Source organism: Bombina bombina, chromosome 2, assembly GCF_027579735.1.
Source record: "Bombina bombina isolate aBomBom1 chromosome 2, aBomBom1.pri, whole genome shotgun sequence".
NCBI classification, from domain to species: Eukaryota; Metazoa; Chordata; class Amphibia; order Anura; family Bombinatoridae; genus Bombina; species Bombina bombina.
The window spans coordinates 388,910,173-389,054,351 of NC_069500.1; positions in this window are offsets into that span (position 1 = coordinate 388,910,173).

Sequence of the window (144,179 nt, forward strand, 5' to 3'; positions counted from 1 at the left end):
ATGGGATATATTCTCCTTCCCAACAGGAAGTTGCAAGAGGATCACCCAAGCAGAGCTGCTATATAGCTCCTCCCCTCACATGTCATATCCAGTCATTCGACCGAAACAAGACGAGAAAGGAAAAACTATAGGGTGCAGTGGTGACTGGAGTTTTAATTAAAATTTAGAACTGCCTCAAAAAAAGACAGGGCGGGCCGTGGACTGAACACACTACAAGAGAAATAAATTTATCAGGTAAGCATAAATTATGTTTTCTCTTGTTATGTGTGTTCAGTCCACGGGTCATCCATTACTTATGGGATACCAATACCAAAGCTAAAGTACACGGATGATGGGAGGGACAAGGCAGGAACATTAAACAGAAGGAACCACTGCCTGTAGAACCTTTCTCCCAAAAACAGCCTCCGAAGAAGCAAAAGTGTCAAATTTGTAAAATTTTGAAAAGGTATGAAGTGAAGACCAAGTTGCAGCCTTGCAAATCTGTTCAACAGAGGCCTCATTCTTAAAGGCCCAGGTGGAAGCCACAGCTCTAGTGGAATGAGCTGTAATTCTTTCAGGAGGCTGCTGTCCAGCAGTCTCATAGGCTAAACGTATTATGCTACGAAGCCAAAAAGAGAGAGAGGTGGCCGAAGCCTTTTGACCTCTCCCCTGACCAGAATAAACGACAAACAGAGAAGAAGTTTGCCGAAAATCTTTAGTTGCCTGTAAGTAGAACTTCAGGGCACGGACTACGTCCAGATTATGCAAAAGACGTTCCTTCTTTGAAGAAGGATTAGGACATAATGATGGAACAACAATCTCTTGATTGATATTCCTGTTAGAAACAACCTTAGGTAAAAACCCAGGTTTAGTACGCAGAACTACCTTGTCTGAATGAAAAATCAGATAAGGAGAATCGCAATGTAAGGCAGATAACTCAGAGACTCTTTGAGCCGAGGAAATAGCCATTAAAAACAGAACTTTCCAAGATAAAAACTTAATATCAATGGAATGAAGGTGTTCAAACGAAACACCCTGAAGAACTTTAAGAACCAAGTTTAAGCTCCACGGAGGAGCAACAGTTTTAAACACAGGCTTAATCATAGCCAAAGCCTGACAAAAAGCCTGGACGTCTAGATTCTCTGCCAGACGTTTGTGTAAAAGAATAGACAGAGCAGAAATCTGTCCCTTTAACGAACTAGCGGATAAACCCTTTTCTAAACCTTCTTGTAGAAAAGCCAATATCCTAGGAACCCTAACCTTACTCCATGAGTAACTCTTGGATTCACACCAGTATAAATATTTACGCCATATCTTATGGTAAATTTTTCTGGTAACAGGTTTCCGAGCCTGTATTAATGTATCAATAACCGACTCCGAAAAACCACGCTTTGATAGAATCAAGCGTTCAATCTCCATGCAGTCAGCCTCAGAGAAATTAGGCTTGGATGGTTGAAAGGACCCCGAATTAGAAGGTCCTGCCTCAGAGGCAGAAACCATGGTGGACAGGACGACATGTCCACTAGGTCTGCATACCAGGTCCTGCGTGGCCACGCAGGCGCTATCAGAAATCACCGATGCTCTCTCCTGTTTGATCCTGGCAATCAGTCGAGGTAGCAACGGAAATGGTGGAAACACATAAGCCATGTTGAAAACCCAAGGGGCTGCTAGTGCATCTACCAGCACCGCTCCCGGGTCCCTGGACCTGGATCCGTAACAAGGAAGCTTGGCGTTCTGGCGAGATGCCATGAGATCCAGCTCCGGTTCGCCCCAACGAAGAATCAGTTGAGCAAACACCTCCGGGTGAAGTTCCCACTCCCCCGGATGAAAGGTCTGGCGACTTAGAAAGTCCGCCTTCCAGTTCTCCACGTCTGGGATGTAGATCGCTGACAGGTGACAAGAGTGAGACTCTGCCCAGCAAATTATCTTCAAGACTTCCAACATCGCTAGGGAACTCCTTGTTCCCCCTTGATGATTGATGTAAGCCACAGTCGTGATGTTGTCCGACTGAAATCTGATGAACCTCAGTGTTGCTAACTGAGGCCAAGCTAGAAGAGCATTAAATATTGCTCTTAATTCCAGAATGTTTATTGAGAGGAGTTTCTCCTCCTGAGTCCACGATCCCTGAGCCTTCAGGGAGTTCCAGACTGCACCCCAGCCTAGTAGGCTGGCATCTGTTGTTACAATCGTCCAATCTGGTCTGCGAAAAGTCATTCCTTTGGACAGATGAACCCGCGACAACCACCAGAGAAGAGAATCTCTGGCCTCCTGGTCCAGATTTAGTAAAGGGGACAGATCTGAGAAATCCCCATTCCACTGACTTAGCATGCATAGTTGCAGCGGTCTGAGATGCAGGCGCGCAAATGGCACTATGTCCATTGCCGAGACCATTAAGCCGATTACTTCCATGCACTGAGCTACTGATGGGCTTGGAATGGAATGAAGGACACGGCAAGCATTTAGGATTTTTGATAACCTGGACTCCATCAGGTAAATCTTCATCTCTACAGAATCTATAAGAGTCCCTAGAAAGGGAACCCTTGTGAGTGGTAACAGAGAACTCTTTTCCATGTTCACTTTCCACCCATGCGACCTCAGAAATGCTAGAACTATCTCTGTATGAGACTTTGCATTTTGAAAACTTGACGCTTGTATCAGAATGTCATCTAGGTACGGAGCCACCGCTATGCCTCGCGGTCTTAGTACCGCCAGAAGCGAGCCCAGAACCTTTGTAAAAATACTCTGGGCCGTAGCCAACCCGAAGGGAAGAGCTACAAACTGGTAATGCCTGTCTAGAAAGGCAAACCTTAGGTACCGATAATGATCTTTGTGAATCGGTATGTGAAGGTAGGCATCCTTTAAGTCCACTGTGGTCATATACTGACCCTCTTGGATCATGGGTAGGATGGTTCGAATAGTTTCCATTTTGAACGATGGAACCCTTAGGAATTTGTTTAAGATCTTCAGGTCCAAGATTGGCCTGAAGGTTCCCTCTTTTTTGGGAACCACAAACAGATTTGAGTAAAAACCTTGCCCTTGTTCCGTCCGCGGAACCGGGTGGATCACTCCCATTACTAAGAGGTCTTGTACACATTGTAGAAATGCCTCTTTCTTTATTAGGTTTGTTGATAACCTTGACAGATGAAATCTCCCTTGTGGAGGAGAAGTTTTGAAGTCCAGAAGGTATCCCTGAGATATGATCTCCAACGCCCAGGGATCCTGGACATCTCTTGCCCAGGCCTGGGCGAAGAGAGAAAGTCTGCCCCCCACTAGATCCGTTTCCGGATAGGGGGCCCTTTCTTCATGCTGTCTTAGGGGCAGAAGTAGGTTTTCTGGCCTGCTTGCCCTTGTTCCAGGACTGGTTGCCTTTCCAACCCTGTCTGTAATGAGTTGCAGTCCCTTCCTGTTTTGGAGCGGAGGAAGTTGATGCTGCTCCTGCCTTGAAATTACGAAAGGCACGAAAATTAGACTGTTTGGCCTTTGATTTGGCCCTGTCCTGAGGAAGGGTGTGACCCTTACCTCCAGTAATGTCAGCAATAATTTCTTTCAAGCCGGGCCCGAATAAGGTTTGCCCTTTGAAAGGAATATTAAGCAATTTAGATTTAGAAGTTACATCTGCTGACCAGGATTTAAGCCATAGCGCTCTGCGCGCCTGGATGGCGAATCTGGAGTTCTTAGCAGTTAGTTTGGTTAAATGCACAACGGCATCCGAAACAAATGCATTAGCTAGCTTAAGGGCTTTAAGCTTGTTCATAATCTCATCCAATGGTGCTGTGCGAATAGCCTCTTCCAGAGACTCAAACCAGAATGCCGCTGCAGCAGTGACGGGCGCAATGCATGCAAGGGGCTGTAATATAAAACCTTGTTGAACAAACATTTTCTTTTTTTTTTTTTTATATTTATTTTGTGAAAAAAACAGCAATGTAACAGCAAATACCAAGTAAATGTCTTAACAATTAGGCATTGAGAAAATAGATTACAGATAATCTGAAAAAGCAAGAGTTAGGTTTGCCTTCAATTTTGACAAAAATAAATAACAAAACAGACATATGTTTATAATTACACAATACATTGCTGAATATTGACTTTTTATCTTATCATAAAAGAAGCAAAAAAAAGAAAAAACGACAAAGTAAAGCAAAACGCAAGAAAAAAAAAAAAAAAAAAAAAAGGTAACATGGCCCCCCGTCTCCTCTCCGACACCCCTACACCACCCAACTACGTGAGATCATAGTCACCATTAGCAATAGCTGTTTCCATATAGATAGTACCCCTGAAAGGAGCAATTATTTGTTTTTGAATTTCTATGGGGAAGCTGGTAATGATGTTTTTCCATTTATGGAAAAATAGCTTAATTTTATAGTCTGAGTCTATTGAAGTGTCCATTTGTTCTAGTACTAATTGGTTTTTAAGTTTTTGTATAAATTCCTTCAAGCTTGGGGCTTTCTGCGCTTTCCAATATTTTAATATCATAAGTCTTCCCGTGATGATTAGCGTATTTAGTTGGCGAGTGTTTTTATATATTGATTCCTCTTGACTTATTAAAAAAAAGATATGCTTAACCTTGAACTGTATATTGCAATTATTAATTTTGCACGCCCAATTTATAACTTTATACCAAATTTTTTTAATTTTTCTACAACTCCAGAAGCAATGTTCTAGGTCTGCGTTTGTAGCTTTACATTTCTGGCAGCATGTTGAAGTTTTATCCCATCTGGCCTTTATCTGTGGGGTAATATATGTTCTATTTATAATTTTTGTATGTGATTCTCTCCAGGAAGTGGCAATTGTGGTTCTATCAACCCGGTTAAAGCTTGCTTGAATTTGCTCTATTGTAGTCTGCCATGTGTCTGCTAGTCTTTGCAAGTTATTCTGCCCGGGGATGTTGTTAATAAGTTTATATAAAGTTGAAATTTTGTACTTCCCTGCCCGGAAAAGAGTTATGGCAGGTTCTATTTTATCCCAGGTCTCTATTTCTACACTATTCTGCAGTATTCCTTGTAAATAATGTCGACATTGTAGGAATGCGTAAAATTCCTTATTTATTATCTCAAAATCTTGTTGGATTTGGGCAAAGGATTTACATACTCCTAATTCACTATCTATTAGTTGTGTGACCTTATTAAGCCCTTTCGATGCCCAATTTTTAAAAATCTTTGAGTTTATTCCTGGTGTAAAATTAGGATTACCTTGGATAGGTAGGTATTTGGAGTATGGTACTGCCATGTCTAGCTGTTTAAGTATCCTTTGCCATGTTTTTATCACCATCTGTATGACAGGGAATCCTTTAATCTTATGTGGGCATTTGTCAGGGGGAGTGTGTAGTAAAGCGGTAAGCGAGTATGGATATGACAAGGATTCTTCAATATATAAAACTGCATAATAGTCCGCACCCGTTAGCCAGTCCAGAGCTATCTTTCCGATACAACTTACATTATAAATCTCTATGTCCGGGAATGCAAAACCTCCCTCTCTTCTGGATAATGAGAGCTTTTTATATGCTATTGCCCTTCTTTTCTTGTCCCATAAAAACTGTATGCAGGCTTGTTTAAATGCCTTAAGGTCCTGTTTTTTTATCAAGATCGGTAAGTTTTGCATTAAGTATAATAGTTTAGGGAACAATAACATTTTTATTAAGTTTATTTTACCAGTTAGGGTAAGTTTAAATTTTGCCCATTTTTCCAGGTCATGTTTTATTTTCAAGAAGATTAGGGGGTAGTTAAGGTCATACCACTCTCTGAAGTTGGTCGATAATTTAATACCTAAATACACAAAAAAATCTTTTGCTTCCTTGAAAGGGAAGGATTGCACAGATTTTTTATTTTTATGTAACCAGTAAATTTCTGACTTTGAAGAATTGATTTTGTAGCCTGTAAAAGCACTGAAATCTTGAAGCATTTGTATTTTTTTTGGTGTTGGAGGTTAATACTAGCAAGTCATCAGCATATAGTAATATTGTTATTCTCCTTTTGCCTATCCTAATCCCGTCCAATTCTTTCCTAAGTTGTGTGGCCAGGGGTTCTAGGGTAAGGTTAAATAGATAGGGGGACAATGGGCATCCCTGTCTAACTCCCTTTTGTATAGTAAAATATTTTGACGGGGTATCATTTACAATAACGGCAGCTGTAGCCGACTTGTATATTAGAGAAATGAATTGGAGAAAAGGGCCTTCGACTCCATACTTCTGTAATGCTGTAAAGAGGTGATCCCAAATGATGGAGTCGAAGGCCTTCTCCGCATCAATTGAGACTATTGCAGCATCTGGTCCTAATTTGACACCTCTCTTGTCTGGTTGTTTTTGGAACAGATTAAGTATTAGTTGTAATGTAAGATTACGTGTACAGCTTCTTCCTGGCATGAAGCCGACTTGATCTTTATGTATTAGAGGGCCAATAAGTTGTTTAATTCTGTGAGCTATTATAGACATCAGTATTTTATAGTCGCTATTTAGCAACGAGATCGGTCTATACGACCCTACTTCTTCTGGGTTTTTATTGTTTTTAAGAATCAAAACGACTAGAGATGCAGCAAAGTATTTTGAGCAATTAGTATTTTCAATATAATATTGATTAAACAGAGATGTTAGCGATGGGGCAATGTCTTCAGCGAGAATTTTGTATAGCTCTGCAGGGAGCTGGTCTGGCCCTGCGGCTTTGTTTGTTGCCATTTTTTTAATGGTGTTCATTACTTCAGTAATTGTGATAGGAGAGTTTAATTCATCTAAACTAGCCCGCTCAAGTCTTGGGACCTGCACTTCCCTCCAAAATTTCTTTTTCACTTGTGTATTAACTGTTGTTTCAGCATAAACTTCCTGGAAATATGAGGAGATGTAATTTTGAATTTCTTTAATATTTGTTATTCGCCCTGTTGTGGTCTTGATGGAGCCAATTGTGACTCTCTTTTTTTGTAGTTTGGTTATATTTGCAAGAAATTTACCGGCTTTCCCTCCATGCCTATAAAAAAAAGCCTCTTTTTAAGATCATCTTGTGCAGCTTTCTGTGTAAAAAATAGCTCTCTTTCTTTTTTAGCTCTTTGGTAAGTTAACCATAATACCCTAGAAGGGTCGCTAATATATGAATTGTATGCATTGCGCAATTGTGAAGCCAACTCAGTATCTCTAGCCGTGTATTTGCGTTTTAGGGTTACCAAGTATGCTTTGATTTCGCCTCTTATCACCGCTTTAAAAGTCTCCCATAAAATTTCCGTTTTTATATCTGGTGATGCGTTGGTCTGTAAAAACTCTACCCATTTTATTCTTAGCCATGTCTTAAATTGTGTGTTGGCCACTAAATACCTGGGGAAGAAGAATCTGCTTAAATTACCTTCTTGTGGGTTTCTTATTTTAAGGTTTAGTGTAATGATGGCATGATCTGAGATAATTATTTCTTGTATTTCAGCCTTCATTTCTAATTTTAACAATTTTTCACTTATTAGAAAATAGTCTATCCTAGACATTGTGCGGTGTGCATATGATTCACACGTGTATTTTCTTGTGTCTGGGAACAAATATTTTCTTAAGGTAACCTTCTAATTTTTTATCCATTGGATCTGAGAAAGCACAACTATCCTCCAACGGGATAGTGGTACGCTTGGCTAAAGTAGAAACTGCTCCCTCCACCTTAGGGACCGTCTGCCATAAGTCTCGTGTGGTGGCGTCTATTGGGAACATTTTTCTAAATATCGGAGGAGGGGAAAAGGGCACACCGGGTCTATCCCACTCCTTGCTAATAATCTCTGTAAACCTTTTAGGTATAGGAAAAAAGTCAGTACACACCGGTACCGCATAGTATTTATCCAGCCTACATAATTTCTCTGGGATTGCAACCGTGTCGCAATCATTCAGAGCCGCTAACACCTCCCCTAGCAATACACGGAGGTTCTCAAGCTTAAATTTAAAATTTGAAATTTCTGAATCCGGTCTCCCCGGATCAGATCCGTCACCCACAGAATGAAGCTCTCCGTCCTCATGTTCTGCAAATTGTGACGCAGTATCGGACATGGCTCTCGTGTCATCGGCGCGCTCTGTCCTTAACCCAGAGCTATCGCGCTTGCCTCTTAACTCAGGCAAATTAGATAATACTTCTTTCATAACATTAGCCATATCATGCAAAGTGATCTGTAAGGGCCTTGATGTACTTGGCGTCACAATCTCACGCACCTCCTGAGCGGGAGGCGAAGGTACTGACACGTGAGGAGAGTTAGGCGGCATAACTTCCCCCTCGTTGTCTGGTGATAATTTCTTTACCGGTAAAGACTTTCTTTTATTTAAAGTAACATCAATACAATTGGTACACATATTTCTATTGGGCTCCACATTGGCTTTTAAACATAATGAACAAGTAGATTCATCTGTATCAGACATGTTTAAACAGACTAGCAATGAAGGCTAGCAAGCTTGGAAAAAATCTTTCAATAAATTTACAAGCAATAGAAAAAACGCTGCAGCGCTTTTAAAAACACAAAAAACTGTCACAGTTGAAATAACAATGAACTAATTCAGTTATAGCCAACAATTTTAACAGTAAATGTATGAATTTAGCAGAGGATTGCACCCACTAGCACACGGATGATTAACCCCTCAATAGCAAAAAACGGATAATCAATTTAAGATTTAACGCTTTTATCACAGTCAAACACACTGTCACAGGTCTGCTGTGACTGATTACCTCCCTCAAAAATGAATTTTGAAGACCCCTGAGCTCTCTGGAGACGTCCTGGATCAAGGAGGAAGAAGCAGGAAGACTGTGCTAGAATTTTAACTGCGCAACAAGGCGCTAAAAAAGGCCCCTCCCACTCATATTACAACAGTGGGAGACCTGTTACAACGGTTTCTATGCAGAATATACGTTAGCCATATGGAAAAAAAATCATGCCCAAAAAGATTTATCACCAAAGTACCTCACAAAACGAATAACATGCCAGTAAACGTTTTAAAAACAACTTTCCAGTGTTATGCAAAGTTATCACTAAGCCTGCTACCAGTCGCTTCTACTGCAGTTAAGGCTCATACATTTATTTAGTATTAACAGTATTTTCTCAGTCAAATTCTAGTCCCTAGAAAATAACTCAACTGCGCATACATTTATCAGCCTGATACCAGTCGCTACTACTGCATTAAAGGCTGTACTTACATCATATGGGTAACAGCAGTGTTTTCTTAGTCAATTCCATTCCTAGAAAATATTACTGCACATACTTCATTTGCGGGGGGCCCCGCATGCTATTCCCTGTTCTGAAGTTACCCCACTCCTCAGAACGTGCGAGAACAGCCAGTGGATCTTAGTTACGTCTGCTAAGATGATAGAAAACGCAGGCAGATTCTTCTTCTAAATACTGCCTGAGAGAAAAAACAGCACACTCCGGTGCCATTTTAAAATAATAAACTTTTGATTGAAGAATAATTAGGTAAAAAACTCCTATCTCCTCTCGCGACCTTCTTTGTTGAGACTTGCAATAGAATGACTGGATATGACATGTGAGGGGAGGAGCTATATAGCAGCTCTGCTTGGGTGATCCTCTTGCAACTTCCTGTTGGGAAGGAAAATATATCCCATAAGTAATGGATGACCCGTGGACTGAACACACTTAACAAGAGAAAAACAGAATTTATGCTTACCTGATAAATTACTTTCTCCAACGGTGTGTCCGGTCCACGGCGTCATCCATTACTTGTGGGAATATTCTCTTCCCCAACAGGAAATGGCAAAGAGCACAGCAAAAGCTGTCCATATAGCCCCTCCTCAGGCTCCGCCCCCCAGTCATTCGACCGACGGTTAGGAGAAAAAAAGGAGAAACTATAGGGTGCCGTGGTGACTGTAGTGTATAGAGAAAGACATTTTTCAACCCTGATTAAAAAACCAGGGCGGGCCGTGGATCGGACACACCGTTGGAGAAAGTAATTTATCAGGTAAGCATAAATTCTGTTTTCTCCAACATTGGTGTGTCCGGTCCACGGCGTCATCCATTACTTGTGGGAACCAATACCAAAGCTTTAGGACACGGATGAAGGGAGGGAGAAAATCAGGTTACCTAAACGGAAGGCACCACGGCTTGCAAAATCTTTCGCCCAAAAATAGCCTCCGAAGAAGCATAAGTATCAAATTTGTAGAATTTGGCAAAAGTGTGCAGAGAAGACCAAGTCGCTGCCTTACATATCTGATCAACAGAAGCCTCGTTCTTGAAGGCCCATGTGGAAGCCACAGCCCTAGTAGATTGAGCTGTGATTCTTTCAGGAGGCTGCCGTCCGGCAGTCTCATAAGCCAATCGGATAATGCTTTTCAGCCAGAAAGAAAGAGAGGTAGCAGTAGCTTTTTGTCCTCTCCTCATACCAGAGTAAACGACAAACAAAGATGAGGTTTGTCTAAAATCCTTTGTTGCTTCTAAATAGAACTTTAAAGCACGAACTACATCTAAATTGTGTAACAAACGTTCCTTCTTTGAAACTGGATTCGGACACAGAGAAGGAACAACTATTTCCTGGTTAATATTCTTGTTGGAAACAACTTTTGGAAGAAAACCAGGCTTAGTACGCAAAACAACCTTATCTGAATGGAACACCAGATAGGGTGGATCACACTGCAAAGCAGATAATTCAGAAACTCTTCTAGCAGAAGAAATATCAACCAAAAACAGAACTTTCCAAGTAGTAGCTTGATATCTATGGAATGTAAAGGTTCAAACGGAACCCCTTGAAGAACTGAAAGAACTAAATTTAGACTCCAAGGAGGAGTCATGGGTCTGTAAACAGGCTTGATTCTGACCAAAGCCTGTACAAAAGCTTGTACATCTGGCACAGCTGCCAGGCGTTTGTGTAACAAAACAGATAAAGCAGAAATCTGTCCCTTTAGAGAACTCGCTGACAACCCTTTATCCAAACCCTCTTGGAGAAAGGAAAGAATCTTAGGAATCTTAATTTTACTCCAGGAGAATCCCTTGGATTCACACCAACAGATATATTTTTTCCATACTTTATGGTAAATCTTTCTAGTCACAGGTTTTCTGGCTTGGACCAGAGTATCTATCACTGAATTTGAAAATCCACGCTTGGATAAGATCAAGCGTTCAATTTCCAAGCAGTCAGCTGTAGAGAAACTAGATTTGGATGTTCGAATGGACCTTGTACTAGAAGATCCTGTCTCAAAGGTAGCTTCCATGGTGGAGCCGATGACATATTCACCAGGTCTGCATACCAAGTCCTGCGTGGCCATGCAGGAGCTATCAGAATCACAGAGGCCTTCTCCTGTTTGATCCTGGCTACGAGCCTGGGAAGGAGAGGAAACGGTGGAAACACATAAGCTAGGTTGAACGACCAAGGCGCCACTAATGCATCCACTAGAGTCGCCTTGGGATCCCTGGATCTGGACCCGTAGCAAGGAACCTTGAAGTTCTGACGGGACGCCATCAGAACCATGTCTGGAATGCCCCATAATTGAGTTAACTGGGCAAAGACCTCCGGGTGGAGTTCCCACTCCCCCGGATGGAAAGTCTGACGACTCAAGTAATCCGCCTCCCAGTTGTCTACTCCTGGGATGTGAATTGCAGATAGGTGGCAGGAGTGATCCTCCGCCCATTTGATGATCTTGGATACCTCTGTCATCGCCAAGGAACTCTTTGTTTCTCCCTGATGGTTGATGTAAGCTACAGTCGTCATGTTGTCCGACTGGAATCTTATGAATCCGGCCTTCGCTAGTTGAGGCCAAGCCCGGAGCGCATTGAATATCGCTCTCAGTTCCAGGATGTTTATCGGGAGAAGGGACTCTTCCCGAGACCATAGACCCTGAGCTTTCAGGGAGTCCCAGACCGCGCCCCAGCCTAATAGACTGGCGTCGGTCGTGACAATGACCCACTCTGGTCTGCGGAAACTCATTCCCTGAGACAGGTGATCCCGAGTCAACCACCAACGGAGTGAGTCTCTGGTTATCTGGTCTACTTGAATCTGGGGAGACAAGTCTGCATAGTCCCCATTCCACTGATTGAGCATGCACAGTTGTAATGGTCTTAGATGAATTCGAGCAAAAGGAACTATGTCCATTGCTGCAACCATCAATCCTACTACTTCCATGCACTGAGCTATGGAAGGATGCAGAATAGAGTGAAGAACTTGACAAGCGTTTAGAAGCTTTGACTATCTGAACTCTGTCAGGAAGATCTTCATTTCTAAAGAATCTATTATTGTTCCCAAAAAGGGAACTCTTGTTGACGGAGACAGGGAACTCTTTTCTACGTTCACCTTCCACCAGTGAGATCTGAGAAAGGCTAGAACAATGTCTGTATGAGCCTTTGCCTTGGAAAGAGACGACGCTTGAATTAGAATGTCGTCTAAATAAGGTGCCACTGCAATGCCCCTCAGTCTTAGAACCGCTAGAAGGGACCCTAGCACCTTTGTGAAAATTCTGGGAGCAGTGGCTAAGCCGAATGGAAGAGCCACGAACTGGTAATGTTTGTCCAGAAAGGCGAACCTTAGGAACTGATGATGATCTTTGTGGATAGGAATATGTAGGTTTGCATCCTTTAAATCCACGGCAGTCATATATTGACCCTCCTGGATTGAAGGTAAAATTGTTCGAATGGTTTCCATTTTGAACGATGGAACTCTGAGGAATTTGTTTAGAATTTTTAAATCCAGAATTGGTCTGAAATAATTTCCTTCAATTCTGGCCCAAAAAGGGTCTTACCTTTGAAAGGAATATTAAGCAATTTTGTCTTGGAAGATACGTCCGCTGACCAAGACTTTAGCCAGAGCGCTCTGCGCGCCACAATTGCAAACCCTGATTTTTTCGCCGCTAATCTCGCTAACTGCAAAGCGGCATCTAAAATAAAGGAATTAGCTAACTTAAGTGAGTGAATTCTGTCCATGACTTCCTCATATGGAGTCTCCGTATTGAGCGACTTTTCTAGTTCATCGAACCAGAAACACGCCGCCGTAGTGACAGGAATAATGCACGAAATAGGTTGGAGGAGGTAACCTTGCTGAACAAAAATCTTTTTAAGCAAACCCTTCAATTTTTTATCCATAGGATCTTTGAAAACACAATTGTCCTCAATGGGAATAGTCGTGCGTTTGGCTAGCGTAGAAACTGCCCCCTCAACCTTAGGGACTGTTTGCCATGTGTCCTTCCTTGGGTCGACCATGGGGAACAGTTTCTTAAATATAGGAGGTGGGACAAAGGGTATGCCTGGTTTCTCCCACTCCTTATTCACTATGTCCGCCACCCTTTTAGGTATCGGAAAGGCATTGGGGTGCACCGGGACCTCTAAGAATTTGTCCATCTTGCACAATTTTTCTGGAATGACCAAAGAGTCACAATTATCCAGTGTAGTTAGCACCTCCTTAAGTAATGCGCGGAGATGCTCTAACTTAAATTTAAACATCACAACATCAGGTTCTGCCTGTTGAGAAATTCTACCTGAATCAGAAAGTTCTCCCTCCGACAAACCCTCCCTCACTGCCACTTCTGACTGGTGTGAGGGTATGACAGATAAATTATCGTCGGCGCCTTCTTGCTCCACTGTATTTAAAACTGAGCAATCACGCTTTCTTTGAAATGCTGGCATTTTGGATAAAATATTAGCTATGGAATTATCCATTACTGCCGTTAATTGTTGCATAGTAACAAGCATTGGCGCGCTAGATGTACTAGGGGTCGCCTGCGCGGGCATAACTGGTATTGACACAGAAGGAGAGGATGAAGAACTATCCCCACTACCTTCATTTGATGAATCATCTTGGGCAACCTTATTAAATGTGACAGTACTGTCCTTACTTTGTCTGGACGCCATGGCACAATTATCACATACATTTGAAGGGGGGACCACCTTGGCCTCCATACATACAGAACATGTTCTATCTGAAGGTACAGACATGTTAGACAGGCTTAAACAGGCTAATAATGCAAAAAAAAACGTTTTTAAACAAAACCGTTACTGTCTTTTTAAATGTTAAACAGAGCACACTTTATTTCTGAATATGTGAAAAACTATGAAGGAAATATCCAATCTTTATCAAATTTTCACCACAGTGTCTTAATGCTTTAAAAGTATAGCATCCCAATTTTCAAGCTTTTAACCCCTTAAATGAGGAAACCGGAGCCGTTTAATCAATTAACAACTTTAACCCCACTACAGTCCCAGCCACAGCGTTTGCTGCGACTCCACCTGTCCTTGGGGGTTATACGATACCAAATTAAGCCTTCCAGGAACGTTTTCAATGATCACCAGACCCTCTCACATGCAGCTGCATGCACTGCATCCAAAAGAAACTGCGCAATTATGGCGCGAAAATGAGGCTCTGCCTACTATAGTGAAAGGCCCTTCCTGACTGGGAAGGTGTCGAAATGACTGCCTGGCGTCTAAAAACGTTCCCCACACTAAAAGTTTAGAAATATCACTTCAAACTTCATAAAAAACCTAAATAAAGCAATCGATTTAGCCCACAAGAGTGTCACCAGTGTATAGCCCATAATAAGCCTGCATTCTGTTAAGAGTCTAAGAAAATGGCTTACCGATCCCCAAGAGGGAAAATGACAGTCTTCTAGCATTACACAGTCTTGTTAGAAAATGGACTAGTCATACCTTGAGCAGAAAAGTCTGCAAACTGTTCCCCCCAACTGAAGTTCTCTGGGCTCAACAGTCCTGCGTGGGAACAGCAATTGATTTTAGTTACTGCTGCTAAAATCATACACCTCTTTTAAACAGAACTCTTCATTCCTTTCTGTTTTAGAGTAAATAGTACAACCAGCACTATTTTAAAATAACAAACTCTTGATAGAGCGGCAAAGAGAATGACTGGGGGGCGGAGCCTGAGGAGGGGCTATATGGACAGCTTTTGCTGTGCTCTTTGCCATTTCCTGTTGGGGAAGAGAATATTCCCACAAGTAATGGATGACGCCGTGGACCGGACACACCAATGTTGGAGAAATTGATAATAGTAGTAAATTAGAAAGTTGCTTAAAATTGCATGCTCTATCTGAATAATGAAAGAAAAAATTTGGGTTTAATATCCCATTAATATTAAAATGTTTTTGCAAGAGATATGCATTTGATAAGGCTAGGTTTCTTTTTATTCATGCATATCAGCACACCATTAGTAAACATGTCTTCAACAAAGCAACACTTCCTGTTTCTGTACTGAACTTCTGGGATACCGGAAAATTTATGTTTAGAAAACCAAAAGTCACTCGATCATGCTGTGCAACACATTGAAATAAGTACTGTAAATGTGATTCTATATATGAGGAGAAATGCATCCTTTATATTGGTTTAATACACAAATTAAAGCAAAAAGGTAACTAAAATAGAGAGAAAATATGATCATTTTGCACTACATAGAAGCATCACCTACCACAAAGAAAAAAAAAACAACTTGCTATTTTACTACTTACTTGATGAAAAAAATCATCCATAAAATTTTCTTTCTGGATAATAACCACTGCATCCCCATCTTCTTCAGTTCCTTTATTCTATATAGAAGAAAACAGATAGTATTAATTAGCTGATTATTTCAAAATGTTGCTAGTAAATCAACCGCTTCATACTTATTCCTTTATAAAACTGAATACATATAATACAGAACAAAGTAAAAATATAAATCTGTTAAAAAAAAATTTGAAAAATAATACATGGAGGAAAGAACTTCAAAAGCGACAGATTGGTGGAAGTTCTATATTGTGTTAAAATATATAACTGCTCTACTAATGAACAAGGAGAAAAAATAAGCAAAATGAATCAATTATTGAGCACACACGTCTGATGAGATAACACAGAGAGGCAACTGCCAACGAACAGTGGATGATTCAGCATCAATGGAAAGTGCATGGGCAGGGCAGGCAAATGTAAGTTTTGAAGGATAATAGAAAGATCTTATCCAAGTAAATGTTTTAGCACTATATTTTTTTTTTCTTTAAACATCATATCAAATCTTGAGAGTAAAAAAAGTTGAGTACATAACATATTTATTAGTTGAATTGAAAAAAATTATTAGCAAAATTAAAATTTGTCTCCTTTTTGAAACACTGAATTGAGATAAAACACAGAAAACTGAAACCTGCTAAATAGTAGAGCCAGTCAACTGTAAGTAGAATTATTTAAGAAGATGATTGCTAGGTACTATATAGTTAACACATATTTGGTAAAAGGGCATATCAAATCAGCAAATACCACTGTTTGTAATGAGCAAAAATAACAGCCATTCATTCATTTTACAAACCATAGTTTCAAATTGGAGGAGATCTAGTACTCATCTACCATGCTGTAACTGTAAATTGGTTTCAAGGTTAACAAACAGAAATCATATTCTAAATGAACTGCCTCTTCAGACGTGCATAGCCTCTCACACATCAATATCAAATACCACATCTATTTTCAGAGAGTTTTATAGTCCATAATATCTAAAGCGATGATACCACAAAACTACATCACTTTATTAAAAAGAAAAGCAAAAAATGGCAAATGTTAATCTATCTAAATTTAGGAGCCAGCAACCAATTTTTAAATAACCATAGAAGGATTTTTTTTGTAATGATATAAAATGTGCAATCCAAAAAAGTTAAGATAGAACAAGATTTCAAGTATCCTGGGAATCCTTTTATGCCAGTTATTTTGGACCCAGAACGTCATCTCAGACTAAACCAAAGCTTGCAGGCAAGTACATTACTGTTTATATGCTTCTCCATTGGGAGACAGGATGGGAGACAGGATTGGCGCATGTTAACGTTTTGCCAAGTATCATGTTGCATATATTAAAATCAGCTAAAAATCCCTTCAGTATCTGCATGACACGTCAATCACACAGTACTTCTTTTATATAGCAATAAAAATACACTAAAATAGCAGTCTTTTGTTTAAGTCTTTAGTTCATATCAGTACTCTGTTAAACAGCTTTTTTACAGGCTTGTACCTCAGTTCCCCAAAATCTGACAATTTACCTATGACTGTCAGGGATTAAAGCAATAATATTTATGAATTTGTCATTGTTTTCTGTTTTTTGTCTGATTTATAGTTAACAGTGAGATTGTATATCTGCTGATTGGAGGCTGAATATATACACTGATTGTCATTGGCTCACCCATTGTTCAGTTAGAAACCAGTAGTGCACTGCTGCTCCTTCAATAAATGATACCAAGAGAATTAAACGAATTTGATAATAGAAGTAAACTAGAAAGGTGTTAAAAATTGTATGTTCTACCCAATTCATGAAAGAAACATGTTGGGACGTTAAGACATGGCAAGAAGATTGAGCCATACATACATTTTAGGAGTTACGGAAGGAGCTTATAGAGATGCAGAATAATCCAAAAAGCGAGAAACCAAATGTAAAATACTGGTAGTTGTCAAGTACTGTTTTATAGCAATACTAGAAGTTACAATCATCTAAGATATACACACATTTTACACTGTTCATAAGGAACCTAAGAAATGCAACCAGCTCACTGGATGCTCTCTGTGACTGGTAATAGTAGGATCACATATTTCTGTCTAAATTAGTGGATTGTTTGATGCTCTTATTTTGATAAACAAAGGGAAAGGTAGATATGAGGAAACCCCATCTATATGGGTTGGTAAAGATAAAATAAAATTATGATGATATTGCTCATGCATTTTTCTGCATTAAATCATTCACTGAAAACTATTTAAAAATTAAATATTGATCTCTAAAAAGCTATATCAAACATTTAAGTATTAGTTAAAGAATGCCTATTTGCTTGCTTAATAGTCGATCAGCTATCCAGGAATCTTGCCCCTCTACCTGATTCCCTGTACACCTCCTCCTTGCTAAGGTTGTTAGGGGGTTGCCTAGAAGCATCCCCCATTTTCGGTCTGAATAAATATAAAAGAAGGCAGACTGATAAATATATTAAGAGAAAATGTGTTTATTTAACATAAAAGCCTATATTCAAAAAAGAGCTCTCTATATAATGCATATAAAACATTAAAAATCCAAGTATAAAAAAAATCGTATATTAAAAATTAATAGAATTAAAAAAAACTATTGGATCGTAGCTGTAAATAGCACAATAGATAAAGTACAATTTAAACAGAGGTTGGCCAACCTTAAAAAATGGTACCAAAAATAATTGGATTAATTGAACGGGTGTGTTATATAATCCGTCCCAATACAGAAAGGTAGAGTTAATATGGGCATCAAAGTTCAGTAACAGTTCATTTAAAAGGTATCTGGATTGATCAGGATATCTGGGTATAGTCAGAGTATGTTCAGAGTATGTACTGTATGTATCTAAAGAAGCAATCATGTTCCAAAATAGAGCCTGTTACAATACTTAACAAAATAATATCACTAGAATAAACAGAGACAAATAGTTGTTTCTGTTATAATGAACCAAAAGAAACCACATTGTAAATGTAATCCAATGTTTATCAATTCAGAACATTGTACATTCTCCTAAACACCATTTCTGAATGTGTCATAAATAGCAATTATTTGTCTATTATGCAGTATCTATTAGCTTAGTGAATTGTTAAAGGGACACTGAACCCACATTTTTTCTTCCGCGATTCAGATAGTGCATGCAATTTTAAGCAACTTTCTAATTTACTCCTATTATCAAATGTTCTTCATTATCTTGGTATCTTTATTTGAAAAGCAAGAATGTAAGTTTAGATGCCGGCCATTTTTGGTGAACAACCTGGGTTGTTCTTGCTGATTGGTGGATAAATTCACCCTCTAATAAACAAGAACTGTCCAGGGATTCTGAACCAAAAATTGGCTGGCTCCTTAGCTTAGATGCCTTCTTTTTCAAATAAAGATGGGAAGAGAACGAAGAAAAATTGATAATAGGAGTAAATTAAAAAGTTGCTTAAAATTGCATGCTCTTTCTGAATCACAAAATAATTTTTTGGGGTTCAGTGTCCCTTTAATAAATTAAGCCAAATGTCAATAATTGTCAATTATTATGAAAAACAAGGAAATGACAAACACTCTCATTGGAAATACCTCTCTTAACAAGTAATTAAGAAACTATGATATAGACACTAAGATGTGTAACGAAATGGATATCTTGAAACCCTAAAAAAGACTATATTGATGTCAACGAGAAATTATCCAATTAAAATGATGACCTAATCAACATGGAGGGTATAAAAGAACCCCTATCACACACAGGTGTATGCTTGATAAAGGCTATGAGCTTAGCCAAAATGGAGCTCCGAGCGACCACGAGAGCGGAGTGAAACGTGCACAGGGCCGCGTTGGTCAGTCGCGACCGCACATCCTTTGGGGACCCCCCCTTGTTTCCAGTGAATGATCCTCTAAGCAGTATTGAATTGGGCTGTCTTCTTCATGCTTCCGTGTGGATAAGTATTGCCTATTTTTCAGCAATATTGTAGATGCCGCTCGATGCGGTTGAACTATGCCCTTGAGAAGCACTTATAGCACTTTGTTCATGGAACATTTACACGATACTACAGTGCAGTGCTTTCTCTAATCCGCTTTGAGGAGATTCGTTTTGAGCTTGAATAGCTGCTTATTATTACGCTTGATGAATGTAGTTAATGTTAATAAATAAATAAGTTAATGATATCAGCACTTTATGAACTGTATGCTGTGATACTGCACCTGCTGTGAATACTAAAACCTGCTTGATTCATAACCAGCATGCTAATGCTTTAACATCTCACTGCTTGACCGCATTTGTTGCTGCTCTTTCACAGACTTCATTAAAAGGACTGTATGCTCTGTTTAATGGTGAACCATTTCAAGACTTTTTTTCACAAGCGCTTTTGATTATTTGGGGGATCCCGCAGTGGCGTCACTAGGGGGGTGCGGGCCGCACCTGGGTGACACCATCCAGGAAATTCAAAGAAATACAATGTTGAGATGCATAGATTATTTTATTAGAGGGTCTGGCATTTGTTAACATTAGTGGGACTGGGGAAGTTGTATACACACATTTTTTTTGCCCCTTGAGCCAGTGCTGCAATTTCAACAAATAGTTTTCCCAGCTGCTTTTGCTTGTTTGTACTTTGCTCCTCCCCTGCCCAATTTCACTATGAATGTTGTGGGTGTGCCGTGGGGCTTGCAAAGTTGCGCTGCTAGCCTATACCTGCCTGCCTATCTGTGCTCACTGCTCAGTGACATGCGGCCCAGGGCTGTGCACTGACAGACTTGGAACAGGGTCAGAGAGCAGAATTTTCATAGTTTGCGCACCTAAACCTTTTCTTCAGTGATTTATTTTAGAGTGCTCTGTTTATCTTTCATTTGATGCTCTGCTGAGCCAGGGAGCAGCTCTGGGCATGAGCTTTATAATTAATGCAGTGCAGTTTACATATTTTGTATGTGTGTGCTCTGAGTTTTTGTGTGTGTGTGTTTTTGTGTGTGTGTCTCAGTGTTTTTGTGTGCGTTTTTGTGTGTGTGTTTGAGTGTGTTTGCGAGTGTTTGTGTGTGCATCTGAGTATGTATTTAAGTGTGTCTGAGTGTTTGTATGTGTGTGTGCCTGTGTTTTTGTGTGTGTCTACTTTCTGGGGGGGGGGGGGGTGACACCATAACTTACCGCACCGGGTAACACCAACCCTAGTGACGCCACTGGGATCCCGTGTGTGTGTGTGTGTGTGTGTATGTGTTCATGGATGAATGAATGGAAAAGTTTTTTATTATGTACATTGATATATTTGATATAAAAAGGAAATTTTTGCACGCATTCCTTTTGTTTTGCTCTTTATTTGTAAACCATTTGTAGGTGCTTTTTGCCTAGACTTTTAGACTGCACTTATTTGTGTACTCTACTTTCTATTTTACCTATTGTGATACATACAGTACATACTCTGAACATACTCTGACCATACCCAGATATCCTGATCAATCCAGATAGCTTTTAAATTAACTGTTGATGAACTTTGATGAGCATATTAACTTTGCATTTCCGTATTGGGACGGATTATATAAAACTGAATTGGAATATATTGAGGGAGCGAGAGAGCGCTGAAACAGTTCACCTCAAAGTACACAGGTTGATATCAAAAAATCCCCAGATAAAATTGATAATTTAAAATCTATGTGAATTGTCTTCCTGCGCTAAAGGCCAGGTTATGTGGACCTAAAGCTAAAACATTTGAGGTGACACTGAATAGATGGAAATGATCACTCAGGACATAAAATATGTTAAATATAAGCTAATATTTATTATTGATAAGAGAGATAATTAAAATATATTCTTTGAAAAAAAAATTTATTAAAAAATTGATTTATTAAAAAATTGATTAAAAATTGAATTTAATTGAATTTGTATTAAAATGCTGATATATTAATGTTTTTCAGCAAAAATAACAGAGGCAAAAAGATAAAAAGATAAGATATAGGTGGGGTGAGTGTACTGAGCAGAGGATATAGTTAGTATACACAGCACATATAATTAGTATGTTAGTATCGTTAGTGAGGTTAATATAACAACAGATGCGGTTAGTATACAGCAGGTGTAATGAGTGCAGTGGATTTGATTGAGGTTAAAGTGTAAACTATAATGGGTCTGCTAAAGGTGTATAGGCTAAAGGTGTGTGTGTTAAAATGGTATAATAAACTAAAAGTGTGTAAACTAAACAGCTATAAAATGATTATATCTAAATTCATGTAGTGGACAATTGTGCAAAAAAGCAAAAGAGCAAAAAAGCAATGTTAATAGAGCTTAGCTAAAAGGTAAAGTTAATAGAGCTAGGTTAATATGGCTAAGTTATTATAACTAGAACAACATAACTAAAATTAAGTATAAAAAATTGCCATTTCAAACACGATTGTAATAGAACTGTAAAATGAATCAAAAGTTCTAAAAAAAGTTCTTTTCTGTGCACAGATAAAGAGTGTTGGCATATGCAAAATGTTGGGCAAGTGAAATTTTTCAGTGCCGTCTCCTTTTTATGTTAAAAGTACCTTGTAAGATCAGACTTAAAGTCTTTTTAGTAATTCAATCCTATGGTAAACGCAAATGAAGTAATCCGAAGTTCAGGTAATACCAGGTTACCTTAAGCAGCTTTTTTTCAAGGAAGCATCTGTCAGGTTATTATAGTACCTTATTTCCTTGTCCTTTATGGTAAAGCCAGGTTACCACTAGGAATTTCAAGCCGCATACAGGACTGTTGTTAATGTGGTGCTTCCGCGTCTGGAAGCAGAGTAGTTCTCGTCCGGTCTTTTTTCTGCTGATGGTAGTCTGACGTCACAGACTACGGTGGCTCAATTTGGCCAAAAAAGAAGTAACGCGTTTCGGTCGTGGACCTTTTTCAAACTTCTGATTTGCTTCGTGTCCGTCTTGGTCTTTATATAGCAGAGCTTATAGCTTGACGTATGTAAGCACCTCCTTATTTATTGTCAAAAGGCTAACATCTATAGGAAATGGGCAATTATAGTTATATATGGCTAATGATACAAAGACTGATTGTTAGAGGAATATATTACAGCTAAAAAATTAAAAGAAAACAATATTACGAGTGGGGGAAAGTCATTTTTAAAAAATATATCTCATAAAAGTGTATCTGATAAAAAAGTATCATATGTAGAAGTGTAAAATAGTATACTTTTTGCCTGCGAAGTTTTACTGATTTTGGGGGTGACATTGCTTATAAGCCAATTATATTTTCGGATTTTCTAAAAACTTACGTAGATAGGGAAAAAAAGGTAAAAACATTACATGCTGCTATTTAGTATATATAAAACAGATGGTTATATATAATGGTTTATAGGGGGGGTATTTTTAATAATTTAAATATTTTAATAATGGATCATTATGAATTGATTTTTTGATTTTTGATTAAAAGATCTGTTCATTGAGCCTACATCTACATATTAAAAGTCTATGATTTAAAGTTTATAATTTAAAATTTTATGATTAGAAATACATAACTCATTATATTAACCTGTATTATATATTTCATTATATTGAACTATATTATATATTGTCTTCAAATGACAGTTAGTGTAGAACAAATTTAATCCCTAGACGTCCATCAGAGGACTAGAAGTTCATACTATGTCTTATTTGTTATATAGAAAATAATATAAATACTTTATTCATGCAGAAAACTCCCTAGATTGAACTCTAAATTCATGCCTTTAGGAGTTAGAGTATCTAGATCAAAGATCCATTTGGCCTCTAATCTTAGGAGGGCATAAGTTGGATTCCCTCCTCTCCAGTTTCTCTTCAGTTTATCTATAATAGTATAGCTGAAATGTTTCAAATTGCCATTATTGCATGCTTTGAAATGTTTTGGTACTGGGAGTTCTTTATTTCTATCATCATTCATGTGTTCAATGGATGAGATGTGTTCTCTAATACGGTCCCGAGCTGTTCTATCCGACTCACCTACATACTGGGTTCCACAGCTACATTCTAGTAGATATATAATATGTTTGTCAGTACATCTATGGGTCCCTTTTATGTGGAATTCTTTGCCTGTTGTAGTAGATCTAATAGACTTTCTTTTTGTGGCATATTTGCAGGCCTTGCAAGTACAGCATGGAAAAAATCCTTGCACGTCCCTTCCCCATAGGTCTTTTTGGTCTTTCATATTTAATTTCTTTTTTAGATCTGTAGGTACTAACATGTTCTTTAGATTTTTTGATTTTTTATATACTATTTGTGGATATTCAGGTAGAGACGAACCCAAGACTGTGTCTTTTTTCAGGATGGGCCAGTGCTTTTTCATTATTCTTTCTATGATCTCTTTATTGCAATTATACTGTGTTATAAATGGAAGAAAAATGTCTCCATTTTTTAACTTATCTTTTTTGTGTGTATTGAGCAGTTTTTCCCTTGGTTTATCTTTGCACATAAGCATTTCTGCTTCTATTACTTCTTTTTTGTATCCCCGCTCTGTGAATCTATTTATTAAAATATTTGACTGTTGTAAATAATCTTCCTCGTTATTACAGTTCTTTCGTATCCTAGTGAATTGACTTTTAGGAATATTGTCCTTCCATCTCTCTAGATGGCAGCTGGTCGCATGTATATAATTATTTGTGTCAACAGGTTTAAAATAGGTTTTGGTAAAGATTTTATTTGCTTCTATTCTGATATCCAAATCTAAAAATTGGATATTTGAGTGGCTGCTGGTATAGGTGAATTTTAGATTGTTTAGATTGTTGTTCATGCGAGATATAAACCAGTCTAGTTCTTCTATTTCCACACTATCAGAATATCGTCTATATACCTCTTGTAGAGAACCAGGTTTGCTCCCAGATCTATGGAGTCTAGAAAAATATGTTCCCAGAGACCCATAAATAAATTGGCATAGCTGGGAGCAAACCTGGTTCCCATTGCTGTGCCACATTGCTGAACGTAAAAATTTTCCTCAAAAACAAAAAACATAATTTATGCTTACCTGATAAATTCCTTTCTTCTGTTGTGTGATCAGTCCACGGGTCATCATTACTTCTGGGATATAACTCCTCCCCAACAGGAAATGCAAGAGGATTCACCCAGCAGAGCTGCATATAGCTCCTCCCCTCTACGTCAGTCCCAGTCATTCGACCAAGAAACAACGAGAAAGGAGTAACCAAGGGTGAAGTGGTGACTGGAGTATAATTTAAAAGATATTTACCTGCCTTAAAACAGGGCGGGCCGTGGACTGATCACACAACAGAAGAAAGGAATTTATCAGGTAAGCATAAATTATGTTTTCTTCTGTTATGTGTGATCAGTCCACGGGTCATCATTACTTCTGGGATACCAATACCAAAGCAAAAGTACACGGATGACGGGAGGGATAGGCAGGCTCATTATACAGAAGGAACCACTGCCTGAAGAACCTTTCTCCCAAAAATAGCCTCCGAAGAAGCAAAAGTGTCAAATTTGTAAAATTTGGAAAAAGTATGAAGCGAAGACCAAGTTGCAGCCTTGCAAATCTGTTCAACAGAGGCCTCATTCTTAAAGGCCCAAGTGGAAGCCACAGCTCTAGTGGAGTGAGCTGTAATTCTTTCAGGAGGCTGCTGTCCAGCAGTCTCATAGGCTAAACGTATTATGCTACGAAGCCAAAAAGAGAGAGAGGTAGCAGAAGCTTTTTGACCTCTCCTCTGTCCAGAGTAAACGACAAACAAGGAAGAAGTTTGGCGAAAATCTTTAGTTGCCTGCAAGTAGAACTTGAGGGCACGAACTACATCCAGATTGTGTAAAAGACGTTCCTTCTTTGAAGAAGGATTTGGACACAAGGATGGGACAACAATCTCTTGATTGATGTTCCTGTTAGTGACTACCTTAGGTAAGAACCCAGGTTTAGTACGCAGAACTACCTTGTCTGAGTGAAAAATCAGATAAGGGGAATCACAATGTAAGGCTGATAACTCAGAGACTCTTCGAGCCGAGGAAATAGCCATTAAAAACAGAACTTTCCAAGATAACATTTTTATATCAATGGAATGAAGGGGTTCAAACGGAACACCCTGTAAAACGTTAAGAACTAAGTTTAAACTCCATGGTGGAGCAACAGCTTTAAACACAGGCTTGATCCTAGCTAAAGCCTGACAAAAGGACTGGACGTCTGGATTTTCTGACAGACGTCTGTGTAACAAGATGGACAGAGCTGAAATCTGTCCCTTTAATGAACTAGCTGATAAACCCTTTTCTAAACCTTCTTGTAGAAAAGACAATATCCTAGCGATCCTAACCTTACTCCAGGAGTAACCTTTGGATTCGCACCAGTATAGGTATTTCCGCCATATTTTATGGTAAATCCTTCTGGTAACAGGCTTCCTAGCCTGAATCAGGGTATCAATAACCGACTCAGAAAAACCACGTTTTGATAAAATCAAGCGTTCAATTTCCAAGCAGTCAGCTTCAGAGAAGTTAGATTTTGATGTTTGAATGGACCCTGTATCAGAAGGTCCTGTCTTAGAGGTAGAGACCAAGGCGGACAGGATGACATGTCCACTAGATCTGCATACCAAGTCCTGCGTGGCCAAGCAGGTGCTATTAGAATTACTGATGCTCTCTCCTGTTTGATTTTGGCAATCAATCGAGGAGGCAGCGGGAAGGGTGGAAACACATAAGCCATCCTGAAGTTCCAAGGTGCTGTCAAAGCATCTATCAGAACTGCTCCCGGATCCCTGGATCTGGACCCGTAGCGAGGAAGTTTGGCGTTCTGGCGAGACGCCATGAGATCTATCTCTGGTTTGCCCCAACGTCGAAGTATTTGGGCAAAGACCTCCGGATGAAGTTCCCACTCCCCCGGATGAAGAGTCTGGCGACTCAAGAAATCCGCCTCCCAGTTCTCCACTCCCGGGATGTGGATTGCTGACAGGTGGCAAGAGTGAGACTCTGCCCAGCGAATTATCTTTGATACTTCCATCATTGCTAGGGAGCTTCTTGTCCCTCCCTGATGGTTGATGTAAGCTACAGTCGTGATGTTGTCCGACTGAAACCTGATGAACCCCCGAGTTATTAACTGGGGCCAAGCCAGAAGGGCATTGAGAACTGCTCTCAATTCCAGAATGTTTATTGGAAGGAGACTCTCCTCCTGATTCCATAGTCCCTGAGCCTTCAGAGAATTCCAGACAGCGCCCCAACCTAGTAGGCTGGCGTCTGTTGTTACAATTGTCCAGTCTGGCCTGCTGAATGGCATTCCCCTGGACAGGTGTGGCCGATGAAGCCACCATAGAAGAGAATTTCTGGTCTCTTGATTCAGATTCAGAGTAGGGGACAAATCTGAGTAATCCCCATTCCACTGACTTAGCATGCATAATTGCAGCGGTCTGAGGTGTAGGCGTGCAAAAGGTACTATGTCCATTGCCGCTACCATTAAGCCGATCACCTCCATGCATTGAGCTACTGACGGGTGTTGAATGGAATGAAGGACGCGGCATGCATTTTGAAGTTTTGTTAACCTGTCTTCTGTCAGGTAAATCTTCATTTCTACAGAATCTATAAGAGTCCCCAAGAATGGAACTCTTGTGAGAGGAAAGAGAGAACTCTTCTTTTCGTTCACTTTCCATCCATGCGACCTTAGAAATGCCAGAACTAACTCTGTATGAGACTTGGCAGTTTGAAAGCTTGAAGCTTGTATTAGAATGTCGTCTAGGTACGGAGCTACCGAAATCCCTCGCGGTCTTAGTACCGCTAGAAGGGCACCCAGAACCTTTGTGAAGATTCTTGGAGCCGTAGCCAATCCGAATGGAAGAGCTACAAACTGGTAGTGCCTGTCTAAGAAGGCAAACCTTAGATACCGGTGATGATCTTTGTGGATCGGTATGTGAAGGTAAGCATCCTTTAAATCCACTGTGGTCATGTACTGACCCTCTTGGATCATGGGTAAGATTGTCCGAATAGTTTCCATTTTGAACGATGGAACTCTTAGGAATTTGTTTAGAGTCTTTAAATCTAAGATTGGCCTGAAAGTTCCCTCTTTTTTGGGAACCACAAACAGGTTTGAGTAGAACCCTTGTCCTTGTTCCGACCACGGAACCGGATGGATCACTCCCATTGTTAACAGATCTTGTACGCAGCGTAGAAACGCTTCTTTCTTTATCTGGTTTGTTGACAACCTTGACAGATGAAATCTCCCTCTTGGGGGAGATAATTTGAAGTCTAGAAGGTATCCCTGAGATATGATCTCTAGTGCCCAGGGATCCTGAACATCTCTTGCCCAGGCCTGGGCGAAGAGAGAGAGTCTGCCCCCTACTAGATCCGGTCCCGGATCGGGGGCTCTCGGTTCATGCTGTCTTTGGGGCAGCAGCAGGTTTCCTGGCCTGCTTGCTTTTGTTCCAGGACTGGTTAGGCTTCCAGCCTTGCCTGTAACGAGCAACAGCTCCTTCCTGTTTTGGTGCAGTGGAGGTTGATGCTGCTCCTGTTTTGAAATTCCGAAAGGGACGAAAATTAGACTGTCTAGCCTTAGCTTTGGCCTTGTCTTGAGGTAGGGCGTGGCCCTTACCTCCCGTAATGTCAGCGATAATTTCTTTCAAACCGGGCCCGAATAAGGACTGCCCCTTGAAAGGTATATTAAGTAATTTGGACTTAGAAGTAACATCAGCTGACCAGGATTTTAGCCACAGTGCCCTGCGTGCCTGTATGGCGAATCCTGAGTTCTTAGCCGTAAGTTTGGTTAAATGTACTACGGCCTCCGAAATGAAAGAATTAGCTAGTTTAAGGACTCTAAGCCTGTCCGTAATGTCGTCTAGCGTAGAGGAACTAAGGTTCTCTTCAAGCGACTCAATCCAAAATGCTGCCGCAGCCGTAATCGGCGCGATACATGCAAGGGGTTGTAATATAAAACCTTGTTGAACAAACATTTTCTTAAGGTAACCCTCTAATTTTTTATCCATTGGATCTGAGAAAGCACAGCTATCCTCCACCGGGATAGTGGTACGCTTAGCTAAAGTAGAAACTGCTCCCTCCACCTTGGGGACCGTTTGCCATAAGTCCCGAGTGGTGGCGTCTATTGGAAACATCTTTCTAAATATTGGAGGGGGTGAGAACGGCACACCGGGTCTATCCCACTCCTTAGTAACAATTTCAGTTAGTCTCTTAGGTATAGGAAAAACGTCAGTACTCGCCGGTACCGCAAAGTATTTATCCAACCTACACAGTTTCTCTGGTATTGCAACAGTGTTACAATCGTTGAGAGCTGCTAAGACCTCCCCTAGTAGTACACGGAGGTTCTCCAATTTAAATTTAAAATTTGAAATATCTGAGTCCAATCTGTTTGGATCAGAACCGTCACCCACAGAATGAAGCTCTCCGTCCTCATGCTCTGCGAGCTGTGACGCAGTATCAGACATGGCCCTAGCATTGTCAGCGCACTCTGTTCTCACCCCAGAGTGATCACGCTTGCCTCTTAGTTCAGGTAATTTAGACAAAACTTCAGTCATAACAGTAGCCATATCTTGTAATGTTATCTGTAATGGCCGCCCAGATGTACTAGGCGCCAAAATATCACGCACCTCCCGGGCGAGAGATGCAGGTACTGTCGCGTGAGGCGAGTTAGTCGGCATAACTCTCCCCTCGCTGTTTGGTGAAATTTGTTCACATTGTACAGATTGACTTTTATTTAAAGTAGCATCAATACAGTTAGTACATAAATTTCTATTGGGCTCCACCTTGGCATTGGAACAAATGACACAGATATCTTCCTCTGAGTCAGACATGTTTAACACACTAGCAAAAAAAAAAAAAAAAAAAAAAAACTTACAACTTGGTTATAATCTTTTTTAGCAAAAAACGTACTGTGCCTCAAAGAGGTACTAACGATTAAATGACAGTTGAAATAATGAACTGAAAAACAGTTATTGCATCAAATTTTAAAACAACACAACTTTTAGCAAAGGTTTGTTCCCATTAGTAAAAAAAAAAAAAAAAAAAAAAAAAACAGCACTAATTAAATTTGTACATAAGAAAACAAAACAACGTTTTTTATACACAGTCACTATAAGAAATCTCACAGCTCTGCTGAGAGAATTTACCTCCCTTCAAAGAAGTTTGAAGACCCCTGAGATCTGTCAGAGATGAACCGGATCATGCAGGAAATATAAAAGTAGCTGACTGGAATTTTTTGATGCGTAGCAAAGAGCGCCAAAAACGGCCCCTCCCTCTCCCACACAGCAGTGAAGAGAAACGAAACTGTCACAATTAAAGCAAAAAACTGCCAAGTGGAAAATAATGCCCAAACATTTATTCACACAGTACCTCAGCAATGTAAACGATTCTACATTCCAGCAAAAACGTTTAACATGAGAATAGTTATTAAAAGGATTAGTGACCTTTAACACAGTAGTTCCGGTGAAATACCATCCCCAGAATACTGAAGTGTATACATACATGTCATTTTAACGGTATGGCAGGCTTTTCTCATCAATTCCATTCAGAAAATAAAAACTGCCACATACCTCAATGCAGATTCATCTGCCCGCTGTCCCCTGATCTGAAGCCTTTACCTCCCTCAGATGGTCGAGAACAGCAATATGATCTTAACGACTCCGGTTAAAATCATAGTAAAAAATCTCTGTCAGATTCTTCCTCAAACTCTGCCAGAGAAGTAATAACACGCTCCGGTGCTATTTTAAAATAACAAACTTTTGATTGAAGTCATAAAAACTAAGTATAATCACCATAGTCCTCTCACACATCCTATCTAGTCGTTGGGTGCAAGAGAATGACTGGGACTGACGTAGAGGGGAGGAGCTATATGCAGCTCTGCTGGGTGAATCCTCTTGCATTTCCTGTTGGGGAGGAGTTATATCCCAGAAGTAATGATGACCCGTGGACTGATCACACATAACAGAAGAAAAGTTGTGATTTTGGATAAACTTAATACTCTCTATAATGAATTCTTTTTGCTCTTTTGGTAGGGAGTGATCTTTATTTAGATAGAATTCGACTGCTTCTAAACCCTTAAGATGTTCTATACATGTATAAAGTGCCGACACATCGCATGTGGCCAAAATATAATCGCTTTCCCATTCTAGATTTTGAAATATATTTAAAACTTCTGTAGAGTCTTTTAGATATGAGGGGAGACTGACTACATACTTTTGTAGGTATTGGTCTACATATTGCGATAAATTTGCCGTAAGTGAGCCAATCCCTGATATTATAGGGCGGCCTGGGGGAGAAATAAGACTTTTGTGTATCTTGGGTAGGCAATAAAAGAGTGGGATTTTTGGAAACTTTATCGACAGAAAGGCATATTCTTTATCATTCAGAATGCCTGATTCGTTAGCTTTTAAGAGAAATGCATCTAGTTCTTTTTTGTAAATAGGGGTGGGATCTTTGTTTAGTGTTTTATATGTCTTATTATCGTTCAGTAAAGTATATGCCATGTCTGTGTATTTCACTTTATCTAGAATCACTATGCCCCCTCCTTTGTCTGCCGGTTTGACTATAATGTTTTTGTTCTTTTCTAGTCTTTTGATAGCTTCATATTGTTTTTTATCGATATTTGAACGTGTCTTATTTAGTTTATTTTCATCTAAACCTTTGATATCGTCTAAGACCATTTTTTCAAAAGTTTCTATTGCTCCCCCTTTGATATGTTTTGGGTAAAAAGTGGATTTTTGTTTTAAGTTAGTGTGTACAAAACTATCTTTTTCCACATCTTGATTCGAAATTATTTCTCTCTCCAAAGAGGTTTTTAGAAACCATTTTTTGACTGTTATGTTCCTTATGTATTTGTGTACATCGATATACGTGTTAAATTTATTTAACCTTTGTGTGGGGGCGAAGGACAATCCTTTGTTCAAAATTTTTATCTCATTTTCATCTAATGTATTTTCGCTAAGGTTGTATATTCCTTTACTCTCTATCTTTGTCTTATGTTTTTTATTTGTCTGTTCTCCTCTCCCTCTCTTTCCTCGTTTTCTGATGCTCTTCTTTTCCTTTGTGCTCTTGCTGATTGAGGTATGTTTGCTTGTGTAGGTGTTTGTGGATCTTTTAGTTGACTTGTGTGACCTTTGTCTAAAAAAGGCACTTTGTTTGATCCTATATTTGAAAAATTTGATGTATCTAATACTTCTGTAGATTTGCTTTTGTTTTGCTGGGATTCATTTATATCTGTATCTAAAATAGAATATCTATTTGATGTGGAGATGGCAGGTTGTTCATTAGTGCTTAGTAGCCTGTTGGAATAATTGGGTTTGTGATGATAATCTGTCCTATTGTGGTCATCTCTCCTAAAATGTGGTGTATAGTGATTCTGATGGGTAGTATTATTCTCATATTCGAAATGTCTCTCGTGTTGGTATTGATTTCTCTCGTGCTGGTATTGATTTCTATGCTGAAATTGATCATTTTGCTGAAATTGATCTCTATGCTGAAATTGATTTCTGTGTTGAAATTGATCTTCGTGCTGAAATCGGTTTCTATATTGAAAATGTTTTCTACGATCAAAATGATCCCAATTGTAATGTGAGTTTTGAGAAGTATTTTCATTGTGGTATTGGTTTCTTCCCTGGTAAAATGTGTTTCCATTTTGTTGGAAATTTGGGTGCATTGCTCTGTTGTATTGTGGTCTATGTGAATTGTTATGGTTTTGAGGGTGTCTATTCTGGTGGTGATAGTAATTGTGGTTTTGTTTATAAGGAGGTCTAAAATGGTGATTTTGTGTATTTCTGGAAGTGGGTTGATTCTCATAATTTACATTTTCTATTTGTGCAGGGTTGTTTTCCTTTGTAGTTGCATTATTTGTGTTATTTCTCCTTTCTGCTCTCCAACTATGTGTAATATATTTCTCAGGATTAGCTTCCATTTTATGTGAAGCATAGTCGTCTGTCTCTTTTAAGTTTCTTGATTTTAACTAGAACTATTTCTTCTTTTGTATTTTTCAGTTTCTCTTTCATGGATTTCTCTTTCTCTTTAAACTCTGTACTCTCCTTAAAATCTTGTAATTTAATCTCAAGATTAGAAATTTTTTCTTCTGTTTGGCTAATGATCGAGTTTCTGTGTTCTAAAATTAACTTAATTAGTTTCATAGAAGCCTCTTCTAATATATTCCTCCATTTTTCTTTTAGGGAGTCATCCTCTAATTTAAATGCACATTCTTTTTTTTTTTTTTTTTTTTAATTAACATTGCTTTTTTGCTCTTTTGCTTTTTTGCACAATTGTCCACTACATGAATTTAGATGTAATCATTTTATAGCTGTTTAGTTTACACACTTTTAGTTTATTATACCATTTTAGCACACACACCTTTAACCTATACACCTTTAGCTGACCCATTATAGTTTACACTTTAACCTCAATCAAATCCACTGCACTCATTACACCTGCTGTATACTAACCGCATCTGTTGTTATATTAACCTCACTAACGATACTAACATACTAATTATATGTGCTGTGTATACTAACTATATCCTCTGCTCAGTACACTCACCCCACCTATATCTTATCTTTTTATCTTTTTGCCTCTGTTATTTTTGCTGAAAAACATTAATATATCAGCATTTTAATACAAATTCAATTAAATTCAATTTTTAATCAATTTTTTAATAAATCAATTTTTTAATAAAATTTTTTTTCAAAGAATATATTTTAATTATCTCTCTTATCAATAATAAATATTAGCTTATATTTAACATATTTTATGTCCTGAGTGATCATTTCCATCTATTCAGTGTCACCTCAAATGTTTTAGCTTTAGGTCCACATAACCTGGCCTTTAGCGCAGGAAGACAATTCACATAGATTTTAAATTATCAATTTTATCTGGGGATTTTTTGATATCAACCTGTGTACTTTGAGGTGAACTGTTTCAGCGCTCTCTCGCTCCCTCAATATATTCCAATTCAGTCTGACATCCCCAGACATGGAGAGTAGCAGCAGAAACAATGAGGAAGAAAGCATTTTTGACCTTAGAAATAGTCTATATACTAACATGGCTAATGTTATACAAAACAAAAATCCTAGTATTCAGATAGACACAGAAACTCTGACCAAATTACTAACTGAATTAGAATCTTTACTCTTGGTTGAAATGAAACATAAAATTGAATGTGCTTTCTTTGAGTCATATATAAAAGAGAGTATTGTCCCAAGGGGTTTACGAATAAAAAAAGAATGTGCATTTAAATTAGAGGATGACTCCCTAAAAGAAAAATGGAGGAATATATTAGAAGAGGCTTCTATGAAACTAATTAAGTTAATTTTAGAACACAGAAACTCGATCATTAGCCAAACAGAAGAAAAAATTTCTAATCTTGAGATTAAATTACAAGATTTTAAGGAGAGTACAGAGTTTAAAGAGAAAGAGAAATCCATGAAAGAGAAACTGAAAAATACAAAAGAAGAAATAGTTCTAGTTAAAATCAAGAAACTTAAAAGAGACAGAGACGACTATGCTTCACATAAAATGGAAGCTAATCCTGAGAAATATATTACACATAGTTGGAGAGCAGAAAGGAGAAATAACACAAATAATGCAACTACAAAGGAAAACAACCCTGCACAAATAGAAAATGTAAATTATGAGAATCAACCCACTTCCAGAAATACACAAAATCACCATTTTAGACCTCCTTATAAACAAAACCACAATTACTATCACCACCAGAATAGACACCCTCAAAACCATAACAATTCACATAGACCACAATACAACAGAGCAATGCACCCAAATTTCCAACAAAATGGAAACACATTTTACCAGGGAAGAAACCAATACCACAATGAAAATACTTCTCAAAACTCACATTACAATTGGGATCATTTTGATCGTAGAAAACATTTTCAATATAGAAACCGATTTCAGCACGAAGATCAATTTCAACACAGAAATCAATTTCAGCATAGAGATCAATTTCAGCAAAATGATCAATTTCAGCATAGAAATCAATACCAGCACGAGAGAAATCAATACCAACACGAGAGACATTTCGAATATGAGAATAATACTACCCATCAGAATCACTATACACCACATTTTAGGAGAGATGACCACAATAGGACAGATTATCATCACAAACCCAATTATTCCAACAGGCTACTAAGCACTAATGAACAACCTGCCATCTCCACATCAAATAGATATTCTATTTTAGATACAGATATAAATGAATCCCAGCAAAACAAAAGCAAATCTACAGAAGTATTAGATGCATCAAATTTTTCAAATATAGGATCAAACAAAGTGCCTTTTTTAGACAAAGGTCACACAAGTCAACTAAAAGATCCACAAACACCTACACAAGCAAACATACCTCAATCAGCAAGTGCACAAAGGAAAAGAAGAGCATCAGAAAACGAGGAAAGAGAGGGAGAGGAGAACAGACAAATAAAAAACATAAGACAAAGATAGAGAGTAAAGGAATATACAACCTTAGCGAAAATACATTAGATGAAAATGAGATAAAAATTTTGAACAAAGGATTGTCCTTCGCCCCCACACAAAGGTTAAATAAATTTAACACGTATATCGATGTACACAAATACATAAGGAACATAACAGTCAAAAAATGGTTTCTAAAAACCTCTTTGGAGAGAGAAATAATTTCGAATCAAGATGTGGAAAAAGATAGTTTTGTACACACTAACTTAAAACAAAAATCCACTTTTTACCCAAAACATATCAAAGGGGGAGCAATAGAAACTTTTGAAAAAATGGTCTTAGACGATATCAAAGGTTTAGATGAAAATAAACTAAATAAGACACGTTCAAATATCGATAAAAAACAATATGAAGCTATCAAAAGACTAGAAAAGAACAAAAACATTATAGTCAAACCGGCAGACAAAGGAGGGGGCATAGTGATTCTAGATAAAGTGAAATACACAGACATGGCATATACTTTACTGAACGATAATAAGACATATAAAACACTAAACAAAGATCCCACCCCTATTTACAAAAAAGAACTAGATGCATTTCTCTTAAAAGCTAACGAATCAGGCATTCTGAATGATAAAGAATATGACTTTCTGTCGATAAAGTTTCCAAAAATCCCACTCTTTTATTGCCTACCCAAGATACACAAAAGTCTTATTTCTCCCCCAGGCCGCCCTATAATATCAGGGATTGGCTCACTTACGGCAAATTTATCGCAATATGTAGACCAATACCTACAAAAGTATGTAGTCAGTCTCCCCTCATATCTAAAAGACTCTACAGAAGTTTTAAATATATTACAAAATCTAGAATGGGAAAGCGATTATATTTTGGCCACATGCGATGTGTCGGCACTTTATACATGTATAGAACATCTTAAGGGTTTAGAAGCAGTCGAATTCTATCTAAATAAAGATCACTCCCTACCAAAAGAGCAAAAAGAATTCATTATAGAGAGTATTAAGTTTATCCTCAATCACAACTTTTTTGTTTTTGAGGAAAATTTTTACGTTCAGCAATGTGGCACAGCAATGGGAACCAGGTTTGCTCCCAGCTATGCCAATTTATTTATGGGTCTCTGGGAACATATTTTTCTAGACTCCATAGATCTGGGAGCAAACCTGGTTCTCTACAAGAGGTATATAGACGATATTCTGATAGTGTGGAAAGGGGAAATAGAAGAACTAGACTGGTTTATATCTCGCATGAACAACAATCTAAACAATCTAAAATTCACCTATACCAACAGCCACTCAAATATCCAATTTTTAGATTTGGATATCAGAATAGAAGCAAATAAAATCTTTACCAAAACCTATTTTAAACCTGTTGACACAAATAATTATATACATGCGACCAGCTGCCATCTAGAGAGATGGAAGGACAATATTCCTAAAAGTCAATTCACTAGGATACGAAAGAACTGTAATAACGAGGAAGATTATTTACAACAGTCAAATATTTTAATAAATAGATTCACAGAGCGGGGATACAAAAAAGAAGTAATAGAAGCAGAAATGCTTATGTGCAAAGATAAACCAAGGGAAAAACTGCTCAATACACACAAAAAAGATAAGTTAAAAAATGGAGACATTTTTCTTCCATTTATAACACAGTATAATTGCAATAAAGAGATCACAGAAAGAATAATGAAAAAGCACTGGCCCATCCTGAAAAAAGACACAGTCTTGGGTTCGTCTCTACCTGAATATCCACAAATAGTATATAAAAAATCAAAAAATCTAAAGAACATGTTAGTACCTACAGATCTAAAAAAGAAATTAAATATGAAAGACCAAAAAGACCTATGGGGAAGGGACGTGCAAGGATTTTTTCCATGCTGTACTTGCAAGGCCTGCAAATATGCCACAAAAAGAAAGTCTATTAGATCTACTACAACAGGCAAAGAATTCCACATAAAAGGGACCCATAGATGTACTGACAAACATATTATATATCTACTAGAATGTAGCTGTGGAACCCAGTATGTAGGTGAGTCGGATAGAACAGCTCGGGACCGTATTAGAGAACACATCTCATCCATTGAACACATGAATGATGATAGAAATAAAGAACTCCCAGTACCAAAACATTTCAAAGCATGCAATAATGGCAATTTGAAACATTTCAGCTATACTACATTTTTAGCTATACTATTATAGATAAACTGAAGAGAAACTGGAGAGGAGGGAATCCAACTTATGCCCTCCTAAGATTAGAGGCCAAATGGATCTTTGATCTAGATACTCTAACTCCTAAAGGCATGAATTTAGAGTTCAATCTAGGGAGTTTTCTGCATGAATAAAGTATTTATATTATTTTCTATATAACAAATAAGACATAGTATGAACTTCTAGTCCTCTGATGGACGTCTAGGGATTAAATTTGTTCTACACTAACTGTCATTTGAAGACAATATATAATATAGTTCAATATAATGAAATATATAATACAGGTTAATATAATGAGTTATGTATTTCTAATCATAAAATTTTAAATTATAAACTTTAAATCATAGACTTTTAATATGTAGATGTAGGCTCAATGAACAGATCTTTTAATCAAAAATCAAAAAATCAATTCATAATGATCCATTATTAAAATTTTTAAATTATTAAAAATACCCCCCCTATAAACCATTATATATAACCATCTGTTTTATATATACTAAATAGCAGCATGTAATGTTTTTACCTTTTTTTCCCTATCTACGTAAGTTTTTAGAAAATCCGAAAATATAATTGGCTTATAAGCAATGTCACCCCCAAAATCAGTAAAACTTCGCAGGCAAAAAGTATACTATTTTACACTTCTACATATGATACTTTTTTATAAGATACACTTTTATGAGATATTTTTTAAAAATGACTTTCCCCCACTCGTAATATTGTTTTCTTTTAATTTTTTAGCTGTAATATATTCCTCTAACAATCAGTCTTTGTATCATTAGCCATATATAACGATAATTGCCCATTTCCTATAGATGTTAGCCTTTTGACAATAAATAAGGAGGTGCTTACATACGTCAAGCTATAAGCTCTGCTATATAAAGACCAAGACGGACACGGAGCAAATCAGAAGTTTGAAAAAGGTCCACGACCGAAACGCGTTACTTCTTTTTTGGCCAAATTGAGCCACCGTAGTCTGTGATGTCAGACTACCATCAGCAGAAAAAAGACCGGACGAGAACTACTCTGCTTCCAGACGCGGAAGCACCACATTAACAACAGTCCTGTATGCAGCTTGAAATTCCTAGTGGTAACCTGGCTTTACCATAAAGGACAAGGAAATAAGGTACTATAATAACAACCTGACAGATGCTTCCTTGAAAAAAAGCTGCTTAAGGTAACCTGGTATTACCTGAACTTCGGATTACTTCATTTGCGTTTACCATAGGATTGAATTACTAAAAAGACTTTAAGTCTGATCTTACAAGGTACTTTTAACATAAAAAGGAGACGGCACTGAAAAATGTCACTTGCCCAACATTTTGCATATGCCAACACTCTTTATCTGTGCACAGAAAATAACTTTTTTAGAACTTTTGATTCATTTTACAGTTCTATTACAATCGTGTTTGAAATGGCAATTTTTTATACTTAATTTTAGTTATGTTGTTCTAGTTATAATAACTTAGCCATATTAACCTAGCTCTATTAACTTTACCTTTTAGCTAAGCTCTATTAACATTGCTTTTTTGCTCTTTTGCACAATTGTCCACTACATGAATTTAGATGTAATCATTTTATAGCTGTTTAGTTTACACACTTTTAGTTTATTATACCATTTTAGCACACACACCTTTAGCCTATACACCTTTAGCTGACCCATTATAGTTTACACTTTAACCTCAATCAAATCCACTGCACTCATTACACCTGCTGTATACTAACCGCATCTGTTGTTATATTAACCTCACTAACGATACTAACATACTAATTATATGTGCTGTGTATACTAACTATATCCTCTGCTCAGTACACTCACCCCACCTATATCTTATCTTTTTATCTTTTTGCCTCTGTTATTTTTGCTGAAAAACATTAATATATCAGCATTTTAATACAAATTCAATTAAATTCAATTTTTAATCAATTTTTTAATAAATCAATTTTTTAATAAATTTTTTTTTCAAAGAATATATTTTAATTATCTCTCTTATCAATAATAAATATTAGCTTATATTTAACATATTTTATGTCCTGAGTGATCATTTCCATCTATTCAGTGTCACCTCAAATGTTTTAGCTTTAGGTCCACATAACCTGGCCTTTAGCGCAGGAAGACAATTCACACGGATTATATAAAACACCTGTTCAATTAATCAATTATTTTGGTACCCTTTTTTAAGGTTGGCCAACCTCTGTTTAAATTGTACTATATTTATTGTGCTATTTACATCTACGATCCAATAGTTTTTTAATTAAATACATTTTAAATATATGATTTTTTTATACATGAATTTTAATATATGTTATGTGCACTATATAGAGAGCTCTTTTTTTTTTAATAAAGACTTTTATATTAAATAAACACATTTTCTGTTAATATATTTATCAGTCTGCCTCTTTTTATATTTATTCAGACAGGGCTCGTATTGCTGACACGGCTTGCTGCTTTTACCTATCATACTATAGATGCTACCTATTTATGCCTTTGTCCACTAATCCATTTGTTTGTACTGGCTTTGTAGAACGCTTCCTTTTCCTATACTTTTTCTTTCTGCTTTGACTCTAAGGTACTTGAGGGGGACCTTTGGTTCATGGAGCTTACAAACACCAAGAGCAGGAAGTGTAAATCCTTACCTTAATCCCCCATTTTCTCCAACGTGGGACCTATCTGCTAAGAACCCTGGACTCTTCAATAATACCAGTGTATGTGCTGGATGGGACTGTGTGAAGTATATTTCTATGTATGTCTACCCTTTGGATCCTCCGTCTGATTCAGACCTTGTCCCCTAGTTTGTACAGTCTTCTTATAAATCACTACTAAGATTAATGGAGTCTCGGTCACCCACAGTCTTTCACAATAACTCTGGGGTTCCTCAATGAGTATACTGAACCCTCCCCCACACACTCTAGATTAAAGGGCTCTGCTGCTTCTGGCACAGATTGGTCCACACTCTCCCTCTCTTAGTCAGTTTACCCCCTCACATCCTCACTCAGGGTTTGGGATCTGTCTCTTGTACTGACAGGCACATATCTTCCCACTGCCCCTTCACACCCTCTTCCTGTGAACCTACTGATTCTTGCAAAGACTGACACACATAATGTGTGCCCTTCCTCACAGTCATTCTGTCCTTTTACATCATCTACAGGGGACTCTACTGGTTCTGCACAGACTGGCATTCATCAACCATCTACCCAATCTCCCAGTCATTCTCTTCCCCTTACATTTTTCCCCCAGTAGTACAGACCCCACTGATTCAGGCATAAAAAATGCACACCATCTATCTGCCCCTCCACTGAGTCTTTCCCTTTACATTGTCACTTGGTACTGCAGATGCCACTGGTTCTTGGCTGACCGATTCTGGATAACATTTGGTCCTCTCTCCCAGTCACAGTCCTATCACATTTTCACATATCAGCAAAGACACCCCAAGTTCAGACACACATGCACTCTGTCTTCCCTCTTGGTCAGCATGCCTCTGAACTTTTTTGAACAGCCCTTTGCACATGAGAGCCCATTTCTAATGTAACTAGGTCACAGGTATCATTGCAAGGTACATACAATGATAACAACCTACCCAGATCTGTACCCAGTAATACATAAGTAAGAAAATTGTCAGATACACCCACATTTCCCAGTCCTATACCGGCTCCCTAATCAAGATATATACATGCCTTAAGCACTGTAAGTTGTACTTAAAATGCTGGTGCACAGTGCATACTTAAATACCCTTTTGAAACAGCTATAACTTTTATTAGAAGCATTTGCTAATACATGTATATTACAAAAATGCTTATATTTAAAACCGAAAATGCACCCATGTGGATTCTAATTTTGGCTGGAATGTCCCTTTAACTGTCAGAGAAATTCTGATCTATATCAAAGCCAAACACAAGATTTCTTACCTTTAATTAAATAAACTGGTTCCTCAGTCAGTACTTTAGAACATATAGTGATTAATACAGAAAATCACAGACTTTTCTTCTTGTGCGCAATGTTTTCATTAATCTGCAACTATCTATATACAAACACCATTTACTATCTCCTGAAAAGCGTGTAGTTGCCTCAATATTCTTGCTGGCTCCCAATTTACAAATAAATTGTCAACCTTATAATTCATCAATAAAAACCCACAGATAAGTGTATTTGAAAAGATGTATGTGCTATAATGCAAAAGAGAGGATTTTCCATGTAGTAAGGGATGCTGAAATCCAGTCTTTAGTGCATCATAAAAAGTATGTGCTGACCAAATGACCATGTTATAGAAGTCTGAATTCAAGGTACCACCTTCTTGTTGCTCAGGAAATACACCCTTTGCCAAACATACCCTCAAAGGGCTTGCATTGTTCTTGGTAGGTTTAGATACAGAGCCCAGTTCATCTTGTTAAAGTTGCCTTTGCTGAAAGCAACACTAGCTGTGAACTTGTGGGCTGATAACCTTTTGTCTTTTTATACCTCCTGGAACTATATAGGTCATAAGGCATGCCATTAGCTGCAAATACCACATATGAAGACTCCTGAAAAAAACATAAATTTATGCTTACCTGATAAATTCCTTTCTTCTGTTGTGTGATCAGTCCACGGGTCATCATTACTTCTGGGATATAACTCCTCCCCAACAGGAAATGCAAGAGGATTCACCCAGCAGAGCTGCATATAGCTCCTCCCCTCTACGTCACTCCCAGTCATTCGACCAAGAATCAACGAAAAAGGAGAAACCAAGGGTGAAGTGGTGACTGGAGTATAATTTAAAAAATATTTACCTGCCTTAAAAAACAGGGCGGGCCGTGGACTGATCACACAACAGAAGAAAGGAATTTATCAGGTAAGCATAAATTATGTTTTCTTCTGTTATGTGTGATCAGTCCACGGGTCATCATTACTTCTGGGATACCAATACCAAAGCAAAAGTACACGGATGACGGGAGGGATAGGCAGGCTCACTATACAGAAGGAACCACTGCCTGAAGAACCTTTCTCCCAAAAATAGCCTCCGAAGAAGCAAAAGTGTCAAATTTGTAAAATTTGGAAAAAGTATGAAGCGAAGACCAAGTTGCAGCCTTGCAAATCTGTTCAACAGAGGCCTCATTCTTAAAGGCCCAAGTGGAAGCTACAGCTCTAGTAGAATGAGCTGTAATTCTTTCAGGAGGCTGCTGTCCAGCAGTCTCATAGGCTAAACGAATTATGCTACGAAGCCAGAAGGAGAGAGAGGTAGCCGAAGCCTTATGACCTCTCCTCTGACCAGAGTACACGACAAACAGGGAAGAAGTTTGTCGAAAATCCTTAGTTGCCTGCAAGTAGAACTTGAGGGCACGAACTACATCCAGATTGTGTAGAAGACGTTCCTTCTTTGAAGAAGGATTCGGGCACAGGGAAGGAACCACGATCTCTTGATTGATGTTCCTGTTAGTGACTACCTTAGGTAAGAACCCAGGTTTAGTACGCAGAACTACCTTATCTGAATGAAAAATCAAATAAGGAGAATCACAATGTAAAGCTGATAACTCAGAGACTCTCCGAGCCGAAGAAATAGCCATTAAAAATAACACTTTCCAAGATAACAACTTTATATCAATGGAATGAAGGGGTTCAAACGGAACTCCTTGTAGAACGTTAAGAACAAGGTTTAAACTCCATGGCGGAGCAACAGTTTTAAACACAGGCTTGATTCTAGCTAAAGCCTAACAAAAGGCCTGGACGTCTGGATTTTCTGACAGACGCTTGTGCAACAAGATGGACAGAGCTGAGATCTGTCCCTTTAATGAACTAGCCGATAAACCCTTTTCTAAACCTTCTTGTAGAAAGGACAATATCCTAGGAATCCTAACCTTACTCCAGGAGTAACCCTTGGATTCGCACCAGTATAGGTATTTACGCCATATCTTATGGTAAATCCTTCTGGTAACAGGCTTCCTAGCCTGTATCAGGGTATCAATAACCGACTCAGAAAAACCACGTTTTGATAAAATCAAGCGTTCAATTTCCAAGCAGTCAGCTTCAGAGAAGTTAGATTTTGATGTTTGAATGGACCCTGTATCAGAAGGTCCTGTCTTAGAGGTAGAGACCAAGGCGGACAGGATGACATGTCCACTAGATCTGCATACCAAGTCCTGCGTGGCCATGCAGGCGCTATTAGAACCACTGATGCTCTCTCCTGTTTGATTTTGGCAATCAATCGAGGAAGCAGCGGGAAGGGTGGAAACACATAAGCCATCCCGAAGTTCCAAGGTGCTGTCAAAGCATCTATCAGAACCGCTCCCGGATCCCTGGATCTGGACCCGTAGCGAGGAAGTTTGGCGTTCTGGCGAGACGCCATGAGATCTATCTCTGGTTTGCCCCAACGTCGAAGTATTTGGGCAAAGACTTCCGGATGAAGTTCCCACTCCCCCGGATGAAAAGTCTGGCGACTCAAGAAATCCGCCTCCCAGTTCTCCACTCCCGGGATGTGGATTGCTGACAGGTGGCAAGAGTGAGACTCTGCCCAGCGAATTATCTTTGATACTTCCATCATTGCTAGGGAGCTTCTTGTCCCTCCTTGATGGTTGATGTAAGCTACAGTCGTGATGTTGTCCGACTGAAACCTGATGAACCCCCGAGTTTTTAACTGGGGCCAAGCCAGAAGGGCATTGAGAACTGCTCTCAATTCCAGAATGTTTATTGGTAGGAGACTTTCCTCCTGATTCCATTGTCCCTGAGCCTTCAGGGAATTCCAGACAGCGCCCCAACCTAGTAGGCTGGCGTCTGTTGTTACAATTGTCCAGTCCGGCCTGCTGAATGGCATCCCCCTGGACAGATGTGGCCGAGAAAGCCACCATAGAAGAGAGTTTCTGGTCTCTTGATCCAGATTCAGAGTAGGGGACAAGTCTGAGTAATCCCCATTCCACTGACTCAGCATGCACAATTGCAGCGGTCTGAGATGTAGACGTGCAAAGGGTACTATGTCCATTGCTGCTACCATTAAGCCGATCACCTCCATGCATTGAGCTACTGACGGGAGTTGAATGGAATGAAGGACACGGCATGCATTTAGAAGTTTTGTTAATCTGTCTTTTGTCAGATAAATCTTCATTTCTACAGAATCTATAAGAGTCCCCAAGAATGGAACTCTTGTGAGAGGAAAGAGAGAACTCTTCTTTTCGTTCACTTTCCATCCATGCGACCTTAGAAATGCCAGGACTAACTCTGTATGATACTTGGCAGTTTGAAAGCTTGAAGCTTGTATCAGAATGTCGTCTAGGTACGGAGCTACCGAAATTCCTTGCGGTCTTAGTACCGCCAGAAGGGCACCCAGAACCTTTGTGAAGATTCTTGGAGCCGTAGCCAATCCGAATGGAAGAGCTACAAACTGGTAATGCTTGTCTAAGAAGGCAAACCTTAGATACCGGTAATGATCTTTGTGAATCGGTATGTGAAGGTAAGCATCCTTTAAATCCACTGTGGTCATGTACTGACCCTTTTGGATCATGGGTAAGATTGTCCGAATAGTTTCCATTTTGAACGATGGAACTCTTAGGAATTTGTTTAGGATCTTTAAATCCAAGATTGGCCTGAAAGTTCCCTCTTTTTTGGGAACCACAAACAGGTTTGAGTAAAACCCTTGTCCTTGTTCCGACCGCGGAACCGGATGGATCACTCCCATTAATAGCAGATCTTGTACACAGCGTAGAAACGCTTCTTTCTTTATCTGGTTTGTTGACAACCTTGACAGATGAAATCTCCCTTTTGGGGGAGAGAATTTGAAGTCTAGAAGGTATCCCTGAGATATGATCTCTAGCGCCCAGGGATCCTGAACATCTCTTGCCCAAGCCTGGGCGAAGAGAGAGAGTCTGCCCCCCACTAGATCCGGTCCCGGATCGGGGGCCCTCGATTCATGCTGTCTTAGGGGCAGCAGCAGGTTTCCTGGCCTGCTTGCCCTTGTTCCAGGACTGGTTAGGTTTCCAGCCTTGTCTGTAACGAGCAACGGCTCCTTCCTGTTTTGGTGCAGTGGAAGTTGGTGCTGCTCCTGCTTTGAAATTCCGAAAGGGACGAAAATTAGACTGTCTAGCCTTAGCTTTGGCTTTGTCTTGAGGCAGGGCGTGGCCCTTACCTCCTGTAATGTCAGCGATAATTTCTTTCAAACCGGGCCCAAATAAAGTTTGCCCTTTGAAAGGTATATTAAGTAATTTGGACTTAGAAGTTACATCAGCTGACCAGGATTTTAGCCACAGCGCCCTACGTGCCTGAATGGCGAATCCTGAATTCTTAGGATTAAGTTTGGTTAAATGTACTACGGCCTCCGAAATGAATGAATTAGCTAGTTTAAGGACTCTAAGCCTGTCCGTAATGTCGTCCAGCGTAGCTGAACTAAGGTTCTCTTCCAGAGACTCCATCCAAAATGCTGCCGCAGCCGTAATCGGCGCGATGCATGCAAGGGGTTGCAATATAAAACCTTGTTGAACAAACATTTTCTTAAGGTAACCCTCTAATTTTTTATCCATTGGATCTGAAAAAGCACAGCTATCCTCCACCGGGATAGTGGTACGCTTAGCTAAAGTAGAAACTGCTCCCTCCACCTTAGGGACCGTTTGCCATAAGTCCCGTGTGGTGGCGTCTATTGGAAACATCTTTCTAAATATTGGAGGGGGTGAGAACGGCACACCGGGTCTATCCCACTCCTTAGTAACAATTTCAGTTAGTCTCTTAGGTATAGGAAAAACGTCAGTACTCGCCGGTACCGCAAAGTATTTATCCAACCTACACAATTTCTCTGGTATTGCAACAGTGTTACAATCATTAAGAGCCGCTAAAACCTCCCCTAGTAATACACGGAGGTTCTCCAACTTAAATTTAAAATTTGAAATATCTGAATCCAATCTGTTTGGATCAGAACCGTCACCCACAGAATGAAGCTCTCCGTCCTCATGCTCTGCAAGCTGTGACGCAGTATCAGACATGGCTCTAGTATTATCAGCGCACTCTGTTCTCACCCCAGAGTGATCACGCTTGCCCCTTAGTTCTGGTAATTTAGCCAAAACTTCAGTCATAACAGTAGCCATATCTTGTAATGTTATCTGTAATGGCCGCCCAGATGTACTAGGCGTCACAACATCACGCACCTCCCGGGCGGGAGATGCAGGTACTGACACGTGAGGCGAGTTAGTCGGCATAACTCTCCCCTCGCTGTTTGGTGAAATTTGTTCAATTTGTACAGATTTTTTATTTAAAGTAGCATCAATACAGTTAGTACATAAATTTCTATTGGGCTCCACCTTGGCATTGGAACAAATGACACAGGTATCTTCCTCTGAATCAGACATGTTTAACACACTAGCAAATAAACTTGCAACTTGGTTACAATCTTATTTAACAAAAACGTACTGTGCCTCAAAGAAGCACTAAACGATTAAAAGACAGTTGAAATAATGAACTGAAAAACTGTTATAGCATCAATCCTTGAAAACAACACAACTTTAGCAAAGGTTTGTTCCCATTAGTAAAGTAACAATAATTAAATTTGAAACGTAAAAATTACAGAGCAACGTTTTTAATCACAGTCAATATATAAGTCTCACAGCTCTGCTGAGAGAATCTACCTCCCTTCAAAGAAGTTTGAAGACCCCTGAGTTCTGTTAGAGATGACCGGATCATGCAGGAAATACAAGAGTAACTGACTGGAAATTTTTGATGCGTAGCAAAGAGCGCCAAAAAAACGGCCCCTCCCCCTCACACACAGCAGTGAGAGAGAAACGAAACTGTCACAATTAAAACAAGCAAATGCCAAGTGGAAAAATAATGCCCAAACATTTATTCACTCAGTACCTCAGAAAATGCAAACGATTCTACATTCCAGCAAAAACGTTTAACATAATAAATACCTATTAAAAGGTTTACTGTACTTTTTACAGAGTAATTCCAGTGAAGTACCATCCCCAGAATACTGAAGTGTAGAGTATACATACATGTCATTATAACGGTATGGCAGGATTTTCTCATCAATTCCATTCAGAAAATAAAAACTGCTACATACCTCAATGCAGATTCATCTGCCCGCTGTCCCCTGATCTGAAGCTTTTACCTCCCTCAGATGGCCGAGAAACAGCAATATGATCTTAACTACTCCGGTTAAAATCATAGTAAAAACTCTGGTAGATTCTTCTTCAAACTCTGCCAGAGAGGTAATAACACGCTCCGGTGCTATTATAAAATAACAAACTTTTGATTGAAGTTATAAAAACTAAGTATAATCACCATAGTCCTCTCACACATCCTATCTAGTCGTTGGGTGCAAGAGAATGACTGGGAGTGACGTAGAGGGGAGGAGCTATATGCAGCTCTGCTGGGTGAATCCTCTTGCATTTCCTGTTGGGGAGGAGTTATATCCCAGAAGTAATGATGACCCGTGGACTGATCACACATAACAGAAGAAAAGAGGGCTCATAAAGAAAGGAAGTTAGAGAACTCTCCAGCCATAGATAAAAAGATGTGGCATCTTTAGATGGACATTCTAAAACAGGTCTAAATACCACTTCTATATTGATTAAAGGTTAAACAGGGTTAGTTTGACAAGTTGCATGAAATTCTTATATCAGCTGACAAGAGACGGAAAAAATAAAGCTTTTGACAATTTAAAAAATGATATTGACAAAATAAACATAAAAGAGGAAAGGTTAACTTTAAAATGGGAATAAAACACCTTGTAATTTCAAGACTTTTTGGAGACTTGAATATCTTGTTTTATATAATTGTTTTTCAAATGATGAAACTAGAGATCTGATTTCCCAGAGCCCTGCAACTCAGTGATCCTTGATGGGGCTATGTACTGTCCAAAACATTTTTTTTTTTCAGGATTCCGATAAGAGTATGCATTTTTAAACAACAGTCTAATTTATTTCTTTTATCAATTTTTCTTTGTTCTCTCCATATTATTAGACTTTTTACCATCAGGAGTGCTAATTTGCCGTCCTCTGTGACGTAGACAAGGAGCTTGGTTTAGGCAACTTATCCCCTTAAATCATGTGGGGTGGGGTGGGGGCGAGTATAGTATACCCATTTGAGCAGCTCGTATCAGAGTAGAAGTAGCATATGAGGTCATTATGTGAAGTGCCCTTTGAGGAGATGAGGTGTTTGTAAATATATACCGCAACATGTGAGTGAACAAAGTAACAGTATGTTCTATTAATCATACCATTACATTTTGGATTACTGATTTGAATGAATAAGATTAGATTGTATAAGATAATTAGATGGCATTGTATCATTTGATTTCTTGTATTAAATATGTTTATAAATTTGTGGATTATTCCAGCTGATGTGCGTTGTAGAAACACCCAATGGGAGCTATCAATTTGGAGTGTCAATGGTCAACACTTGCTATAAACAGGACTCCAATAATGGCATATGATATTCCTGAAGAAACAGTGTAGTGAAGCCGAGAAACGTGTAGCAACGTGTGTAGTAAGCTTAACTGACACACTTGTGTTGTTAATTGTTTTAAGGCTTTTTTTAAAGAGTTTGAGCTTACACAATGTTTGGAGTCAGTCTATAACCACAGATCCTAAACAAGAGCTAGCGATGTGTTTTTCAGCAGGAGTAGAGACGTGGTATCAGTGAGCTACACAATTTGGTGTTAATCATGTGAGTATAACCTTATTACAGTATCATATCGTGGAAGCCTATATTATAAAATTGGTTTCAAATTGCTATTATAATATACTTGACTCATACAAGACTCCCACTCACCATAAAATGACAAATTTAACACCTTTTACTTAAAAAAAAAAAAAAAAAAAAAAAAGACATGAAAGTCAAAATTAAACTTTTGTGGTTCAGATAGAGCATGCAGTTTTAAGAGTTTTCAATTTACTTCTATTAAGAAATGTACTTCTTTGCATTCTCTATTAAAAAAAAACATAACTAGGTTCAGGAGAGGTAAGACACTATTAAAAAGTTAGCTGGAGATTAGTGGCTACACACATAGGCCTTTTGTCATTGGCTAACCAAATTTGTTCAGCTAGCTCCTAGTAGTGAAATGCTGCTCAGAAACTCACTTCAATTATGTGTTTAACCTATTTGCAGGGGCTAAACACATTTATATGCAACCAACAATGTAATAATAATAATAAAGTTCTGTAACACAGAGTATTTTTTACACTTTTATCTCTCTTTAATATTGCTGTTCAAAATTACACACCCAAGTATTCAGGGCTCAAAGAACCACTGCACTATATTAATCTCTTAGCAATCTCTAAGATCAGAGGTTACAATGCAATGCAGCAGCTGCACTTTACCCCCTGCTTCTTCCCCGGAATCTTAAAGGGCCATTATACACTCATTTTTTCTTTGCATAAATGTTTTGTAGATGATCTATTTATAAAGCCCATAAAGTTGTTTTTTTGTTTTTTTTAAAAATGTATAATTTTGCATATTTTTAAAGAACATTGCTCTGATTTTCAGACTCCTAACCAAGCCCCAAAGTTTTATTTGAATACCGTCAGCTACCTTCTCCAGCTTGCTCCTGTTTGTGTAAATGGTCTTTTCATATGCAAAAGAAGGGGGGGGGGAGTGTCTTATTTCCCACTTGCAGTGGGCTTTCCAACTGCCTTTTCAACAGAGCTAAATTGAAAGCTTCTAAGTAAGTTTTTAAACAGTTTTATACTGGATTTTTATATCAGTATCTGTGCATCTTATTCTTTATAGTAGTGTCTATTACATGCAGTTATATGAAAATGAGTGTATACTGTCCCTTTACGTAAAATCTCATAATAGATAAGAGTTTATGACCTCAGAACTGCTGTCCCTGCATGTGCTTGTCCGTGTGTGTGGGGGGGCTACCTGATATACAGGTCTTGAGCTGGACACAAGAGACTGCTGTGTATCAGGAAATCAGGAAAAAGCTACACATTTTAAATTATTGGACCACTAAATTCAGTAGAATTGAATAAAAGATAAATATACAATAAAAAAGACAATGCAATAGATAATTCAGGGGTTTAACATTATTGATATCCAATACCATTTGCAATAACGCATGTCATGCACTGTACGTATAGAATAATGGAACAGATATGTAATTGTTTTCTTTTTTCTTCTTTTCTATCTTTTTTGTTACCATGACAAAGGTTAGTATACAATCTTATTATATGTCATTCATATATATTGCAAATGTTTGTTGACAAGTTTGTTTTTCTGTAAAATCAATAAAAAAAACAACAAATTAAAAAAAACACATTGCAATAACACTTACATTGAATATGAAATGAACAACAGAATATTATCTGGTAAAATAAATCTAATTTTTCCTTCTACCGTCCCTTATTATGTGACCGCAAACGGTCAATCACAAAAAGCACATACGAATATACTGTGCTCAGTACAAGCTGAAACCTCAGAAAGCGTGCATATAAAATGAATGTGCAAATTTTGATAATGGAAGTTTATTGGATTTTTGGATTATTATTTTTTAATCACATGCTCTATCTGAATCATGAAAGTTTAATTTTTACTTGAGTGTCCCTTTAAGTAGTTAAGTAAACCTAATGATTAATTGCATACAACACAAAACAAATGCATTTTATTGCATACTGCTTATAGAAACATGTTGAAATACACTTGAATACAGTGATAATATTGTACATTACATACAGACTCTAAATAGTCTACAATGGAAAAAAGCTGGTGTTTCTAAAGGTAATTTATTTCCCCAAGGCTGTGTCTAAATATGTCATTGGGAAATGTAGATACAAGTCATGTCCACACAAGCCAAATAGTATTTCTAGCCTGCAATCCACAATACATACACCATAACTGGAAAAAAACCTCCACTGGGTATAAACCAATGTTACGATAAAGCTTCACTTAGAAGGAATCCAAAGGAAAAAATGATGCATTAATTAGACTTGTTCTACATGAACTGCATATTATTTCTCACTAAAAATTCTCAGGAGCAAATTTAAAAATAAATAAAGAATTGCACTAGATAATTTTATGATTCAAAAAAAATCATTCAACTAAGATTTTGCCTTGTATATATGATATGGCACAGGGTACTTTGCTAAGTGTACCCTGTAGACATAGTACCTACGTCCAACCTTCTGCCTCATGCTGCGATCGTCGCTGTCAGCTTTGACAGTTAAAGTGAATGTAAAGTTTCATGAATGAGTGCCCAGTTTTTAAAAATACTACTATTAAAACTTTACATTGCAGCGTTTAAAACCGGCTTCCTCCAATCATGGCATGCACCCCAGAGCGTTGCTCTTGTGTGGCTACCCGGTGATTGTAGGAAGCTAGTTTCATCAATGCTGTGCTAAGTACAGCATGAAAAGCGGGTGGGGAGGGGGGGGGGGAAATCGGAGGTCCGGCTTTGCTGAAGAAAAAGGAAAGTTTTGTTTGTTTTTTAAATGCTGCAATGAAAATGTTTCATGAATGAAAGTGCCCCTGTTTTTTAAAAGTATTTTTAAAAACCGGGTACTTATTCATGAAACTTTCTCTGGTACTTTGGGGTTAAGGAAAAATATTTTCCAAGAGTCTGGCAGTTTGCATTTGAAGCAAAAAAAAGCCTCAAGTTGTACAATCACATACATGACTGACAGATATGCCCATTCCTACCACTTATGAGAATCTCAAGTATTCTGCTACAATTTGGTCGTAGAACCAATGCTATTAAACAAGTCACAGCGCTTTTCGCTTTTATCATATTTTTTTTAATTAAGGTCGAAATACAGACAGTAAGATACATCATAACCTTAGGGAAAAAAAGAACATTGTAAAAACCAATCTACGTGACATAGATATTAAAAAAAACAAAAAGGTATAGACAGCATAGACCTGGTAAATGTCTGGATATGAAAACCTTCTGGCTTAAAAGGGACAGTCAAGTCTAAAAGAAACTTTCATGATTCAAATAGGGCATGTAAATTTAAACAACTTTCCCATTTACTTTTATCACCTATTTTGCTTTGTTCTCTTGGTATTCTTAGTGAAAGCTAAACCTAGGAGGTTCATATGCCAATTTCTTAGATCTTGAAGGCCGCCTCTTATGTGAATGCATTGACAGTTTTTGACTAGTTATCTATTAGTTCATGTGTCATATATAATTGGAAATTAACAACAAAATATTAGCAATTTCTATATCTTGGCCCATACCCTGGGTAATACTTACCAGTGAAACCCCCTCTTCTAAGGGGCGTGGACGGAGCTATCCACTGCCCTCATTTACATAAAAGCCCAACGGAGACACCGCCTTATCCTCCTCCTAGAGGTGTTCAGCCAGAAACAGGTGAACAAACCAGGGGAGGGAACCTGGTAAGTATTACCCAGGGTATAGGCCAAGATATAGAAATTGCTTATATTTTGTTGTTAATTTCCAATAATCTTGGCCCCCCTGGTAATACCAGTGAGAGAATACAGAGCAATATTAAAAGAATGGGTGGGAAATAAACACAGAGTACACAAAAATATTACAGAAAAAAATATAAATATTTATTCCATAACAACAAAGGATAATATCTTTCGGCCACATTTTGCAGCAGCTGATTGACGAACAACTAGCTTATAATGTGAAATAGATGAATTGTATGATTTCCACACTACGGCTTGACATATTTCTTCTGGAGAAGCGTTGGCTTGAAGCGCCCAGAAGTTAATACAGCCCTTGTGGAATGAGCCTTAAACCCTTCAGGTAACTGTTCCCCTTTTTCTTTATAGGCTCTTGAAATGGCCTGTACAATCCAGCGGGAAATAGTTGTTCTTGATGGAGCCTGACTTGACGAGGACCTTTAGGGATGACGAATAACCTTTCAGTCTTACAAATATCCTGGTCCTTGAGACATAGATAAGAAGACATCTGACACCATCCAAACAATATAATTGTTTAGTTTGAGATTCTGAGTTTTTAGGGCAAAAAGGAAGAATAATATTTTGATGTTGATGAAAGTCAGACACTACTTTCAGGAGAAATTCATGAACAGTACGAAGCACTACTTTATCTTGATGAAATATAATGTTAGAGTCCTTAACTGACAGAGCTTGAAGTTCAGATACTTGGCGAGTCGATGTTATGGCTACTAAGAATATAGTTTTCAAGGTTAAAAACCATAAGGAAACCTCTCGTAAAGGTTCAAAGGGAAATTCCAGAAGAGAGTCCAGAACTAAAGGCAGGTCCCAGGATTGAATTTGTTTCTTAATAGATGAACGGATAAGGGCCAAAGCTTGAAAGAATTGAATAATTAAAGGATCCTAAGCCCACCTAGTACCAGATATTGCAGAAATTTGAACTTTAAGAGTTCTAGCACTAAGGCCTTTAAGAAAACCATCATGAAGAAAATCTAGTAGATTAAATATCTTGATTGTTGCTGTAGAAATATCATGTGAAATCATCCAAGATGAAAAGATATCCCAGACACGATAGTATGCTCTGGATATATTTCCTTTTCGAGCTTGAAGAAGCGCCTTAATGACAGGAGCTGAAATACTTAAGTGCTGTAATCTTGAGACCTCAGCAACCAGGCCGTTAACTTAAATTGGTGTGGATTCGGATGAATCACTGGTCCTTGATTCAGCATGTCCCAAGAGACTGGAAGATGTCATGGAAGTCGAATTGCTAGTTTGAGTACCAGAGGAAACCAAGGCCTTCAAGGCCAAAATGGAAGGATAACCATGAAGGTAGCTTGTTCTAGCAGAATTCTCTTCAACAACCTGGGAATCAGAGGAATTGGAGGAAAGACATAAAGAAGGTTGTATGACCAATCGTGGAGAAAGGCATCTACTCCTAATGCACAAGGTGTCGGGTAACGGCTGAAGAACTGTGGAACCTGATGGTTCAATGCAAAGGCCATTAGATCGACCTCTGGAAATCCCCAGAGACTGGTAATCTTCTGAAACAATCATCTGTTCAGTTGCCATTCGATTGGAGAAATTTGACTCCTGCTCAAATAGTCTGCCTTGATATTTTCTATACCCGGAACATGGACCGCAGAAAGAAACTGAATGTGGAGTTGTGCCCATCTGAAGATTGGAGATACTTCTTTTAATGCATTTAGACTTCTTGTACCTCTCTGGAACTGGAGATAAGCTGCCACTGTTCTGTTTGGTCAAAATCTTTACTGCTTTTCCTTCCAACAATTGCTGGAATGCTAGGAGAGCTAAGAATACTGCTCTGATCTCCAAAAGATTTGATGGAAGAGATTGATGTCTTCTTTCCCATGTACCTTGGGCATACCAGTCTAGACAATGTGCCCCCCAACCGGTTTTGCAGGCATCTGTTTGAACAACAATGCAATTTGGTTCCTTAAGAGGAAGGCCCCTGGATAGGTTCTGTGATTGGTACCACCAAAGAAGAGATATCTTCAGATTGATGGGTATTTTGATTTTCTGAGACAGACCCTTGCTTCTGTTGAATGCTTATAGGAAAAAGTTATGAAACTGACGTATTCTCCATCAGGCCCATCTCACCATATGGATCAATGAGGACATGCGACCTAGGACCTTCATCCATTGGCGGGGCTTAAGATAATTGACATGGCGGAATTGTTGGAAGTAATTTAGAAGAAACTTGACTCGAACCTCTGGAAGAGACACAATCTCCTTCTGTGTGTCGAAATGTGCTCCTAGAAAAACAATCTGTTGACAAGGTAGAAGTTGGCTCTTTTGGAAATTGATGTTCCAGCCGTGATCCTGAAGATATTCTAGAAGGATAGACATGTGTGCCAATGCCTGTTGCTGTGAGCTTGCCAGTAGAAGAATGTTGTCTAAATAATGGATTAATGACTAATCCCTTGACACGTAGTTCTGTTATTAGAAGAACCAATACCTTTGTAAAGACCCTTGGAGTAGTAGATATCCCGAAGGGAAGGGCTGAAAATGATGATCTCCGACTGTGAAACAGAGGAACTTGCTGTGCTCTCTTGCAATGGGAATATGGAATAACACCGCTGCACATGAGCTTGCTGACAAACTCTAATATTTCCTTTAATTTTACAGGATCTCTGGGGAGTGGAGTTTTTCTAACCATGGAAGGATAGGCTTTCTCCTGAACTCCAGATGATAACCGTGCTGAAGAATCCCCAGAACCCATTAGTCTGAAATACTGGACGCCCAGACCACCCTGAAATTGAGCAATCTTCCTCCCAAAGGAAGGATCTGGGTCAGCCCACCATCATTATTTTTTGGCCTGAAAGGAAGGAAAGTATTTACCACGTCCCCTACCTCGAAACTGAAAGTTAGATCTTCCATCTTGATGCTGAAATAATTCTTTACTGGAAGAAAGCTTAAAGTTTTGATGCATATTATGTTGTCTGTGAGCAAAAGAAGGATGTTTTCGGCCATTGAAAACCTGTTGGAGGAAAGGACTCTTACCTCGTGTTCTTTTTTAAATTAAGGTTTCTAAATGCTTACCAAATAGCATAATTCCTTCAAAAGGAAGAGTTAATAAATTCAACTTGGAACCTGGATCAGCCTCTCAATGTCGCAACCACAATGCTCTTCTAACAAGGTTAGCAGTAGACATAGACTTTGCATTAAGCTCCAAAATACTAGTAGCAGCTGATATACAAAAAGAAGTAAACATATTAAAATTTGTAAGAAAAGATACAATATTGTCATTATCTTGAAAAGAATTAGATATGTTAGAAGACCACACTTCAGTAGCTTTTAAAGTTGAAAAAAAAGAGCAAGCACAGGATGAAATAAGACCCCTTGTTGAAGATAAAGTCTCTTTAAATTGTGTTACAATTTTTTTTATCCATGACATCCTTAAATGATCCTGCATCATCTATAGGAAAAACCATTCTTTTTGAAAGTGTGGCAGCATCAATCTTGGGAGCAGAAACAAACTGGTTATGCAGAGATTTTTCCAAATGAAAAATGTTATATATTTTATCTTAAACTCCACTTTGTTTATCAGAAGCACAATCAAAATTATGCAGATTTTCCAAAGAACCCTCAGGTGTTAGAGAAAAGCTTCCACCATAAATCTGGCCAATACAGACTTTACAAAGTTTCTTGTCCTGCCAGAAATGATTATCACATAGGGAACAGGTGGGCAAAGGTTTGGCTGATTTACTATGAAAGAATATAATCAACCAATAAATAATATGGCCTAAATAAAAAGTGAAATACATTTCAAAACACTAAAAAACAGAATTTATGCTTACCTGATAAATTACTTTCTCCAACGGTGTGTCCGGTCCACGGTGTCATCCATTACTTGTGGGATATTCTCCTCCCCCACAGGGAAAGGCAAGGAGAGCACACAGCAAGAGCTGTCCATATAGTCCCTCCCAGGCTCCGCCCCCCCAGTCATTCGACCGACGGTTAGGAGAAAAAAAGGAGAAACTATAGTGTGCCGTGGTGACTGTAGTGTATAGAGAAAGAAATTCTTCAAACCTGATTAAAAAACCAGGGCTGGCCGTGGACCGGACACACCGTTGGAGAAAGTAATTTATCAGGTAAGCATAAATTCTGTTTTCTCCAACATTGGTGTGTCCGGTCCACGGTGTCATCCATTACTTGTGGGAACCAATACCAAAGCTTTAGGACACGGATGAAGGGAGGGAGCAAATCAGGTTACCTAAACAGAAGGCACCACGGCTTGCAAAACCTCTCTCCCAAAATTAGCCTCCAAAGAAGCAAAAGTATCAAATTTGTAGAATTTGGACAAAGTGTGCAGAGAAGACCAGGTCGCTGCCTTACATATCTGATGAACAGAAGCCTCGTTCTTGAAGGCCCATGTGGAAGCCACAGCCCTAGTAGAGTGAGCTGTGATTCGTTCAGGAGGCTGCCGTCCGGCAGTCTCGTAAGCCAATCGTATGATGCTTTTCAGCCAAAAGGAAAGAGAGGTAGCAGTAGCTTTTTTGACCTCTCCTCTTGCCAGAATAAACTACAAACAGAGAAGACGTTTGTCTGAAATCCTTTGTTGCTTCTAAATAGAACTTTAAAGCACGGACTACATCTAAATTGTGTAACAAGCGTTCCTTCTTTGAAACTGGATTCGGACACAAAGAAGGCACAACTATTTCCTGGTTAATATTCTTGTTGGAAACAACCTTTGGAAGGAAACCAGGTTTAGTACGCAAAACAACCTTATCTGAATGGAACACCAGATAGGGCGGATTACACTGCAGAGCAGATAATGCAGAAACTCTTCTAGCAGAAGAATAGCAACCAAAAACAGAACTTTCCAAGATAACAACTTGATATCTATGGAATGTAAGGGTTCAAACGGAACCCCTTGAAGAACTGAAAGAACCAAATTTAGACTCCAGGGAGGAGTCAAGGGTCTGTAAACAGGCTTGATCCTGACCAAAGCCTGAACAAAAGCTTGAACATCTGGCACAGCTGCCAGTCGTTTGTGTAACAAGACAGATAAAGCAGAAATCTGTCCTTTTAGAGAACTCGCTGATAATCCCTTATCCAAACTTTCTTGGAGAAAGGAAAGGATCCTAGGAATTTTAATCTTACTCCATGAGAATCCCTTGGATTCACACCAACAGATATATCTTTTCCATATTTTATGGTAATCTTTCTAGTCACAGGTTTTCTGGCTTGTACCAGAGTATCTATCACAGAATCCGAAAACCCACGCTTAGACAAAATCAAGCGTTCAATTTCCAAGCAGTCAGCTGGAGAGAAACTAGATTTGGATGTTCGAATGGACCTTGTACTAGAAGATCCTGTCTCAAAGGTAGCTTCCATGGTGGAGCCGATGACATATTCACCATGTCTGCATACCAAGTCCTGCGTGGCGACGCAGGAGCTATCAAAATCACTGAGGCCTTCTCCTGTTTGATCCTGGCTACCAGCCTGGGAATGAGAAGGAACGTTGGAAACGCATAAGCTAGGTTGAAAGTCCAAGGCGCCACTAATGCATCCACTAGAGTCGCCTTGGGATCCCTGGATCTGGACCAGTAGCAAGGAACCTTGAAGTTCTGACGAGACGCCATCAGATCCATGTCTGGAATGCCCCATAATTGGGTCAACTGAGCAAACACCTCCGGGTGGAGTTCCCACTCCCCCGGATGAAAGGTCTGACGACTCAGATAATCCGCCTCCCAGTTTTCCACTCCTGGGATGTGGATCGCAGACAGGTGGTAGGAGTGATCTTCCGCCCATTTGATGATCTTGGTCACCTCTCTCATCGCCAGGGAACTCCTTGTTCCCCCCTGATGGTTGAAGTAAGCAACAGTCGTCATGTTGTCTGATTGGAATCTTATGAATCTGGCCTTTGCTAGTTGAGGCCAAGCCCGGAGTGCATTGAATATCACTCTCAGTTCCAGGATGTTTATCGGGAGAAGAGACTCTTCCCGAGACCATAGACCCTGAGCTTTCAGGGAATCCCAGACCGCGCCCCAGCCTAATAGACTGGCGTCGGTCGTGACAATGACCCACTCTGGTCTGCGGAAGCTCATTCCCTGGGACAGGTGATCCTGAGTCAGCCACCAACGGAGTGAGTCTCTGGTCTTCTGATCTACTTGAATCACTGGAGACAAGTCTGTATAGTCCCCATTCCACTGTTTGAGCATGCACAGTTGTAATGGTCTTAGATGAATTCGCGCAAAAGGAACTATGTCCATTGCTGCAACCATCAAACCTACTACTTCCATGCACTGAGCTATGGAAGGCCGAAGAACAGAGTGAAGAACTAGACAAGCGTTTAGAAGCTTTGACTCTCTGACATCTGTCAGGAAAATCTTCATTTCTAAAGAATCTATTATTGTTCCCAAGAAAGGGACTCTTGTTGACGGAGACGGGGAACATTTTTCTATGTTCACCTACCACCCGTGAGATCTGAGAAAGGCTAGAACAATGTGTGAGCCTTTGTCTTTGAAAGAGACGACGCTTGAATTAGGATGTCGTCCAAGTAAGGTGCCACTGCAATGCCCCTGGGTCTTAGAACCGCTAGAAGGGACCCGAGTACCTTTGTGAAAATCCTTGGAGCAGTGGCTAGTCCGAATGGGAGAGCCACAATAGGTAATGTTTGTCCAGAAAGGCGAACCTTAGGAACTGATGATGATCTTTGTGGATAGGAATATGCAGATACGCATCCTCTAGATCCACGGTAGTCATAAATTGACCCTCCTGGATTGTAGGTAAAATCGTTCGAATAGTTTCCATTTTGAACGATGGCACTCTGAGAAATTTGTTTAGAATTTTTAAATCCAGAATTGGTCTGAAAGTTCCCTCTTTTTTTTTTTTTTTTTTTTTTGGGAACTACAAACAGATTTGAGTAAAAACCCCTGACCTTGTTCCACAGTTGGAACTGGGAGTATCACTCCCATCTTTAACAGGTCTTCTACACAATGTAAGAATGCCTGTCTCTTTACTTGGTTTGAAGATAAGTGAGACATGTGGAACCTTCCCCTTGGGGGTAGTTCCTTGAATTCTAGAAGATAACCCTGAGAGACTATTTCTAGTGCCCAGGGATCCTGAACATCTCTTGCCCAAGCCTGAGCAAAGAGAGAGAGTCTGCCCCCTACTAGATCCGGTTCCGGATCGGGGGCTACCTCTTCATGCTGTCTTGGTAGCAGCAGCAGGTTTCTTGGCCTGTTTACCCTTGTTCCAGCCTTGCATTGATTTCCAAGCTGGTTTAGTCTGGGAAGCGTTACCCTCTTGTCTAGAGGCTGCCGAGTTGGAAGCCGGTCCGTTCCTGAAATTGCAAAAGGAACGAAAATTGGACTTATTCTTAGCCTTGAAAGGTTTATCTTGTGGGAGGGCATGGCCCTTTCCCCCAGTGATGACTGAAATAATCTCTTTCAATTCTGGCCCAAAAGGGGTCTTACCTTTGAAAGGGGTATTAAGCAATTTTGTCTTGGAAGATACATCCGCCGACCAAGACTTTAGCCAGAGCGCTCTGCGCGCCACAGTTGTAAACCCTGAATTTTTTGCCGCTAACCTCGCTAACTGCAAAGCGGCGTCTAAAATAAAGGAATTAGCTAACTTAAGTGCGTAAATTCTGTCCATGACTTCCTCATACGGAGTCTCCCTACTGAGCGACTTTTCCAGTTCCTCGAACCAGAACCACGCCGCTGTAGTGACAGGAATAATGCACGAAATAGGTTGAAGGAGGTAACCTTGCTGTACAAAAATCTTTTTAAGCAAACCCTCCAATTTTTTATCCATAGGATCTTTGAAAGCACAATTGTCCTCAATAGGAATGGTCGTGCGCTTGGCTAGAGTAGAAAACTCCCCCTCGACCTTAGGGACTGTTTGCCATGTGTCCTTCCTGGGGTCGACCATAGGGAACAATTTCTTAAATATAGGAGGAGGGACAAAAAGGTATGCCTGGCTTCTCCCACTCCTTATTCACTATGTCCGCCACCCGTTTAGGTATCGGAAAAGCATCAGGGTGCACCGGGACCTCAAGGAACTGTCCATCTTGCACAATTTTTCTGGGTTGACCAGATTGTCACAATCATCCAGAGTAGATAGTACCTCCTTAAGTAATGCGCGGAGATGCTCTAATTTAAATTTAAATGTCACAACATCAGGTTCTGCCTGCTGAGAAATTCTTCCTGTATCAGAAATTTCCCCATCTGACAAACCCTCCCTCACTGCCACTTCAGATTGGTGTGAGGGTATGACAGAAAAATTATCATCAGCGCCCTCCTGCTCTACAGTGTTTAAAACAGAGCAATCGCGCTTTCTCTGAAATGCTGGCATTTTGGATAAAATATTAGCTATGGAGTTATCCATTACTGCCGTTAATTACTGCATAGTAACAAGCATTGGCGCGCTAGAAGTACTAGGGGTCGCCTGCGCGGGCATAACTGGTATAGACACAGAAGGAGATGATGTAGAACTATGTCTACTCCCTTCATCTGAGGAATCATCCTGGGCAACTTTACAATTTGTGACAGTTCTGTCCTTACTTTGTTTGGACGCAATGGCACAATTATCACACTATATTTGAATGGGGAACCACATTGGCTACCATACATACAGAACATGATCTATCTGAAGGTACAGACATGTTAAACAGGCTTAAACTGGTTAATAAAGCACAAAAACCGTTTTAAAACAAAACCGTTACTGTCTCTTTAAATGTTAAACAGGGCACACTTTATTACTGAATATGTGAAAAACTATGAAGGAATTATCCAATCTTTACCAAATTTTCACCACAGTGTCTTAATACATTCAAAGTTCAAGCTGTTAACCCTTAAAATGTGGAAACCGGAGCCGTTTTTAATTTTACAGTCCCAGCCACAGCCTTTGCTGCGACTTCACCAATCCCAGGGGGGTATAAGATACCAAATGAAGCCTTCTAGGAACGTTTTTAGTGGATTCCAGACCCTCACACATGCAGCTGCATGTATTGAACTCAAAATTAACTGCACAGTAATGGCGCGAAAATGAGGCTCTGCCTACTACAGAGAAAGGCCCTTCCTGACTGGGAAGGTGTCTTAACAAGTGCCTGGTGCTAAAAACGTTCCCCAATGTTATAAAAGTGTGAAATACAACTTCAAACTGCATATAATACTTAAATAAAGCAATCGATTTAGCCCCTAAAAGTGTCTACCAGTTTATAGCCCATAATAAGCCCTTTATTCTGTTTGAGACTAAGAAAATGGCTTACCGGTCCCCATGAGGGGAAATGACAGCCTTCCAGCATTACACAGTCTTGTTAGAAATATGGCTAGTCATACCTTAAGCAGAAGAGCCTGCTAACTGTTTCCCCCTACTGAAGTTACTTCATCTCAACAGTCCTATGTGGGAAACAGCAATCGATTTTAGTTACTGTCTGCTAAAATCATCTTCCTCTCACAAACAGAACTCTTCATCTCTTTCTGTTTCAGAGTAAATAGTACATACCAGCACTATTTTAAAATAAACTCTTGATAGAAGAATAAAAAACTACAACTAAACACCACAAACTCCTCACCATCCCCGAGGAGATGCTACTTGTTCAGAGCAGCAAGGAGAATGACTGGGGGGGCGGAGCCTGGGAGGGACTATATGGACAGCTCTTGCTGTGTGCTCTCCTTGCCTTTCCCTGTGGGGGAGGAGAATATCCCACAAGTAATGGATGACACCGTGGACCGGACACACCAATGTTGGAGAAATAAGGTTTTAATCATACCTTATAGTTGCCTCCGACTCCTCCTGGGCTGTAACAGGCTGGGACTCAGGCTGACCTGAATCATTTTCATTCTCCATGAGTACTGCATATATAGTTTGTCATTAAATATAAAGCCCCAGAAGCTTATATGGCAAAAAATTATATATATATATATATATATATATATATATATATATATATATATATATATATATATATATATATATATATATATATATATATATATATATATATATATATATATATATATATATATATATATATATATATATATATATATATATATAAAATTTGCACTTAGATTAGTGCATAACACTTACCACCAAAAAACATTAGTCTGTCTAGGTATCAGGTTGTTACCAATAACGAGTCTCTAGCAGGGAGAAGGAGACGCAACTGTTGCAAACCACACTGAGGAAAGTTTTATGCGCAGGCGCGCACAAAGAGACAGCCCTCAGACGCAGTCCCCGTGAGTTCCTTACCGATTACATCACGGTAACATGGCGGCCCCACAGGGATATCGTAAGTAATGAATAACCCCCCGCCTTCAGCCAATCTGGGTGACCACGGCCACAATAAAAGATGGTGCAAGCTGAAACTATGTCAGCTTTAACATATAGGCCCAAGAAGCCAGAAAAGTTAACTCGAAACATAAGCCCAGAAGGTAGCAAACGGAGAGGGACTCCTAACCCTGTCCGCCAATTGCAGGCTGGACAGAACTAGGAGGAGGATGAGGCGGTGTCTCCGTTGGGCTTTTATGTAAATGAGGGGAGTGCATAGCTCTGTCCATGCCCCTCAGGAGAGGGGGTCTCACTGGTATTACCAGGGGGGCCAAGATATAACATTGAGCTCACGCATGTGAAGTTACCTAGGAGTAAGCACTGATTGGCTAAAATGCAAATCTGTCAAAAGACAGATACAAGGTGATCACAGAGGTAGAAAGTGTATTCTAACTGTGTTGGTTATACAAAACTGGGGAATGGGTAATAAAGGTATTATTTATCTTATTAAAAAACAAAAATTCTGGTGTTGACTGTCCCTATAAACAAGAGGCCACTCAAACCTAATATGGAAAAATACACAATATCAGAAGGTACTTTGGTATAGAAGAGACTGATTTTGGTTCTCGTAAAAACATGGGTTTTAAAAAAACAATTATGAACACCATATGGAGCATAGAAAGAAAATTAAATACAAAGCAAACTGACATGATAAAGTGATCATAACATATATAACTCAGGAAGAGGGTTGTATATTATCTATAAATTGAACATGCCAGACCAGTGTTCAAGTACAGAAAGCCCTTAAAGTGATAGTAAACTTTAAGAAATTACTGCCCAGTATGTAAAAGTAATCAAACAGGTACACGTTAATTCATTAAGGGGACATGAAATCCAAACATTTTCTTTCACGATTCAGATAGATAATTCAATTTAAACAACTTTCAAATTTACTTCTATTATTTAATTTGCGTCCTTCTCTTGTTATCTTTTGTTGAAATGTTTATCTAGGAAAGCTCAGAAGCAGCAAAGAACCTAGGTTCTAGCTGCTGATTGGTGGCTGCATATAATTACCGATTGCCATTGGCTCTCCCATGTGTTCCGTAAGCAACCAGTAGTGCATTGCTGCTCATTCAACAAAGAATACCAAGACAACGAAGAAAATTGATAATAGGAGTAAATTAGCAAGTTGCTTAAAATGGCATGCTCTATCTGAATCATGAAAGATAAAATTTGGATTTCATATCCCTTTAACATTTTGAAAGACGCTTAATTTTTAAAATATTTACCACTGAGTTATTGTAAACATACTGCTGTTCCTCCGCCCGCATCTCATAGTGTATTTAGCAGATTGATGACGAAACCGGCTTCCTCCAATCGTTGCGTTCCCCATGAGCTGGACGCCAGATAGGGCACGGAACGATTGAAGGAAGCTGGATTCGTCTTCGATCTGCTAAATACAGTATGAGATGCGGGCGGAGGAACGGCAGTATACAGATATAATATTGAAGAAATATGGTGTGGTAGTAAATACTAGGATATTCTTCTGAGGATTTCTATAGAATACATAAGCTCAGCAAAAATAGAGGCACTGAAATCTAAGATGTTGAGCAATGCAAATCAGGAAACACATTTACACTGGAGCATATAAACCCCAATACATAGCCATACAAACAATCATCAAACAAATTGGGCATATGGTACTATAATGCGCTATAATAAAGATACTGGTTAAAGGTCTCCTTAAGAAAACATCACCCCAAAAGTAAAAAAACAAACTGTATCATAAAACTTAGTATGTGGTAAGTTGAGCACTTCCCTATAACATTCACATTTCATACAAGACAGAAATTAAATGTTATTTTGGTCCCATTTAGGAGTTGGGAAGAAATCTTTGCAGAACCATCATGTAAATATTAACAGCCAGTCGAAACACACATTAAATACATGTTACAGCAAGATAATGAAAGCCGAATGGCGACACCCTATTCTAATAGGCAAAGTATTTCCAATAGCTAAACCATGTATTTATAAAAGCAAATAAGAAAACCGCTGCTGTGATCGATGTAATATTGGAAAAGAGCACTAATGATTGTATACATTCAAAACGGTTACGTAAGAATTCTAGTTCTCGTGAAACATTACTCATTGCACTGTCCTTTACAAAAAGTAGTGATAAGTCCTTTGAGGTTCTGGTAGGGATAACCAGTCATCATTGTGAGGCAAAGAAGAATCAGGTAATTCAACTATGTATTGGACAGATCACCTTTGGTAAACAGAGTGTAATCCAGGTAAATATAAATTCTACCCTACTCCAGATTTCTAACTCCATTATCAAATTTACTTTGTTCTCTTGGTATCATTTGCTGAAAAGCATATGAACATATCCTCCACAAAAGCAACAAACTAGTGGAACCTATATGTGTTTCATCTTCAAGTAGTAAATTGCTGTTCTGGAGTGGACTTTAATTAGGTGCTTAAAGGACCAATTAACACAGTAGATTTGCATAATCAACAAATGCAAGATAACAAGACAATGCAATAGCACTTAGTCTGAACTTCAAATGAGTAGTAGATTTCTTTTCTGACAATATTAAAAGTTATGTCTTTTTCCACTCCCCCTGTACCATGTGACAGCCATCAGCCATTCACAAATGCATACACGTACCATGTGACAGCCATCAGCCATTCACAAATGCATACACACTTATTCTTGCACATGCTCAGTAGGAGCTGGTGACTCAAAAAGTTTAAATATAAAAAGACTGTGCACATTTTGTTAATGGAAGTAAATTGGAAAGTTGTTTAAAATAGCTGCTCTATCTGAATAATGAAAGTTTAATTGATTGAGTGTCCCTTTAAGCATTTGGCAGACGTTAAACACAGTTCTATGCAAGCAACAGTGCAATGATAAAATGTTGTAACACATAAAATAATTTTGCACTTTTACATACCTTTAAAATGTGGCAGTAATATCTTAAAGGATTACTTTCTGTTATAATTTTTAAGCTAAACAACTAACATATTAAAGTTAATAAACATTAATTAAAACCTACTGACCTATATTTTCTCCAAAATGAAGTTTCATAACGTTCTAAAAGTTATATTTTTTATTTGCCGATGATGTCACGTTATCCTGCCCACTATTTTCAGCACTGCATGTTCAAAATACTTAAACCAATAACTTTGTGTTTAAAGCGCCATTTTGAAACCTAGGTATTGTAAACGGATTGGTACAGAGCAAAGGATACCCACGGAGTGGGTTTGGAAAACAATTAAATTTGCAGACAAGATTTCTGATATACGGTAGAGATATGTTAATGAAATGCTATTGATAAAAAGCGTATTTGGGGTAGTTAGTTAGTAACAGGCACAGAAAATATTTACTTACAGTGGCCCTTTAAGTTATAACATGTACCTAAGCAAGTGAAAGCATTTATTACAGTGATGCCTCAGAACTTGAGTAAAAAGCTGTTGCATTTATATTAGCAAGTGTTTTAATTGAGGTTATATGTAGTATCTGATGGAAATAATTTGAGTTATTAGCCAAGTTGAAATCGTACAAGCATAATAAGTATGACCTTTATTGATCAATTTCCTTTTTTATGCGTATAAAAGTTTTACTTTAATAAAATATCTCTCAAATATATGCGCACTCCGGTTGCCCCACGCTAGAGTGCTTTTTTTTTTAATGACGTTTTTCTGTCTTCCTATCCAATCGCCAAATGGCATGTACACAAGAAAAAAAAAAAAAAGAAAAAACACAACATGCAGGAGATGTGCATGCACCGTTTGCCTTAGCATTACTATGTCACACTAAGAAGAAAGCAGGAAATGGATGGACAGTAAATTACCAAGCTAAAAAAAATAAACAATTTTAAAACTTTATGACTAAATATATAAAAAATTATGGCAAATTTTATATTTAAAAAGGACAATAAAGTCAGAATTAAACTATCACGATTCAGATAGAGCAAGCAATTTTAAGCAACTATCTAATTTACTGTGATTATCATTTTTTCTTTGTTCTCTTGATATCTTTATTTAAGAAGCAGGGATGTAAGCTTAGAAGCCAGCCCATTTTTAGTTCAGCAACCTGTATGGCACCTGCAGATTGGTGGCTAAATGTAGCCACCAATCAGCAAGTGGTACCCAGGTTCTGAAACAAAAATGGGCCGACTCCTAAGCTTACATTCTTGCTTTTCAAATAAAGATACCAAGAGGATGAAGAAAAATTGATAAATCGGAGTAAATTAGAAAGTTGCTTAAAATTGTATGCTCTATCTGAATTATGAAAGAAAAAAAATTGGGTTTCATATCCCTTTAATAAATACACAGTCCAATGACATTGTCTAGATACATTAAATTTACCATCACTTTAAAGGGATATTAAACACTAAATAAATGCTAGATAGAATGATGCATTCAAAGAAAAGATTAGTCTGAGAATAACAACATATAGATGAAGTTTAACATGAGTGTAAAGTTTTAGTGTCTAAAAAACAATGGGAGCTGCCATGTTATAACTTAGGTTACCTTCTCTGCTGTGGCCAATTAGGAACAGTTATAAATAGGTCACTAGAGTGTGCAGCCAATGGCTGTGTGGAATATAAACAGTGTTCTGCACTTCCATTTCTATCAGGAACTAAAAAGCTCACAATTTCAGAATGGAATTACAGGAAAAGGGGACAGAAAAAAAAAAGTAAATTTATGCTTACCTGATAAATTGATTTCTTCTACGATACGACGAGTCCACAGATTTCATCCTTACTTGTGGGATATTAACCTCCTGCTAACAGGAAGTGGGAAAGAGCACCCCAGCAGAGCTGTATATATAGCTCCTCCCTTCCCTCCACCTCCAGTCATTCGACCGAAGTTAGGAAGAGAAAGAAAAAGCTAAAATGTGCAGAGGTGACTGAAGTTTATAAAAAATATAACAATCTAAATCTGTCTGAAAAATGACAGGGAGGGCCGTGGACTCGTATCGTAGAAGAAATTAATTTATCAGATAAGCATAAATTTACTTTTCTTCTACAAGATACGACAAGTCCACGGATTTCATCCTTACTTGTGGGATACAATACCAAAGCTACAGGACACGGATGAAACGGGAGGGACAAGACAGAGACCTAAACGGAAGGCACCACGGCTTGAAGAACCTTTCTCCCCAAAACAGCCTCAGAAGAAGCAAAAGTATCAAATTTGGATGCAGCCTTGCAAATCTGTTCAATAGAAGCATCGTTTTTAAAAGCCCATGTGGAAGCCACAGGCCTAGTAGAATGCGCCGTAATTCTTTCAGGAGGCTGCTGTCCAGCAGTCTTATACGCCAGACGGATGATACTCTTCAGCCAAAAAGAAAGAGGTAGCCGTAGCTTTCTGACCCCTACGCTTTCCAGAAAAAACAATGAATAATGAAGATGATTGGCGGAAATCCTTAGTCGCCTGCAAGTAAAACTTCAAGGCACGGACCACGTCCAAGTCATGTAACAGACGCTCCTTCTTAGAAGGATTAGGACAAAAGGAAGGAACAATAATTTACTGATCAATATTCTTATTTGAAACAACCTTAGGAAGGAATCCAGGTTTGGTACGTAAAACCACCTTATCAGAATGAAAGATAAGATAAGGCGAGTCACATTGTAATGCTGAAAGCTCAGAAACTCTACGAGCAGAAGAAATAGCAACCAAAAACAAAACTTTCCAAGATAACAATTTAATATTTATGGAATGCATGGGTTCAAACAGAACACCTTGAAGAACACTAGGGACCAAATTCAAACTCCAGGGTGGAGCAATTGGTCTAAAGACAGGCTTAATTCTGGATAGAGCCTGACAAAAAGACTGAACATCTTGAACATCTGCCAAACTTTTGTGTAGCAAAATTGACAAAGCAGAAATCTGTCCCTTTAAGGAACTCGCTGAAAACCCTTTCTCCAATCTTTCTTGGAGAAAGAACGGAATCCTAACTTTACTCCATAAGTAGCCCTTGGATTCACACCAAAAAAGATATGATAGATCTTTCTAGTGACAGGCTTACGTGCCTGAATCAAAGTATCGATGACCGAATCTGAGAATCCCCGCTTAGATAAAATCAAGCGTTCAATCTCCAAGCAGTCAGCTGCAGAGAATTTAGATTTGGATGTTGGAAAGGTCCTTGAATGAGAAGGTCCTGTCTCAAAGGAAGTTTCCACGGTGGCAGAGAGAACATGTCCACTAGATCCGCATACCAAGTCCTGCATGGACACGCAGGTGCGATCAGAATAACTGAAGCTCTTTCCTGTTTGATCCGAGCAATCACGCAGGAAAGGAGAGGAAACAGTGGAGACACATAAGCTAGGCTGAACGACCAAGGCACTGCCAAGGCATCTATCAGTTCGGCCTGATGATCCCTCGACCTGATCCGTATCTTGGAAGCTTGGCATTCTGTCGAGATGCCATCAGATCCAATTCCGGTCTGCCCCATCAGAGAATCAGTGAGGCAAATACCTCCGCATGGAGTTCCCACTCCCCCGGGTGAAAGGCCTGTCGGTTTAAGAAATCCGCTTCCCAGTTGTCTACTCATGGGATGTAGATTGCTGACAGATAAGAGTGGGCCTCCGCCCATCGAATTATCTTGGATACTTCTGTCATCGCTAAGGAACTCCTCGTTCCCCCCTGATGATTGATATAAGCCACATTCGTGATGTTGTCCGACTGGAATCTGATGAATTTGGCCGAAGCCAACTGAGGCCATGCCTGAAGCGCATTGAATATTGCTCTCAATTCCAGAATATGGATTGTAAGTAGAGACTCTACCTGAGTCCATACACCCTGAGCCTTCAAGGAATTCCAGACTGCAACCCAGCCCAGAAGGCTGGCATTCGTTGTCACTATCACTCACAAGGGTCTGCGGAAACACGTCTCCTGGGACAGATGATCCGGCGACAACCACCAAAGAAGAGAGTCTCTGGTCTCTTGTTCCAGATTTATCAGAGGAGATAAATTTGCATAGTCCCCATTCCACTGTCCGTGCATGCACAGCTGCAGTGGTCTGAGATGAAAACGAGCAGACGGTATGATGTCCATTGCCGCTACCATTAATCCAATTACCTCCATACACTGAGCTACTGATGGCCGAGGATTGGACTGAAGGGCTTGGCAAGTATTCAGAATTTTTGACTTTCTGACCTCCGTCAGAAATATTTTCATGTCTACAGAACCCTTGTCCATGGAACTAGTGAAACTAGGTTCAACTTCCATCCGTGAGTTCTCAGAAAGGACAACACTGTGTCTGTATGAGATTTCATCAGATGATAAGTTGACGCCTGAATCAAAATATCGTCCAGATAAGGCGCCAATGCTATGCCCCGCGGGCTGAGAACCACCAGAAGGGACCCTAGAACCTTTCGTGAAGATCCTGGGTGCTGTAGCCAACCCAAAGGGAAGAGCCATGAACTGAAAATGTTTGTCCAGGAAGGCAAACCTTAGGAACTGATGATGATCCTTGTGGATAGGAATATGAAGGTATGCATCCTTCAAGTCCACGGTAGTCATATATTGACCCTCCTGGATCATTGGTAAAATTTTTCGGATGGTCTCCATCTTGAAGGATGGAACTCTGAGAACTTGACTCTTGAGGTCTAAAATAGGTCTGAACGTTCCCTCTTTTTTGGGAACTACGAAAAGATTTAAGTAAAATCCCTGTCCCTGTTCTAATCTTGGAACGGGACGAATTACTCCCATAGTAGAGAGGTATTTTACACAACGTAAGAACGCCTCTCTTTTTATCTGGTTTACAGACAATTGTAAAAGAAGAAATCTCCTAAAATTTTTGAATTCCAGTTGATACCCGTTGGTCACGATTTCCAGTGCCCAGGGGTCCTGAACATCTCTTACCCAAGCCTAGGAAAAGAAAGAAAGTCTGCCCCCTACTAGATCCGGATCGGGGGCCGTCCCTTCATGCTGTCTTTGTAGCAGCAACAGACTTCTTGGGTTGCTTACCCTTGTTCCAAGCCTGGTTGGGTCTCCAGACGGACATGGCCTGAGTAAAATTCCCTTCCTGCTTTGTGGAGGAAGAGGAAGCAGAGGGTACTCCTTTAACATTTCAAAAGGAAGGAAAATTATTTTCTTTACCCCTCATCTTAACAGACTTATCCTGAGGTAAAGTGTGACCTTTACCTCCAGTAATGTCAGAAATGATTTCCTTCAACTCAGGCCCGAATAGGGTCTTCCCCTTGAAAGGAATAGCTAAGAGCTTTGATTTAGATGACACATCAGCAGACCATGATTTTAACCATAACGCTCTACACGCCAAAATGGCAAATCCTGCATTTTGCGCCGCCAACTTAGCAATTTGAAAGGCGGCATCTGTAATAAAAGAATTAGCTAGCTTGAGAGCCTTAATTCTATCTAAAATGTCCTCCAAAGGGGTCTCAACCTTCAGAGACTCTTCTAGAGCATCAAACCAAAAAGCTGCTGCAGTAGTAACTGGAACAATGCAAGCTGTTGGTTGTAAAAAGAAACCCTGATGAATAAATAATTTCTTTAGAAGACCCTCTAACTTCTTATCCATAGGGTCTTTGAAAGCACAACTGTCTTCAATAGGAATAGTTGTACGCTTAGCCAGGGTAGATATAGCTCCCTCCACCTTAGGGACCGACTGCCAAGAGTCCCGAATGGTGTCTGATTTGGGATACATTTTCTTGAAATTAGGAGGATGAGAGAACGGTATACCCGGTCTGTCCCATTCCTTCTTTATAATTTCCGAAATTCTTTTAGGAACCGGAGAAACATCAGTGTAAGTAGGTACCTCTAGATATTTGTCCATTTTACACAATTTCTCTGGTGGTATTACAATAGGGTCACAATCATCCAGAGTCCCTAAAACCTCCCGAAGTAACTGGCGGAGGTGTTCAAGCTTAAATTTAAAGGACATGACGTCCGAATCTGTCTGAGGTAACATACTTCCTGGGTGTGAAAGTTCTCCCTCAGACAACAATTCCCTTACCCCCAACTCAGAGCCCTGTGAGGGTACATCAGAAATAGCCAAAGCAGCATCAGAGGACTCAGTATTCACATGAATTCCTGTCCTACTACGTTTACCCTGTAACACTGGTAACTTAGATAATACCTCTGTAAGGGTAGTTGACATAACTGCAGTCATATCCTGCAGAGTAAAAGAATTTGAGGAACTTGGCGTCGCTTGTGTGGGCGTTAAAGGTTGTGACACTTGGGGAGAATTAGGTGGCATATCCTGATTCTCTTCAGACTGAGAATCATCCTTAGGCACACTTTCTTTATCTAAAATATGCTTTTTACATTGTAAGGCCCTTTCAGTACATAAGGTACACAAAGTAAGAGGGGGTTCCACAATGGCTTCTAAACACATAGAACAATTAGTTTCCTCAATGTCAGACATGTTGAACAGACTAGTAATAGCCACAATAGTCATGAATCACCTCAGTTATTGATTCAAACAACTTTTAGAAAAATGTGTACTGCGCCTTTAAGAAAAAAAAAGCGCAACAGTTTTTTCTCAAACTGCCTAAAACGTTTAAAAAACGCTACACAATTAAATATAATAACTCAATTGGCCAAAAAATTATTGCACCCTATAAGTAAAAGGTGAATTTACCCTCTAAGAGACATTTTAATCAAAAAATATATCTTAAGTGAAAAAATTACTACCTGCCCCCAGGGTACTGCAAAATGACTCGACAATGATCCGGTGAACAGAAAACAACTTTAGGCCCCACCGGAGCTAATGCCTGCTGCCTTCTTAGTCAGATAGGCCCCGCCCATCATGGACGTCGTCTTAACAGTCTGTTTAACCGCATGGGAAGCGGTTTGAAAAATAAAGCCATGTGGTCCCCTGTACCTAAAATCTCTTAACAAGAAACTGCAGCCCTACTGACTTTGATTAAAATATATAAATGTCAAGCTGCCTCTCCCAGTGTCCAGCCCCAATACAGTGTCAAAGCAATATGTATAAAAACACAGGATTTTCAGTAACACCCTCAGTGATACAGGTCTACTGCTTACCCCTTCCCTTGCAGGGAAAAAATGTCAGCCAGTTCTGATATAACAAGTCTCCTCATAAATAAAAGACTGAACATACCTCAATGCTGCTTGTAGCATGACACTGTTCTTTCTCCACACTGAAGATTGCTCTTGCACTACCTTCAGAAGCTCTGTGGGAACCAAAATGGATCTTAGTTACATCTGCTAAGATCATCAACCTCAAGGCAGAAATCTTCTTCATTCCATATCCCTGAGGAAAATAGTACTCACCGGTGCCATTTAAAAAACCTCACTTTACCTCTTCCTATTACTAACACAGGCAAAGAGAATGACTGGAGGTGGAGGGAAGGGAGGAGCTATATATACAGCTCTGCTGTGGTGCCCTTTGCCACTCCCTGTTAGCAGGAGGTTAATATCCCACAAATAAGGATGAAATCCGTGAACTCGTCGTATCTTGTAGAAGAAATAATGAAAGTAGATTGCAGACTTTTTTTTTTTTTTATGTATATGATTTTTTATTTTATATTACAACTCAAAGTGTTTAATGTCCCTTTAAAAGGGCCATTACCAGTTTTTCTTTGCATAAATGTTTTGTAGATAAACCATTTATATAGCCCATCTGAGAGTGTTTTTGTAACAATGTTAAGCTTTGCTTATTTTTTAATAGCATTGTGCCGATTTTCAGAATCCTAACCAAGCCCCAAAGTATCAGATATATACACGCATTTACAATCTACTGCTGGCTTCTGAGTGTCTAATCTGTCTTTTCATATGCAGGGAAGGGGGAGAGTGTCTGCTCCCAGCCCCTTTCACAGCTTAACCTAATCAACAGTACTAAACTTGAAGCTTCTAAGTAAATTTTTAAATAGTTTTATACTGGATTTTTATATCAGTATCTGTGCATATTATTCTATATGGTAGTGTCCAGTACATGTAGTTATATGAAAATTGGTGTATACTGTCCCTTTAAGGGACACTAAAGTCAAAATTTACTTTTCATGATGCAGATAGAATATACAGTTTTAAGAAACTTTCCAATTTACTACTTGTATCAAATTTTGCACACTTTTTATATACACACTTTCTGTGGCACCAGCTCTTACTTGGCATGTGCACCCGTTTACAGGGTATACGTATACTAGTCTGGGATTGGCTGATGGCTATCAAATGATACCATCATAAATTTGGCAGGAATAAAATCTTATTTGAAATTAAAATTCATTAGGCCCTTGTTTATTGTTCAATTCTACTGCATTTAGTGGTCCTTTAACCTTTTAACGCCGCTGCAGCATTCTATTCCATCCTAACCGTGCCGGGCTTTAGTGCCTGTTAGTACGGAATAGAACGTCCGAGCCGTTTGGCGTTTCATGGATGGGACAACGGTCTGGAGGGCTTCATAGGGACGCCCCCACCCGATCCCATCATTGAAATTTTGTGATCACAGGATTTCAATTGTCATTAAAAGGCTAAGATGGACAAGGAAAGCTTGAGTGCTCAAATATTTATGTGAAAACCAAGCGTTAAATGTTATGCTTGAAAGAAAAAAAAAAAAAAAAGGAAACACATATTAATATCAACAAGAAAAACATCCGTATGCATAATTTATTACCATAATAACCATCAGTGGCTAACATCAAATACATCCACAGTTGAGCTGTTGGAGGGGAACATAAAGCCAATAATAAAGAAATAGCCTTACATTCCCTTTATTTTATGTATATGAAGTTAAATTGTAGACTTGTCTAGGAAGATTATGTCCCAACAAGTGACATTAAAGTCATACATGTCTTTGCTTCATATAAAAGATAGCAATTTAAACTGCATTACAGTTCTTAAACAAATAGATATTCCTATGCTGAAAATAAATCTTTTTTTTTTTTCTGTTTTGATACTCATGGAATCTGACTTACGAATACGTCATACACAGATGCATGCAAAGTTTCCTGTTAGTTTTCAAATCAATGCAGCCAACTTTAAATTATTTTTTATGTTAAAAAGATGCTCTTTCATTTGCATTATAGGAATTGCGTTTAAAATCGATTTGAAGGGACAGTCTAATCAAAATTAAAAACTTTCATGATTCAGATAGTGGATTCAATTTTAAATAACTTTCCCGTTTACTTATATTATCCAAGTTGCTTTGTCCACTTGGTATTCTTTGTTGAAAGCTAAAACTAGGTAGGCTCATATGCTAATATATTAGCCCTTGAAGGCCGTCTCTTATGTCAATGCATTTTGACACTTTCACAGCTAGAAAGTGCTAGTTCATGTGTCTGGCAAAAGAACCGAGATAAGGGGGCAGTCTGCAGAGGCTAAGACACAAGGTAATCAGAGGTAAAAAGGTGTATTAAAAAGGGACACTGAACCCAAAAATTTTCTTTCATGATTAAGATAGAGCATGCAATTTTAAACAACTTTCGAATTTACTCCTATTATCAAATTGTCTTCATTCTCTTGGTGTGTTTATTTGAAAAACAAGAATGTAAGTTTTGATGCCGGCCCATTTTTGGTGAACAACCTGGGTTGTCCTTGCCGATTGGACAGCATCAATAAACAAGTGCTATCCATAGTTCTGAACCAAAATAAATGCTGGCTCCATCTTTTTCAAATAAAGATAGCAAAAGAACGAAGAATAATTGATAATAGAAGTAAATTAGAAAGTTGCTTAAAATCACATGCTCTATCTGAATCATGAAAGAAAAAAATTGGGTTTAGTGTCCCTTTAATATAACAGTGTTAATTAGGCAAAACTGGGAATGGGTAATAAAGGGATTATCTATCTTTTTAAACAAATATTTTTAAGTAAACTGTCCCGTTAATATTATATTTCCACTTGAGCTTAAAGTGAATGTCATCTTTCATGATAAAGTACCCAGTTTTTAAAAAACTATTAAAAACTGGGGCACTTTTCATTCATGAAAGTTTACATTGCAGCGGATTTTACAAATACTTATCTTCTCCTGAAACACTGGATCGCTGATCGCCCCGCCTGCTTCTTCCTGCTGTAATGACAAAACCGGCTTCCTCTAATCAAGGCGTGGCCTCACCAGTTGAACACTCCTGGGGGGGGAAGCCGTGATTGGAGATAGACGGTTTTGTCATTGCCGACGAAGTACAGAGGAGCTGCAGGCGTGGGATCAGCAATCTGGTGTTTCAGGAGAAGGTAAGTATTTGTAAAATCTGCTGCAAAGTAAACTTTCATGAATGAAAGTGCCCCTGTTTTTAATAGTTTTTTTAAAAACCGGGAACTTTATCATGAAAGTTGACATTCACTTTAAAAAATCTTATTGGGATAGTTATTTTCTGTCAAATAAGAGTCTAAAAACAAATTTGGGACTATGTATGATATCCTCATTGTGACAACTATGCATGAAAATATAATGAAATCTTGCCAAAACAACAATTTAAAGGGACACTCAGGCTTTATTACATTTTCATGATTCAGATAGAGCATGTAATTTTAAACAACTTTCCAATTAACTTCCATAAAAAAAATGTGCACAGTCTTTTATATTTACACTTTTTTTGAGTCACCAGCTCCTACTGAGCATGTGCAAGAACTCAGACTATACGTATATGCATTTGTGATTGGCTGATTGCTATCACATGGTACAGGGGGAGTGGAAATATACATAACTTTAAAATGTGTTAGAAAATAATCTACTACTCATTTGAAATTCAGAGTAAATGCTATTGTATTGTCTTGTTATCTTGCATTTGTTGATTATGCAAATCTGCTGTGTTTACTGGTCCTTTAAGGTTTCCTGAAATACATAATTTAGCATAGTGTTTGGTCATTGAAAAAGTGAATACCTAACAAAACGAGTTTGACAGCAAGATTTTCCTTATGTGTTTTGGTAATAAAGAAGCTTTTAATTTCAAAGCAAGAAGTGGCGTCTTGTTTTACCACCCAGACCTATCCTATTGACTGAGTGTGAGGATTTGGCTTATGTTGTTTCATAGTGTGTGGTAGGGCTGCAACCAACGATTATTTTCATAATCGATTAATCTGTTGATTATTTTTTCGACTAATCGGAAAAGAAAAAAATATCCTATATTTTAAAATAAAAAACACATACTGAGTTTTACAAATATGAACTTCAGCCTAAAAACTTTACATTAACGCAACTGTTAAATTTTTAAAGCAGCAGAATTTTTTTTTAAATTAAAATTAAGCAAAACCAAACCACAAACTTTTTGAAAAGAGGTAGAACTAGAAAGGAGGTAGACTATCACTGTTTATTACATTCTGTTATTCATTCTTTCAGAAACTTTGCATTGAAATGCAAAAATGTCAACATGTCCACATACTCCTGGCTAAGACTGGCTCTCTTTTTAGAAGCTAGCTTGCCTGCAGCATACAGGGAGTGCAGAATTATTAGGCAAGTTGTATTTTTGAGGATTCATTTTATTATTGAACAACAACCATGTTCTCAATGAACCCAAAAAACTCATTAATATCAAAGCTGAATAGTTTTGGAAGTAGTTTTTAGTTTGTTTTTAGTTATAGCTATTTTAGGGGGATATCTGTGTGTGCAGGTGACTATTACTGTGCATAATTATTAGGCAACTTAACAAAAAACAAATATATACCCATTTCAATTATTTATTTTTACCAGTGAAACCAATATAACATCTCAACATTCACAAATATACATTTCTGACATTCAAAAACAAAACAAAAACAAATCAGTGACCAATATAGCCACCTTTCTTTGCAAGGACACTCAAAAGCCTGCCATCCATGGATTCTGCCAGTGTTTTGATCTGTTCACCATCAACATTGCGTGCAGCGGCAACCACAGCCTCCCAGACACTGTTCAGAGAGGTGTACTGTTTTCCCTCCTTGTAAATCTCACATTTGATGATGGACCACAGGTTCTCAATGGGGTTCAGATCAGGTGAACAAGGAGGCCATGTCATTAGATTTTCTTCTTTTATACCCTTTCTTGCCAGCCACGCTGTGGAGTACTTGGACGCGTGTGATGGAGCATTGTCCTGCATGAAAATCATGTTTTTCTTGAAGGATGCAGACTTCTTCCTGTACCACTGCTTGAAGAAGGTGTCTTCCAGAAACTGTCAGTAGGACTGGGAGTTGAGCTTGACTCCATCCTCAACCCGAAAAGGCCCCACAAGCTCATCTTTGATGATACCAGCCCAAACCAGTAATCCACCTCCACCTTGCTGGCGTCTGAGTCGGACTGGAGCTCTCTGCCCTTTACCAATCCAGCCACGGGCCCATCCATCTGGCCCATCAAGACTCACTCTCATTTCATCAGTCCATAAAACCTTAGAAAAATCAGTCTTGAGATATTTCTTGGCCCAGTCTTGACGTTTCAGCTTGTGTGTCTTTTTCAGTGGTGGTCGTCTTTCAGCCTATCTTACCTTGGCCATGTCTCTGAGTATTGCACACCTTGTGCTTTTGGGCACTCCAGTGATGTTGCAGCTGTGAAATATGGCCAAACTGGTGGCAAGTGGCATCTTGGCAGCTGCACGCTTGACTTTTCTCAGTTCATGGGCAGTTATTTTGCGCCTTGGTTTTTCCACACGCTTCTTGCGACCCGGTTGACTATTTTGAATGAACCGCTTGATTGTTCGATGATCACGCTTCAGAAGCTTTGCAATTTTAAGAGTGCTGCATCCCTCTGCAAGATATCTCACTATTTTTTACTTTTCTGAGCCTGTCAAGTCCTTCTTTTGACCCATTTTACCAAAGGAAAGGAAGTTGCCTAATAATTATGCACACCTGATATAGGGTGTTGATGTCATTAGACCACACCCCTTCTCATTACAGAGATGCACATCACCTAATATGCTTAATTGGTAGTAGGCTTTCGAGGCTATACAGCTTGGAGTAAGACAACATGCATAAAGAGGATGATGTGGTCAAAATACTCATTTGCCTAATAATTCTGCACTCCCTGTAGAAGAGGCACTCAGATGGTGTTGAGGTGCCCGAGATGCATAAGTAAGGTTTTGCCAATTTCACCAGGGTGGAATATTTATCTTTGTTAACTCTCCACCAATGCAAGGGGCCTCTTAACAAAGTAAGCCTAAGCTTTATTCTAACATAAAAATATCTTGAATATCTATATGCAATGTTAAATAACCAGCTATAAGGTTAGGGAAAAATATCTAGTCCCCTCTTAAAATAACCGATATATGCTTATAGGAGGTTGAAATTGGTACATATTACAATTAATTAAAAATATAAAAAAAAAAAAAAAAAAAGCATTAAAGGACTTGATATATATCAAGAACAGGACCCCAGAGGCAGAATTTTTTTTTTTACTTTCTGCGATGTGATTTTTTTTTTTTTTTTTTAAAGTGAAAAACTTTCTGCAGGTCATTTTGAAATTAACACACAACCTCACACACAGACACATACTCACTCTCACACAAACACTCAGGGTAGAATTTGTCATTTGTTTCTCTTAAAAATTATATATATATATATATATATATATATATATATATATATATATATATATATATATATATATATATATATATATATATATATATATATATATATATATATATATATATATATATATATATATATATATATATATATATACACACACACCAATATGATAATGATAACATTCACCAAATAAAATAATATCTTAAAAATAAATTAGCACAAGACATATTGGAATGTGGCATTATGGGAATTACGTATAAGACAGAGTAAACCATAGTGCAATAATTATATATATTAGGGCTGCAACTAACGATTATTTTCATAATCTATTAAATCGGCCGATTATTTTTTCGATTAATCGGATAAAAAGAGAATCAATAATAGTTTTTTATGTTTTAAATAAAATCCACATAATGAGTGTTACAAATATAAACTTCAGACTAAAACTTTACATTAACACAACTGTTTCTTCAATTTTTAAGCAGCAGAGCACAGTTTTATAATTAAACAAAACAAAACCACAAACTGTTTGAAAAGAGGTAGAACTAGAAAGAGTTGGACTATCGCTGTTAATAACATTCTGTTATTCACTCTTTCAGAAACTTTGCATTGAAATGCAAAAATCTCAACATGTCCACATGCTTCTGGTTAAAGGGACATGAAACAATTTTGTTCTTTCATGATTTAGAAAGATTATGCAATTTTAAACAACTTTCTAATTAATTCTATTATCTAATTTGCTTCATTCTCTTGATATATTTTGCTGAAAAGCATATCTAGATAGGCTCAGTAGCTGGTGATTGGTGGCTGCACATAGAAGCCTCGTGTGATTGGCTCACCCATGTGCATTCTTATTTCTTCAACAAAGGATATCTAAAGAATGAATCAAATTAGATAATAGAAGTAAATTAGAATGTTGTTTAAAATTGTATTCTCTATCTGAATCATGAATGAAAATGTTTGGGTTTAATGTCCCTTTAAGGCTGGTTCTCTGTTTGCAGCTATATTTCCTGCAACAGAGAAAAGGCTGTTGAGGTGTATAAGTAGGGTTTTGCCAATTTCACCAAGGTGGGATATTTATCTTTGTTAGCTCTTCACCAATGCTAAGTGTTTTCTACCTTGGCAAGGGGCTTCTCAATAAAGTAACCCTTGACTTCATTCTAACATAAAAATATCTTGAATATCTATATGCAATGGTAAATAACCAGCTATAAGGTTAGGGGAAATATCTAAGTTTTAATGAAGTTAATTAGTGTAGTATAACAAATGCAAGCCCCTTAAAAGCAACCTATAATCATAACAAACAGTGCAAATGCACTGCATGAACAAGATTATCTTTATAACAATTTATTTTTTAGGGGGGTGCTGACTGTCCGTTACATAGAGGAATGAACTAGAGAAAAAGGTGACAGTACCTCAGCACTCAAAGAATTGCTTATTGTAGACAAAAAACAGTATCTGTAATCCGGTCACGGCCAGACCCTGGATGTGTGTTAAAACGTAACTTTTACTATACACTGATAAAATGGTAACGTGTACCACATAGAGTGTGTGTGTTGACATACATTTAAAACTTAGAGTAAAAATAATATGTACAGTTTGTGTGAGATCCGAGGTATCAATAAACAGGGATAAATAAATACTTTCACACCGTCCTGCTCAGAACTTGAAAAAAAGGCACGGATTGCAGTAAAGCTATCTACAAAAGGGGATTGACCCCAACAACAATTAGACCTTTTAATGCCAGTATTGCATAGCACAGTATGAGCTGGACTGAGTGATAAAAGACTCAAATATAGAACGGCAGAAGCCTGATAGTTAATAATCAAATTATTATCCCATTAAAGTTCCAAATAGCGGTCTCACACGCACAGACAACGCCTTTGTCTGTGCGTGCGAGACCGCTATTTGGAACTTTAATGAGATAATAATTTGATTATTAACTATCAGGCTTCTGCCGTTCTATATTTGAGTCTTTTATCACTCAGTCCAGCTCAGACCTTTTAATGCCAGTATTGCATAGCACAGTATAATTGTTGTTGGGGTCAATCCCCTTTTGTAGATAGCTTTACTGCAATCCGTGCATTTTTTCAAGTTCTGAGCAGGATGGTGTGAAAGTATTTATCCCGGTTTATTATTGATACCTCGGATCTCACACAAACTGTACATATTTTTACTCTAAGTTTTAAATGTATGTCAACACACACACTCTATGTGGTACACGTTACCATTTTATCAGTGTATAGTAAAAGTTACGTTTTAACACACATCCAGGGTCTGGCCATGACCGGATTACAGATACTGTTTTTTGTCTACAATAAGCAATTCTTTGAGTGCTGAGGTACTGTCATCTTTTTCTCTAGTTCATTCCTCTAGGAGAAATATCTAGTCCGCTCTAAAAATAATGAATATATACTTATAAAGGTTGAATCTGGTACATATTACAATTTATTAAAAATATAAAAAAAACTATAAAAAAAACAAAATCAAAAGCGCTAAGGACTGTATATCAATAACAGGACAAAGCCTTACACATTTATTTATACAGTACATATAATCAGCAATAGCAAGCAATACACTAATAATTGTGCAAACAGATAATAGGGCACATCAATTTAAATAATTCCCATCAATATATATAAAAAACTTGCACTCGCTGGTCTTTTTAAAACACACTTTCTACTGTGAATAAATAGTGACGTTTCGGGGACAAAGTATGCCCTTCCTCATGTGTCTATGTGTGTAATATTAGGTTTGTTTTCTTTTAAAAAAAAAAAAAAAAAAAAAAAAAACAAGCAAACATTTACACTGACTCCATTATAAACTTGACTATGTCCGTTTTAAAATTACCATCAGAGCACCTACACATGTAAACACGGTGTCCGTGGACTCAAAGCATCTGCTATGGGGTAGTAAGGTTCCATCTGGGCACCATGAAGGAAGTAAGGGAAGCGGCTTCAAAAGGTGTTCTTTGGCTGTTACCGGGATGCTCACGCTGCAGACCCCCCACACTGACGTCACAGAAGCGGGTCTCCCAGTATAAAAAAAAAAAAGTTAAAGCTCAGGATCATAATTATTTCTGGACACCTGCAGCTTGGAGGGGCGTCTGCAATATCCTCCAAGGAGTGTAAGGCCACAGCAACTCTTTCCTTCCCCAATAAATAGTAGGTGGCACCCTGACAATCAAATTGCAGCTATCAAGCAAATTTAAACAAGCCATAATCCTTGGATCACTATAACTGAATGACAAACTAAATTTGATTGTCAGGGTGCCACCTACTATTTATTGGGGAAGGAAAGAGTTGCTGTGGCCTTACCCTCCTTGGAGGCTATTGCAGACACCACTCCAAGCTGCAGGTGTCCAGAAATAATTATAATCCTGAGCTTTAACTTTTTTTTTTATACTGGGTGCCCTGCTGCTGCGACATCAGATTGTGGGCGTTCTGCAGCGTCCCGGTAACAGCCAAAGAACACCTTTGAAGCTGCTTCCCTTTCTTTCCTTCATGGTGCCCAAATGGAACCTTACAACCCCATAGCAGATGCTTTGAGTCCACGGACACCGTGGAGCCCTGAGAGTACGCCATGGTTCTTTGTTGAGGGGATGGGGGCTGGGGGAGAGATTACAATGTATGCCGGTTTTCTAAAATTTTCCCGGACCCATAATGTGACACGGTCCTGCATTCCTATGGGTCCGTGAAAATGTTAGAACACTGGTGGTATGCTGCCAGAAAATTAAATAAAGCGATATTGCATGAAAGAAACCTGTTAAATAAAACGTAAAGAAAAAAAAAAACATTTTTAAGTGCAAGACCGAATTTTCCTGTGCTCCTTTCTGCAGACATTCTTCATTTTCTGCGATGACATCACAGTATGTTCTGCCTTGGGGAACAGGACAAAGCCTAACACATTTATCTATACAGTACATATAACCAGCAATAGCAAGCAATCCGCTAATAATTGTGCAAACAGATAATAGTTCACATGAACTCAAATAACTCCCATCAATCTAGGGCTAGGTGTAAATAACAAGCTCAGCACTACATTCATCCAAAGCATAGTCCCAAATCACCTGATGTAATAAACAATGCAAATGATTATTCCTATTTTATTTTCGGGTTCCACATAAGCCAGGAGTAGTTAAAAACTTAATAAACTTATGTCCTGAAAAAGTAAAAAATTAACATCTGTAGACATGCTTTAAGCTAAGGACATAACCATAAAACACAACACTATGTGCAGGAGCTCATTGGAGTGAAGCAGCTGGTGCCATGCACAGACCAACTAATTGCAAACCAACTAATCGATTATGAGATTCGTTGACAACTATTTTCATAATCAATTAGTTGTTGCAGCTCTAGTGATTGGAGTGTTTGTCTCAGAACAAGCCAAAACTAAAAAGAATAATAATAATAATAATAATAATAATAATAATATTACATTCCTACAAATGGCATAAAGCTATTAAGACAAGAAAAAAAAAGTTTTTATTTAAATGACTGTTGTCACAATATTATCCATTAATATGTATTACATAAGCACCTAAACGGCCTATTAGAGGACCATACAAAGTAAGTAAAAATAAATTCAGCAGGAGGGAGGTACAGTATTTGTCAAAGTAAAGCATGTGATGGAATTTAAATCATGTTCTCAATAGTGTTGCACAGAATTGGAAGAGCCTGTTGAATCCATCAGTGTGATAATATATATATATATATATATATATATATATATATATATATATATATATATATTTACACACACACACACACACACACACACACTCATGCACACAAGCTCTCAGCTGTGCTGTTTATAGAAAATCTAGGAATTAAAAAAGGGACAAAAGGATGAACTGTATGCTTTCATTCAAGCCTCCCTATAGAGTTCAGTACCTCCCAGAGATGAATCCTACAGGATGTGTCTAGCAGTGAAGCAGGAGCAATTTATTACAGGCCTTCCCTTCCCCCACAACTGAAAAACATACAGAAGAAACAAAGCTGTCTCTTCTACACATAAATACTTTTTTCTTGTAGAGGAATAAATCAGTACGCACAATATTATGTATATGCAAAATATTTCATTTCCTGTGGAAATATGATTACACCCCGTTTGCACATTCCCACCTAAAAAGTAGTAATGACAAATCCATTCATGGGATTATCAATGGCTAATGACAACTTTTCCCTTGTACTGTGATTCCAGCACAAATACATTGATACAATTAGGACATATTTGTTTTAATTGCAGCTAAACCTACCAGGGACTAACACAAGCTACTTTAAAAAATGACTAACTGATGTGATAGTGTATCTGAGTTATCAAAGATGCAAAACCCCTAAAAAAAAAAAAAAGGGACATTTGGAAAAAACAGATGTTTATGAGATAATTGGGACCTGAAAGGTAGCTCTAAACAATGCTACTTTTAAAAAAGGTGGTTTATCACTGTTTACCAAACATATCTATTTATATAGCATGAACAAAATATAAGGGCTAATTGTATTCATATTTACAAATATTTTAATGTTTCAATTTTTTTTTTTTAATGGTTTATTTTTTGGCAGAAAGTTAGGAATATAAAAAGATTAGTGTCAAACCGACGATTAAAGGGACGTTACAGTCAAAATTTAAATGCACATAGATTACATCTTTAAATAGAAACATATTTGCAATATACATGTATTAGCAAAAATGCTTCTAGTAAAATTTATCACTGCTTTAGTGTTAACATTTTTCTCTGCACGTTCATGTGAAGCATAGCTAGATATTGTCACTGCACACACAATTTAAATAATGCAGCTGCTTAGATCATCACTGGGGCTTGTAATCATGTCAGCAATTAACAAATTGAGTCATTACCAGATGGCACAAGCACCTTAGTGACCAAGTGCTGTGTTTAAAATGCTGGTGCACAGTGCATACTTCAATACACTTTTGAAACAGCTATAGCTTTTATTAGAACCATTTTAGCTATTGCATGTATATTACAAAATTGATTCTGTTCAATACCTAAATGCACCCATGTGGTTTCCAATTTTGGCTGGAACATCCCTTTAATACTAAAATGTATGGATAAGAAATATACAAAGTAACTTACAGATTATTTAAAAGATAATAAAAAGATGCAAGATACATACAACGAGCCGACTTTCAGCCAAATTTTTTATATATATATATATATATATATATATATATATATAATGTTTTGGTTGAAAGTCGTCTCATTTCATACAAACATATACATATATATTATTTTTTTAAACACAGAGGGACAAATTGACAAGTACATTACATTAACAGAACCATGATACCAAACTTAAATAACATGTAAAGATATTATTTATACATAAATGATAAACATGCAACATAAAATTGCAAAGGAAATACATAACTATTAAGAAACACAGAACTATAACGGCAATACCAAGGGAGATGACACAATAACAACATTAGTATATAGAATGCATGCACAGGTCAGGAATATTTCTAAGGACCGTTAACTTATTTGCATTAGGAGTTCCTTCAAGCTAAGGACTCACCGCTGACAACTCAGTCAGCCGGTCCTTCATGCCCGAACTTGGTGCTGCCTCACTATTTTCAGGGAGCGGTTTTCCCGGTGAGTTCAACCGGCGCCGCCTCCTTTCCTCAGCCCGGCGTCACGGCAACCACAGCTGTAAGCAGCAAGAGAAGGGAGCGCTCCGCGCAAGCGCGCTGTCAAACAGGTCCCGCCCCACTCCAAGGGTGAGACCTTACGCAATCTGAGGGATGTTTGTCCGAAAGGCGTGCTTGTGGAAATCAATAGGCAGGTCTGTGGGAGGAAATGAAGGGAGAAAGTTCCTAGTTTTGCCGCAGGTCGTATATTACAGATAGTTTTACAAATAGTTATAGAATTATGCAACAATAACAGTCTTCTTGTCTTCAGTAAATCGCATATCGGATGCATTTTTTTTTTTTTGCTGAAGCTAATACTGAGTAGTCGCTTAAAAAATAATGCTGTTTTTTGGGGACAATTCAAAACTAAGCTATGAAATATAGTTGTATTAGACAGACCTCAAAATGTGAAGTGATATCGGAATATTTGGCTTTGTAAAACTGAAAACGTCAGATGTTCAAATTTATAGATTGATACATTTTCTTAATGGCATTCGCAAAATCAACCGCATCAATTATATTATTTTCTTCACATTTTATGGACGACAAGGAAGTTGGTTTCTTATTCAAGCTGTTTCTTATTCGTGAAATTCTGTTTCTTATTCGTGGAAGTTGGTTTCTTATTCATTTTTTTGTCAGACTGCTTTAAATTTACTTTAAAATAAAAATATAGGTTTTATTTAAATAATAATATGATTCATATAATGTAGTTACACATAGGTGGAATCCCTTTATACAATTGAATATACAAACTAGAAAAAAGGGCATACGTTGGCACCAATACAAATATTACTAGTGTGAATAAGTAACAGATATTTTCAAAGGGTTAATAACTATTGGGCCACTGATTTCACTATGAATATATACAGGGTAGACCCCCCACCATGCCATGCAATTGTCTTTAGCCTGGCCCAATGGTGTTTAGGGCACATAAATTGATGCCAACACTGGCATAGGTGCTCTAATTCTCATTTTTGAATAAGTAACAGATATTTTCAAAGGGTTAATAACCATTGCGCAACTGATTTCAATATGAATATATACAGGGTAGACACCCCTCCATGCCATGCAATTGTTTTTAGCCTGGCCCAATGGTGTTTCTGGCACATACATTGATGCCAACCCTGGCATAGGTGACATAATTCTCATTTTTTTAATAAGTAACAGATATTTTCAAAGGGTTAATAACCATTGGGCCACTGATTTCGCTATGAATATATACAGGGTAGATCCCCCTCCATGCCATGCAATTGTTTTTAGCCTGGCCCAATTGTGTTTTGGGCACAGAAATTGATGGCAACACTGGCATAGGTGCTCTAATTTTCATTTTTGAATAAGTAAATCATATTTTCAAAGGGTTAATGACCATTGGGCCACTGATTTTACTATGAATATATACAGGGTAGATCCCCCTCCATGACATGCATTTGTTTTTAGCCTGGCCCAATGGTGTTTTGGGCACAGAAATTGATGCCTACACTGGCATAGGTGCTCTAATTCTCATTTTGGAATAAGTAACTGATATTTTCAAAGGGTTAATAACCAATGGACCACTGATTTCCCTATGAATATATACCCTGTATATATTCATAGTGAAATCAGTGGCCCAATGGTTTTCATAGGGAAATCAGTGGCCCAATGGTTATTAACCCTTTGAAAATATCTGTTACTTATTAAAAAATGAGAATTATGTCACCTATGCCAGGGTTGGCATCAATTTCTGTGCCAAAAACATCATTGGGTCAGGCTAAAAACAATTGCATGGCATGGAGGGGGATCTACCCTGTATATATTCAGTGAAATCAGTGGCCCAATGGTTATTAACCCTTTGAAAATATCTGTTACTTATTCAAAAATGAGAATTAGAGCACACCTATGCCAGCGTTGGCATCAATTTCTGTGCCCAAAACACCATTGGGCCAGGCTAAAAACAATTGCATGTCATGGAGGGAGATCTAACCTGTATATATTCATAGTAAAATCAGTGGCCCAATGGTTATTAACTCTTTGAAAATATCTGTTACTTATTCAAAAATGAGAATTATGTCTCCTATGCCAGGGTTGGCATCAATTTCTGTGCCAAAAACACAATTGGACCATGCTAAAAACAATTGCATGGCATGGAGAGGGATCTACCCTGTATATATTCATAGTGAAATCAGTGGCCCAATGGTAATTAACCCTTTGAAAATATCTGTTACTTATTCAAAATAGTAATATTTGTATTGGTGCCAACGTATGCCCTTTTTTCAAGTTTGTATATTCAATTGTTGTATAAAAGGGATTCCACCTCTGTGTAACTACATTATATGAATCATATTATTATTTAAATAAAACCTATATTTTTATTTTAAAGTCAATTTAAAGCAGTTTGACAAAAAAAAATGAATAAGAAACCAACTTCCATGAATAAGAAACAGAATTTTACGAATAAGAAACATCTTGAATAAGAAACCAACTTCCTTGTCGTGAAAGACAAATGGAAGTTGGTTTCTTATTCAAGCTGTTTCTTATTCGTGAAATTCTGTTTCTTATTCATGGAAGTTGGTCTCTTATTCATTTTTTTTGTCAGACTGCTTAAAATTGACTTTAAAATAAAAATGTAGGTTGTATTTAAATAATAATATGATTCATATAATGTAGTTACACAGAGGTGGAATCCCTTTATACAACAATTAGATATACAAACTGGAAAAAAGGGCATACGTTGGCACCAATACAAATATTACTATTTTGAATAAGTAACTGATATTTTCAAAGGGTTAATAACCATTGGGCCACTGATTTCACTGTAAATATATACAGGGTAGATCTCCCTCCATGACATGCAATTGTTTTAAGCCTGGCCCAATGGTGTTTTGGGCACATAAATTGATGCCAACACTGGCATAGGTGCTCTAATTCTCATTTTTTAATAAGTAACATATTTTCAAATGGTGTTTTGTGCGCAGAAATTGATGCCAACCCTGGCATAGGTGACATAATTCTCATTTTTTAATAATTAACAGATATTTTCAAAGGGTTAATAACCATTGGGCCAATTATTTCACTATGAATATATACTGGGTAGATCCCACTACATGACATGATTTTTTTTTTAGCCTGGCCCAATGGTGTTTTGGGCACAGAAATTTATGCCAACCACGGCATAGGTGCTCTAATTCTCATTTTTGAATAAGTAACAGATATTTTCAAAGGGTTAATAACCATTGGGCCAATTATTTCACTATGAATATATACAGGGTTGATCTTCCTCCATACCATACAATTGTTTTTAGCCTGGCCCACTGGTGTTTTGTGCGCAGAAATTGATGCCAACCCTGGCATAGGTGCTGTACTTCTCATTTTTGAATAAGTAACATATATTTTCAAAGGGTTAATAACCATTGGGCCAATTATTTCACTATGAATATATACAGGGTAGATCAGCCTCCATGCCATGCAATTATTTTTAGCCTGGCCCAATGGTGTTTTGTGCACAGAAATTGATGCCAACCCCGGCATAGGTGACATAATTCTAATTTTTAATAAATAACAGATATTTTCAAAGGGTTAATAACCATTGGGCCACTGATTTCACTATGAATATATACAGGGTAGATCTCCCTTCATACCATGCAATTGTTTTTAGCCTGGCCCAATGGTGTTTTGGGCACAGAAATTGATGCCAGCACTGGCTTAGGTGCTCTAATTCTCATTTTTTAATAAGTAGCTGATATTTTCAAAGGGTTAATGACCATTGGCCCACTTATTTCACTATGAATATATATAGGGTAGATCAGCCTCCATGCCATGCAATTATTCAAAAATGAGAATTATGTCACCTATGCCAGGGTTGGCATCAATGTCTGTGCCCAAAACACCATTGGACCAGGCTAAAAACAATTGGATGGCATGGAGGGGGATCTACTCTGTATATATTCATAGTGAAATCAGTGGTTCAATGTTTATTAACCCTTTGAAAATATCAGTTACTTATTCAAAAATGAGAATTAGACCACCTATGCCAGGGTTTGCATCAATTGCTGTGCCCAAAACACCATTGGGCCAGGCTAAAAACAATTTCATGTCATAGAGGGGGATTTACCCAGTATATTTTCATAGTGAAATAAGTGGCCCAATGCTTATTAACTCTTTGAAAATATCAGTTTCTTATTCAAAAATGAGAATTAGAGCACCTATGCCAGTGTTGGCATCAATTTCTGTGCCCAAAACACAATTGGGCCAGGCTAAAAACAAATGCATGTCATTGAGGGGGATCTACTCTGTATATATTCATAGTGAAATAAGTGGCCCAAACGTTATTAACCCTTTGAAAATATCAGTTACTTATTCAAAAATGAGAAGTACAGCACCTATGCCAGGGTTGGCATTAATTTCTGTGCCCAAAACACCATTGGGCCAGGCTAAAAACATTTGCATGTCATGGAGGGGGATCTACACTGTATCTATTTATAGTGAAATCAGTGGCCCAATGGTTATTAACCCTTTGAAAATATCTGTTATTTATTCAAAAATGGTCATTACAGCACCAATGCCAGTGTTGGCATCAATTTCTGTGCTCAAAACACAACTGGGCCAGGCTAAAAACAATTGCATGTCATGGAGGGAGATCTAACATGTATATATTCATAGTGAAATCAGTGGCCCAATGGTTATTAACCCTTTGAAAATATCTGTTACTTATTCAAAAATGAGAATTATGTCACCTATACCAGGGTTGGCATCAATTTCTGTGCCCAAAACACCATTGGTCCAGGCTAAGAACAATTGCATGGCATGGAGGGGGATCTACCCTGTATATATTCATAGGGAAATCAGTGGCCCAATGGTTATTAACCCTTTGAAAATATCAGTTTCTTATTCAAAAATGAGAATTAGAGCACCTGTGCCAGTGTTGGCATCAATTTCTGTGCCCAAAACACCATTGGGCCAGGCTAAAAACAATTGCATGTCATTGAGTGAGATCTACCCTGTATATATTTATAGTGAAATCAATTGCGCAATGGTTATTAACCCTTTTGAAAATATCTGTTACTTATTCAAAAATGAGAATTATGTCACCTATGCCGGGTTGGCATCAATTTCTGTGCCCTGAACACAATTAGGCCAGACTAAAACAATTGCATGGCATGGAGGGGGATATACCCTATATATATATATTCATAGTGAAATCAGTGGTCCAATGTTTATTAACCCTTTGAAAATATCTGTTACTTATTCAAAAATGAGAAGTACAGCACCTATGCCAGGGTTGGCATCAATTTCTGCGCCCAAAACACCATTGGGCCAGGCTAAAAACAATTGCATGGTATGGACGGGTATCTACCCTGTATATATTTATGGTGATATCATTGGCCCAATGGTTATTAACCCTTTGAAAATATCTGTTACTTATTCAAAAATGAGAATTAGAGCACCTATGTCGGGGTTGGCATCAATTGCTGTGCCCAAAACACCATTGGGCCAGGCTATAAACAATTGCATGGCATGGAGGGGGATCTACCCTGTATATATTCATAGTGAAATCAGTGGCCCAATGGTTATTAACCCTTTGAAAATATCTTTTACTTATTAAAAAATGAGAATTATGTGACCTATGCCGGGGTTGGCAGCAATTTCTGCGCCCAAAACACCATTGGACCAGGCTAAAAACAATTGCATGGTATGGAGGGGTATCTACCCTGTATATATTCATAGTGAAATCAGTGGCTTAATGGCTATTAACCCTTTGAAAATATCTGTTATTTATTTGAAAATGAGAATTACAGCACCTATGCCGGGGTTGGCATCAATTTCTGTGCCCAAAACACCATTGGGCCAGGCTAAAAACAATTGCATGTCATGGAGGGGAATCTACTCTGTATATATTCATAGTGAAATAAGTGGCCCAATGGTCATTAACCCTTTGAAAATATCAGTTACTTATTCAAAATATTAATATTTGTATTGGTGCCAACGTATGCCCTTTTTTACAGTTTGTAAATATATTTATTGTGAAATCAATGGTTTTTAACCCTTTGAAAATATGTTACTTATTCAAAAATGAGAATTAGAGCACCTATGCCAGTGCTGGCATCAATTTATGTGCCCAAAACACCATTGGGCCAGGCTAAAAACAATTGCATGACATGGAGGGGTATCTACTCTGTATAAATTCATAGTGAAATCAGTGTCCAGATGGTTATTAACCCTTTGAAAATATCAGTTACTTATTCAATATAGTAATATTTGTATTGGTGCCATCTCTTATGCCCTTTTTTTACAGTTTGTATATCTAATTGTTGTATAAAGGGATTCCACCTCTGTGTAACTACATTATATGAATCATATTATTATTTAAATAAAACCTATATTTTTATTTTAAAGTCAATTTAAAGCAGTCTTACAAAAAAATTGAATAAGAAACCAACTTCTATGAATGAGAAACAGAATTTCACGAATAAGAAACAGCTTGAATAAGAAACCAACTTCCTTGTCCTAATGTTAACTTGAAAATAAGGAAAACTTTTAATAATACAATGTGCCCTTACGGGGCGGGACATGTTTGACAGCGCGCTTGTGCGGAGCGCTCCCTTCTCTTGCTGCTTACAGCTGTGGTAAAAGAGGTTTGTTGTTAGGCCACATAATGGCTGGTCCTACATGCTGTATCTTCTATCTCTGCCTAGCAACTTCAGGAATTGATACCCACCTGAAGTTAGACACTTTTTCATTATTCAAAATCTAATGGGAATTTCTTCTACTAGATACAATGAGTCCACAGATTCATCCTTACTTGTGGGATATTATCCTCCTGCTAACAGGAAGTGGCAAAGAGCACCACAGCAGAGCTGTATATATAGCTCATCCCTTCTCTCCACCCCCAGTCATTCTCTTTGCCTATACTAGTAATAGGAAGAGTTAAAGTGAAAGAGGTGTTAAATGATCGTTTTTGTTTTCTTCAAGCAAGACTTTTTTATTTTAAATGGTACCAGTGAGTGCTGTTTTTCCTCAGGCAGCAGATGGATGAAGATTTCTGCCTGGAGACTGATGATCTTAGCAGTTGTCACTAAGATCCAGAGAAGTTCCCACAGAATGGCTGAGGAGTACTTCAGTGTGGGGAACGTTTTTCATGCTACAAGCATTGAGGTATGTTCAGTCATTTTTTTCCTGAGAGACTGTGGTATTTCAGAACTGGCTGACATAGTTCCCATGAGGGAAGGGGTAATCAGTAATCCTACATGTAATGAAGGGGTATTACTGGGACCTGTATATTATGGGGCTAAAAATTGGTTGACACTGGTAACATAATGTTTTGAGAGTAAACGGTTTTATTTTTAGGGGCAACATAACGTTTTTATGAGTAAACGTTTTTTATGTTTGATGGCACTGGAGGTTTTCACATGGCTTATAGTATTATATTGGGAATATGAAAAACCCACATGGCTAGTTCCTATACCGCTTTACAGCGGTTTTTACTAGGCAGAGAGACATCGTATAGGATGGGTGGGGCCTAATTTCGCGCCTTAGATGCGCATTTGAATTTAATATGAAGGCAGCAAGCTCCAGCTCCGGTGGGCCTAAGCTGAAGATATAGCCTAACGAAGTGAGAGTGTGATTCTCAGACCCCTGAGGGCTGGTAGGCGCCACAGCAGAGCTGTGGTGAGGGGCAGGTGGTTGCTATTTTAATTTTCATAACGTTTTTGGGTAACGTTTTTTTCTCATAGAGGGTTAATTGTCCCTTACTTGTGGTGCAATCTTAGGTTGCAAAGTAAAACACATATATGCTAAAATTGTGAGAGTTATAATATTTTAAAGCAGTTTTGGAAAAATTGTACGCTTTTTTACTCTTAAAGGCGCAGTACCGTTTTTCAGATTGTTGTTTTTTTCATTAAATAAAGTGTTTTCAAGACTTTTTGTGGTTATTACTAGCCTGTTCAACATGTCTGACATTGAGGAAAGTCAATGCTCTATGTGTTTAGAAGCCATTGTGGAACCCCCACTTAAAATGTGTCCCTTATGTACTGAAAGGGCCTTACATTGCAAAGAACATATTTTAGGTCATAAAAGTATGTCTAAGGATGATTCTCAGAAGAGAATCAGGTTATGCCATCCAATTCTCCCCAAGTGTCACAACCTTTAACGCCTATTCAAGCGACGCCAAGTACTTCTAGTGCGTCTAATTCTTTTACCCTGCAAGATATGGCTGCAGTTATGTCTACTACCCTTACAGAGGTATTATCTAAACTGCCAGGTTTACAGGGTAAGCACAGTAGGTCCGGTATTAGAGTAAATGCTGAGCCCTCTGATGCTTTATTGGCCATCTCCGATGTACCCTCACAGTGTTCTGAGTTGGGGGTAGGGGAATTCCTGTCTGAGGTAGAGCTTTCAGACTCAGGAAATGTGTTCCCTCAAACAGACTCAGACGTGACGGCCTTTAATTTTAAGCTTGAACACCTCTGCCTGTTATTCTGGGCGGGTTTAGTGACTCTGGATGATTGTAACACTATTGTAATACCACCAGAGAAATTGTGTAAAATGGATAAATATCTAGAGGTTCCTACTTACACTAATGTTTTTCCAGTCCCTAAAAGGATTTCGGACATTGTTACTAAGGAATGGGACAGACCAGGCATTTCGTTCTCTCCCCCTCCTACTTTTAAGAAAATGTTTCCCATATCTGACACCATTCGGGATTCCTGGCAAACGGTCCCTAAGGTGGAGGGAGCTATTTCTACCCTGGCTAAGCGTACAACTATACCTATTGAGGACAGTTGTGCTTTCAAAGATCCTATGGATAAAGAAATTAAAGGGTCTTTAAAAGAAATTATTTATTCATCAGGGTTTTCTTCTACAACCTATAGCGTGCATTGTGCCAGTTACTACTGCAGCAGCTTTTTGGTTTGAGGCTCTAGAGGAGTCTCTTAAGGTTGAGACCCCGTTAGATGATATTTTGGATAGAATTAAGGCTCTCAAGCTAGCTAATTCTTTTATTACCGATGCCGCTTTTCAAATGGCTAAATTAGCGGCAAAAAATGCAGGCTTTGCCATTTTAGCGCGTAGAGCGTTATGGCTTATGACTTGGTCTGCTGATGTGTCATCAAAATCTAAGCTTTTAGCTATCCCTTTTAAAGGTAAGACCCTATTCGGGTTTGAACTAAAGGAAATAATTTCCGACAATACTAGAGGTAAAGGTCATGCCCTTCCTCAGGACAAGACTGTTAAGATGAGGGCTAAACAGAATAATTTTGGTTCCTTTCGAAGCTTTAAAGGTGGACCCTCTACTTCCTCCTCCGCCACAAAGCAGGAGGGGAATTTTGCACAATCCAAGTCAGTCTGGAGACCTAACCAGACCTGGAATAAAGGTAAACAGGCTAAGAAGCCCGCTGCTGCTACCAAGACAGCATGAAGGGGTAGCCCCCGATCCGAGACCAGATTTAGTAGGGGGCAGACTTTCTCTCTTCGCTCAGGCTTGTGCAAGGGATGTTCAGGATTCCTGGGCATTAGAAATTGTGACCCAGGGGTATTGACTAGAATTCAAGGATTTTCTCCCAAGAGGGAGATTTCATCTTTCACGTTTGTCTGTAGACCAGACAAAAAGAGAGGCGTTCTTATGCTGTGTAGAAGACCTCTATACCATGGGTGTAATTTACCCAGTTCCAAAACTAGAACAGGGGCAGGGGTTTTACTCAAATCAGTTTGTGGTTCCCAAAAAGGAAGGAACCTTCAGACTGATTTGAGTAAAACCCCTGCCCCTGTTCTAGTTTTGGAACTGGGTAAATTACACCCATGGTATAGAGGTCTTCTACACAGCATAAGAACGCCTCTCTTTTTGTCTGGTCTACAGACAAACGTGAAAGATGAAATCTCCCTCTTGGGGTGTAATTTACCCAGTTCCAAAACTAGAACAGGGGCAGGGGTTTTACTCAAATCAGTTTGTGGTTCCCAAAAAAGAGGGAACCTTCAGACTGATTTTAGATCTCAAATGTCTAAACAAATTTCTCAGAGTCCCATCGTTCAAGATGGAGACCATACGAACAATTTTACCAATGATCCAGGAGGGTCAATATATGACCACAGTGGACTTGAATGATGCGTATCTTCACATCCCTATCCACAAGGATCATCACCAGTTTCTCAGGTTCGCCTTCCTGGACAAACACTACCAGTTTGTGGCCCTTCCTTTCGGGTTGGCCACAGCTCCCAGAATCTTCACAAAGGTGCTAGGATCCCTAGGATCGGGGCATAGCAGTGGCGCCCTATCTGGACGATATTCTGATTCAGGCGTCAACTTACCATCTAACCAAATCTCACACGGACATTGTGTTGGCTTTTCTAAGAACTCACGGTTTGAAAGTGAATATAGAAAAGAGTTCACTAGTCCCACTAACAAGAGTTCAATTTCTGGAAACTCTGATAGACTTGGTAGACATGAAAATATTTCTGATGGAGGTCAGAAAGTTAAAGATTCTAAATACTTGCCGAGCTCTTCAGTCCCTTCTCCGGCCATCAGTGGCTCAGTGTATAGAGGTAATTGGTTTAATGGTAGCGGCAATGGACATCGTTCCGTTTGCACGCTTTCATCTCAGGCCACTGCAGCTGTGCATGATCAGACAGTGGAATTGGGACTATGCGAATTTATCTCCTCAGATAGATCTGGATCAAGAGACCAGAGACTCTCTTCTTTGGTGGTTGTCACAGGATCATCTGTCCCAGGGCATGTGCTTCCGCAGGCCAGCATGGGTAATAGTAACGACGGACGCCAGCCTTTTGGGCTGGGGTGCAGTCTGGAACTCAGGGTGTTTGGACTCAGGAGGAGCCTCTTCTACCAATCAATATTCTGGAACTGAGAGCAATATTCAACGCGCTTCAGGCGTGGCCTCAGTTGGCTCTGGCCAACTTCATAAGATTCCAGTCGGACAATATCACGACAGTAGCATACATCAATCATCAAGGGGGAACAAGGAGTTCTCTAGTGATGATAGAGGTTTCGAAGATAATCCGATGGGCGGAGGCTCACTCTTGCCATCTATCAGCAATCTATATCCCAGGAGTAGAGAACTGGGAAGCGGATTTTCTAAGTCGTCAGACTTTTCATCCGAGGGAGTGGAAACGCCATCCGGAGGTGTTTGCAGCATTGATCCGTCAATGGGGCACACCAGAATTGGATCTGATGGCATCTCGTCAGAACTTCCTTGTTACGGGTCCAGATCAAGGGATTCCCAAGCCGTACTGATAGATGCTCTAGCAGTACCTTGGTCGTTCAACCTGGCTTATGTGTTTCCTACATTTCCTCTCCTACCTCGTCTGATTGCAAGAATCAAACAGGAGAGGGTGTCAGTAATTCTGATGGTGCCTGCGTGGCCACGCAGGACTTGGTATGCAGATCTCGTGGACATGTCATCTCTGCCACCGTGGAAACTGCTATTGATATAGGACCTTCTCATCCAAGGTCCGTTCCAACATCCAAATCTAAATTCTCTGCAGCTGATTGCCTGGATATTGAACGCTTGATTTTATCTAAGCGGTGATTCTCTGAGTCGGTCATTGATACCTTGATTCAGGCTCGAAAGCCTATCACTAGAAAATTTACCATAGGATATGGCGTAAATATCTTTATTGGTGTGAATCCAAGGGCTACCCATGGAGTAGGGTTAGGATTCCGAGGATTTTGTCCTTTCTCCAAGAAGGATTGAAGAAGGGATTATCAGCTAGTTCCTTAAAGGGACAAATTTCTGCTTTGTCAATTTTACTACACAAGCGTCTGGCAGATGTCCCAGACGTTCAGTCTTTTTGTCAGGCTTTAGTCAGAATCAAGCCTGTGTTTAAACCTGTTGCTCCGCCATGGAGCTTGAATTTAGTTCTCAATGTTCTGCAAGGGGTTCCGTTTGAACCTATGCATTCCATGGATATTAAGCTGTTATCCTGGAAAGTTTTATTCTTAGTTGCTATCTCTTCTGCTCGAAGAGCTTCTGAGCTTTCTGCGTTACAATGTGATTCACCTTATCTTATATTTCATTCTGATAAGGGGCATTCTGAAGAAGCGCATGTGACATGCGCAAAACATGTCGGTTAGTTTAAGCTGTCCTTGCTAAACTACTTTACAGAAGAATAAACTCTATTGCACTGGCCATCAATCCGGAATTGTTCTCTCTTTTTCCTTTTGATATTAAGCTGTTATCCTGGAAAGTTTTATTCTTAGTTGCTAGCTCTTCTGCTTGAAGAGCTTCTGAGCTTTCTGCGTTACAATGTGATTCGCCTTATCTTATATTCCATTCTGATAAGGTGGTTTTGCGTACTATACCTGGATTCCTTCCTAAGGTTGTTTCAAATAAGAATATTAATCAGGAAATTGTTGTTCCTTCCTTGTGTCCTAATCCTTCGTCTAAGAAGGAACGTCTGTTACATAATTTGGACGTGGTTCGGGCATTGAAGTTTTACTTACAAGCGACCAAGGATTTCCGTCAAACATCTTCCCTATTCGTTGTTTATTCTGGAAAGCGTAGGGGTCAAAAAGCTACGGCTACCTCTCTTTCTTTTTGGCTGAAAAGCATCATCCGTTTGGCATACGAGACTGCTGGACAGCAGCCTCCTGAAAGAATTACAGCTCATTCTACTAGAGCGGTGGCTTCCACATGAGCTTTTAAAAACGATGCTTCTGTTGAACAGATTTGTAAGGCTGCAACGTGATCCTCCCTTCATACATTTTCCAAATTTTACAAATTTGATACTTTTGCTTCTTCGGAGGCTATTTTTGGGAGAAAAGTTCTTCAAGCAGCGGTGCCTTCTGTTTAGGTATCTGTCTTGTCCCTCCCATTCATCCGTGTCCTGTTGCTTTGGTATTGTATCCCACAAGTAAGGATGAATCTGTGGACCCGTTGTATCTAGTAGAAGAAAAGGAAATTTATGCTTACCTGATAAATTGATTTCTCTTGTAAGGTGTATCCAGTCCACGGGTTCATCCATTACTTGTGGGATATTCTCCTTCCCAACAGGAAGCTGCAAGAGGACACCCACAGCAGAGCTGTCTATATAGCTCCTCCCCTAACTGCCACCCCCAGTCATTCTCTTGCAGCTCTCGACAAGATAGGAAGTATCAAGAGATATGTGGTGACTTAGTGTAGTTTTACCTTCAATCAAAAGTTTATTTTTAAAAGGTACCGGCGTACTGTTTTACTCTCAGGCAGAAATTAGAAGAAGAGTTCTGCCTGGAGGTTGATGATCTTAGCGGTTTGTAGCTAAGGTCCATTGCTGTTCTCACACATAACTGAAGAGTATGGGACAACTTCAGTTGGGGGAACGGTCTGAAGATTACCTGCTTTGAGGTATGTTAAGTATATTTATTTCTAGAGAGATGAATGAGTTCTAGAAAATGCTGACAGAGCCTTGTGTATTTGAGGTAAGCCTGATGCAGTGATTTAACAGCGACTGGGATCATGCTTACAAAACAGGGTAATACTCTTATTACTTAGTGACAGTTAAACGTTTACATGAATTCAAAAATAGGAAGTTTTTTCTCTGAGGGAGATAACTCTTTATTTGGGGCCTAGTTTCCACATGGCTAATCAGATACTCCTAGGAGTATTTTCTTAAGGCCCCTCTGACATCCAGTACATGGTGGGAGGGGACTATTTTAGCGCTCTAAATGCGCAGTTTTAATTCAGACTGAGACATCCAGCTTCCCTAGAGGAGTCCTCTGGCACCTGAGGACCATTATAAGGGGTTTATTTCTGCACAAAATCTTACTTGAGGGCAGGTAGTAGCCTCAGCACAGCTGTGGCGGGGTGCTTAACTGTCTTTTAACGTTTTTAAATCCGGTTTGGGGCCTAAAGGGTTAATCATCCATTTGCAAGTGAATTCAATGTTGCTTTAGTCCCTTACACACACTGTAAAAATTTCAAAGACTTTACTATATTTTTACACTGTTTTGCAGTTTAAAGTGAAGGTAAAGTTAATGGGTCTGCTACAAATAAATGAATATATCATGCAAAATAAATAGCATGTTCATTCATCAATACTTCGATCTTTCAATATTACCTTACATATCTTTTATAATCTGCTCCGATTCTGCTATCCTAAAATCAACCCGTTTTTTTTTTTTTTTTTTCTAAACAACGATCACGTTGTTTAGATAGCCAATTGATTCTTTGGCCGTTAGGCGGCCGTCAATTGACGTCATCAGGGGATGGTTAATTATGCGCATGCTCAACTATTTGTATTGTCTACTTGCAATGCGAGCGCGTCCATTAACGATTAACGCATGCGCAATGGTGACAGAGAATTTAGAATGCGCATGCGCGGTTATTAGACGCTCGATGTGCACGAGCTTAGTTTACACGTATAGAGCGGGTGGGACCGCTCTATACGTCAAAGTATCAGAAACCCGGAAATGCTGTATGGGAGGAGATTCTGATGGCTACGATAAGAAAAATGTAGGTAGATAAATACGGTCAAAAATAAGTTTATTTAAAAAAAACCATAGCGACTGCATTGGAGATTGTAAAAGGATTATACATATCCATTTTTAATGAAAAAACTTTACCTTCACTTTAAGTGTTAGTTTTTTTTTCTCTTAAAGACACAGTAACGTTTTTGTTTAATTGCTGTTTCACCTTTATTAAAGTGTTTTCCAAGCTTGCTTGTCTCATTATTAGTCTGTTAAACATGTCTGACATAGAGGAAACTCCTTGTTCAATATGTTTAGAAGCCATGGTGGAACCCCCTCTTAGAATGTGTACCAAATTTACTGAAATTTCTATAAACTATAAAGACCATATTATGGCGCTTAAAGATTTATCTCCAGGGGATTCTCTGACTGAAAAAAGGGAGATTATGCCATCTAGTTCTCCCCATGTGTCAGAACCTATAACTCCCGCTCAAGTGACGCCAAGTACATCTAGCGCGTCTAATTCTTTTACCTTACAGGACATGGCGGCAGTTATGAATTCTACCCTCACAGAGGTATTTTCCAAACTGCCAGGGTTACAAGGAAAGCGAGACAGCTCTGGGGCTAGAACTAATACAGAGCTTTCTGACGCTTTAATGCCTGTGTCCGATATACCCTCACAATACTCAGAAGCCGAGGCAGGTGAGCTTCTATCTGTGGGTGACATTTCAGACTCAGGGAAGGCGTTGCTTCAGTCTGATTCTGAAATGACAGCGTTTAAATTTAAGCTTGAACACCTCCGCTTATTGCTTAGGGAGGTTTTAGCGACTCTGGATGATTGTGACCCCATTGTGGTTCCAGAGAAATTGTGTAATATGGACAAATACTTTGCAGTGCCTGTTCACACTGATGTTTTTCCAGTCCCTAAGAGGTTTTCGGAAATTATTACTAGGAATGGGATAGACCAGGTGTGCCGTTCTCTCCCCCTCCTGCTTTCAAAAAGATGTTTACCATAGATGCCGCCGTATGGGACTTGTGGCAGACGGTCCCTAAGGTGGAGGGAGCAGTCTCTACCCTAGCTAAGCGTACAACTATCCCCGTCGAGGACAGTTGTGCTTTCCTAGATCCTATGGATAAAAAATTGGAGGGTCTCCTTAAGAAAATATTTATTCTTATTCTCCAGCCTCTTGCATGCATAGCCCCAGTTACTGCTGCAGCGGCTTTTTGGTTCGAGTCTCTTGAGGAGGCTCTGCAGGTGGAGACTCCGCTAGATGACATTCTAGACAGGATTAAAGCTCTTAAATTGGCTAATTCCTTTATTTCTGACGCCGTTTTTCAGTTAACCAAACTAACGGCTAAGAATTCAGGTTTTGCCATTTCGGCGTGTAGGGCGCTATGGCTTAAGTCCTGGTCAGCAGACGTTACTTCAAAGTCTAAGCTTCTTAACATCCCCTTCAAGGGACAGACCCTATTCAGGCCCGGTCTGAAGGAGATCATTTCTGATATTACTGGAGGAAAAGGTCACGCCCTTCCTCAGGATAGTTCCAATAAGAGGACCAAACAGAATAATTTTCGTTCCTTTCAAAACTTCAAGAGTGGCGCAGCCTCAGTTTCCTCTAATGCAAAACAAGAGGGAAATTTTGCCCAGTCCAAACCAGTCTGGAGACCTAACCATGCTTGGAACAAGGGGAAGCAGGCCAAGAAACCTGCGGCTGCCTCTAAGACCGCATGAAGGAGTAGCTCCCGATCCGGGACCGGATCTAGTAGGGGGCAGACTTTCTCTCTTCGCCCAGGCTTGGGCAAGAGACGTCCAGGATACCTGGGCGCTAGAGATTGTTTCCCAGGGATATCTTCTGGAATTCAAAGGTTCATCTCCAAAGGGGAGATTTCATCTCTCACAACTATCTGTAAACCAGATAAAAAGAGAGGCATTCTTACGTTGCGTTCAAGACCTACTGGTTATGGGAGTGATCCACCCAGTTCCAAGAGAGGAACAGGGGCTGGGTTTTTATTCAAACCTGTTTATATTTCCCAAAAAAGAGGGAACTTTCAGACCTGTCTTGGATCTCAAGATCCTAAACAAATTTCTCAGGGTCCCATCCTTCAAGATGGAGACAATCCGAACCATCCTCCCTATGATCCAGGAGGGTCAATATATGACTACCGTGGACTTAATGGATGCTTATCTCCACATTCCGATTCACAGAGATCATCATCAGTTCCTCAGGTTCGCCTTCCTAGACAGGCATTACTAGTTTGTGGCTCTTCCCTTCGAGTTAGCCACGGCACCAAGAATCTTTACGAAGGTTCTAGGGTCCCTTCTGGCGGCTCTAAGGCCGCGGGGCATAGCGGTAGCCCCTTACCTAGACGGCATTCTGATTCAGGCGTTGACTTTTCAAATCGCCAAGTCCCATACGGACATTGTTCTGGCCTTTCTGAGGTCTCACGGGTGGAAAGTGAACGAAGAAAATAGTTTTCTCTCCTCTCACAAGAGTTTCCTTCCTAGGAACTCTGATAGATTCAGTAGAAATGAAATTTTTTCTGACAGAAGTCAGGATATCAAAACTTCTAACTTCTTGCCGTGCTCTTCATTCCACTTCTCGCCCATCAGTGGCTCAGTGTATGGAAATGATCGCCCTAATGGTAGCGGCAATGGACATAGTTCCATTTGCCCGCCTACATCTCAGACCACTGCAACTTTGCATGCTCAACCAGTGGAATGGGGACTACACAGATTTGTCTCCTCTGTTAAATCTGGATCAGGAGACCAGGGATTCTCTTCTCTGGTGGTTATCTCAGGTCCATCTGTCCAGGGGAATGAGTTTCCGCAGGCCAGAGTGGACTATAGTGACGACAGATGCCAGCCTTCTGGGCTGGGGCGCAGTCTGGAACTCCCTGAAGGCTCAGGGTTCGTGGACTCAGGATGAAGCCCTCCATTCTGGAACTAAGAGCGATATTCAATGCTCTTCAGGCTTGGCCTCAACTAGCTGCGGCCAAGTTTATCATATTTCAGTCGGACAATATCACGACTGTAGGTTATATCAACCATCAGGGGGAAACAAGGAGTTCCCTGGCAATGATGGAGGTTTCCAAGATAATTCTATGGGCAGAGGTTCACTCTTGCCATCTCTCAGCTATCCATATCCCAGGAGTAGAGAACTGGGAGGCGGATTTTCTAAGTCGGCAGACTTTTCATCCGGGGGAGTGGGAGCTCCATCCGGAGGTATTTGCCCGGCTGATTCAACTTTGGGGCAAACCAGAACTGGATCTGATGGCGTCTCGTCAGAACACCAAGCTTCCTTGTTACGGGTCCAGGTCAAGGGATCCCCAGGCAGCGCTGATAGATGCTCTAGCAGTGCCCTGGTCCTTCAACCTAGCTTATGTGTTTCCACCGTTTCCTCTCCTCCCTCGTCTGATTGCCAAGATCAAGCAGGAGAGAGCTTCAGTGATTTTGATAGCTCCTGTGTGGCCATGCAGTACTTGGTATGCGGATCTGGTGGACATGTCATCCTCTCCACCATGGACTCTGCTGCTGAGGTAGGACCTTCTACTCCAAGGTCCATTCAAACATCAAAATCTAATTTCTCTGCGTCTGACTGCTTGGAGATTGAACGCTTGATTTTATCAAAACGTGGTTTCTCCGAGTCGGTCATTGATACCTTGATTCAGGCTTGAAAGCCTTTCACCAGGAAAATATATCATAAGATATGGTGTAAATATCTTCATTGGTGTGAATCCAAGGGTTACTCGTGGAGTAAGGTCAGGATTCCTAGGATACTATTTTTTCTCCAAGAAGGATTGGAAAAGGGATTATCGGCTAGTTCCTTAAAGGGACAGATTTCTGCTCTGTCTATTCTTTTGCACAAGCGCCTGGCTGATGTTCCAGACGTTCAGGCGTTTTGTCAGGCTTTGTTTAGAATCAGGCCTGTGTTTAAACCTGTTGCTCCGCCATGGAGTTTAAATTTAGTTCTTAAAGTTCTTCAAGGGGTTCCATTTGAACCCTGGCATTCCATAGATATCAAGCTTTTATCTTGGAAAGTTCTGTTTTTAGTAGCTATCTCTTTGGCTCGAAGAGTTTCAGAGTTATCTGCCTTGCAGTGTGATTCCCCTTATCTGATCTTCCATGCAGATAAGGTAGTTTTGCGTACCAAACCTGGGTTTCTTCCTAAGGTAGTATCTAATAGGAATATCAATCAGGAAATTGTTGTTCCGTCACTGTGTCCTAATCCTTCTTCAAAGAAGGAATGTCTGTTACACAATCTTGACGTGGTTTGTGCTTTAAAGTTTTATTTGCATACGACTAAGGATTATCGCCAAACATCTGCATTGTTTGTCGTCTACTCTGGAAAGAGGAGAGGCCAAAATGCTTCGGCAACTTCTCTTTCTTTTTGGCTGAGAAGCATAATCCGTTTAGCTTATGAGACTGCTGGCCAGCAGCCTCCTCAAAGAATTACAGCTCATTCTACTAGAGCGGTAGCTTCCACATGGGCTTTTAAACATGAGGCCTCTGTTGAACAGATTTGTAAGGCGGCGACTTGGTCTTCGCTTCATACCTTTTCTAAATTCTACAAATTTGATACTTTTGCTTCCTCTGAGGCTATTTTTGGGAGAAAGGTCTTGCAGGCAGTGGTGCTTTCCTTTTAAGTTCCTGCCTTGTCCCTCCCTTCATCCGTGTCCTAAAGCTTTGGTATTGGTATCCCACAAGTAATGGATGAACCCGTGGACTTTCACCTTACAAGAGAAAACAAAATTTATGCTTACCTGATAAATTTCTTTCTCTTGTGGTGTATCCAGTCCACGGCCCGTCCTGTCACTTTAAGGCAGGTGTTTTTTATTTTTAAACTACAGTCACCACTGCACCCTATAGTTTCTCACCTCTGCACCTTTTAGCTTTTCTTTTCTCTTCCTATACCTAGGTCGAATGACTGGGGGTGGAGAGAAGGGAGGAGCTATATATACAGCTCTGTTGTGGTGCTCTTTGCCACTTCCTGTTAGCAGGAGGATAATATCCCACAAGTAAGGACGAATCCATGGACTCGTCGTATCGTAGAAGAAATCAATTTATCAGGTAAGCATAAATTTCCTTTTCCATGTTAAATAAAAACAAAGAAAAATATAAGATTTGTGTCACTTAGTGACTACTACCCAAGTTAACCCCAGACTGTGCATAACAAAAAATATAAAATTTAGGAATCTAACTTGGGGATAAGACCCCTCAGAAACAGCATAAATGCACTGCCTGTCCCTATTCACTCTCATAGGTGATAATAGCAAACACATATGTCGTATAAACATCTGCCCTATAAAAACTATGCTTTGTGTCAGTGACTACTACCCAAGTATGCTCCAGACTGAGCAGAATCAAATGACACCAAAGTTAAGACCCTAACTGGGGGATAGGACCCCTCAAGAGCACCCTGAATGCACTGCCCCTTTCCACTGTCATAGGTAATACATACATCATATAAACATCTGCTCTATAAAAACTATGTTTTGTGTCACTTAATGACTACTATCCAAGTATATCCCAGACTGAACAGAATCCAATGACGCCAAAGTTATGACCCTAACTTGGGGATAGGACCCTGCAAGAGACCCCTAAATGCACTGTCCCTATTCATTCTCATTGGTGATAATGGCACATACATTGTATAAACATCTGACCTATAAAATGTAGGCTTTGTCACTTAGTGACTACTACCCAAGTATACCCCAGACTGAGTAGATTCCAGTGACACCAAAGTTAAGACCCTAACTTTGGGGATAGGATCACTCAAGAGCTCCCTGACCTATGAGATAGGATAGGGGCAGTGTATTTAGGTCGCTCTTGAGGGGTCCTATCCCCAAGTTAGTGTCCTAACTTTAAAACTGAAAAAGAGGGAGTCAGTGTAGACTGATTCCTAATAGGCGGCACTCTAATCAGTACAACAATATAGGAATAAAAAAACAAATATACTGGACAATATAATATGTATCAATCATAGAAATCAATATCTAATCAGCAGGTGTATACATATAAATAATATAATAACAAACTTGAATGCGTGGTAACCTTATTAGGAAAAAGTACCAAAGTACATTAGTCTCTGAACATTAAAGTTCCCTTATAACAAGTCACCCAACCGATGATAGGAAGGAGAAAACTGTGGCTCGAAGATGGGATGATGGATTCAGAAAGAAAGGGCTGCACTCTCCTCACATCAAGATGTCGCAATATCTGGAGAAAATAAAAAAACTGAATTTATGCTTTCCTGATAAATTACTTTCTCTTGCGGTGTATCCAGTCCACGGCTTCATCCATTACTTGTGGGATATTCTCCTTCCCTACAGGAAGTGGCAAAGAGAGCACACAGCAGAGCTGTCCATATAGCTCCCCCTCTAGCTCCACCACCCAGTCATTCGACCAAAGGTTAGGAAGAAAAAGGAGAACCATAGGGTGCAGTGGTGACTGTAGTTTAAACAAAAAAATTATTACCTGACTTAAAAGCCAGGGCGGGCCGTGGACTGGATACACCGCAAGAGAAAGTAATTTATCAGGTAAGCATAAATTCTGTTTTCTCTTGCTAGGTGTATCCAGTCCACGGCTTCATCCATTACTTGTGGGATACCAATACCAAAGCTTTAGGACACGGATGAAGGGAGGGAACAAGGCAGGTACCCTTTAAACGGAAGGCACCACTGCTTGTAAAACCTTTCTCCCAAAAATAGCCTCCAAGGAAGCAGAAGTATCAAATATGTAAAATTTGAAAAAAGCATGCAGCGAAGAACAAGTCGCTGCCTTACAAATCTGTTTAACAGAAGCTTTGTTTTTTTTAAAAGCTCATGTGGAAGCCACTGCTCTGGAAGAATGAGCAGTAATTGTATCAGGAAGCTGCTGGCCAGCAGTCTCGTAGGCCAAACGGATGATGTTTTTCAGCCAAAGGAAAGAGAGGTAACAGTCGTTTTCTGACCTCTCCTCTTACCAGAATAGACAACACAAGAGGAAGATGTTTGTCTGAACTCCTTAGTTGCTTGTAAGTAGAACTTTAAAGCACGAACCATATTAAGATTATTTAACCGACGTTCCTTCTTCGAATACAGAGAAGGAACAACAATTTCCTGGTTAATATTCTTGTTATGAAGAAAAACAGGTATGTAACGTATAAAACTACCTTATCTGCATGGAACACCAGTGGAAGGTGAAGCACACTGTAAGGCAAATAACTCTGAGACTCTTCCAGTAGAAGAGATAGATACCAAAACAAAAATTTTCCAAGATAACAACTTAATATCTATGGAATGTAACAGTTCAAACGGAACCCTTGAAGAACTGAAAGAACTAGATTCAGACTCCATGGCAGGCTAGACAGGCTAGACTCTCCTAAAGCCTGAGTAGACACCTGTACGTCTGGGACCTCTGCCAGACCCTTGTGTAAAAGAATAGACAGAGCAGATATCTGTCGTCTTCAGGGTCAAGATGACAATCCTTTCTCCAAGCCTTCTTGGAGGAAAGTCCACGTCCTGGGAATCCTAAACTTACTCCATGAGTGACCCCTGGATTCACACCAACAAAGATATTTTCGCCATATCTTATGAAAGATTTTCCTGGGGACAGGCCCACTAGCCTTAATCAAAGTATCTATGACTGACTAAGAGAAACTACGCTTTGATAGAGTTGAGCGTTCAATCTCCAATCAGACAGACGTAAAGAAAATAGATCTGGGTGCTTGAACGGACCCTGTATTAAAAGATCCTGCCTCATCGGCAGCGTCCATGGAAGAACAGAGGAATAGCATGAAGAACTCGGCAAATAGCTAAGAGCTTAAATTTTCTGACCTCCGTCAGAAATATCTTCATGTCTACCGAGTCTATCAGAGTTCCTAGGAAAGGAACCCCTGTGAGTGAGGAGAGAGAACTCTTTATGGATGTTCACCTTCCCCCCCGAAAGACCTCCGAAAAGTCAATACAATCTCCATGTGAGACTTGGCTCTTTGGAAAGACAGCGCTTGAATTAAGATGTCATCTAGGAAAGGTGCCACTGCTATGCCCCACGGTCCTAGAACCGCTAAGAGGGACCCTAGTACCTTTGTGAAAATCCTGGAAGCAGTGGCCGACCCGAAAGGAAGAGCCACAAACTGGTAATGCTTGTCTAGAAAAGCAAATCTGAGAAACTGATGATGATCTTTGTGGATAGGAATGTGAAGTTACACATCCTTTAGATCCACGGTAGTAATATATTGACCTTCCTGGATCATAAGTAAGATTATCAGAATGTTCTCCATCTTGAAAGATGGGACTCTGAGGAACCTTTTTAGAAATTTGAGATCTAAGATTGGTCTGAAAGTTCCTACCTCTTTGGGAACCACAAACAGGCTTGAGTAAAAACACAGTCCTTGTTCTGCAATTGGAACCGGGTGTATCACTTCAATTGTATGTAGATCTTTTACACAGCGCAAGAACGCTTCTACCTTTGTCTGATCTGTGGACAGACGAAAAATATGGAACCTTCCCCTTAGAGGGGAGTCCCTGAATTCTAGAAGAGATCCCTGGGAAACAATCTCTAATGCCCAGGGATCGTGGACGTCTCTTGCCCAGGCCTGAGCGAAGAGAGAGAATCTGCCCCTACTAGATCCGCTCCCAGATCGGGGGCTACCCCTTCATGCTGTCTTGGTGTCAGCTGCAGGCTTTTTTTGCCTGTTTACCCTTGTTCCAGCCTTGGTAAGGCTTCCAGGTTGCCTTGGGCTGTGAATCGTTACCCTCTGGCTTTGCAGCTGGAGAGGCTGAAGGGGAACCGCTCCTGAAATTACGAAAGGAGCGAAAATTAGCTTTGTTCTTGGCCTTAAAAGGCTTGTCCTGAGGGAGAGCATGGCCCTTTCCCCCAGTGATTTCTGAAATAATCTCTTTCAATTCTGGCCCGAAGAGGGTCTTTCCCTTGAAAGGAATATTTAATAATTTGGATTTTGACGACACATCGGCTGACCAGGACTTGAGCCAAAGCACTCTGCGCGCCATAATGGCGAAACCTGAATTCTTCGCGCGCTAACTTAGCTAATTGCAAAGCGGCATCTGTGATAAAAGAATTAGCCAGCTTTAGAGCCTTAATTCTATCCATAATTTCGTCATATGAGGTCTCCGTCTGGAGCGAGTGCTCCAGCTCCTCAAACCAGAAAGCAGCTGCAGTAGTTACAGGAATAATGCAGGCAATAGGTTGGAGAAGGAAACCTTGCTGAACAAAAATTTTCTTAAGTAAACCCTCTAACTTTTTATCCACAGGGTCTTTAAAAGCACAACTGTCTTCAATTGGTATGGTTGTGCGTTTAGCAAGTGAAGAAACAGCCCCCTCTACCTTAGGGACCGTCTGCCACGAGTCCCTCATGGGGTCAGTTATGGGGAACATTTTCTTAAAAATAGGGGGGGGGGGGACAAAGGGAACACCTGGTCTATCCCACTCCCTAGTAACGATATCCGCAACCATCTTAGGGACCGGAAACGCATCGGTGTATACAGGGACCTCTAGGTACTTGTCCATTTTACAAAATTTCTCTGGGACCACCAAAGGCTCGCAATCATCCAGAGTAGCTAATACCTCCCTGAGCAATACGCGGAGGTGTTCTAATTTAAATTTAAAAACCAATGTATCTGAATCTGACTGATGAGAAACCTTTCCTGAATCAGAAATTTCTCCCTCAGACATCAATTCCCTCACCCCCACTTCAGAACGTTGTGAGGGTACATCAGATAACGTTACCAAAGCTTCAGAATGCTCATAATCTGTTCTTAAAATGGAGCTATCACGCTTTGCAGGCAACACAGGCAGTTTAGATAAGAAAGCTGAAAGGGAATTATCCATGACTGCCGCTATTTGTTGTAATGTAAAAGGAGCAGACGCACTAGAGGTACTAGGCAGCGCCTGAGCGGGCGTAACTGGTTGTGACACGTGGGGAGAGGTGGACAGACTTTTCTCATTACCTTCAGTCTGAAAATCATCTAGGGCCATATCTTTAAGATCAATAATATGATCCTTAAAGTGTATAGACATATTAGTGCAAGTGGGACACATTCTGAGAGGGGGTTCCACCATGGCTTCTAAACATATTGAGCAAGGATTTTCCTTGGTGACAGACATGTTAAACAGACTAGTATTATAAACCAACAGGCTTAGAATCACTTTAATCAAATAAAAAACACAATTTGAAAAAAAACGTTACTGTGTCTTTAAGAAATAAAAAGAACACACAATTTTACAAAACAGTGAAAAATGCACCAATTTTCACAGTATGTACCTAAGGCTTTGATATGATTGCACAGCAAGTTTCAGAACGATTAACCCCTTAATGCCCAAACCGGAGCAGCCTAAAGCCAGCAACTGGTTAAATAAGTACAGCACCTTGCCACAGCTTACTGCTGTGGCCCTACCTGCCCTTAGGGATCAGATTTGGGGGGAAAAAGCTTCTTTGAGGCCCTCAATCAGCAGCTGGACCCTCCATGTGAAGCAGCCTGAACTGTCTTTCAATTCTAACTGCGCATCTGAGGCGTGAAATTAGGCCCCTCCCACTCCACTCCGGAGTTGTAAGGCCTACCAAAATCACTTCTAGGTGACTAAATTTATGCCATGTGGAAAATAACCCCAGAAAAAAACACTCCAAAGTGTTTAAAACATGTCTCAAACGAGTATTTCTTCAAATAACTAATCGATTGCCCTGCATCAGTGTCAACCAGCCTATTTAGCCCTGTTAAGTAAGCATTCAATCCTATACTAAGTCTCAGAACATAGCTTACCCTCCCCACAATGGGATTTTGTCAGTCTTCTAGCATTATCTCAGTCTTGTCTAGAAAAAAATGACTGAACATACCTTATTGCAGTCAAGCCTGCAAACTGTTCCCCCCAACTGAAGTTTTCTGGTACTCCTCAGTCCTGTGTGGGAACAGCAGTGGATTTTAGTTACAACATGCTAAAATCATTTTCCTCTCAGCAGAATTCTTCATCACTTTTCTGCTAGAGAGTAAATAGTACAAACTGGTACCATTTAAAAATAACAAACTTTTGATTGAAGATATAAAACTACAAATCTAACACCACATTCACTTTACCCTCCCGTAGAGAGACCCTGCTGCTTAGAGCCGGCAAAGAGAATGACTGGGGGGTGAAGCTAGCGGGGGAGCTATATGGACAGCTCTGCTGTGTGCTCTCTTTGCCACTTCCTGTAGGGAAGGAGAATATCCCACAAGTAATGGATGAAGCCGTGGACTGGATACACCTAGCAAGAGAAAGACAAGAGAGGCGTCTGTGTCTACCAGTGGTAGGACAAGATGATCACAGTATAAAAACCCTAGTCAGGGTACTCACATTTGTGAAGAGCACTCAGATAGTGCTATTAGGCACAGGTTGGATATTTTACAGCAACCCAGCTCAGCCCGAATTCAGGAACACTGGAATGCTGAAGCACCAGGAACTCATAAGGTGCTGCAATAACAACAGCTGATAACTCCCTGTGGGAGTGATTGGTATAGTATAGGCAGGTAATTAGAGGTTCCAATATAAAAACGAATTTATTTAAAATATCAAGGAATAAAAACAGGAACCAAAGGTAGGGTATGCTAGCAGCCCTCCTTGGAAATATGCAGCGCGTTTCTCAGCGCTTCAAAACGCTATTTCATCAGGCATACACTACAGGCTGTAAATGGCCTTTAAATATACAAGCCTTACCAATCATAGTACCAACACCTGGGAACCTCCCCCACTGATGAGGGTTCCCAGCAGCTTAACCCTTTGTTTGAAATGTGTACTTCATTAGTAAGCAATCCTCAATAAGTTTGCTTAATTACCAATGTCTCTAAATTGTAAATCTATATATGAAAAAACACTATATTAAAAAAATTAAATTAAAATAATACCCACAAATGGATAAAAATAGGTGAACTCATTAGCCCTTGTACTTCTAGAGATGAGGTAGTGTAATCGCCAACAAATGGCTACATTTCACATTGATTTAAAGAACAGAACTCTTTTCCTTACCTGTTCGTTTAAAGGGACAGTCTACACCAGAATTCTTATTGTTTGAAAAGATAGATAATCCCTTTATTACCCATTCCCTAGTTTTGCATTACCAGCACAGTTATATAAATACACTTGTTACCTCTGTGATTACCTTGTATCTAAGCCTCTGCAAACTGCCCCCTTATTTCAGTTATTTTGACAGACATCCATTTTAGCCAATCAGAGCTTGCTCACTGGAACTCCACGTGCATGAACACAGTGTTATCTATATGATAAACGTGAACTAACACCCTCTAGTGGTGAAAAACTGTCAAAATGCCCTGAGAGAAGAGGCGGCCTTCAAGGTCTAAGAAATTAGCATATGAACCTCCTAGGTTTAGCTTTCAACTAAGAATACCAAGAGAACAAAGCAAAATTGGTGATAAAAGTAAATTGGAAAATTGTTTAAAATTACATTCTCTATCTGAATTATGAAAGTTTATTTTGGACTAGAATGTCCTTTTAAATCACGACATTCAGGGCTTTCCGCCCGTAAAAAACATATTGCCATTAGTGTGTTGGAGTGATGTAATTAGCACCACTACCTGTGTCAAGCCAATCCAATTGTATTAAATTTTAGTGGGAGCGTCCCTCCCGTAGGTGACTGACAGATCTACTGCCTGATGATTGGCTAGCGTCACTACAACGTCAAAATGTGGGAAGTGGCAGGCCTAACTGGGAGTGTAAATGTTATATTAACATAGGAGAAGGTTTATTTATAAAATATGGTTAGTCCGCCCCTACGCCGCACAAGTGGGTCACCTAGCAACCAAATCACCAGCTGTGATAATGGAGGTGGGGTCTGTAGCGGACATTTAAAAGTATATGACAAGCCCCAGTGTAAGCCCCCAACCTATATGCAGTTGGATTCCAATGAGCGTAATAAGTGTACCGCAATAGGGAGATAGTGTCATTGTTATTGATATGGTGCACATTATAGCGCGATATAGTGTGTTAGAGTGTTGTTAGCAGTCACATTAATAGAGAAAAATATATATGTTATAAAAAATGTGCATTACGTGTAAATCTTATTGGAACAAGTGTAATCACTATTAATACAATATATGTCATGGATGCAGATTGGGAAATGCTCCAATTAATAAAACATATATCATAAAGGACAAATGTCATTTGAATAAATTAATATAATGAAGGGGATGGAAAGGAAAATAAGTATATATGAATGTCAGAGTGATGTGGATAACAACACTGAGAGAGTGACATACCTGAAAAGAGGGATAAAACAAAGGTCAGTGATGACCTGTGACAAGTAAACATAGGTATCTATGTGTGAAATAATAGAGGGTCATAAGATCTATATATAAGTCTACGAACTAATAAAATAATAAAAGGAGAAATAATACAGGGCAATCTAAGCCCAATGTGATAAGTGGTTATAATAGTGACAGAATTGAATACAAAATAACTAAATGGTCCCTTATGGTTCCTTATTCATTTAGTTGTTTTGTATTTAGTTGTTTTGGGTTCATTCTTCATGGGAGGCTGTATACTACAGAGTGAGTGACCATCTGTTCCTGTCATCTCCCTGGCACAGAAAACTAAAGCTAGTAAAGTATAAGGTTTCTGTTATTTCTCCTTTTTATTTTTAAAACTGTTTGCTTGTGTATATTTTCTCCAACATTGGTGTGTCCGGTCCACGGCGTCATCCATTACTTGTGGGAATATTCTCTTCCCCAACAGGAAATGGCAAAGAGCACAGCAAAAGCTGTCCATATAGCCCCTCCTTGGCTCCGCCCCCCCAGTCATTCTCTTTGCCGCTCTGAACAAGTAGCATCTCCACGGAGATGGTGAAGAGTATGTGGTGTTTAGTTGTAGTTTTTTTATTCTTCTATCAAGAGTTTGTTATTTTAAAATAGTACTGGTATGTACTATTTACTCTGAAACAGAAAGAGATGAAGAGTTCTGTTTAAAAGAGGAGTATGATTTTAGCAGCAGTAACTAAAATCAATTGCTGTTCCCACGCAGGACTGTTGAGCTGAGAGAACTTCAGTTGGGGAACAGTTTGCAGACTTTTCTGCTCAAGGTATGACTAGCCATTTTTCTAACAAGACTGTGTAATGCTGGAAGGCTGTCATTTTCCCTCATGGGGATCGGTAAGCCATTTTCTTAGACTCAGAAAGAATAAAGGGCTTATTATGGGCTATTAACTGGTGGACACTCTTAAGGGCTAAATCGATTGTTTATTTAAGTTGTTATTTAAAGTTTGAAGTAGTTTTCACACTTTTATTGTTTGGGGAACGTTTTTATCGCCAGGCACTAGTTAAGACACCTTCCCAGTCAGGAAGGGCCTTTCACTGTATTAGGCAGAGCCTCATTTTCGCACCATTATTGCGCAGTTTCTTTTGAGTGCAGTGCATGCAGCTGCATGTGTGAGGGTCTGGTATCCACTGAAAACGTTCCTAGAAGGCTTGAATTGGTATCGTATACCCCCCTGGGATAGGTGAAGTCGCAACAAAGGCTGTGGCTGGGACTGTAGTGGGGTTAAAATTGCAAAAGGCTCCGGTTTCCGCATTTTAAGGGTTAACAGCTTGAAAATTGGGGTGCAATACTTTGAATGCATTAAGACACTGTGGTGAAAATTTGGTAAAGATTGGATAATTCCTTCATAGTTTTTCACATATTCAGTAATAAAGTGTGCCCTGTTTAACATTTAAAAAGACAGTAACGGTTTTGTTTTAAAACGGTTTTTGTGCTTTATTAACCAGTTTAAGCCTGTTTAACATGTCTGTACCTTCAGATAGATCATGTTCTGTATGTATGGAAGCCAATGTGGTTCCCCCTTCAAATATATGTGATAATTGTGCCATGGTGTCCAAACAGAGTAAGGACAGTACTGTCACAAATAGTAAGGTTGCCCAGGATGATTCCTCAGATGAAGGAAGTAGGGATAGTTCTACATCCTCTCCTTCTGTGTCTATACCAGTTATGCCCGCGCAGGCGACCCCTAGTACTTCTAGCGTGCCAATGCTTGTTACTATGCAACAATTGACGGCAGTAATGGATAACTCCATAGCTAATATTTTATCCAAAATGCCAGCATTTCAGAGAAAGCGCGATTGCTCAGTTTTAAACACTGTAGAGCAGGAGGGCGCTGATGATAATTTTTCTGTCATACCCTCACACCAGTCTGAAGTGGCAGTGAGGGAGGGTTTGTCAGAGGGAGACATTTCTGATACAGCAAGAATTTCTCAGCAGGCAGAACCTGATGTTGTGACATTTAAATTTAAATTAGAGCATCTCCGCGCATTACTTAAGGAGGTGCTATCTACTCTGGATGATTGTGACAATCTGGTCATCCCAGAAAAATTGTGCAAGATGGACAAGTTCCTAGAGGTCCCGGTGCACCCTGATGCCTTTCCGATACCTAAAAGGGTGGCGGACATAGTGAATAAGGAGTGGGAGAAGCCAGGCATACCTTTTGTCCCTCCTCCTATATTTAAGAAATTGTTCCCTATGGTCGACCCCAGGAAGGACACATGGCAAACAGTCCCTAAGGTCGAGGGAGCGGTTTCTACACTAGCCAAACGCACGACCATTCCCATTGAGGACAATTGTGCTTTCAAAGATCCTATGGATAAAAAATTGGAGGGTTTGCTTAAAAAGATTTTTTTACAGCAAGGTTACCTCCTTCAACCTATTTCGTGCATTATTCCTGTCACTACAGCGGCGTGGTTCTGGTTCGAGGAACTGGAAAAGTCGCTCAGTAGGGAGACTCCATATGAGGAGGTCATGGACAGAATTCACGCACTTAAGTTAGCTAATTTCTTTATTTCTTCTGTTAAGTGTGATCAGTCCACGGGTCATCATTACTTCTGGGATATTAACTCCTCCCCAACAGGAAGTGCAAGAGGATTCACCCAGCAGAGCTGCATATAGCTCCTCCCCTCTACGTCACTCCCAGTCATTCTCTTGCACCCAACGACTAGATAGGAGGTGTGAGAGGGCTATGGTGATTATACTTAGTTTTATATCTTCAATCAAAAGTTTGTTATTTTAAAATAGCACCGGAGTGTGTTATTACCTCTCTGGCAGAGTTTGAAGAAGAATCTACCAGAGTTTTTGCTATGATTTTAGCCGGAGTAGTTAAGATCATATTGCTGTTTCTCGGCCATCTGAGGAGAGGTAATCTTCAGATCAGGGGACAGCGGGCAGATGAATCTGCATAGAGGTATGTAGCAGCTTTTATTTTCTGACAATGGAATTGATGAGAAAATCCTGCCATACCGATATAATGTCATGTATGTATACTTTACACTTCAGAGAATTACACTGTAAGAAGTACATAAAGCTGTTTAATAACTAGAAATTATGTTTAACGTTTTTGCTGGAATGTAAAATCGTTTTCATTTGCTGAGGTACTGAGTGAATAAATGTTTGGGCACCATTTTTCCACTTGGCAGTTGCTTAAATCTGTTTTTTTCTGTCAGTTTCTGTTCTCCCTCACTGCTGTGTGTGAGGGGGAGGGGCGGTTTTGGCGCCTTTTCTATGCATCAGTTTTTTCAGTCAGCAGCTCATTGTATTTCCTGCATGATCCGGTTCATCTCTACAGAACTCAGGGGTCTTCAAACTTATTTTGAGGGAGGTAATTTCTCTCAGCAGAGCTGTGAGAATTATAGTTGACTGTGATAAAAAAAACGTTTATTCTGTAATTGTTTCCTGCTTTCAGAATTTGTTATCTTTGCTATTGGGATAAACCTTTGCTAAAGTTGTGTTGTTTACAAGGATTGAGGCTATAACTGTTTCAATTTATTAATTTTCAACTGTCATAGATTTTCTGTGCTTCTTAAAGGCACAGTACGTTTTTAATTGAATTGTATTCCAAGTTGCAAGTTTATTTGCTAGTGTGTTAAACATGTCTGATTCAGAGGATGATACCTGTGTCATTTGTTGCAATGCCAAAGTGGAGCCCAATAGAAATTTATGTACTAACTGTATTGATGCTACTTTAAATAAAAGTCAATCTGTACAAATTGAACAAATTTCACCAAACAACGAGGGGAGAGTTATGCCGACTAACTCTCCTCACGTGCCAGTACCTGCATCTCCCGCTCGGGAGGTGCGTGATATTATAGCGCCGAGTACATCTGGCCGGCCATTACAAATCACATTACAGGATATGGCTTCTGTTATGACTGAAGTTTTGGCTAAATTACCAGAACTAATCACTCTGGGGTGAGAACAGAGTGCGCTGATAATATTAGGGCCATGTCAGATACTGCGTCACAGGTTGCAGAACATGAGGACGGAGAACTTCATTCTGTGGGTGACGGTTCTGATCCAAACAGACTGGATTCAGATATTTCAAATTTTAAATTTAAACTGGAAAACCTCCGTGTATTACTAGGGGAGGTGTTAGCGGCTCTGAATGATTGTAACACAGTTGCAATACCAGAGAAAATGTGTAGGTTGGATAAATATTTTGCGGTACCGACGAGTACTGAGGTTTTTCCTATACCTAAGAGAATTACTGAAATTGTTTCTAAGGAGTGGGATAGACCCGGTGTGCCGTTCTCACCCCCTCCGATATTTAGAAAAATGTTTCCAATAGACGCCACCACACGGGACTTATGGCAAACGGTCCCTAAGGTAGAGGGAGCAGTTTCTACTTTAGCTAAGCGTACCACTATCCCGGTGGAGGATAGCTGTGCCTTTTCAGATCCAATGGATAAAAAATTAGAGGGTTACCTTAAGAAGATGTTTGTTCAACAAGGTTTTATATTGCAACCCCTTGCATGCATTGCGCCGATCACGGCTGCAGCGGCGTTCTGGATTGAGTCTCTGGAAGAGAACATTAGTTCAGCTACTCTGGACGACATTACGGACAGGCTTAGAGTCCTTAAACTAGCTAATTCATTCATTTCGGAGGCCGTAGTACATCTAACTAAACTTACGGCGAAGAATTCAGGATTCGCCATTCAGGCACGCAGGGCGCTGTGGCTAAAATCCTGGTCAGCTGATGTTACTTCTAAGTCTAAATTGCTTAATATACCTTTCAAAGGGCAGACCTTATTCGGGCCCGGGTTGAAAGAGATTATCGCTGACATTACAGGAGGTAAAGGCCATGCCCTGCCTCAGGACAAAGCCAAAACTAAGACTAGACAGTCTAATTTTCGTTCCTTTCGTAATTTCAAAGCAGGAGCAGCATCAACTTCCTCTGCACCAAAACAGGAAGGAGCTGTTGCTCGCTACAGACAAGGCTGGAAACCTAACCAGTCCTGGAACAAGGGCAAGCAGACCAGGAAACCTACTGCTGCCCCTAAAACGTCATGAATTGAGGGCCCCCGATCCGGGATCGGATCTAGTGGGGGGCAGGCTTTCTCTCTTCGCCCAGGCTTGGGCAAGAGATGTCCAGGATCCCTGGGCGCTAGAAATAATATCTCAGGGATACCTTCTGGACTTCAAATCCTCTCCTCCAAGAGAGAGATTTCATCTGTCAAGGTTGTCAACAATCCAGACAAAGAAAGAGGCGTTTCTACGCTGCGTACAAGAGCTCTTGTTAATGGGAGTAATCCACCCAGTTCCACGATCGGAACAGGGACAGGGGTTTTACTCAAATCTGTTTGTGGTTCCCAAAAAAGAGGGAACTTTCAGACCAATCCTGGACTTAAAGATCCTAAACAAATTTCTAAGAGTTCCATCGTTCAAGATGGAAACTATTCGAACAATTTTGCCCATGATCCAAGAGGGTCAGTACATGACCACAGTGGATTTAAAGGATGCTTACCTTCACATACCGATTCACAGAAATCATTACCGGTATCTAAGGTTTGCCTTTCTAGACAGGCATTACCAATTTGTAGCTCTTCCATTCGGATTGGCTACGGCTCCAAGAATCTTCACAAAGGTTCTGGGCACTCTTCTGGCGGTACTAAGACCGCGAGGAATTTCAGTAGCTCCGTACCCAGACGACATACTGATACAAGCTTCAAGCTTTCAAACTGCCAAATCTCATACAGAGTTAGTACTGGCATTTCTAAGGTCACATGGATGGAAGGTGAACGAAAAGAAAAGTTCACTCGTTCCACTCACAAGAGTTCCCTTCCTGGGGACTCTTATAGATTCTGTAAAAATGAAGATTTACCTGACAGAGGACAGGTTAACAAGACTTCAAAGTGCTTGCCGCACCCTTCATTCCATTCAACACCCGTCAGTGGCTCAATGCATGGAGGTAATTGGCTTAATGGTAGCGGCAATGGACATAGTACCCTTTGCTCGCCTACACCTCAGACCACTGCAACTGTGCATGCTAAGTCAGTGGAATGGGGATTACTCAGACTTATCCCCTTCTCTGAATCTGGATCAAGAGACCAGAAATTCTCTTCTTTGGTGGCTTTCTCGGCCACATCTGTCCAGGGGGATGCCATTCAGCAGACCAGACTGGACAATTGTAACAACAGACGCCAGCCTTCTAGGTTGGGGTGCCGTCTGGAATTCTCTGAAAGCTCAGGGACAATGGAGTCAGGAGGAGAGTCTCCTGCCAATAAACATTCTGGAATTGAGAGCAGTTCTCAATGCCCTCCTGGCTTGGCCCCAGTTGACAACGCGGGGTTTCATCAGGTTTCAGTCGGACAACATCACGACTGTAGCTTACATCAACCATCAGGGAGGGACACGAAGCTCCCTAGCTATGATGGAAGTATCAAAGATAATTCGCTGGGCAGAGTCTCACTCTTGCCACCTGTCAGCAATCCACATCCCGGGAGTGGAGAACTGGGAGGCGGATTTCTTAAGTCGTCAGACTTTTCATCCAGGGGAGTGGGAACTTCATCCGGAGGTCTTTGCCCAAATACTTCGACGTTGGGGCAAACCGGAGATAGATCTCATGGCGTCTCGACAGAACGCCAAGCTTCCTCGTTACGGGTCCAGACCCAGGGATCCAGAAGCAGTCCTGATAGATGCCCTGACAGCACCTTGGGACTTCAGGATGGCTTACGTGTTTCCACCCTTCCCGATGCTTCCTCGATTGATTGCCAGAATCAAACAAGAGAGAGCATCAGTGATTCTAATAGCACCTGCGTGGCCACGCAGGACTTGGTATGCAGATCTGGTGGACATGTCATCCTGTCCACCTTGGTCTCTACCTCTGAAACAGGACCTTCTGATTCAGGGTCCCTTCAAACATCAAAGTCTAACTTCTCTGAAGCTGACTGCTTGGAAATTGAACGCTTGATTTTATCAAGACGTGGGTTTTCTGAGTCAGTTATTGATACCTTAATACAGGCTAGGAAACCTGTTACCAGAAAGATTTACCATAAGATATGGCGTAAATACCTATATTGGTGTGAATCCAAAGGTTACTCTTGGAGTAAGGTTAGGATTCCTAGGATATTGTCTTTTCTACAAGAAGGTTTAGAAAAGGGTTTATCCGCTAGTTCATTAAAGGGACAGATCTCAGCTCTGTCCATTCTGTTACACAAACGTCTGTCAGAAATTCCTGACGTCCAGGCTTTTTGTCAGGCTTTGGCCAGGATTAAGCCTGTGTTTAAAACGGTTGCTCCACCATGGAGTTTAAACCTTGTTCTTAATGTTTTACAGGGCGTTCCATTTGAACCCCTTCATTCCATTGATATAAAGTTGTTATCTTGGAAAGTTCTATTTTTAATGGCTATTTCCTCGGCTCGAAGAGTCTCTGAGTTATCAGCCTTACATTGTGATTCTCCTTATTTGATTTTTCATTCGGATAAGGTAGTTCTGCGTACTAAACCTGGGTTCTTACCTAAGGTAGTTACTAACAGGAATATCAATCAAGAGATTGTTGTTCCTTCTTTATGCCCAAATCCTTCTTCGAAGAAGGAACGTCTACTGCACAACCTGGATGTAGTCCGTGCTCTAAAATTTTACTTACAGGCAACTAAGGAATTTCGACAAACGTCTTCTCTGTTTGTCGTTTACTCTGGGCAGAGGAGAGGTCAAAAAGCTTCTGCTACCTCTCTTTCTTTTTGGCTTCGTAGCATAATTCGTTTAGCTTATGAGACTGCTGGACAGCAGCCTCCTGAAAGGATTACAGCTCATTCCACTAGAGCTGTGGCTTCTACTTGGGCCTTTAAGAATGAGGCCTCTGTTGAACAGATTTGCAAGGCTGCAACTTGGTCTTCGCTTCATACTTTTTCCAAATTTTACAAATTTGACACTTTTGCTTCATCGGAGGCTATTTTTGGGAGAAAGGTTCTTCAGGCAGTGGTTCCTTCTGTATAAAGAGCCTGCCTATCCCTCCCGTCATCCGTGTACTTTTGCTTTGGTATAGGTATCCCAGAAGTAATGATGACCCGTGGACTGATCACACTTAACAGAAGAAAACATAATTTATGCTTACCTGATAAATTCCTTTCTTCTGTAGTGTGATCAGTCCACGGCCCGCCCTGTTTTAAGGCAGGTAATATTTTTTAATTTATACTCCAGTCACCACTTCACCCTTGGCTTTTCCTTTCTCGTTGGTCCTTGGTCGAATGACTGGGAGTGACGTAGAGGGGAGGAGCTATATGCAGCTCTGCTGGGTGAATCCTCTTGCACTTCCTGTTGGGGAGGAGTTAATATCCCAGAAGTAATGATGACCCGTGGACTGATCACACTACAGAAGAAAGGAATTTATCAGGTAAGCATAAATTATGTTTTTAGACGCCGCTTTGCAGTTAGCGAGATTAGCGGCGAAAAATTCAGGGTTTGCAATTGTGGCGAGCAGAGCGCTCTGGCTAAAGTCTTGGTCGGCGGATGTATCTTCCAAGACAAAATTGCTTAATATCCCTTTCAAAGGTAAGACCCTTTTTGGGCCAGAATTGAAAGAAATTATTTCAGACATCACTGGGGGAAAGGGCCATGCCCTCCCACAAGATAGGCCTTTCAAGGCTAAGAATAAGTCGAATTTTCATTCCTTTCGCAATTTCAGGAACGGACCGGCTTCCAACTCTGCAGCCTCTAGACAAGAGGGTAACGCTTCCCAGACTAAACCAGCTTGGAAGCCAATGCAAGGCTGGAACAAGGGTAAACAGGCCAAGAAGCCTGCTGCTGCTACCAAAACAGCATGAAAGGGTAGCCCCCGATCCGGGACCGGATCTAGTAGGGGGCAGACTCTCTCTCTTTGCTCAGGCTTGGGCAAGAGATGTTCAGGATCCCTGAGCACTAGAAATAGTCTCTCAGGGTTATCTTCTAGAATTCAAGGAACTACCCCCAAGGGGAAGGTTCCACATGTCTCACTTATCTTCAAACCAAATAAAGAGACAGGCATTCTTACATTGTGTAGAAGACCTGTTAAAGATGGGAGTGATACACCCAGTTCCAACTGTGGAACAAGGTCAGGGGTTTTACTCAAATCTGTTTGTAGTTCCCAAAAAAGAGGGAACTTTCAGACCAATTCTGGATTTAAAAATTCTAAACAAATTTCTCAGAGTTCCATCGTTCAACATGGAAACCATTCAAACAATTTTACCTACAATCCAGGAGGGTCAATATATGACTACCGTCGATTTAAAGGATGCGTATCTACATATTCCTATCCACAAAGATCATCATCAGTTCCTAAGGTTCGCCTTTCTGGACAAACATTATCAGTTCGTGGCTCTCCCATTCGGACTAGCCACTGCTCCCAGAATTTTCACAAAGGTGCTCGGGTCCCTTCTAGCGGTTCTAAGACCAAGGGGCATTGCAGTGGCACCTTATCTGGACGACATTCTAATTCAAGCGTCGTCTCTCTCCAATGCAAAGGCTCATACAGACATTGTTCTAGCCTTTCTCAGATCTCACGGGTGGAAGGTGAACGTAGAAAAGAGTTCCCTGTCTCCGTCGACAAGAGTTCCCTTTTTGGGAACAATAATAGATTCTTTAGAAATGAAGATCTTCTTGACAGAGGTCAGAAAGTCAAAGCTTCTAAACGCTTGTCAAGTTCTTCTCTCTATTCTGCAGCCTTCCATAGCTCAGTGCATGGAAGTAGTAGGGTTGATGGTTGCAGCAATGGATATAGTTCCTTTTGCTCGAATTCATCTAAGACCATTACAACTGTGCATGCTCAAGCAGTGGAATGGGGACTATACAGACTTGTCTCCAAAGTTTCAAGTAGACCAGATGACCAGAGACTCACTACGTTGGTGGTTGTCCCAGAATCACCTGTCGCAGGGAATGAGTTTCCGCAGACCAAAGTGGGTCATTGTCACGACCGACGCCAGTCTATTAGGCTGGGGCGCGGTCTGGGATTCCCTGAAAGCTCGGGGTCTATGGTCTCGGGAAGAGTCTCTTCTCCCGATCAACATCCTGGAACTGAGAGCGATATTCAATGCTCTCCGGGCTTGGCCTCAACTAGCGAAGGCCGGATTCATAAGATTCCAGTCAGACAACATGACGACTGTAGCTTACATCAAACATCAGGGGGGAACAAGGAGTTCCTTGGCGATGAGAGAGGTATCCAAAATCATCAAATGGGCAGAGGATCACTCCTGCCACCTATCTGTAATCCACATCCTAGGAGTAGACAACTGGGAGGCGGATTATCTGAGTCGTCAGACTTTCCATCCGGGGGAGTGGGAACTCCAACCGGAGGTGTTTGCCCAGTTGACTCAATTATGGGGCATTCCAGACATGGATATGATGGCGTCCCGTCAGAACTTCAAGGTTCCTTGCTACCGGTCCAGATCCAGGGATCCCAAGGCGACTCTAGTGGATGCATTAGTGGCGCCTTGGTCGTTCAACCTAGCTTATGCGTTTCCACCGTTCCCTCTCCTTCCCAGGCTTGTAGCCAGGATCAAACAGGAGAAGGCCTTGGTGATTCTGATAGCTCCTGCGTGGCCGCGCAGGACTTGGTATGCAGACCTGGTGAATATGTCATCGGCTCCACCATGGAAGCTACCTTTGAGACAGGATCTTCTAGTACAAGGTCCATTCGAACATCAAAATCTAGTCTCTCTGCAGCTGACTGCTTGGAAATTGAACGTTTGATTTTATCCAAGCGTGGGTTTTCAGATTCAGTGATAGATACTCTGGTCCAAACCAGAAAACCTGTGACTAGAAAGATTTACCATAACATATGGAAAAGATATATCTGTTGGTGTGTATCCAAGGGATTCTCCTGGAGTAAGATTAAAATTCCTAAGATCCTCTCCTTTCTCCAAGAAGGTTTGGATAAGGGATTGTCAGCGAGTTCTCTAAAAGGACAGATTTCTGCTTTATCTGTCTTGTTACACAAACGACTGGCAGCTGTGCCAGATGTACAAGCTTTTGTACAGGCTTTGGTCAGAATCAAGCCTGTTTACAGCCCCTTGACTCCTCCTTGGAGTCTAAATTTAGTTCTTTCAGTTCTTCAAGGGGTTCCGTTTGAACCCTTACATTCCATAGATATCAAGTTACTATCTTGGAAGGTTCTGTTTTTGGTTGCTATCTCTTCTGCTAGAAGAGTTTCTGAATTATCTGCTTTGCAGTGTGATCCACCCTATCTGGTGTTCCATTCAGATAAAGTTGTTTTGCGTACCAAGCCTGGTTTTCTTCCAAAGGTTGTTTCCAACAAGAATATTAACCAGGAAATAGTTGTTACTTCTCTGTGTCCGAATCCAGTTTCAAAGAAGGAACGTTTGTTACACGATTTAGATGTAGTCCGTGCTTTAAAGTTCTATTTAGAAGCAACAAAGGATTTTAGACAAACCTCATCTTTGTTTGTCGTTTACTCTGGTAAGAGGAGAGGACAAAAAGCTACTGCTACCTCTCTTTCTTTCTGGCTGAAAAGCATTATCCGATTGGCTTATGAGACTGCCGGACGGCAGCCTCCTGAAAGAGTCACAGCTCACTCCACTAGGGCTGTGGCTTCCACATGGGCCTTCAAGAACGAGGCTTCTGTTGATCAGATATGTAAGGCAGCAACTTGGTCTTCTCTGCACACTTTTGCCAAATTTGCTCCCTCCCTTCATCCGTGTCCTAAAGCTTTGGTATTGGTTCCCACAAGTAATGGATGACGCCGTGGACCGGACACACCAATGTTGGAGAAAACAGAATTTATGCTTACCTGATAGATTACTTTCTCCAACGGTGTGTCCAGTCCATGGCCCGCCCTGGTTTTTTAATCAGGTTTGAAAAATTTCTTTCTCTATACACTACAGTCACCACGGCACCCTATAGTTTCTCCTTTTTTTTCTCCTAACCGTCGGTCGAATGACTGGGGGGGCGGAGCCAAGGAGGGGCTATATGGACAGCTTTTGCTGTGCTCTTTGCCATTTCCTGTTGGGGAAGAGAATATTCCCATAAGTAATGGATGACGCCGTGGACCGGACACACCGTTGGAGAAAGTAATTTATCAGGTAAGCATAAATTCTGTTTTTATTTGTTAACATCTTTTTATAATAATGCATTGTGCTAATTTTTTGCGTAATAAATCATTCACTTATTAAGCTTTAACCTTTGTCTAATATTTGAAGCACGTTACTGAAAGAGACTGCTAGTATTAGTTCTGTGATTTTAGGTTATTTTTTTGCAAAATTGTATTCTGGGTTTCCTTAGGAATTCCCATAAAATCGTAAGTGGTGGCAGCTTAGTTAGTTTGAGTGGCAGTAAAGGGGAGTTTTGGGCATTTTTTTCTAATTCTAGTACAGACTATAGATTGTTAACCCTTGCACCCACTGAACTAAGTCACAGGCTTGCCTGGAGTGGCTAGACTGTGACAGATAGTGACAGTAGAAAGTGTTGGTTAACCCTTTCTGTGCCAAGCAAGTGACTGGCGCAGGATTGGTTAACCCTGTTGTCGCAGTCCTATCCCCAAGTTAGAGTCCTAACTTTGATGTTATTCAATTCTACCCATACTTGGTAGTAGTAGTCACTAAGTGACAGCTTAGTTTTTTATAGGGCAGATGTTTATATCATGTATGTATTTGCATTATCACATATGAGAGTGCATTTCGAGGACTCTTGATGGGTCCTATCCCCAAGTTAGGGACTTAACGTTGGTGTGATTTGATTCAGCTTAGTCTGAGGTATAGTTGGGTAGTAGTCACTACTCACTAAGTGACACAAAGCCTAGTTTTTATAGTTCAGATGTTTATACTATGTATATGTGCCATTATCACCTATTAGATTGGATAGGGGCAATGCATTCAGTTCGCTCTTGAGGGGTCCTATGCCCAAGTTAGGGTCCTAACTTTGGTGTCATTTGATTCTGCTCAGTCTGTGGTATACTTGGGTAGTGGTCACTAAGTGACACAAAGCCTAGTTTTTATAGGGAAGATGTTTATATGATGTATGCATTCGCATTATCAGCGCTGTGGAATCTGTTGGCGCTCTACAAATACCTGATGATAATAATAATAATAATAATTATCACCTATGAGAGTGGATAGGAGCAGTGCATTCTAGGGGCTCTTGCAGGGTCCTATCCCCAAGTTAGGGTCCTAACTTTGATGCCAATGGATTCTGCTCTCTCTGGGGTTTACTTGGATAGTAGTCACTAAGTGACACAATGCCTAGTTGTAATAGGGCATATGTTTATATCAGGGGTGTCAAGCTTATTTGAGTCGCGGGCAATTTTCCATACAAGTACAACTCACGTGGGCTGCACACTACCTACATATCTTGTCATTGCTAAACAAAGCAGTGGCATTTGCAGTAACTGTATACATTACAAAATATTGTGTTCTGTAACTCCTAATTAACTTACTCTGGCTTGATGAAACGTGTTCTAATACTCTTAAGAAGGTGACACACACGCTCCATCGGGTTGCACTCCCACAGAGTCTATGCTATTTTTTTCTATAGCAGCCCTGTTCTGGGCACACTCACAGTTTAGCATGCACATAGTATAACATTTCCTCTGCTTTATAAATAGTGGATCACAATGCTGTCTGCATAGCGACCCACTGTTTATGTAGTAATAGACATATACCTTCTGTATATAATATAAAATACATTCATTTAAAATATATATGTATCAAATATAAAGTGTGATTTTAGTTAAAGAGAAAATGGAAAGGAATGGACAGAAATGATGCGTGAAATCGGTGCTGCCATAGTAATGAACACATATAAAGAAGTGCTGCATGTGTCAAATAAATCATTATGCACTTGTTTGTGTTTGTCTTTTTCTTTTTAATAACAATGTTACTTGTTAAAGACTGAGGGGTTTTAACGTATGCACATCCTTAACATTAAGCGCACACTCGCTCTTTAAAGGGACAGTTCACCCAAAAATGTTCTCCCCTTTAAATTATTCCCAATGATCCTTTTAACCTGCTAGAGTGTATTAAATTGGTTACAAGTAGCTCCTTTACTCCTATTTCAGCATTTGAAATAGCTGATTTAGCCTGTGTTATCGCCACCTATACTGATCAAATGAATACTGGAGTATAGGCTATTGAATAGCCTAAGTATACACGGCCAGCAGAAGAGATTACACTCTCAGTGGGATGCAGGATAGTTAAGTAATAAAATGATAATTTTCCATTGTTCTCTCTATGTATTGAGCTTTGGTGTTCCAGCCAAATAAAAGATAAGGAAGCAAGTCTGTTTACACAAACTTAGAACATAATGAGATCTGATATTACCTTTAAGTTCAACCCATTGTAATAGGCTGTGGTTTCAAAGCACAAAATCAGCTACTTCATATACACAAATAAGCATGAAAATGGAATTTCTCAAATATTTTATACTCTGCAGTTGGTATAACAAGTCATTTAAAATACATTAATGGAAAAACAATTTTACAGTGTACTGTCCCTTTAAGTAATAAGCATATTATAATATTTTTTTTTCATGGAGGTGGCGTGGGTTGCACAAAATTAGGTCGAGGGCCGATTGAGGCCCGCGGGCCACCAGTTTAACACCCATGGTTTATATGATTTGTGCAATTGCAATATTTTTTTTTTTTAGGGTTATTATCCCCAAGTTAGGGTCTTCACTTTGGTGTCAATAGATTCTGCTCAGTCCGGGTTATGTTTGGGTAATTTTATTGTCAATAGATTCTGCTCAGTCAGGGGTATACTTGGGTAGTAGTCATTAAGTGACACAATGCCTAGCTTTAATAGGACAGATGTTTATATGATGTATGTATTTGCCATTATCACCTATGAGAGTGGATAAAGGCAGTGCATTCAGGGTGCTCTTGATGGATCCTAACCCCATTAACTTTGGTGTGATTTGATTCTGCTCAGTCTGGGGTATACTTGGGTAGTAGTCACTAAGTGAGACAAAGCCTAGTATAGGGCATATGTTTATATCAGGGGTGTCAAGCTCGCAGATGTTTATTTGATTTAAGTGGGGCAGTGCATTTAGGCGGCTCCTGAGGGTTTTTTTTATTGCCAAGATTAATAATTTTGACATTATTTTGTTATGCTCAGTCAGGGGTATGGTTGGGTAGTAGTCACTAAGTGGCACAAAGCTTAATTTTTTAAAAAAAATCTTTGTTTTTATTTAACATGGAAATCCCCTTTTAGATTTTGAATAATGAATAACGAAAAAGTGTCTAACTTTAGATGGGTGGAATAAATCAACTCTGCTAGTCTAAACTGTCTCCATCTCCTCACACTTGAATGTCTATTTCTTTACTAAGATATGGTGAGTCCACAGCGTCCTCAATTACTGTTGTGAATATCACTCCTGGCTAACAGGAGGAGGAGGAGGCAAAGAGCACCACAACCAAGCTGTTAAGTATCACTCCCCTTCCCACAAACCCCAGTCATTCTCTTTGCCTCTGTTCATGGAGGAGGTGAAGTTTTTGGTGTCTGAAGATTTTGCTACAAGCAAGATTTTATTGTTTTTAAGAAAGCCTGAGTAGGTTTACTCTGATCTTTCATTTGTTTTAAGATTTGGGTCTAACAGTAGTCCACGTTAATAGTGGTGGTTTTAACGCAGTTAGGAACTTGTAAGATGGGCCTTGCTGCGTTCTCCTAACATATTTGCTGCCCTAGTATAGAACGCCAGAGTAGGTTTGCTCTGATCTTTCTTTTTTCCACAGGCCTCTCTGTAAGGAGTGGCGTCCTTCCACGCTATGTCAGCGGTCCTCCAGCCGGGTTGCTAGACTGCAGGTAAGTGCTGGGGTCTTAACGAGACTGAGTGACTGGCACTGGTAGCTGCAGCTTATGGGACTTAGCATATCCTTGGAAATGATATCAATCAGGCAGAGTGCAGGCATTTTTTATACAGGGGATTCCTTGTTTGTATGCGACAGAGAGTGAGTTAGTTCCTTAGAAGAAGGGGTTAACTTTAGGAGGCGTTATTGTGTTCCGGATGTCGGTGTGTTTTGGTGTACTCACTGGGTGCCGGATTGATCAGTTGGCTAATGTACAGGACATCTTTACTTTCAGAGCCCAGAGGATTAGAGCTGGATCGGCTCCTTAGGCTGCAGACTGTCTCAGCCGGAGCAGTTTTATTTTCTGAATCGACTGGATGACAGAAACGCGTGCTTTTGTGGCACAGTTTTAGTTTTACAGTTTGAGGACGATCACGTGACTTCCTCCTTCTACTGCCGAGTAAAGACCGTGCCGGAATTTTTGGAGCTCCATTAAGTGAAGGGCTCTGCTTAGCTATCCGGAGGGCAGGGATGTGGAGGTTTCCTTGAGGGTTACTTTTTTCCGGAGCAGTATATCGTTCTGTGATTTAATGACACAGTACTTAAAAAAATTTAAAACAATTTTTATTTTTTATTTTCTTGTTATTTTTCTGCAATGTCTATTGTTGAATTGGAGCAGGGGGCTGTTCCTTTAAACTCTTATTTATTATACTTAGAGGCCAAAATTGTTGCCCCCATGCAATTTTGTTCCTCATGTGTTCAAAAGACTTTAATGTTTAAAGATATAGTTTTTAATGAGCCTAATGTCTCTCAGGATGATGCTGTCCGGACTATGCCACAGCTTTCTCCTCAAGTGTTCCAAGCCTCTTTGGCGTCACATACAGTGCCTTGCAGTTCCTCTCAATCTCCTGGCGGAGTGTATTTGCCTGCAGATTTTGCTGAGCAGGTATCTTCGGTGGTATCCACAGCGTTATCTGCTTTTACAATATTAAAGGGAAAACGCAAGAGAAAATTTAGAGAGTCAAAAAGAAAGGTTTCTGTTCCATTATCTGCTACTCAGGCCCTTCCTCATGAGTCTGAGGAAGAGGATACGTCCGTAGCCTCTGAGTGTAAGATCTCAGATTCGGACAGTTTAATTCCTTCATCTGATGCTGAAGTGGTATCCTTCAGATTTAACCTTGAACACCTCCATGTCCTATTAAAGGAGGTTTTGGCTACCCTGGACGACTCAGATACTCCTGTCCCTGTTAACCCTAGGAAATCTAGTAAACTCAATAAATACTTTGATGTTCCTTCCTCTGTGGAGGTGTTTCCTGTGCCAGACCGTGCTACAGAAATTATTGCACAGGAATGGGAGAGACCGGGGATCCCTTTCTCTTGTAAGGTGCATCCAGTCCACGGATCATCCATTACTTGTGGGATATTCTCCTTCCCAACAGGAAGTTGCAAGAGGATCACCCACAGCAGAGCTGCTACATAGCTCCTCCCCTAACTGCCATATCCAGTTATTCTCTTGCAACTCTCAACAAGCATGGAGGTAGTAAGAGGAAAGTGGTGTAACGTAGTTTGTTTTTTACTTCAATCAAAAGTTTGTTATTTTTAAATGGAGTTGTACTATTTTGTCCCAGGCAGAAAATAGAAGAAGAATCTGCCTGTGATTTCTATGATCTTAGCAGGTTGTAACTAAGATCCATTGCTGTTCTCACACATGACTGAAGAGAGAGGTAACTTCAGCGGGGGAATGGCGTGCAGGTTATCCTGCTATGAGGTATGTGCAGTTAAACATTTTTCTAGAAGATGTGAATGCTAGAAAATGCTGCTGATACCAGATTTATGTAAGGTAAGCCTGAATACAGTGATTTAATAGCAACTGGTATCATGCTTACATTCTGAGGTAATACTCTTATAGTTTTACAATATAAAACGGTTTGCTGGCATGTTTAAACGTTTTTATATATACTTTGGTGATAAAACTTTATTGGTGCCTAGTTTTTTTCCACATGGCTGGCTTAAATTAGCCTAGAAACAGTTTCCTGAGGCTTTCCACTGTTTTAATATGAGTGGGAGAGGCCTAATTTAGCGCTTTTTTGCGCAGTAACTTTTACAGACTGAGACATCCAGCTTCCTCAAGGAGTCCCCTGAATGCTATAGGACTTCTCTTAAGGGCTCTTAGGCTTTCCAAAATCGTTTATTGGGGAAGGTAGACCCACAGCAAGGCTGTGGCAGTTTGGTGTGACTGTTAAAAAAGTCTATCATTTTTTTTTATCCGTTTTTTTAACTAAGGGGTTAATCATCCATTTGCAAGTGGGTGCAATGCTCTGTTAGCTTATTATACACACTGTAAAAATTGTGTTTGATTTACTGCTTTTTTCACTGTTTTTCAAATTCTAACAAAATTTGTTTCTCTTAAAGGCACAGTACCGTTTTTATTTTTTGCTTGTTAACTTGATTTAAAGTGTTTTCCAAGCTTGCTGGTCTCATTGCTAGTCTGTTTAAACATGTCTGACATAGAGGAAACTCCTTGTTCATTATGTTTAGAAGCCATAGTGGAACCCCCTCTTAGAATGTGTACCAAATGTACTGATTTCACTTTAAGTAATAAAGATCATATTCTGTCTTTAAAAAATTTATCACCAGAGGAATCTGACGAGGGGGAAGTTATGCCGACTAACTCGCCCCACGTGTCAGACCCTTTGACTCCCGCTCAAGGGACTCACGCTCTAATGGCGCCAAGTACATCTAGTGCGCCTATAGCGTGTACTTTACAAGACATGGCAGCGGTCATGGATAATACCCTGTCAACCTGATTCTGATATGTCTACATTTAAATTTAAGCTTGATCACCTCCGCATGTTGCTTAGGGAGGTTTTAGCTGTTCTGAATGACTGTGATACAATTGCAGTGCCAGAAAAATTGTGTAGATTGGACAAATACTATGCAGTGCCGGTGTGCACTGATGTTTTTCCAATACCTAAAAGGTTTACAGAAATTATTACTAAGGAATGGGATAGACCAGGTGTGCCGTTCTCTCCCCCTCCCATTTTTAAGAAAATGTTTCCAATAGATGCCACCACACGGGACTTATGGCAGACAGTCCCTAAGGTGGAGGGAGCAGTTTCTACACTAGCTAAGCGTACTACTATCCCTGTCGAGGACAGTTGTGCTTTCTCAGATCCAATGGATAAAAAGTTAGAGGGTTACCTTAAGAAAATGTTTATTCATCAAGGTTTTATTCTACAGCCCCTTGCATGCATTGCCCCAGTCACTGCTGCGATGGCTTTCTGGTTTGAGTCTCTGGAAGAGGCTTTACAGGTAGAGACCCCATTGGATGACATACTTGACAAGCTTAGAGCACTTAAGCTAGCCAATTCATTTGTTTCTGATGCCATTGTTCATTTGACTAAACTAACGGCTAAGAATTCTGGTTTTGCTATTCAAGCGCGCAGGGCGCTATGGCTTAAATCATGGTCAGCTGACGTTACTTCAAAGTCTAAGCTGCTTAACATTCCCTTCAAGGGGCAAACCCTATTCGGGCCTGGTTTGAAGGAGATCATTTCTGATATCACTGGAGGAAAAGGTCATGCCCTTCCTCAGGATAGGTCCAAATCAAGGGCCAAACAGACTAATTTTCGAAAACTTCAAGGCGAGTACGGCATCAACTTCCTCTAATGCAAAACAAGAGGGAACTTTTGCCCAGTCCAAGTCGGTCTGGAGACCTAACCAGAGCTGGAACAAAGGTAAGCAGGCCAAAAAGCGTGCTGCTGCCTCTAAGACAGCATGAAGTATCAGCCCCCTATCCGGTAACGGATCTAGTAGGGGGCAGACTTTCGTTCTTCGCCCAGGCTTGGGCAAGAGATGTCCAGGATCCCTGGGCATTGGAAATTGTATCCCAGGGATATCTTCTGGACTTCAAAGCTTCTCCTCCAAAAGGGAGATTTCACCTTTCACAATTATCTGCAAACCAGATAAAGAGAGAGGCATTCTTACACTGTGTTCAAGACCTCCTAGTTATGGGAGTGATCCATCCTGTTCCACAGGAGGAACAAGGACAGGGATTTTACTCAAATCTGTTTGTGGTTCCCAAAAAAGAGGGAACCTTCAGACCAATTTTAGATCTCAAGATTTTAAACAAATTCCTCAGAGTTCCATCATTCAAGATGGAGACTATTCGTACTATCCTACCTATGATCCAGGAGGGTCAATACATGACTACAGTGGATTTAAAGGATGCTTATCTTCACATTCCGATACACAAAGATCATCATCGGTTTCTCAGGTTTGCCTTCCTGAACAGGCATTACCAGTTTGTAGCTCTTCCCTTTGGGTTAGCTACAGCCCCAAGAATCTTTACAAAGGTTCTGGGGTCACTTCTGGCAGTTCTAAGACCGCGGGGCATAGCAGTGGCCCCTTATTTAGACGACATTCTGATACAGGTGTCAAATTTCCAAATTGCCAAGTCTCATACGGACATAGTTCTGGCATTTCTGAGGTTGCATGGGTGGAAGGTGAACGAGGAAAAGAGCTCTCTATCCCCTCTCACAAGAGTCTCCTTTCTGGGAACTCTAATAGATTCTGTAGAAATGAGGATTTACCTGACAGAGTCCAGGTTATCAAAACTTCTTAATTCCTGCTGTGTTCTTTATTCCACTTCTCGCCCTTTGGTGGCTCAGTGTATGGAAGTAATCGGCTTAATGGTAGCGGCAATGGACATAGTGCCGTTTGCACGTCTACATCTCAGACCGCTGCAACTATGCATGCTCAGTCAGTGGAATGGGGATTACACAGATTTGTCCCCTCTACTAAATCTGGATCAAGAGACCAGGGATTCTCTTCTCTGGTGGCTATCTCGGGTCCATCTGTCCAAGGGAATGACCTTTCGCAGGCCAGATTGGACAATTGTAACAACATACATCAACCATCAAGGGGGAACAAGGCGTTCCCTAGCGATGTTAGAAGTCTCAAAGATAATTCGCTGGGCAGAGATTCACTCTTGCCACCTATCAGCTATCCATATCCCAGGTGTAGAGAACTGGGAGGCGGATTTTCTAAGTCGACAGACTTTTCATCCAGGGGAGTGGGAACTCCATCCGGAGGTGTTTGCACAATTGATTCATCGTTGGGGCAAACCAGAACTGGATCTCATGGCATCTCGCCAGAATGCCAAGCTTCCTTGTTACGGAACCAGGTCCAGGTACCCCAAGGCAACGCTGATAGATGCTCTAGCAGCGCCTTGGTCCTTCAACCTGGCTTATGTGTTTCCACCGTTTCCTCTGCTCCCTCGTCTGATTGCCAAAATCAAGCAGGAGAGAGCATCGGTGATCTTGATAGCGCCTGCGTGGCCACACGGGACTTGGCATGCAGATCTGGTGGACATGTCATCCTTTCCACCATGGACTCTGCCGCTGAGACAGGACCTTCTACTTCAAGGTCCTTTCAACCATCCAAATCTAATTTCTCTGAGGCTGACTGCCTGGAGATTGAACGCTTGATTTTATCAAAGCGTGGTTTCTCCGAGTCAGTCATTGATACCTTAATTCAGGCACGAAAGCCTGTCACCAGGAAAATCTATCATAAGATATGGCGTAAATATCTTTATTGGTGTAAATCCAAGGGCTACTCATGGAGTAAGGTCAGGATTCCCAGGATATTATCTTTTCTCCAAGAAGGATTGGAGAAAGGATTGTCGGCTAGTTCCTTAAAGGGACAGATTTCTGCGCTGTCTATTCTTTTGCACAAGCGTCTGGAGGATGTTCCCGATGTTCAGGCATTTTTTCAGGCTTTAGTTAGAATCAAGCCTGTGTTTAAACCTGTTGCTCCACCTTGGAGCTTAAATTTGGTTCTTAAAGTTCTTCAGGGGGTTCCATTTGAACCTCTTCATTCCATAGATATCAAACTTTTATCTTGGAAAGTTCTTTTTTGGTAGCTATTTCCTCGGCTCGTAGAGTTTCAGAGTTATCTGCCTTACAATGTGATTCTCCTTATCTGATTTTCCATGCAGATAAGGTAGTTCTGCGTACCAAACCTGGGTTTTTACCTAAGGTGGTATCTAATAAAAATATCAATCAGGAGATTGTTGTTCCATCATTGTGTCCTAATCCTTCTTCAAAGAAGGAACGTCTATTACACAATCTTGACGTGGTTCGTGCTTTAAAGTATTATTTACAAGCTACTAAAGATTTTCGTCAAACATCTGCTTTGTTTGTTGTCTACTCTGGACAGAGGAATGGCCAAAAGGCTTCGGCAACCTCTCTTTCGTTTTGGATAAGAAGCATAATCCGCTTAGCTTATGAGACTGCTGGCCAGCAGCCTCCTGAAAGGATTACAGCTCATTCTACTAAAGCTGTGGCTTCCACATGGGCCTTTAAAAATGAGGCTTCTGTTGAACAGATTTGCAAGGCTGCGACTTGGTCTTCGCTTCATACCTTTTCAAAATTCTATAAATTTGATACTTTTGCTTCTTCGGAGGCTATTTTTGGGAGAAAGGTTTTACAGGCAGTGGTTCCTTCCGTTTAAGTACCTGCCTTGTCCCTCCCTTCCCTTCATCCGTGTACTTTAGCTTTGGTATTGGTATCCCACAAGTAATGGATGATCCGTGGACTGGATACACCTTACAAGAGAAAACCTAATTTATGCTTACCTGATAAATTTATTTCTCTTGTGGTGTATCCAGTCCACGGCCCGCCCTGTCATTTTAAGGCAGGTATATTTTAATTTTAAACTACAGTCACCACTGCACCCTATGGTTTCTCCTTTCTCTGCTTGTTTTCAGTCGAATGACTGGATATGGCAGTTAGGGGAGGAGCTATGTAGCAGCTCTGCTGTGTGATCCTCTTGCAACTTCCTTTTGGGAAGGAGAATATCCCACAAGTAATGGATGATCCGTGGACTGGATACACCACAAGAGAAATAAATTTATCAGGTAAGCATAAATTATGTTTTTTCCCAATCTCCTGTTTTTAAAAAGATGTTTCCTGTTGCTGACTCTATTAAGGAGTCGTGGCAAACGGTGCCCAAAGTAGAAGGGGCCATTTCTACTCTGGCTAAGAGAACAACTATTCCTATTGAGGATATCTGCTCTTTTAAGGATCCAATGGACAAGAAGCTGGAGGCTTATTTGAAGATGTATGTTCATCAAGGTCTCCAATGGCAACCTGCAGTGTGTATTGCCACTGTGACAAGTGTGGCAGCCTATTGGTTTGATGCTTTGTCCGAGTCTCTTTGGGTAGAGACTCCCTTGGGGGGAGATCCAAGGTAGGATTAAGGCTCTTTAGTTATCAAATTGGGAGCCAAAATCTCTGGTTTTGCTGTCTTAGTGCGCAGAGCTTTGTGGCTGAAGTCTTGGTCAGCCGATTCCTTACAAGGGTAAGACCTTGTTTGGACCTGGCCTGACAGAAATTATTTCTGATATCACTGGTGGTAAAAGGGTCTTTTCTCCTACATTGGTGTATCCGGTCCACGGCTTCATCCTTACTTGTGGGATATTCTCAATCCCTACAGGAAGTGGCAAAGAGAGCACACAGCAGAGCTGTCCATATAGCTCCCCTCAGGCTCCGCCCCCCCAGTCATTCTATTTGCCGCTCTAACTAGTAAGCTTATATTAAGGGCTCTATGCTGGTTGACACTATTGTGGGCTAAATCGATTGCTTTTTAGCATGTTTTTACTATAAATAAGGTGTTTTTTCAGACTTTAAAACACTTTTGGGGTTTTATTTTGCACCTGGCACTTATTTGGACACCTATTCTAGTACCTTTTGTTCCCCCTCCTATATTTAAGAAAATGTTCCCCATTGTTGATCCCAGAAGGGACGCGAGGCAGATGGTCCCTAAGGTAGAGGGGGCAGTTTCAACGCTAGCTAAGCGCACAACTATACCAATAGAAGACAGTTGCGCTTAAGAAAATTTTTGTTCAACAAGGTTTTCTTCTTCAACCAGAAAGAGGGGGTGAAGAGTGAAGATTAGATCAGACTCAGCTTGCTTCCCCAAGTCTGATATGCTCCCAATATCAGATGTGTGAAAGTGTGCAAGGTGGGGGTGGGGAGCGCTCAAAAAGAGCTGTGAGTTGGACTGTGATTCTTAACTATTCCTTAAAATCCTTCAAATCTTCTCACAAGAATTCTAAATTAAAGTGTTAATAAATTAATCGCTATGCTGTGTGGTAGTAGACGTTTCTATAAAAAATATACTTTGTGTTAAAACTTATTTCTATAAAAAATATACTTTGTGTTAAAACTTATTTCCCCTAATCGGCAATTTTGTAACAATATATATTGTTTGAAACTCGGTTTAAAGTGCAGTGCGGTATTTATCCTATTTCTTAATATTTTGTAACAATATATATTGTTTGAAACTTAGTTTAAAGTGCAGTGCGGTATTTATCCTATTTCTTAATATTTCTATCCGTAATGTGTAAACACAATGTTTTAAATGCAATATACTTTTAAGTGAATGAAAAAATTACAGTGGTTTAGAAAAAAACATTTACTTAAAACATGTTAAAATACAAATACAAATACTGTTGCTGAAAACAATTCGTATGATGTTCCGTATCTTTATAAATCAAGCATATATAAGAGCATATCCATATCCTATGAAAAAATTGTAATTGTTTAAAAATAGTGTTTTTCGGTGAGTTCAGATATTGTGATTCTTTTGTAATGTATCTGATAAGGTATTCTTAAGTTGTGGCCACAACTAGTCCATAGATTAAAAAGTCCCAAAAGTAAAAACAAATTGGCTCAACTCCCCCTAACCGGACCTCCGATATCCCTTACCTCCGTGATATTAATCGTGGTGCCGTGGGTTCTGGGAAGAGTGCTTCTGTGTACAAGCCGAGTTTGTTGTGTCTCCCGTCGGCGTGCCGCCGTTTGGGTCGCTTCCGCAACTACTTCCTACCCAGGTGTGTTTGATGTCCGTATGACGTGGTGCACGGAGGACCTATCGGGTAGCCGGATCGTGGGGGGAGTGTTTCCTGTGATCCTTCTGCTGGAGCTAATAGTATCCACACTCGATGTCGTTTTCTACGCGTTTCAGCGCTGTACCTTGCGCCTTTATCAAGACTGTATACTCCAGTGTGTTCCTTAAGCTCCTTTATAGTCTTTTGGATACTCCCCCTAATCAATTAGAGGTTGTGCTCTTAATATGCTGAGGGTTTATTAGATGTTGTTATTATTCTAATAACAATATTGGCATGAATAGGTTAACAAAAAGAGATTGACAAAATGAGATGAAATACAATCGCTAAATAGAAATAAATAGTATTAAATAAATAGTATGTGAATAAATAGTATATGGCGTTTTATGCTAAGTGAGGAGATATATAATAGCTGTATAGAGATTGTGTTCCTCGAATTAAAAAGTCTAAAGATATTCCGATATACATTTTATATTACACAGGTAAAGTGGCTGGTTCTGTATATATTGCCTTTATATTTGGCATGGGGTACATATAGGAGAATTGTTTACAAATTCAAACATTCCTTTAGTTGTTTATATAATCAATATTTTATATATAATACCTATAGGATTGGAGTATGTTGGTATTCTAATGTAAGTTTCCTTTATTATATAAATGGATTTAGATTAAGTTCTGCATTCAGGCCATTAGGAGTAAGTGTATTAAACTTAAATATTAATTCAGCTTCCTTTAATAACAACATTTTTTCCATATTACCTCCTCTGTCATTATATACTTTTTTTATGCCCCAATATGTAAATCCTACCGGTTTTTTATGGTGTTGTTCTTTAAAATGTTTGGAAAGTAAATGTTTACAGTTGCCTCTTTTAATATTAGAAAGGTGTTCTCTGATCCTATCATGTAATGGTCTGCTCGTTTGTCCTAAGTACTGTAATTTACACTGGCATTGAATTAAGTATATTATGTTAGTGTCAGAGCATCTAATGGTATCTCTTATGGGATATTTATAATTATTATTAGAGGATATTACTTCTTTACTTTTTTTGCCAAATTTGCATGCTTTGCAGCTGGTACAGGGAAAGAAGCCCTGCAATGTATTTCCCTGTAGATCTTTATCTCTTGATTTTAGTGTTTTATTAAACTGACTGGGAGCTAGTATATTTTTCAAATTATTTGTCTTTCTGAATATAAGTGTTGGGCGTTGTTTGACAATATCTGATAGTAGTGGGTCCTTTCTGATTATGTGCCAGTGTTTGTCTAAAATCTTTTTTATAATTTTATGATCCTCATTGTATTCTGTAATAAATGATATTTGATTCTGAGATTTATTTTTATTCTTTTTTGCATATTTTAATAATTCTGTTCTATCTTTATTTGTTGCTTGAGCTTTAGCTTCTTGTATTATTGTATCTTTATATCCTTTTTCTATGAATTTCATTTCCAAAGTGTTGGCCTGTTTCTGAAATGTGTTATCTTCTGAGCAGTTTTTCCTAATTCTATAGAACTGGCCTTTAGGTGTGTTATTGATCCATCTTTCTAAATGGCAGCTGTCGGGATGTATATAACTATTTGTATCTGTAGGTTTGAAATATGTTTCCGTTGTTATAGTATTGTTTTTGATGTTTATTTGAACATCTAAAAAATGTATATTGGTTTTACTATATTCGTGGGTGAAACTTAAACCCCAAGTATTACAATTTATGTCTTCTAGAAATAGATTCAGGAGTTCTTGATCTCCCTTCCAGATTAGAAATATGTCGTCTATGAATCTCCTATAGAGCACGAGGTTTGCACCCCATGGGGAGTGTAGGATATGTTTATCTTCAAATCTCCCCATGAATAGATTTGCGTAGCTGGGTGCAAACCTCGTGCCCATAGCCGTTCCTTGTAATTGCAAGTAGAATGTTTTGTTGAAATTAAAATAATTGTTTTCTAATATAAATTGCATACAGTTTAAGATGAATTTGATCTGAGGGGTTTTCATTTCATAATCTGTATTTAAGTAGTGTTCTGAAGCTTCTATTCCTAATTTATGTTGTATGTTGGTGTATAATGAATTTACATCACATGTAACTAATGTATAGTCTTCTTGCCATGTTATAGTTGTCAGTATATTTAGAAAATCCGTGGTGTCTTTTAAGTGTGATGGTAGGTTGTGTACATATTTTTGCAAGAATGTATCCACGTATTGTGACATGTTTGAAGTAAGGGCATCAATTCCGGAAATTATGGGACGGCCAGGCGGATGATTTAATGTTTTGTGTATTTTGGGGAGATAATAGAAAACTGGTGTTTTTGGATATTGTATGTTTATGAATTGGTACTCTTGATTGTTTATTATTCCTGCTGTTTTAGCAGTATTTAAGATTATTTCAAATTTTTTTTGTTTGTTTTTGAATTGGGTTGAATGGTAATTTTCTATAGGTTTCTGTATCTCCTAGTATTCTATTAGCTTCTATTATGTAGTCTTTAGTGTTTAGTATGACCAGTCCTCCACCTTTATCTGCTTGTTTTATTGTAATTGTTGGATCTTCTTTAAGTTCTTTTAGGATAGTTTTCTCCTTCCTAGTCAGATTAGATGGTTTCCTTTTATTAATTTCACATTTTTTTATATCCTCTTTTATTAGTCTTTCAAACATTTCAATATGTGTTCCTTTATCCTGTGTTGGGTAATATGATGATTTAGGTTTAAGTGATGTGTGGATGTATTCAGTTCTTTTGGTTTGTAATTGATTTTCTTGAGGATTTTTTACAAAATGTCTTTTTAAAGTGAGTTTGCGTATAAATTGATTTGCACTTAGAAACATTTTTTAGGGATAGGACAAGAACACCCATCCACATCGAACACATTACAGCAAGAAGACAGAGAGAGATTAAAAAATCAAAAGAAAAGAAGATTAGAGGTAGTAGAGGAAGAAGAGGCAGAGAGCCCAAGAAATCACAAAAAAGTGAGATAGACAGTTCAGCTACCAACAATACAAATAAAGGCATTTTTAATCTAAGCGACAAACCTTTAAATAAAGAACAGGAGAATATCCTGGCCAAAGGTTTATCATTTGCCCCAACTACACGGTTAAATAAATTTAATACTCTAATAAGTGCAAATCAATTTATACGCAAACTCACTTTAAAAAGACATTTTGTAAAAAATCCTCAAGAAAATCAATTACAAACCAAAAGAACTGAATACATCCACACATCACTTAAACCTAAATCATCATATTACCCAACACAGGATAAAGGAACACATATTGAAATGTTTGAAAGACTAATAAAAGAGGATATAAAAAAATGTGAAATTAATAAAAGGAAACCATCTAATCTGACTAGGAAGGAGAAAACTATCCTAAAAGAACTTAAAGAAGATCCAACAATTACAATAAAACAAGCAGATAAAGGTGGAGGACTGGTCATACTAAACACTAAAGACTACATAATAGAAGCTAATAGAATACTAGGAGATACAGAAACCTATAGAAAATTACCATTCAACCCAATTCAAAAACAAACAAAAAAATTTGAAATAATCTTAAATACTGCTAAAACAGCAGGAATAATAAACAATCAAGAGTACCAATTCATAAACATACAATATCCAAAAACACCAGTTTTCTATTATCTCCCCAAAATACACAAAACATTAAATCATCCGCCTGGCCGTCCCATAATTTCCGGAATTGATGCCCTTACTTCAAACATGTCACAATACGTGGATACATTCTTGCAAAAATATGTACACAACCTACCATCACACTTAAAAGACACCACGGATTTTCTAAATATACTGACAACTATAACATGGCAAGAAGACTATACATTAGTTACATGTGATGTAAATTCATTATACACCAACATACAACATAAATTAGGAATAGAAGCTTCAGAACACTACTTAAATACAGATTATGAAATGAAAACCCCTCAGATCAAATTCATCTTAAACTGTATGCAATTTATATTAGAAAACAATTATTTTAATTTCAACAAAACATTCTACTTGCAATTACAAGGAACGGCTATGGGCACGAGGTTTGCACCCAGCTACGCAAATCTATTCATGGGGAGATTTGAAGATAAACATATCCTACACTCCCCATGGGGTGCAAACCTCGTGCTCTATAGGAGATTCATAGACGACATATTTCTAATCTGGAAGGGAGATCAAGAACTCCTGAATCTATTTCTAGAAGACATAAATTGTAATACTTGGGGTTTAAGTTTCACCCACGAATATAGTAAAACCAATATACATTTTTAGATGTTCAAATAAACATCAAAAACAATACTATAACAACGGAAACATATTTCAAACCTACAGATACAAATAGTTATATACATCCCGACAGCTGCCATTTAGAAAGATGGATCAATAACACACCTAAAGGCCAGTTCTATAGAATTAGGAAAAACTGCTCAGAAGATAACACATTTCAGAAACAGGCCAACACTTTGGAAATGAAATTCATAGAAAAAGGATATAAAGATACAATAATACAAGAAGCTAAAGCTCAAGCAACAAATAAAGATAGAACAGAATTATTAAAATATGCAAAAAAGAATAAAAATAAATCTCAGAATCAAATATCATTTATTACAGAATACAATGAGGATCATAAAATTATAAAAAAGATTTTAGACAAACACTGGCACATAATCAGAAAGGACCCACTACTATCAGATATTGTCAAACAACGCCCAACACTTATATTCAGAAAGACAAATAATTTGAAAAATATACTAGCTCCCAGTCAGTTTAATAAAACACTAAAATCAAGAGATAAAGATCTACAGGGAAATACATTGCAGGGCTTCTTTCCCTGTACCAGCTGCAAAGCATGCAAATTTGGCAAAAAAAGTAAAGAAGTAATATCCTCTAATAATAATTATAAATATCCCATAAGAGATACCATTAGATGCTCTGACACTAACATAATATACTTAATTCAATGCCAGTGTAAATTACAGTACTTAGGACAAACGAGCAGACCATTACATGATAGGATCAGAGAACACCTTTCTAATATTAAAAGAGGCAACTGTAAACATTTACTTTCCAAACATTTTAAAGAACAACACCATAAAAAACCGGTAGGATTTACATATTGGGGCATAAAAAAAGTATATAATGACAGAGGAGGTAATATGGAAAAAATGTTGTTATTAAAGGAAGCTGAATTAATATTTAAGTTTAATACACTTACTCCTAATGGCCTGAATGCAGAACTTAATCTAAATCCATTTATATAATAAAGGAAACTTACATTAGAATACCAACATACTCCAATCCTATAGGTATTATATATAAAATATTGATTATATAAACAACTAAAGGAATGTTTGAATTTGTAAACAATTCTCCTATATGTACCCCATGCCAAATATAAAGGCAATATATACAGAACCAGCCACTTTACCTGTGTAATATAAAATGTATATCGGAATATCTTTAGACTTTTTAATTCGAGGAACACAATCTCTATACAGCTATTATATATCTCCTCACTTAGCATAAAACGCCATATACTATTTATTCACATACTATTTATTTAATACTATTTATTTCTATTTAGCGATTGTATTTCATCTCATTTTGTCAATCTCTTTTTGTTAACCTATTCATGCCAATATTGTTATTAGAATAATAACAACATCTAATAAACCCTCAGCATATTAAGAGCACAACCTCTAATTGATTAGGGGGAGTATCCAAAAGACTATAAAGGAGCTTAAGGAACACACTGGAGTATACAGTCTTGATAAAGGCGCAAGGTACAGCGCTGAAACGCGTAGAAAACGACATCGAGTGTGGATACTATTAGCTCCAGCAGAAGGATCACAGGAAACACTCCCCCCACGATCCGGCTACCCGATAGGTCCTCCGTGCACCACGTCATACGGACATCAAACACACCTGGGTAGGAAGTAGTTGCGGAAGCGACCCAAACGGCGGCACGCCGACGGGAGACACAACAAACTCGGCTTGTACACAGAAGCACTCTTCCCAGAACCCACGGCACCACGATTAATATCACGGAGGTAAGGGATATCGGAGGTCCGGTTAGGGGGAGTTGAGCCAATTTGTTTTTACTTTTGGGACTTTTTAATCTATGGACTAGTTGTGGCCACAACTTAAGAATACCTTATCAGATACATTACAAAAGAATCACAATATCTGAACTCACCGAAAAACACTATTTTTAAACAATTACAATTTTTTCATAGGATATGGATATGCTCTTATATATGCTTGATTTATAAAGATACGGAACATCATACGAATTGTTTTCAGCAACAGTATTTGTATTTGTATTTTAACATGTTTTAAGTAAATGTTTTTTTCTAAACCACTGTAATTTTTTCATTCACTTAAAAGTATATTGCATTT